The 121896-nt window shown below is 40.1% G+C and overlaps 3 protein-coding genes across 3 annotated transcripts; 1 reads left to right on the top strand and 2 right to left on the bottom strand.

The window, feature by feature from the left end:
• Positions 5071-14984, top strand: LOC102176041 (2'-5'-oligoadenylate synthase 1-like). The gene is made up of 4 exons (XM_013965773.2): positions 5071-5200; positions 10558-10747; positions 13863-14072; positions 14754-14984. Exons 1-4 carry the CDS (start codon positions 5083-5085, stop codon positions 14908-14910), a joined length of 675 nt encoding a protein of 224 aa, XP_013821227.2. The 5' UTR covers positions 5071-5082; the 3' UTR covers positions 14911-14984.
• Positions 20993-76833, bottom strand: LIX1 (limb and CNS expressed 1). The gene is made up of 6 exons (XM_005683455.3): positions 76469-76833; positions 54633-54796; positions 38388-38528; positions 35200-35295; positions 26578-26655; positions 20993-23963 (listed from the first exon to the last, which is right to left on the bottom strand). Exons 1-6 carry the CDS (start codon positions 76548-76550, stop codon positions 23676-23678), a joined length of 849 nt encoding a protein of 282 aa, XP_005683512.1. The 5' UTR covers positions 76551-76833; the 3' UTR covers positions 20993-23675.
• Positions 87534-108302, bottom strand: RIOK2 (RIO kinase 2). Its single transcript, XM_005683456.3, has 10 exons — positions 107720-108302; positions 104615-104753; positions 103519-103635; positions 101300-101475; positions 96556-96644; positions 94262-94453; positions 92662-92754; positions 91439-91951; positions 90103-90199; positions 87534-87812 (listed from the first exon to the last, which is right to left on the bottom strand). Exons 1-10 carry the CDS (start codon positions 107783-107785, stop codon positions 87648-87650), a joined length of 1647 nt encoding a protein of 548 aa, XP_005683513.1. The 5' UTR covers positions 107786-108302; the 3' UTR covers positions 87534-87647.

The raw sequence follows: 121896 nt of genomic DNA, 5'->3' as shown, positions 1-121896 counted from the left end.
TAGCACAGGAGACCATTATTGAGTAATGTTACTTGTATAAGTGAACATTAAATTCTTCGCAGAAAACTTGGAGAGATTGCCCCAGGGCCTTTTTTTTGTTTGTTTTTAAAGACTTCTAGCTAAACTTTCAAGGAAATTCATGAATTTGAGATCCTATGATTTAAGGACTAATTATATCTTCTCCAATACACCTTTATTCAATTTCCATCTCTTAGCTGAAATCTGACCCCATGGAATGCAAACAGGAAGGACTGAGCAAGGTGCCTCCAAGAAGGAAGAATCTTTGGAGACACATTTGTCTGATAAACATTCCCTTCAGCAATGTCCTGGGGTCGTTTGCTGAACTGGCTGTGCTGACATTACATGCAAGCTTTATTTGCCCTCAATGTTGAATTAGCCAGCTAGACAGAACTTTTGTGGGGTTTTTTTTTTTGGTGAGTTACAAAAAGAAAAGAAGAAAGAAAAAAACTTGACATGTTGCTGTTTATTTTCCTATTTCAATTTTACATCTCCTGCTATTTTTTTCAGTCTAATGAATTGTGGATGAAAAAAAAATGCAAAAAACTATGTCGTAAAGTGAGTAAAACATTTTTGGGGGAGAAAAATAGACCAGGCTGTGTGCCACTTCAATCCTAAAATAAGATCCATGTTTTAAAACAACCTCCCAGAACTGTTTATTAATTTAAATAATAGATTCATTACCAAGCCTTTGCTTCAAATTAGTATACAGAACTAGTTTGAATGTGTCTTTTAATGAAAAACACTACCTTTAGGAATACCAAACACCTACTAAATTGTGGTAGTTAGCAAAGACGTCAGATGAATGGCATGGTAGTGACTATAATGAAGCACGCTGGGGTTGGAAAGGAAAAAGGGAAATGATGGAGTTTCACATACGATTACGCTTTGAACAGGGAAAGACCACCTTTAAGAAAAGAAAAAAAAAAAAAAAGAAGAAATAGGAGAATGTGTTTTTCATTTTTACCCATTGCTTCTTCCAAGTTTTCCCCATTAAATTTGTAAACTATAGGTTACATTATATCATTGTTATTATTATTTATCAAAATAGGACAGTTAAAGTACTCTCAAGGCACATTAAAAATAAGAGTTGGGGTATATTGCTTCCCTGGTGACCTTATTTGGAATCAAAATCTTTGTCCTTCATTGTTATGTCCTAATTCTATACTCCCTGCCCACTCAATGTCAAAGACCCTAATTGATGAGCTCTCCCTAATTCCTTTTCCTCTTCTCTGGATCTCAGGCAGGCACCCTTCTCCTGGACAAAATATGCTTGAATCTTTTATTTTGTTAGATTTCTAGAATGAATTCTGAAGTAGAACCTATGAAAAAGAACAGCTCTGAAAACCTTCATTTTCTTGTTCTAATTGTTCCTGAAAACAAGCAAGCTCATTTTCTAAGCTCTATTCCTTCTGTGCTTTCAACTAATTAAATAATTTAATTGAAAAGCCTTTAAAGTTGAACCGAATTCCCAGGCAGCCACCATTCTTTCCTTCATGTTTATTAAACGCGTATTCTTTTTCTCAGAGTGATTTTTCAAGGGGCTATAATGGTTTTAGTTCAGCCCAGAATATGCCTTGTCCCCTATTTTGTTTTGCTGAACGATTTTGGCAAAAAAAAAAAAGAAGCATATTTGCAGGAAGAATGAGACTTTAAGGCAGCCTGAGTGGAAAGGATTGTGAAGTCAGGAAAGGAGGTAGATTGTCCAGGATGTTCCCTTGCACTAATATCTGTATGCAGCAGTTGCTTTTTCTGGCTTTATTCTCTGCTTTTCAGAGCAACCAAGACCATACTGTGACTCGCTTGAGGGGCAAATTGAATTAAAAATGGAAAAGAAGCAGATATGTGAGTCTGACAGTTGGTTTTGACTCCCACCCACTGAGAGAGTAAAAACGTTTATTGTTTCAGTTGATACCTGGTTTTTGGTGATATATTGTTTGTTGCTGTTATTTTTAAAGCTATTCAGTTACTTTATTTTGAAAGATGAGTGTGAGAAAAGCCTTTCTTGTCCTTTGGAACAAGTCCACGTCTTAACCTACCAGTAACAGCAACTGTTCTATGTCAGTCATTTTCTGGGCGCTGCTTATGAATGAAACCTCAGGAGATTTGCCCCATAAGCCCAAAGTACTAGAAATCGTTTATGCGCCAGAGGCATTGGGCTCCTCTCTGCACACACTGGTGTGTTTATTATTGAAAACCACAATGGGGAAACATATTCTGAGCTTTTAATAAGACACTGCTGTAAAAAATGCATCATGTCTATAATTTGTAAGTTGTGTTTGTGATTGGGATTTCTGCCCATTAGCTCTTATTTCTAATTTCTTTGATTTAGAGAACTCAGAAAAACAAGAAGCTCTCCTTATATTATCAGGTCAGATAATTTAAGACCCTTTTCTGATACATGATCCTTTTAAAGCCACATGACAGGACAGAGTTGTCCTGCCAAGACATGGCCAAGACAAAACACGCTGATGGACTAGGCTGAGATAAAGTGGACAGTGGCAAATATATCATCTGAGGACTTGTGACCAAGCCCTGCTAGCATCCATGGCCCATTTCCACTGATATTAATAGCAAACGTATTTTGAGATACTCATTGGATGGTAAGTTTCATGTAAATTAGCCTAGGATAGTACTGACATTCTCATTAATCTTCACCCATTCTAAAAGTGATCCGAACTCCCCAGTTGATTCAATATCTCATTTAAGCCCTCTGGCATCCACAAGAGTAAACTTTACCCCCGTAGGACAGTGTCTACCAAACACAGAGTTTTTATACTGAGCATAGCAAAATCTGTCTCTAAATGATGACAGGAATGTTAGGCTACTGATTTGTTTCATTCGTTTTCACCCTTCCTGACTGAGAGAGAAGGATATGCTCATGATAATAACGATTTAACATATTCCTTTGGTGGCGTGTGTATGGATTCTTTACCACTTGAGCCACCTTCATGTTCTTGACATTTAGAGAAAAGTGCTGAGGAGTTTTAAAATGTCAGAAATCTCTGTTCAATTTAAATGAAAGGACATTATCTATACAATTTTTTTTTTTTTCATTTTGGATGATGCCTTTTGGCTTGTCTTTTAGGTCACTAAGTCTCTTCTGCTATATGTAACTTTTGTTAAATTTTTCTATAAATCTAAGTTCAATTATTTTTTTTTTGGTTCTATAATTTCCATTTTTTAATATATAGAAAATCTATCTCTGGTTTAATTTTTCATCTTTTTGTCTCCTTGCGCTGTCTATTCCTCTGTTCACTGAACATATTAATCAGTTAAAATCCTCATCCGTTTATGCCAATATTTGGATCACCTATGGGGTCTGTTTCTACAGTTTGGTTTTCTTCTTAGTTTAACATCTTATAGCCCTGTCTCTTGGAATTCCTCGTGATTTGAAATTTCATTTATAGTGATTGAAAGATTGAAACCAGGGCCCTGTGCATTAAACATCTTAGATGCTTTAGCCGAGATGGTCTCTTTTTCCAGAGAGGTGTATCTTTTCCTCACCAAATGGATAGAATAAGAGTTGATCACCCAGGTCGCACCCCGAAACCCATCGACTAAAACTATTTGGAGGTGAGCCAAGGCATCAGTACTTTTTAAGGACGGCCAGCTGTCTCCAACATGCAGCTGAGTTCCTCAGCGTTATAGCCCAGCAGCTTCACCAAGTCCTCTCCTCCAGCCTTGGTCTCCACAATCCCCGAGACTACACCCTGATGCATCTTGTCTCAGCCTGGACAGACTACCTACACCCCCACTCAACTTTTCAAGATAACATTTTGCTTCATTTCGTAACCAGGCATCTTCAGAATTCAGCAGATGTTTGGAGGGAAAAGCAGGTCATATCTTGAGTTCAGTTCTCCACCCTTCCCTTCTCATCATGCTTGTGATTTCCAAGTCTTTGCATTGCTTCAGCCCCCTAAGCTTGACAAAGTTCTACTTGTTTCTTGAACCCCCAAAGCTTCTCCGTGTCCAAAGTCTTTATTTTCAGCTTCTTGTCTATTTCCCAAATCAGCGTATGTCCCCAGGAAACAAGGCAGCTGACCATCAGTCCATCTCTCCACAATCTGCCGCCCCAGTCCAAATCCTGGGACTAAATCCTGATCTTTCTAGCATCAGCAGCCCTCCAATACCTCTAAAACACACATGCACATAATTTTTAAAATCAAGTTTTCCAGTTGTTCCCAATGAGCATTGGTTGGCTGTTCACGATTCCATTATACTCAGAAATAGAAGTTTAGTTGTCTTATTTCATTTACTCAACTCATAATTAACAGTATCCTATGCCCCAATCCATGTTTAGATAATAATTCATTTAAAAATTATTCACCATCTACTACATGTCAGATGCCAGGGACAGAACCGTGAACAAAACAAACGGTTCCTGCCTTTGTGCACCTTATACCCCCATGCGAGAGAAATAAACAAATAAAACAATGCCAAGTGGTAATTAAATACTATTAAGAAACATAAGCAGGGTAAGGAGATAGGGAATAGGGAAGGAGTTCTTGTTTTAAAGGATGGCCAGGAAAGGCCAAATGAGGCAGCAGGGACCTGAATGAAGTCGGGATCCAGCTGTGTGAATTATCTGAGTTAATTGTAGTCCCGAGAGAAGAACAGAAATTGCAAAGGTCCAGGGAAGGGAACACCCCTGGCATGTCCAAGAAAGGGCCAAGGGAGCAGGAAGGCTAGAACGAGGTGCTGCTGCTAAGTCACTTCAGTCGTGTCCGACTCTGTGCAACCCCCTAGACGACAGCCCACCAGGCTCCCCCGTCCCTGGGATTCTCCAGGCAAGAACACTGGAGTGGGTTGCCATTTCCTTCTCCAGTGCATGAAAGTGAAAAGTCAAAGTGAAGTCGCTCAGTCATGTCCGACCCTCAGCGACCCCATGGACTGCAGCCCACCAGGCTTCTCCATCCATGGGATTTTCCAGGCAAGAGTACTGGAGTGGGGTGCCATTGTCTTCTCCAGAACTAGATGAGGGATGGTCAAAACTCATCTTATTTTTTTCTTTTCTTTCTCTAATCATTCCTACAATGTCATGCTCCTTTTTTAAGGATACTAATGGGAAAGAGAACACCACTGTCTTTAAGATTCAGTTTTTTATGTACTGAAAGTCTTCACAGCCATTCCTGTGAGATCATGGCCTACTATGATATCCTGGGACCTACACCTTCCACAGGTAAGGTTTATTTGTTTGGTTTCACAAGAAACCTTTAAAATGGCTATTGATTTATTATGTAGTACTTTGGCCCCCTCATGCAAAGAGTTGACTCATTGGAAAAGACTCTGATGCTGGGAGGGATTGGGGGCAGGAGGAGAAGGGGACGACAGAGGATGAGATGGCTGGATGGCATCACGGACTTGATGGACGTGAGTCTGAGTGAACTCTGGGAGTTGGTGACGGACAGGGAGGCCTGGTGTGCTGCGACTCATGGGGTCGCAAAGAGTTGAACACGACTGAGCGACTGAACTGAACTGAGCTGAACTGAACTATGGGGGACTGACCACATCCAGATACAGTACTGAGCTAGGCTTCTGGCAGAATTGAATTGCTTACTGGTTTTGGAAGTCACTTTTTTATCCCCTGCAGTGTATTAACACCAGTCATCCTTATGCTACCAGTTTTAAGAAGTAGGATCAAGTATTAACTAGTTGTCCAGTATAACAAGGGCCTTCCAAGGTGGCGCTGGGGGTAAAGAATCCACCTGCCAATGCAGGAGACACAAGAGACCTGAGTTCGATCCCTGGGTTGGGAAGATCCCCTGGAGGAGGGCATGGCAACCCCTCCCACATTATTGCCTGGAGAATCCCACGGACAAAGGAGCCTGGCGGGCTATAGCCCACAGGGTCGCAAAAAGTCAGACACAATTGAAATGACTTGAACATGCACGCCAGTATAACAAAGTGGAAAAACAACACAGAACAAGTTTGGACTTGGCCTGTAAAGAGTTGCTTTTTATTTATTTGTTTATTTTTTAAAAGGAAGGATAATTGCTTTACAGAATTGTGTCGGTTTCTACCAAATATTGATATGAATGTACTATAGGTTTACATACATTCCCTCTCTTTTGAATCCCCCTCCCTAAGATTTTGTGGTATCTAGAGTGAGATATGAAGCATAACCCCTAATCATACTCATAAAAGGGGAGATAGAGTATCTCCATTTTAGGCAAAAATATGAGGGCCCTATTGTGGATTGTCTGTTTGTGTCCTCCAAAATTCACACTTTGAAGCCCTACCCCGAGACGCGATCGTCTTAAGAGGTGAGGCCTCTGAGAGGTGTCAACAATTAGGTTTAGACGACATCATGGGGGTGAGGCCCCAGTGATGGGATTCACGCCTCTTGTTAGAGGAGGCACTGGAACTTCCCCTCTCAACCACATGAACACGGAGTGGGAAGTCAGCCTTCACCTCCAAGGTAAGCCAGGAAGAAGGCTCTCACCAGGAACCAAATTTTCCAACACCGTGATCATGGACTTCCCAGCCTCCAAAACTGAGAAAATAAATTATTTCTGTTGTTTAAGCCACCCAGTCTGTGGTATCTTTGTTTTAGTAGCCTAATCAGAGTCTCAGGTAACTAAGGGATTTATATAGAAGTAAATGTACCCTCTAGAAAACTTGGGGCTTGAATGTAAGCGTCTGTTTGACTGAAACATTGGTATATTCTCTGCAGGGCAAAATGCAGAATGGAAAAGGCCATAGCAATTTGTGAGCCCTGCTCTGGCTTAGCAGCAGGTATTAAATATGTTCATTGATCTATTGATTCATATACCCCATTCAACCATCATTTCTGGAATACCTACCACGTACCATTAAATACTTAACAATGAGTTCCATAGGAGCTCAATATTTTTGCTCTTTTGGGGCTCACATTTGGTAGAGGAGAGGTTCATGAGCCACTAATCCTTAAATATTCCCTTCCTCTCTCTGTGTCTTTGCACTGTGTGTCTCCTGATAAACCCAGGTCTCCTGCATTGCAGGAGGATTCTTTACCAGCTGAGCCACAAGGGAAGCCCAAGAATATTAGAGTGGGTAGTCTATTCCTTGTCCAGTGGATCTTCCTGACCCAGGAATCGAACTGGGGTCTCCTGCATTGCAGGTGGATTCTTTACCAACTGAGCCACCAGGGAGCCCGCATTTGTGCCTAGAACTTTATTATTCAATAAATATGTATTGGAAAAGGAAATGAGTGAGCATAGCATTGATCCTACCCTTTCTCAGCCAGACTCCAGTGGAATATGTTGACTTTCTTAATCCGGTTCTTTACATATCAGCACTGTTGGACAATGTGCTGCTCATATTAAAATTCTGTTGTGCTATAATTTGTCAATACATATGTTCTGCATGCCTACCATGTTCTAGGAACTGTGTTATGCCTGGGGGCACAAATGTGAATAAGACATAGTTGACTTTATAGCCTGGAGGGCCTTACAGTCTGGAGACACACAAATAGGTCATTTTATTATAATATCATCTACATTGGGCAGAGATAAGGAGAACTCTGAGATAAGAAGTGCTACGAGGAAGGAGGGTGTGAACTCAGCCCAACCTGAGTTTTTAGTAACCCTATAATACTCTTCCTGAACCTATGATATTTTTTCAATGTTGTGATTTATCCCACACCTATTAACATGGCATATATAATTCTCATTGTCATAAGATTAATCTGATAAATGAACCTACACAAGAAACCTGAAAAGAAGGTATTTCCCCAGTTTGAATATTTAAAAACTGAGCCTTAGAAAATTTAAGAAACTTGCCCCTATTTATGTAGTTAGTAAATGTAAGAACTAGGATGATAATCCAGGTCTCTCTCATTGTGTAGGCCCTGTGTAGACTGGCATGACATCAAAGTTATATAATAGGTGGTACATACTGGTCTTGAAGTGAGGTCTCAACTCTGTTTCATATTCTCTGTGTGAACTTAGGTAAGTCACTCTGAAGAAACTTTGAAGCCTTGCTTTTCATCTATAAACTGAGATAAGAAAGTAATCTCAAGGATAGTTGTAAGAATTAAAATATGAGATTTAATTTCAAATCACATAGCATGCAATTGTGTTTAGTTCAATGAATATTTATTAAGAAAAGATACTTCCTTCTCCTTAGATCTCACCATAGGCCCATGAAGTTCTCGTGTTTGTGTAAAATGTTTTTTTTTTTTCTTGTGTGCAGACTTCAAAAGCACAATTGTTAGCCATCTCTTGGGTAGTCTTGAGAATCTGAGTTTATATCAGTAGCTCTGAAGCTAGAATGTCTCCCAGTGGGGCATAAGTATATTTTTACTCTGGCTTCTAATTCCCCTGAGTTCTTGAGCACAGTTGTGTGAAATGAATTTTTAAAAGCCTGAAATTATTATGTAACCCTGCTTCTCTCCACTGATGATGGGGAATGGGTTTGACAGGAGATGAGCAATTCAGAGAAGTCCTAGGATTCCAGGGAATTTTAATGGGCAGCTAAATGTTGCCAGTACTTGTCAGAGCAAGACTCAGATGATCATGTCAAATCCTCACAGGCATCTTAATATTATTCCCTGCACATCTCACATCTATGTTAGACAATTAATAGTTTGCCTCTTCTGCCACAGTGAAGCCCAAAGCCATGAGGTTTGATAAGGGTGTGGTTGACAGTATTTCTGTTCCAGATAGGATTCTCAGATCAGCAGTAGCAGCATCACTTAAGAACTTGTTAGACATACAGAATCTTGGGCACCACCCTAGATCTACCAAGTTGGAGACTGCATTGCAAAGGGTCTCCAAGTGACTCTTGTACTCATTAGAGTCTGAGAAGTATGGAATGAGCCACTGATTAGAAAGCATTTGGGCACAGATCTAACCTGTGACATAGGATAGTAAGATGGCAATAGATGGCTTGACTTCCTAGCTGTGTGACTTTGGGAAACTTAATTTCTCCAACCCTATTTCCTTATTTGTAAATGGGAGATAATAATAGTTCCTATATCAACGGTTGTTAAAGAGTAAATATGTTAATAAATGTAAAGTGCTTAGAATACTTACTTGACTAATGGCAAGGGACCCAAGTATGACTGTTTCACAAAAGATGATGGTGATAAAATAAACTCATCTAAGTCACAACAGAGTAGAAGCAGACAGTTACAAGCCTCAAAAATAATTTAAGTTAGAGACCACCAGCTTAGGTTCCTGAAGAATCTTGAAGTAGGGGAAATGTTGATACAGAGGGGGGTTTGAGTAGATAATCTCTGGGTCAGCCAAGACATCTTATCAGATAATAGGAAAAAGTCATCAAATATCTGATATATCTATTGTATACCAAAATTTAAGTTAAAATATTGCTTCTCTATCTTTTATCATCACAAACCTGAGTTTTTATCTAAGTCTGTTTGCTTAAAAAAGTTAGACCATCACTAAAATTGAAAGGGTATTTTAATAGTTGTAATGACTGTTGCCTTGTAAGTTTAGGACTAGACTATATTTGCTCTAACAGCATTTATGGGAATATGTGCCATAAACAGCTTCATTTGTTCATCTATATTTATTATAGGAATTTGATTTTACTCTCAGTCCTGTTGATCATCAGCCTGCTATTCTGTCTCTGATTTGGCCCTAAACAACTGGACCAGTATAAAAGAACTGTACAGATACTCTTAAAATTAGAAATCCAGATAAAGGCAGAAAGCTTTTTTTTTTTTAAAGTATTTTAAAGTATTTTACAAGTAAAATAGTTACTTGCCAATTAATTTAATACTGTGTATTGCAGAATCTAAATTTGCCATGATTAACAAGTGTGTCATTGTGTGACAATTTAATTGGGCAGGACAGGTATATAAAATAGATTCATATTAGAACTGCTAATTGTGTCTAATTGGGAAAATTTAAGTAGATTATGATAAAAGATACTGCACATTTATATATCATACAGTTAGAATAAGCACAACCTGACTTAATGATGTTTTGTGAGATTTTATGATGTTTTATGAGTAGTAATAAGATATAGATGGTTATTTGGTCATGCTTGCTATTTAACCTCGTCTTCCTCTCTCATTAATGTAGTGCTAACTGCCATCAATGTGACCGAAAGGCGTCTTTTAAAGCCATCTCCATTTTTGTAAATATAATCAATTCCTTCAAGTGTCCAGGTAGTAGACTCTCTTCTGAAAATATATATACAGATAATAACCACTTAGATAATTAAACAGAAGAGATTGGATAGGTTATTGTGCACAGAGCATAATGGTATTTAGTTTATATGCTGGATGATATGTGCAAACGGTAATGAAATTTGCTTCTGAGAAATAAACTTCCTCTGCTGATAGAAAAATTTCCTCCTTAGATGAGAAAATTTGCTCCGTTTGAACTGCTCCGGCACCATAATGTCAGAGTTTTCTCTTTGACTCACTTGGGTAAACTGTGATAACTCTCCTAAATACAGAAATGGTTTTGTTCCAAATGCTGAAGTTCTAACTAATCAGAGTAACATAGCTCGTTGGTACCGCGGGAAGCCAGGAGAGGAAAGGAGGGAGAAAGTCTCATGGTTGTCTTTGTTCCCTGGTGTTAACAGATTTAAAACTTCACCTTTACCGCAAGCTACACCTCTGTAAGGATGGTGACGAGGCCCAGCTGTGTGCCTTGGCCCTCCTGCGATACCAAGTGGATTTTGTCAAGGCCTCTGGCTTAAGGGTGAAGGAGCTCATTCGTTTGATGATACATTGGCTCAAGACATCGTTTGCCAGCCCCACCGAAGAGAACAAGTATGTAACCAGCACACGGGTACCCATGAGCCTTTCGATTTTCACGTTCCTTTTCTCTGCTCCTTCAGGTCCCACGTCTTTCTTTGGTAGGCAGAGTGCATACGTGTAGAGAGGGAAAGAGAGGGAGAGAAAGGAAAGAGAGAGAATGAGGGTTGTTATAAAATATGGAACATCTGTCTTCTATTATTCCAGGTATAACATAACGATTTGGTAGAAACCAAAAAACAGAAACCAAAATATTCAGTGGCATAAGCAAATGGGTTGCTGCAAGGAAGGAAGGCACAGGAAAGGGAAAGGGAAACTGTTAGCGTGATCCACACGCGTCCCTCAGTGTTCACACTTGGTGTGCCTTCCCCTGCAGCCGATTCTAACAGAGCAGAGGCATCCTCTGTGGAGACGGGCCGCCTCCAAAGCTGATGATGTGGCTGTTACAGACTTTTCCCCTCACTTTGGTAGCAACAGACTCTAATGCATAGTAAAGGGATGTGAGGAAGACTCAGATACTGGTTTTAAGAACTTTAAGATAAACTTTTGAAAAACAGCTAGAATATAGTTGTATGAATTCTCCATTTGGCAGCAGAGACAGAGAGTTTATTATAACATATTTATATATGGCCATTTTCTACATGGAATAAATCTTCATCTTTATATGAAGTTGTTAACAATCTTGATTTGTTCATCTGAATCATGCACGCTGTTTACTCTTTGTATGTTTCTCTGTTTAATATTGATGATAACATTAGGCGGTTTGTTAAAACATACATTACTCCTGTGTAGTTACTGCCTATCTCTATGCATCTCTAACCATCCTATATATTTTTTTCTCTTTTGGGTGAGTAAAAATTTACTAGTGAAAATAGAAAAAACTAGTGAAAACAGAAAAAAAGAAATAAACCTTCGTACCTTGAGGAGATTCTTGGTCAGATGACAAGGCTGGTTTTGAAATCTAACAGATTTATTTCTGGTAGTGGAAAGCAAGAAGAAACTTATCTATTAATGTAGCAGAAAAATCATTCTAAGACTTAAAAAGGTGGTATTGTGGGGAATTTGGACCACATATGTTCCAATATGATAATTGGTTTTCTATTTTGGGAAAGTAATCTGGCAATGTGTATTAAGTATTTATTATGTGTTAAGGATTTTAAAATATTTGAACCATTTGTCAACTTAATTCCCCTCTGAGTTAAAAAGGAAAAAAAGGTAAAAGTCAGAAGTAAAAAAAAAATATTTCTTATTATTTGGTTTTAAAAGAAGAATTGAGGCCATTTGTATTAAAATATCATTTAAAAAGTTTATACAAAATAAAGATTTTAAAAAGAGAGATTAGAAATGCTTAGATGAACTACCCTTACAGAAAATAAATCACATAGAAAAAGTAATTTGTATAAGCATACTCAGAATACTGCCACTAAAGATAGTGAAAATTGGGAAGGAAAATTCCCCTGAAGTGCAAGTAAATTTGTCATATAATTTTGATGAACTACTATCCAAGAAAAGTTTGGGAAACATGGAAACATTTACATGAAACAATTTCAAATGACTAAAACAGGATACAAAATAATATGAACACATATCAGAGCTATATAAATATATATGTAATAATGGTATAAAAATGTGAAGTAAGATAGTTCAATGCTTATTAAGTCTCCCCCAAGCCCAACTATATTTTCTTTCATAAAATGTGAAGAACATCTCCTGCTTGAGTAACTTTCAACCATGATTTACTTTGGGCATTTGGGAGCATCAGTAGAAATGGATTTTAAATCTTGTATTCATCGTTGACAACCCCTGAGGGAAAATCACAGGAACTGAGCTACTGATCATCTGAAATCACTGAAGTGGTTCACTATTCATTACCAGGACAAGAGATTTTGTCTACTTTTAGTTTTTCTGTTTCCTTCATTGAGGTAAAAACAAACATTTAATATAATAGTAGGAAAATGCTACTCTGTTTCCCCTAAATTCTATTAGAGGAAAAAAATTGCATAATTTTGCAATATATCATCAAAAGATATTTCTATGACTAATGGATGCCAATGCAGTAAAAACACATATTTGGATATGAACCACCATGAAATCCTAAAATTCTCATGTTGGATTTGTTCCTCTTTTCCTCCCAAGTTTGTTTATTAACTTTCATTTTTTCCCCTGATACATAAACTACAATTTAAAAGACTTAATGTAAAAAAAGCAAACACGTTTCTTTCTTCATCCTCAATCCCCAACTCCCAACTATGTGTTTAGAGCATATTCTCCAAGTTTGTTTTTTGTGTATGCTTAATTTTTTAAAATGTATCTGCTGTTTATTGTTTTAAATTTTTTTCAGTTAATCTATATTGTATCTTTAGATCTGTACATTGTGAGCTACCTTGCTTCTTGTACAGGACAACACTGTCTAAAATAGAATGTGAAGTTCAAATTTGAGCCTCATATCTAATATGATATATTCTAGTAGCCACATTAAAAAGGTAAAAAGTAATAGGCAAAAGTAATTTTAATATTTACCCAGTATATTCAAAATGTTATCTTTATAATATGAAATCAATGAAAAAATTACTCACATATTTTACTTTCTTTATATTTCTTGAAAATATAGTATATACTTAAACCAGCCACATGTCAAATGCTCATATTCACATATGGCTGGGGGCTGCCATCTTGGACGGCGCAGTAGGACATGTACCATGAAATCATCTAATTAGTTCCCTACTGATGAACATTCCAATATTTACTATTTCAAACAATAAAATAAAAAACATACTTTTGTTTATATCTGTCTTTGAGTACTGGTAGATGTTTCTACAGAGTGAATTCATCAAAGTGAAAAATGCTAGGTCAATAGGATGGAACAAGTCAAATTTTAATAGAATTGACTCCAAAAATACTTTATGAATTGAGTCTCACCTGTAGAGTGTTCATCTCCTCATAAACCCACCCATGTTGGATATTATAATACCTGCTTTTCGCCAATCAGATTGATGGAAATAGTGTTATTATTTGCTAAGTAGTGAGATTGAGAATGAAATTTCTTCCTCTGTTAATTGCCTTTAGAGCTGGGATTTTTCTGATAACTGAATAAACTTGTCTTCACTTTCTGGGTTCATTCTGTGTCTAGGTTTCGGAGACTTCCCTCCTCTTACACAGTGGAGCTCCTCACCATATACATCTGGGAACGGGCGGAGAAGCCCCTGTCCTTCAGCCTGGTGCAGGGAATGAGGGCAGTCCTCAAACTTCTGGTTCAATATGCAGCTATCGACGTGGTTTGGCACAGACACTATCATCGCAAGTTCCCCATTTTTGTAAAAGTTAACCAGAAGCGCACAAGGTAACTATTTATCTTCCCTACCCCCTTAGGACATAGAAAATGGGTTTGTCATCAAGGAAGGAAGTCTGGAGCAAAGAGTAGCTTTAATGGGATTCAGTGTAAATGAGACGGCCCTGATTACTACAAAGTCATTTCCTTTAATTTCTTCTCACAGAACTTTAATTCTAAAGTGCGAATTAAGAGGAATTTGAGCAAAACGAATAGAATGTGGTTATAGACAGCAAGTGAAGTGGAAATGGAAGACCTAATCCAGGGAGGACAGGCTTCCTCAGTTGGGAAGGGAAAATGAGTAGGAGTCAGGGTTGGTGGGATTCCAACAGGTGCGGCTGGTCCTCCCATGGTTCCTGGAGATTCCTTGTTTTAACAGAATTCCATCTTTAACTCCAGCATTCCCCTCTTCTACAAATATGGCGTCTCTGGTGGTTCAGACGGTAAAGAATCCACCTGCAACTCAGGAGACCTGGGTTCAGTCCCTGAGTGGGGAAGATCCCCTGGAGGAGGGCATGGCAACCCACTCTAGGATTCTTGCCTAGAGAATACCATGGACAGAAGAGCCTGGTGGGTTGCAGTCCATGGGGTTGCAAAGAGTCAGACACAACTGTAAGCACAGAGCACAACCATCCGGCAAATTGAAACTGGTTTGGAAATGGAGAGTGGGAGGTTTGTTTTGCTTTGTTTTAGGCCATTCATTTTAGACCCTGTAAATCCTACTGTCAATGTGTGTGACACCTGCAATGCCTGGGATGAAGTTGCCCATGTGGCGAAACTCAGCTTACGGAAGCCTCTCTTCAGCGGAGTGAGAGCTGAGCCCCCCTGGCTTTTCACAGATGCCTGGTAAACTGGGTGAGGAGCTCCTTACTGTGCTTGCATTTCTGTGGAGAAATAAAAAGGGTTCAAAACATATTGCCAAGCAGAACACTCTGGATGAAAAGCAATGTGAAGAAAATTGTCTAAATTTAATTCACCACTTTAGTGTACCCAGTCTTTAATAAACATCGCTTAAGATAAAGGGGATCTGCTTCAGCCTTTAAGAGTATTGAATTCCCCTCCCCCACTTTTTGGATTCACTTGCTTTGGTGGCCTTGTGACCAGAAAACATTAAAAAAAAAAAACGAAAAACAAAAAAACCAAGTGTCGACAGTAAACAAATGAATAAAATCCCCAGATCCACTGAGAGAGGATTAACTGAAAGGGTAAAATAGCTCCCATTTTTTAGTTTTAGTTCATTAAAGTTTCAGGTTGACTTTTCTTTTTTAATACTTTATTTTTCTTTATTTGGCTGCATCAGTCTTAGTGGTGGCATGAGGGATCTTTCTTGCAGCATGCAGGCTCTGTAGTTGTGGCATGGGGGCTTAGTTGCCCTGTGGCATGTAGGATCTTAGTTCCCTGACCGGGGATCCAACCCGAGTCCCCTGTATTGGAAGGCAGATTTTTAACCCCTGGACCACCAGGGAAGTCACTTCTGTTAACTTTTCAGTTCTGACAACCAGGTACTTCCCTGGGTCACCTGCATTTTCAGAATTTTCACTATGAAAATCTGCTCGCACTAAGTACTGTCTATTTACTTCCAGACATCATCTAGCTAATGACTACATGGAAATATGGAAATATCTGAGAGATACACAAGGGATTGCCTCAGAATGAATTGTTTCCAAAAGCATTTTATGGCTACCTGCGTCATAACTCCCGAGTCAGAGTGGAGCCGTACTTGAGGTCACACAGTGTTCAACCATGAGTTGGGCAAGCAAACCCTCCGGGCTATTGCGCTGTCCAGTTTTGCCACAACTGTTTTTCATTGTTGGGATCCACTGTTTTCTTTTTTATTAAAAGCATTAGCAGCCACTGATAATGAAAGCCAGGGCCCACCAGAAATAGACCAGAGGAAGTTTCCTGACTCCCCAGCATAGCAACAATTCGTCAGCACTGAAGATGTATGAAGTGTGACTGCAGAGTAGTGCCAGTGATTAGGCCTCTCCACACAGCAGAGCGCTTTGCATACACATGAGCACCATTCCCTCAGGCCAGTCCTCATGGCCTGTGTGCCTATGGCGGTGCTGTGATTGGCCTGGAAACACTTTTAGATTTCCCCTCCAGGGGGAAAGCGTTCTTTTGAACATCCTTAATGGTGACAAAAGTTGTCCTTTGAGAGTGAATTTGATTTTTGGAAATGGTACAAATGTATTCAGAGTGAACATCTGGTCTACCCAGAATCCTGTTCCCCAACCAGTAGTTGGAGAGACAGCATTTCTTCTATCATGCACTCTGTCTCTGAAGTCTCTTGAGGAGAAACAGTTTCAAAAGTGTCCTGGGAAATGGCCACATTTTCCCCTGTGTTCCTATCTGAACCCATATTTGCCTGAGGCAACGATGGCACCCCAACCTGGTCCAGGTCATGGAGATGGGACAGCTTTATCACTAGTTCAGGTGGGCGGACCTGAGACTTGGGTGACTGAGTCAACAGAAACGCCCCTGTGGCCCTCAGTTCTGGATTCACCACTGCCGGGAAGAGAATGGCTCACTCTGCTCTGGTGTGAGAATGAAACTGCTGGCTACCATCTTGCTGCTCCAAGGGGAGAGAGCCTTGCTAAAATGGAGCCAACACAAACGAAAGGAGATTTGAGAAACGAGTAGTGACACAAATGAGTGTGCACACATGTTCACATCTGCACAGTACACATGTACACATCTCACATCTGTACAGTGAGAGATCAAGTACTGATATATGCTCCGGGATCCAGACGTACTTGGTGTGAACACTGTCCCAGGAGTTGTTTGTGTCAATAAACTCCCCCTTTTCAGCCAATGGACTCCCCTTTTGGCTAGTAGGGTTTTTTTGGTTTGCCTTGCTGCATGTGTGCATGCTAAGTCGCTTCAGTTGTGCCCAACTCCTTGCGACCCCATGGACTGTAGCCTGCCAGGCTCCTCTGTCCGTGGGATTCACCAGGCAAGAATACTGCAGAGGGTTGCCATGCCCTCCTCCAGGGGATCTTCCCCACTCAGGGATCGGACCTGTGTCTCCTGCTTGGCAGGTGGATCCTTTATTGCTGAGCCACTGGGTAATCCTGACTAATTAGTGAGTGATCACTAACTAATCCCATAGATCAAAGCCAGGTCTGATGAAGGAATTAACTGATCAAGCAAGGAGTAAGGAAGGCACCAAGGCCTGATGACAAACATTCACTGAATGTTCCTCGAGTAGAAATTCGGATTCAACTATACTTACTACCTGCTAAGTATTAGGACTAATAGTTGAGATACTGAAATAAACTAGTCTGTTCAGGATGCTAAGGTGCTTTCTGCTGACAAAAGAAACTGATTTTCTTCCTTCGCTCACATGGACTTAGAGGCTGTTCCCACAGAGGCGTTCGTGACAGAAATGTCTTTGGCAAAGACAGCATTCTTGAGCATTGTCAAATTACGTTATTAGTTTCCCAAGGTGATTAATCTTTAAAGATGCAACATTTATTTGAGATTATGAATTCTACCTGTAAACATAGAATTCTATTTCCCTCTGTTCCTGTGGAACATGAAAACACAGGAATTTCTGTGAAGGGGAGGAAAAACACGAGGGTTAGCACATAATACATACATTTGTTGCAGATTTGGGAAGGACTCCTGACTGGTGTGAGAGCTTACATTGGAGGGGAAGGGGCAATGAGTGGGCAGAAACCTAACTGTCTGGCCAGTCCTCAGTCTAATTTCCTCAGCAGCATTTCTGTCGCTTCTATTTCTATTGTTTTGCCTCTTGTCAGTTTTCTTGGTTTCTTCTCAGGAGGAAAAGTCCAGGTAAATCTAGAGTCTTCTTGCTCTGAAATTAGTAAGGTGAGATTTCTTTGGTTGCAAAGTGTTGATCCAGTCAGATAAAGAGGAAGTGAATTTACTGCAGGGGATGTGGGCCAGCTGCTCTTCCTGTTTCCCCGTGGGCCTCATAGTCTCACCCTCAACTTGTGATTCTGCCTCTTTTTGCTGTCTGCACTGACCATCTTCTTCTCGTCCTACTGACCAGCTTCCTCTGTTGACACATCATTCCTTCTTCCTCATCCTTTCAACTTGCACAGCACTCATCAACCTGACTCTTCCAATTTGAGCTCCCATCTCGAACTGCCAAATTCCTTTCATGTTTCTTGGTTCCCCTTTCTTGAGGGGGATGGACTGATCAGTCCAGTTGGCAGTTTTGAGCCAGATTACCCAGAATCACTGGCTAGCTATGGGGCATCCGTGCTCAGGATGGGGCAATGCCGTGGGGGCGTCCACTGAGGACACCAAGGAAGTAGGAGAGCATAGGGGTGGGAGAGTGCAGCTCCATGTCTGGTGCCTGTGTATTTCTCTGCAGGACCTGCACAGAGGCTCAGTAGCTGCCATTTTTAGGTCATCCAATGTTCCTATTTCTAGGGATGCCAGTTGTTAGAAATTTTCAAAGTGTTTGTGGGATAGGCAGGAAGGAAAGCACTTCTTCAGTAAGTCAGCAAGTAGAAGAAGCTGTGATCAGAAGAAGGAACAAGTGATGGCAAGGGGTGGGGTATTGTCCAACTATTCTTGGGGTGGGGGCAGGGAGCAAAGAGAAAACGAAGGGACTTTCTGGAGAACCAGTTTGAGATGAAGACATATGCCCTAGGGAGGTCTTCAGTAATATGCCTGAGACCCACAGCTGTCTCCCTTATTCTGCTCTTCCCTGCCTACAACCTAGAGCCATATTGTGTCCCATAGATTCATTTGTAAGTTACCCTGTTGTTTATATGGGGTTTCCCAGGTGGCACAGTTGGTAAAGAATCTGCCTGCCGATGCAGGAGATGCAAGAGACACAGATTTGATCCCTAGCTTGGGAAGATCCCCCAGTGTTCTTGCTTGGGAAACCCCATGGACAGAGAAGCCTGGTGGGCTACAGTCCATGGGGTCGCAAGGAGTCGGACACGACTGAGCATGCGTGCATACTGCATATATATATATATATATATATATTTGTTTACATAGGCTCATCTGGGAAACTTGCCATCATTTATGACCTTGCTCCTGTGGAAAAATGCATCGTTAGGACTGAACAACTGAATTACAAATGGACTTGTGAAACATGCTTGCTGTTAAAATTGGGAACTGCCTATAAATAGAGAGCAATCCAGGACTTTCACTTGGGAACCAACGATCACTCAGCTCTCAGGAAGAACTTCTGCTTCCCTTTCCCACAACTTACTTTGCACCAAGAGAGAATGTGCTACCAGGTTGGGTGAGGTTTAAAGAAATGACGTTAACCATAAGCTAATAGAAGATTTTCACGGTTTCCAGTAAAGAGATTAAAGCTAATTCCAAATGTTGGAGCCAAAGTTATAAAAAGAGTGGGAGCTACTCTTTTGGGAGAGAAAAGGCAGCTAGCCCTTCTGCTTCTCTGTAGCTCCAGGAGAGTGAAGAGGCCACCTCCCCTATCCTCCTTTATTCCTTTCTGTACTCTCCACCAAGAGGCTGATTATGTTAGGCCAAGGCTGTGCTGCCTACTAAAGAAGTAGCTCTTCAAATTGACATGTGATCAGAAACACCTGGTGAAATGGTAAATAATCCAGACTCTCTCCTGGAATTTTGTTAGCAGGTCTGGGCGTGGACCAGGAACTTGTATTTTTAAAGGATGATTCTGGTACAGGTAGTTTTTACGGCATATTTGAGAAAAATCCTGGACCTGGAACAGAGTCTGGCTCTCCTGCTAAGATAAAGTGTGTGTGTGTGTGTGTGTGTGTGTGTGTGTGTGTGAGCACATATTTGCCCTTGCTTTAGTTCTGGGCTCCAGGAAAGCCTCTTGCCCAAGCAAAAGGTTTTGCTCCTACCTAGATCAGAAGAGCTCAATGTTTTTAATTTGGGGCCAGTGCCAAGTTAAGTAACAGCTCCCTCTAGTTAGGCCACAGGCCTTTGAGCCAGAACTTCCTGGGTAGAACAATGGTTCTCAAACTTACTGCACACTGGGACTACCTGGGACCTCTAAAAAATACTGATGGCTGGGTCCCATTTCCAGAGATCCCACTTTCATTGATCTGGGATAGTCTGAATACCTGCTGCTGCTGTTGCTGCTAAGTTGCTTCAGTTATGTCCCACTGTGTGCAACCCTATAGACGGCAGCCCACCAGGCTCCGCCGTCCCTGGGATTCTCCAGGCAAGAACACTGGAGTGGGTTGCCATTTCCTTCTCCAATGCATGAAAGTGAAAAGTGAATGTGAAGTCGCTCAGTAGTGTCTGACTCTTCGTGACCCCATGGACTGAAGGCCACCAGTCTCCTCCGTCCATGGGATTTTCCAGGCAAGAGTACTGGAGTGGGTTGCCATTGTCTTCTCCAGTCTGAATAGCTAGGATCTATTAAATCTCCTTGAATATTTCTAATGTGAGCCAAAGTTGAGAACTACTGGGGAAGGGAAAATAATTTTCATTTCCCTGGATCCCTGGCTAAAAACAATCTTACTATTCACCCTTTAACATGGTGGACACCATAGAAGAAATCTTGAGTTTTGCATTTCTGCAAGGTAAAACAAAACAAAACAAAAATCAGCAATATACAAGAGCTAATGTCTTAAATAGTCTTTACCTGTAAACATAGTCAAGGGTAATAAAAATATTCTTAGTCTGGCTTCTTTTGTCATTTGGCAATAAAGAAAGGCATGGCATGACATAACTGAGAACCTTCTAAAGCATTTCAGAGATAAAGTCAACTACAACAGTGCTCCTGATATCAGAAACGTTCTCTAAAGAAATTGAAAGGTGTTAAGCTTTTATATTTTCTTTCTTGTGTTCCTGAGACCTAGCTGATCAGATTTATCGTTGATGTAGGTACAGCATTTCAAGAATATCTATGGCTTGATTCTTTTCCTTTTCTAGAAATAGGTGAATGAATGTAACAGCAAACATATTGAACAAATGGACAACCAAATTCTGATCATTAGAGGAAAATGACTTTATTAAATCTGTGATATTCTGATATGTTCATACAAGTTAAGTGACTAATTTTCTTTAAGCAGTTTTTTTCATAACAATCTGGGGTATTTGGGTTTTGTGAAAATTAATCTATCTCTTGTCACAAATCAGTGCAATTCTGTATTTAAGGATGATGACATTTGTCTCAGAGATAGGTTCATGGGACTATGTCTGAGTTAGATTGGAGCAAGTAGATATGCGAAAATTAAGAGTTCTAAACTGGGGGTCCTTTCAACAGAGCAATGTAGGGATTTGGGGGAGGTTCACATACACTCTGAAACAGTCTGTGTAGTTTTGAATATAACTGTTTCATTCAGTTTTCCTAGGATAAGGTTCATAACGTCTATCAGATTCTCAAAGAATTTGTAACCACAAACTGTTAGAACCCAGGGTTCTCTATATTTAAGTAGAGAATCCTCCACTCCAGGCCCATTCAACCCAGTGTGTTATTGAGAACAAGATATAGAAAATGAATAATAATAGTCTACTTTGCTCTTTAACCCTGCTAGTCTCAAGGCCAGAATTACAGATGTTTATGTGATATACCAACAGACATTAGGTCTTAGCTGATACTAATTTGTGATAAGTAAACATTAAAGGCAGTGGCAAAGATTCTGACCTTTGCTTATTTTGCTGAAACTCCCACACCGTGGCGGGAAGAGTGGGCAGTTTTGACCAGCCAGGAAAAGTTGATAGCGGCCAAGCCAGAGCCTCTGCTTCCAGTGTACGGAATGGGTACAGTTTTTCTAACTGCCGGGCAGAGACTACATTTAATATTTTCTAGCAGATTCCTGTTCCTGTATCTAGTTAGATAGTGTCGGCCTGAGGTGGTCATTGTTAAAGACTGCAAATGCAATACAGAAATACCTACTTTTCATCACGCCTAACACGGGAAGCTGTAGCTTTTCTGAAATGATAAAGAGTAATGACTTCTTGAAAACATTGTTTTAAATAGGAAGTGATTTAACTTTAAAATGTATTCATTTACAGATATTCTAATTTCTATTTGGGAATTTCTTCTAGGTGACATTTAGCCTCATTATGGGGAGGGGTGTGATATTTTTTGTTAAATGAATATTTTAAATAAAATGTATCTAATATTACATAGTATTACCTCTGCAAGACATTTGAGTAGGGAAGGTATATAGCTAAATTTTTCCCTGGGGTGAGAAATATGATGTGTGAAGTTAATTTTTATTAATACGGCTACTTCCAAAATACATGCTCAGTATACAGTTTCTTGGGGATTCAAGGAGTGACAATTAGCACTGGAGATATTTAAATATGAAGCTACAACTATCACATTTTTGTAAACATTAGTGTAATTATAATGGTTTCAGCTTTCATGAAAATTAATGTGAATTTGCCTAAACAGGAAAAAAAGGAAATCTTATTGAAAATTGAGAAAACTGTTTTTATTAAATTTGACATTGGAGTAAATGCAAGATAATCCATCCCATGTTAAAACTAAGGAACTATTTATAAGTGTTTAAAGCTGGCACTGCTACCACGCTTAGATGTGAGCGGCGAAGAGCCATAAAAAATGGTTTGTATTTGCTTTTGGTTTTCTAATCAATTGATTGACCCAAGCCATTTTAAAGGAGAGATGGCAATGTTTTATCCCTCCTTTAAAGAAGAGTCCAGTAATTTAAATGGAAAACTAACGTTATGTTTGAGCTACTGGTGGCTTAAGTTCCTGAACAACAGCAAAGACAATTAATAATTCCTTTTCTCTAATGCAGGAGAAACAAATCAAATGTAAATATAAGTACTGTTAAGTGCTAATGATTTTTCAAAATGTTTTAATCTTAGAAATGCCAGTAACCGTCCCCATTATAGATATATGACTGAGGTGGCAGACATGAAAATTAAGCACTTCATCTGTTTTCAAGTTAAAAATGCACATGACTGATAGAGGACTCACAAAAACTGGATATTAATTCTTCTTAAGGAAAACAAGTGAGGATGCTATCCTGGGTGACATTAATCCCCATATGGAAGAGTGGGCTTTTTAAAAAAATTATGATAATGACATTTTAAGCCACGTTACATTTATATAGTATTTTCGTACCATTACCACTTCAAAATCTTTGATAGTGGGATGTCCAGATAGAATCCCCACTGAAGTTTTATGTTACACCTAGTGGAGTGTAAATGATCTTGCCGCTGACAAAGCTTAAGAAGAAACTCTGACCCCTGGATATTTTAAAAAATAACCCATATTGTTTTTTAATCCCAAGTATTTTTTAATTGCTATCATGCTACTTTCCCTAGTCCTGGCTGGTGTTCTTTTCGGAGTTGCTACACTGGTTCTTTCTTTGAAACAACATACGTAATCCAGCAAGGCACATGTCAGCCAGGCTTCAGGTTGAAGCCAGGCCTGGGAAATATTTTCCAAACAATCCCGTCTTCATTCTTTCGGCCTGAGGTGGAACTATTGAGCATGCGATGGGGAAACTGCATTGAGGGGGCGCTGGGTCCTATAAAGGGTCCTACTACTCTTGAGATACTGCGCATGGAATAAGTGAGGAGAATTACTACCGCCTTCACGTAGCATCTAGAAGTGCTAAAGCCTCTGGTGACCAAACCTCTCCACGAGCTTCCTCATGGGAGAATCCGGCTTCTGCCCACCTTGGGGGCAGCTGGGACCTGGTCTTGCTAGTGATAGCCACAAAGGGCCGTGAGGCTCAGCTGGTCATCACTGGGTGAAGAAGCATCAGGATCACTGTAGATCTGCGTCAGGGCTAAACTCAGGATCTCTTTCTTCTCTTTGTAAAACCGTAGTTCTTGTCCTGCTTTCCTGGCTTCCTCCAGCTCCCTCAGGGCCATTCGCAGCTCTTGGGAGAGGATTCCCGGCGACTCCCGCTCCTTCATGATCCAGTCTAGCGCCATGTGGCTGCGCATCTTCTCATCCAGGGAGTACTGGGAATAGTAGGAGATGACTTCCTGGGAACCAAGAGACGAGGTCCAGAGCATCAGTGAAGAGCAACCAAAGTACCTGGGCTCGTGGCCTTCTGACACTTCGTTTCCTAGGCCTCCACCCCCAACCCCAGCACACAAACACCTGTGGGGGTTCTACCGACAACCAAGCCTCTCTGATGTTCATGAACTGAAGCCCAGCCCCAGGACGCACCTCTTAAAGGATCAAATTGACCAAGTTGGTACCCAAAGTAAAGGTTTCTCCAGGTTGAATCAAAACACTGCCACCAGGAATGACCTAATACTGTTCACAGAACAGAACTCTAACCTCACTGGAAAATATATGTTCCTTTGAAACTACATTCTTACAACAATTAGTATGAGCTTTACCTCATTTATTTATAACCCTTCTGCCCAACATTAGCTCCTTTGGCAAAGTGGAGGGAAACAACTGCACAGAAGAATCAGGGAGAACTGGGTTTGGTCACACCCACTGCAACGGCAACCCACGCCAGTACTCTTGCCTAGAAAACCCCATGGACGGAGGAGCCTGGTGTCCATGGGGTCGCAAAGAGTCGGACACAACTGAACGACTTCACTTTCACTTTTACTGCAGAAAACAGGAAGCTTTGAGTCAGGACAAGACTTAGACACCAGGAGAGTCAGCTTCCTAACTGCTGTGTTGTTAGCATAAGGAAGATGACAGACTAAATGGCTCACAGTAACTATGGGAAGGACCCTAAAAATTATGGAATATAGGTATTATCATCATGGATATCATAATGGTAGCTATGGGCATTGTCTCTTACTTTCTGCAAACAATGCAAAATTCATCACTATCTTCCAATTCTCATGCTTAAAATTTGCCCGTACACTTAATGTCATGTATAAGTTTGATGAACGCTCTTTAAGAAGACCTTGTGGAGTGGATGCGTTGCTTATTTTTATTTTCAAGAACATATGGTATTTATTTATGACCTTAACAAATTAAAAACAATCACGGAAAAGTGTTTGTAACCAACTCGGCATGTTTCAAAGGCTTTTTATGAAATCAAAGGAAAAGAAAAAAATAGCCAAAGCCATTGTCAGCTACTCATTTCTTTTCCATCTTTGACATTTTGAAAGCCAGGCTTTCTAGGCAAAGAACAACTAAAAACTCCTGGGGCAGCAGTGCATGGAAAAATTTTACATCCCCCCTCATCTTGCCGACTAGTAGAGGCTTTGCTCCTCATACAACTTCCTGTTAGCAAATTCTCAAAAATAAACTACTATCCTCAAAATCTAATGGGACAAAGGAAGAATAAATCTTAAGTGATAGTAGGGTGAGAACCATTGAGTAGGGTGAGAAACATGGGAGGGGGTTTGCCTTTGCCACCAAAAAAGGGGGCAGGATGCTTTTCATAGATAGCTAAGAAATAGTGAGCCGCTGTCTCTGAAAAATAAAGAAGAAACTTCCAAACCCCAAAACTGAAGTGATTGAAAAAAACAAAAAACTGAAGGTATAGAAAACAAAAACAAAAAATTGAAGTGATGGAAACACCATGTCTCCCACCTTTATAATCAGTTCTGTTGCCCACTGGGAATGTTTGGTGGGGGTGAGAAGAATCTTCCTGCTACAGATAACTACCTGTTCTTGGTCAGGAGGTTTGGAGGCGGTGCAGACTCACATTTCTTTCTGCCTTGAAGGGTGGGAGGGGGTACGCTGCATGGAGTAGTTGCATATCTGACTTAGGAACTAAGCCTGTCTTAGTGATCCCTCCGTTCTAGCAGGAGTGTTCAGTACAGGTGTCTAAATCTGTCCTATGGCCAGCCAACAGTCTTCTTAGTGTGTGTATGTGGTCAGTCCCTGATGCAACTGGACTGATATATCTAGATCTAAATCTAGATGGATATATCAGAGAGAGAGCAGATAGAGATATCAGATATATATATACACACATATATATATATATGTTAGTACACTTATCGGAGAAGGCAATGGCACCCCATTCCAGTACTCCTGCCTGGAAAATCCCATGGACAAAGGAGCCTGGAAGGCTGCAGTCTATGGGGTCGCTGAGGGTCGGGCACGACTAAGCGACTTCACTTTCACTTGTCACTTTCATGCATTGGAGAAGGAAATGGCAACCCACTCCAGTGTTCTTGCCTGGAGAATCCCAGGGACAGGGGAGCCTGGTGGGCTGCCGTCTATGGGGTCGCACAGAGTCAGACACGACTGAAGAGACTTAGCAGCAGCAGCAGCAGTACACTTATATATAGTGCACATATAGTTATGTGCACATAAATGCACATAAATTTACACGTTAGTATACATATACTTCCCTGGTGGCTCAGACAGTGAAGTATCTGTCTGCAATGAGGGAGATCTGGGTTTGATCCCTGGGTTGGGAAGATCCCCTGGAGAAGGGCATGGCAACCCACTCCAGTGTTCTTGCCTGGAGAATCCCATGGACAGATGAGCCTGGTGGGCTATAGTCCAGAGGGTCTCAAAGAGTCAGACACAATGGAGTGACTAAGCACAGTATATATATCTCCTTTGCTTTTAATAAATAAGGTACTAAACAGAGAAAAATTCAGATAAAGGAACCTCAGTGGGAGATGCCATACAACACAAACCTGCTTTTTATTGGAAAACTCTCACCTGTCGGGAACATTTTGTTTCACGAAGGGCTTTGAGGCTTCCGTTCCAGTGCAATAGTTGGAAAATGGTCATAAGCTCCTATAAAACCCAAATGCTTGTCATTAGTCTCAAAGAAGAAATGTGAAAGAAAGTGCCTCAGTGATTGCCAAACTCTAACTCCCAACTATATCAGGAAAATGGAATATACAGTACCGTCAGAACACTTTGAGACTTTTCAAATACCACAGTCGGAGGCTTCCGGAGCGTTTTTCCTTCCCTCCTCTGTTTTATCTATATTTGGCATGAACTATTAAATAACAGACAAATACCTCTCAACAGTGTAAACACATATGCTGTAACAATTTTACACCCAGGAAGTTGTATAAATATACCAGCACATCTTCGAATAATGTGTAGGCAAGGCTATTCATTGCATCAGTTTAAAGAAAATTGCCTGAGACTGGCAATATTTTAAATGTTCATTTTTAAAGGAATGCTTAAATGAAATGGTTACAAAAAGGAATGGTTAAATCCTGAAGTGTAGCAGAATATAGCACCCCCAAATATGCAACTTTCGTATATTGATTATTTTGAGCTGTGACTACTTAAAAAACCTCAAACAGAGGAAGAGGCTTTCTCTGAACTCCCCTTATCTCCCAAAAGACAGATCCTCCAAAAGGAACTTAATTGTTGTAACTCCTTTCTCCAGAAGTTTCATCATCCAGGGTATACTGACTCTTATCACAGAAGTAGAAACTGAAGCCCACTCCATGCTCAGCCAGACTTTGTCACTATCTTATCTCCTATCTATTCTTCTAAGGATCAATTCATCTTAAAGATTACCTCCTTTCTCCTGAGGGGCTTCCCTGGTGGCTCAGCAGTAAAGGATCTTTCTGCCAGTGCAGGAGACCTAAGAGACACAGGTTCGATCCCTGGGTCGGGAAGATCCCCTGGAGGAGGAAATGGCTGCCCATTCAAGTATGCTTGCCTGGGGAATCCCACGGGCAGAGGACCCACGTGGAACCTGATGGGTGATAGTCCATGGGCTGCAAAGATTCAGACATGACTGAGCAACTGAGCAGGCTCACATGCGCTTTCCCGAGAGGCCTATACCCCTCTCCCTTCCGTATTAAGACGGTATTTAATCCTGAATTCTAAGCCACCTTGTGGAGCTCCTCATTTTTCCCTGGGTATCTCTCACACATACATGAGGCGTACTTCTGTTTTTCTCTTTCTAATCTGTCTTTCATTACAGGAGTCTCGGCTAAGAATTCAGAAGAATAAAAAGAAAATGATTCTTTCTCCCTTACAACACAGTCATCCTACCAAATACAACGCAATCACAAAGGGTGAGAAGGCTCTCTTGTTCTAATGCAGAGTCTCTGTGAGATGTTGTTAAAAGCAAGGTGTCCAACATGTATACTGTGTTACTATTTGATTAAAAAAGAATTAGAAGATGCCTATAAATATTTGCTTATGAATGCCTAAAAGACTTCTGACAAGATACAAAAGAATCTGGGAACATGAGTCGCCTCTGGGAGAAAAATGAAGCGAGACTTTCCCCTGACACTCGTTTGTACCTTTTGAGCTTTGAACCATGTGACGGTATGCCATATGAAAATAATTTAAACTGTAAAAAATTCAGGCGAAAAAATAAATATAGAGCATATAATGGAGAAACTACAGAAACTGTAAAATACCCCTGAGTCTATAAATTCAGTCAAGAAAATGCCTTAAAATATGACCAATAAGGATGAATTGACATTAAAGCCGCCCACAGTTTTCACATCCAACAGCCAGGGCTGAGCATAGCATTTAGCCTTTCTGTCAGCATCATCCTTTCCCTGCATGATACTGAGTATTAAGCTAACATGTATTCAACATGCTGAAGATTTTGTTTTTCCAATCTGATTAGGATTAGCAGTCTTCCATTGAAGTTATCTACATTTTTTTTTCTTTCTTTTTTGATCAGGGAAACATCTACAGTGGATTAGTGGGAGTATAAACCACAGCCACATACCTATTAGAAAATAACAATACAGTTAAGGAACTTCCTGATCATGAGACAAATTATGAAAGCTTAACATTTGAACAGATGTCTTATGCCCATTCAAAAAAAAAAAAGTGGACTTTTATTGTCTTTATGTCTGGTTGCTCTGGAAAACGTTTTCACTATGAAATCTGGAGACATAAGCTCAGTTTGAGATTACAGTTACCTTAAAATTATGAGGTAAAATTTAAAGAGATAAGATCATCAGGATAAATATTCTCATGTCTAAATGTCTCATGTCTGAATAGCACTATTCTCATGTTTAAATTGCCCTTAGAATGTAATGCTTTTCTTCTTTTCGGTTTAGGATTTTGTGTATGTATTACTATGTGGTAAGCACCACAAAAACACACATTGTTAGTCGCTCAGTTGTATCTGACTCTTTGCAACCCTATGGATGGTAGCCCGCCATTCCTCTGTCCATGGAATTCTCCAGGCAAGAACACAGGAGTGGGTTGTCATTCCCTTCTCCAGGGGATGTTCCCGACCCAGGGATCAAACTCGGGTCTCCCACATTGCAGGCAGATACTGTCTGAGCCATCAGGGAAGCCCAAGAGCAGAGACTTTGGTAAGGGCAAAGCCATGTGCTTCCATTAACTAAAATATAACATGGACACCAGCTGAGCCACACTGACCGCATGTCTGCCCAGGGCCCTGGATCCAGTGCCAGGGGAACTCACCCCTCTTATGACTCCTCTCCACTTCTCTCTGCCCCCATCCAGATTTCTACTCTGCCACATCACTGTGCTACTTTGGGAAAGTGAGAATCTTTTGTTCCCCAACCAAATCCATAATCTAATCTGGCTCCGACCACTGTGCCTTTTATCAACATAACCCCAGTGGCTGAGGAAGGCAAACTTGTGTTGCCCTCCTTGCTATACCCTCAGGCCTACTCACCGAATGCTTTGCAGACATCAGAAAAAGGATAGGAATGCTCTTTAGGTTCTGATATGAAGTAGTCTCCATGGTGTTACAGGAGGGACAATATTGACAAATGTTTTATTGTAAGACTCCTCTTAAATTTTGCATTTTATTGTATATGTCCATTTCCTTAAAGTGGAAAATGAATGCCACTCCACTCCTTTCCTTATCCTGCGATCTTCACGTAATGTCGACAACCCAGAAAGAGGTATTGAGTTTATTCTGTGACTTCAGTAACCCTCCTGGCATCGTCCTTGCATCTGTGTGGCCCAGTTTGAGAAACAACCTATTGCTAACAGAGCTCTTAATTCCATCCTCTGATAACTGTCGCCTTCATAATATATTTTTCCTCCAGTGTCCTCTAAGCTTTCATTCTTATTTATGAGCCAAGCCCCACATCCAGATAAATTTCTGTTGTGTCACTCAGCAACCCTCCTAACACTGTGGAACCCACAACTCTGTGAACAGAACTGGAAATCTTTCTCATATCCCTTGGCAACCTACCCCTCTCATAAAACTTCCCCACTGAGACTTGGACTGTTTTCGCCTGCAGGAGGATTATCCTCCTCACCTCCTCTGGTTTGTCTAAATTTCTATTCTATCATCAAGCAGTTGTTCCCTCTGCAGTAACACAACTGCCTCTTCTTCCCTGCGGCTCTTGTTCCTAAATCCCCCAGGAAAGGTAACCTTCTTTCTACCTTCTTACTTTGTGTCCTGATCTGCAGTGCTTGCCCTCCTCTCTGGAGATAACAGACCTTACCATTGTCATATGAAGTCTACTGAGATATTTCCACATTCTCCCTGTCCCACTTCTTTATTTCCCATCACATGACCAAGAATTGATGCTTTTGAACTGGGGTGTTGGAGAAGACTCTTGAGAGTCCCTTGGACTGCAAGGAGACCCAACCAATCCATCCTAAGGGAAATCAGTCCTGACTATTCATTGGAAGGACTGATGTTGAAGCTGCAACTCCAATACTTTGGCCACCTGATGTGAAGAGCTGACTCATTTGAAAAGACCCTGATGCTGGGAAAGATTGAAGGCGGGAGAAGAAGGGGACGATAGAGGATGGGATGGTTGGATGGCATCACTGACTCAATGGACATTGGTTTGGAGTTGGTGATAGACAGAGAGACCTAGTGTGCTGCAGTCCATGAGGTTACAAAGGGTCGGACACGACTGAGTGACTGAACTGAACTGACCTGAACTGACCAAGTTCGCTATCTTCAGATCTTCCTGAAGCTGTGTGAACCCTGGCTCAACCCCAGGAAATCCTTGCGTGCTTATCATTGATGCCATTGGAAATCCTTGCATTATGAAAGACCGGCAAGGAGAGGTTGGCTGTGGGCTTCTGTGAGGACTCACTTCCTAGTTTTCCCATGAATCCTCACTGCCTGGTCTTCTCAGCCTTGTTTTCTACTTGTTGAAGCCCCATCATTTTGAATGAAGCCTGTTTGGTGGACTATCTGTCCTGCTTCTTCCTCACTGCAGTCTTTGAGCTGTGTTTGTAACGTAGGCTGACCTAGAAGCCTGGCTTCTCTGCATGGGCTTACAGATAAACAAGAAGCTGGCCTAGTGGTGGGGTTGAGACTAGGGCCAGGTGAGTGAAGCAAGACTTAAGGTGAGTCGTACAAGTTCAGGGTCTTTTATTTAAAATCTTATCTTTATTTAAAATTTGGATGTTGCATTTGTCATAGATTTTTGCACATTTGAGTTTTAAATGTATTACATTATAATATTATTTGCCTTGATTACTGAAATTTTTGTTGCTCCTTCAAATTTCGTACCCCAGTTGAATGCTTGACTCTTCTTACCCTAGTCTGGGCTGTTCTGGGGATCTTGTCTCAGGGACTAGGGCAGTTTCACAAGCTTGTGATCTGTGCAGTCACACAGGCTTTGAGCTTGGTTTAGTGTTTTGCTATCTTTAAATTCATAGCAATTTTTGAACAAAAGGCTTAAACTTTCATTTTGCACCAGGCCCCATAAATTATGTAGCCAGTTCCCTTTACCAAGTATTAGTTGCTCAGTTGTGTCTGACTCTTTGTGACCCCATAGACTGTAGCCCACCAGGCTCCTCTATCCATGGAATTCTCCAGGCTAGAATCCTGGAGTGGAAAGCTATTTCCTTCTCCAGGGGATCTTCCTGACCCAGAGATCGAACCTGGGTCTCCTGCACTGCAGGCAGATTCTTTACTGTCTGAGCCACAGGGAGCCCCCATAAGTAAATCCGAAATCAAATGGTGAATCGAGTCCTGTGTTTTCTTTCTCTTTAGGAACACTGCAGTTGTAGCTTTCATTCTACAGCTTTTCTGGTTCACGTTGTCATCATTAAATCTAAACCAACGACTGGGGTCTGTCCTCACAGAGCTTCCTGGCGTTGCCTCCTACGAGAAACAATGTGTGGCCTCCCAGCTACTTCGCAGGGAGAAAATGAACACTGCTTCTCTCTGGAACTCTGTCTGGGAGACTGGCTTGGTTCTGTGATTCATCAGGAATAAGAAAAACAAACAGTGTAAATGGAGAACTTGAAAAGCAGGTGGGCACCATCTCCCCACCCAAGAGAATGGATTTAAGAGGAAATTTGTTTATGGGATGAGGTTTTAAAAGGCAACCTGGAGAATTTAGCAAAGATGTAAATAAACAGCTCATCTTTGGATTGCATTAGGCTTCAGAATAAATATATTAACCAGCTTCAGTCAAAGTCTGCCTTGAATCTGACCTTGACAAGACCCAGTGGCTAGAGCCTCCGCCATCCCACCCCTGCAAACAAGAGGCAGTTTTCTCTACGGAGAGAGGCAAGGCTACCTTAAACAGGCACCCCAGCCTCCCGCCCACGAAGTGAAGGTAAGCAGAAACCTATCAGGTTTCTTCTGAGCTCTGCCCACTTAACAGCCCCCCTGGAAAGCCCGAGGGCAGTCAGGAGACGCCAGTCTTGTCTTTAGGCTGTATAGTCATCAGTAGCTAGATACAAACACACATCTATTACCCACCGCGGGGACTGAATTGCTGTGTGGACTGCAAACAGCCCAGGCCTGTGGTCAATTCCCATTATGAGCAGAAACAAGTTGATGCATTTAACCCAGGCCCCGAAGGAATGTGTAGGAAACCAGCAGGCAGCCTGGGGCTGGAGGAAGGAAGAGGGATGTACTTCATGGCCCTCCCTGTGGGTTGCCAGCATCCCTACTGGGAGGAGGGAGTTTGGATTTTTCCTGCATCGGGCACCCAGCCTCCTTTATGAGAATTTATGAAGCATTTCCACAATATGAGTCAAACTATTATTTCACATTCTTAAATACCTTACTACGCAGACCACACAGAAAACATGCAGCCCATAGTAAGGCAATTAAAAAAAAAAGTATTACTAAAAGAAGGTTGAGTACAGCCTTTCATAGTACTTGGACAGAATTTAAAAATTAAAAAATTTTTTTTTGTCTTCCCTATATTTGGCAGACTAACCCACTGCATTAAAAAAAATCATTCTTAATTGTTCTGAAAATAGTTACTAAATCCTATACAAGCTACCATGTTCTTGGCCAGGCAACATTCATTCTGTAAGAAAAAAAAAAGTACAATATTTTTCTGTCAGGGAGAGAGGAGAAATTAAAATAAATGATTTCTTTCTTAGGGCATCATTGTGCTAAATGCTTTATAAATGTCACATTGTACAAGTCCCACAAAAAGTCTACACAGTGGGCAGCATGATTCTTATTTTGTAGATGAGAAAAACTGAGTCTCAGAATGGCTGAGTTCACAGGTGACAAGCAGTAGAACAGGCTTGGCTCTTGGATCTGTATGATTTTTTTTAGTTTGTGTTCCTTCTCTTGTGTCATGCGCTTCCCTTTTTATGTTTTCTCTGTTTGACTTTAGATTGTTATGGGATATAAAAAATGACTCTTGCCAGTTGCACTCTATAGCAGGGCTTCTTCCCCCATAGCTCAGTTGGCAAAGAATCTGCCTGCAATGCAGGAGACCCAGGGCCCTGAAGCATTTATTGCTGGGAAGCTACTTTTTCCTCTTCTGGAGACTTAAGGTTAGATAAAGCTGTCGGAGGAGTCCATCTGGGAGCCTCTGGCATTTCAAGTAAAGCAGGCCTTCTTCAGAAATATATATCTATCAGTTGTCATTTTTTTAATGAGAATTTACCATATACCAGGAGCCGTTCTGAACTCCCTATGCAGTCTCGTTTAATCTCCACAATGGCACAGTGAGGTAGCACTGCTATTACTGCTACTATTATTCTTCCTGATTTATGTACAAATGAAAACACAGATTCAGAGGTGAGCAGCCGAACCCACTCCCCAGCCTGGGCTGAGAACCACTGGCTGCTGCAAGCCGCTGTCTACACCAGAAGGTGAGCTTCAAGGTCTTTTGCAAACCAAGACAAGCAACATCAAAGGTCAGTGAGACCACAACTGCTTAAGGAGAAATCTGGATGACTGAGATCTTCCTAGGAAAGGATGAGAAAAGAGCATTTTTGCTTCAATCAAATAAGAGAGTGGTGAGTGAAATTAATGAATTTTAAAATGGGCAGGATGGACATATCCAGCTGAGAAGTAAGTGGCTGGGGCACTGTAATCAGGAAAAGAATTTGAAAGGTACCAAAGATGGTATTTGAAAGCTGGCTTTAGGGTTCAGCTATATACCACCACTGTAAATTATACCACGATGAACATTTTTGTCCATAAAACTTTATATTCTGATTTCTTCTTGGAATCTAACCTAAAATAATAGAAATCTTGGAAGTAAAGTCTCCTTATTATAACACTGCATACTGATTCTTAGTAGCATTGATGTATATGGATGGTCAACTGTATTAAAATTTAGTTTTTTAGAGAGCATACTTTTCATTCTCAACCACTATTGAATTTTTGTCTGTCGAGCCCAATATAGGACAATAGTCAAAATATGAACTCAGAAATCAGACTGCCTGGGTCTGAACCCAGGCTGTGCCATTGACTAAGCTGTATGTCATACTACCTTCAGTGATGATGTGGGTATAATAAATACTCATACGTTTATTGTAAAGGTTAAATTATGGTAAGACTTGTTAAATGCTTAGCACAGTGCCAGACAATGTAAGCATCCAATGAGTGTAAGCTCATCTTCTTCTTCTTACTACTAATATAATTAATTTACAAATAGCAGGTAATATAGTTCCTTAGCTGTGTTATTGCTTGTCAGCAGTGGAATGAAAAGAGCTAGAGCTTGCTAAATTTTTTTATTTACTTAATGATAGGAGATGGCAGATCTTGTTTACCAAAAATATCATAACAGATGGGGAAATTGTTAACATACATGCAGTCACCTTCATCTATAACTTCTGAAAATTAAGAACCAAACGGTCATGACCAGTATTTCAAGCTGTTTGATTTTATTTAAAGGGGAGCTTTATACTGAAAAGCTGGTAAAGTGTTATTAGGGTCATAAGATGGTAATGCTCCCTACCTGTTTCTTAGCTTAAGTCTTCTACTTTCTTTGAAGAAGCAAAGATAGTGCTTTGTTGACTTGCTTGTTTTAGCCTACTGCAGTGCTGCTAAAAGAGAGTTATAGTGCTGGATTCTAAGAGGGTTAAATTAAAATGACCAAAATAAACGAAGAGCTGTTTGTGATAAGACTGGCATTCCCCCAGGCTTCTAGGGGCTGTGTAGCAAAATAAACATGCGGCGGGCACCTGAAACTCCAGCATGGTCTTCCCCATGTTTGACTCCAGCATGTAGTGATAGGCTCCGACGCTGGTGCTTGGGTCGTCTGCATCATCCAAAGTGCCCTTGGGAAGGAAGCAGAAAAGGAGAGCATCACGGATGTTTCCTCCTCTTCTTTGGGGGTCATGAATGAATCCTGTAGCCCCACGGTGAAACACCTGTGGTTCTAACCCTTCAGGTGTGCACCTTACAACCATCTCCAGCTGACTGGGGATAAAAGCCTTAATCTCACCATCTCTAAGTGAAGAGGATTTTGAAGTCAATTTGCATCTAGCTTTTCATTAGAATGTTAACTGATTATATACTCAAAAAGAATAATTATACTAAAGCAGAAATTGCCACATCTCTATAGAGTTTTTGTTGGTAGTGGCATTAATGCCACCCTAATGAGCAGCCGTGAAATTAAAAGACGCCTACTCCTGGGAAGGAAAGTTATGACCACCGTAGACAGCATATTAAAAAGCAGAGACATCACTTTGTCAACAAAGGTCCGTCTAATCAAGGCTATGGTTTTTCCAGCAGTCATGTATGGATGTGAGAGTTGGACTGTAAAGAGGGCTGAGTGCTGAAGAATTGATGCTTTTGAACTGTGGTGTTGGAGAAGACTCTGGAGAGTCCCTTGTACTTCAAGGAGATCCAACCAGTCCATTCTAAAGGGGATCAGTCCTGGGTGTTCTTTGGAAGGAATGATGTTAAAGCTGCAACTCCAATACTTTGGCCACCTGATGTGAAGAGCTGACTCATTGGAAAAGACCCTGAGGCTGGGAAAGATTGAGGGCCAGAGGAGAAGGGGACGACAGAGGATGAGATGGTTGGATGGCATCACCGACTCAATGGACATGGGTTTGGGTAGACTCTGGTAGTTGGTGATGGACAAGGAGGCCTGGCATGCTGTGGTTCATGGAGTTGCAAAGAGTCAGACATGACTGAGCGACTGAACCGAACTGAACTGAACTGAACTGAACTGAACTGAACTGAACTGAATGAATGGTTGCCCTTCGAGGCTGTTTTCATCCATTATTGAAATCTTGAAATGCTGACTTGCTTCATAAGATTCTTATGATCACCAAGCAAATTATGTAATTAACAGGGAAAAAATTTTCCAGTTGTATGGACCATTCATATTTTACCACCATGATTCTTTTTTTAAAAAATTTATTTATTTTTTTATTTGAAGGTTCAAGAGAGAGGGGACATATGTACACCTGTGGCTGATTCACGTTGATGTTTGACCACCGTGATTCTCAATGGGAGCTTTTCATAATAGGCTGGTGTTCAACCTGGAGACATGGATTTTGGTTTATATTTTTTCAATTCTGGACCGCTTAATCTTTAAGAAACAAGGTGGGTGGGTGATGGGGAAAAATGAAATTCCCCTTTAATATTTGGTTATGGGGAGTGGCAATAAAAAAAAGCTGACATGAGCTCTGGAATGGCATTGGGGCCTGCCCTTCAATATCCCATGGCCTTGGATTCCTGGGAAGGTGGGCAATGGCTTTGTAAGACTGAACGAACAACTGCCAGCATCAGATAGCCGCAAATTTATAGCTTTTGAATGCAATAACATTAACACACTACTGCCGAAATATTTATGTTGGCTTTTTAAATATCCCAGAGGAAATCCATCCAGAAGCCTGTGAACCATATATATTCTCCTTCCTTAGAAATTTCCATGAAAAAAATGATAAATTACATTTACACTGAGGACCCCTCCCTGCTCCTGAGTAAATTCCACACATATAAATCAGGCATCATTTTCCTAACTTCTCCTCAAAGGCACTTGAAATTTACAGGGCAGAAAAATAAAGGCTTCCTTTCATCCTCAGAGCAGAGACAGACCAGAGCTCCCTGAAGTCTCTCTGCCAGGACAACCACTCTCAGTCTCTGCCGCTGCCCCCTCATCGCTTCTCTGTGTGATAAGACCATTTAAGAGGGGGGAAGGCAGTAAAAAAGGTCACAGCTGGTGGGATAATATCATCTTCCTTATCAGTAGCTTCTCCAGAATGACAGAACCTTGACTTGCATAGTCAGGTTAAGGGAATCAGGGAATGAAAGTCTCAGACAGGGTTGATCCATGCTAAAGGTGAAGCAGGAGGTAGCTTATCTCTTTGGTAATGCCCTTTGGTTTCTGCACTTTAAGGACACATAGGGAGACGCCTGCCCCAGGTGAGACCCAAGGCTTCCTCCGTGGTGAAAATGACTTATAGTTTGGAGGTACAAGGATCAGGACCACCAAATAATTCGTGGGGCAAATAATCTACTAGATTGGCGAGAAAATGTCCTGTCTGAATTTCTAAGACATAGTTTGGCTCTCAAAGCACTTTGCATTCAATTACATCTATTACAGAAATTTCCAGAGCTCTCGGAATAAAATAATCGATATTAAGTGTGATAACTCTAACATCTAACAAGTATTAGGCATACAGCTTTTCTCATAGCTAAGCAGTTAGTGGGTTTCCCTTGTGGCTCAGCTGGTAAAGAATCTACCTGCAATGTGGGAGACCTGGGTTCGATCCCTGGGTAGGGAAGATTCCCCTGGAGAAGGGAAAGGCTACCCACTCCAGTATTCTCCAGAATACTGGAGAATTCCATGGACTGTAGAGTCCATGGGGTTGCCAAGAGTCACACACAACAGAACGACGTTCATTTCACTTCACTTCAAGCGGTTAGTATTTCCTTAAAAACACAGATTGCAGGACCTCACGCTGGCTGGGGAATTGGCACTTTTAACAAGCGCTTCAGAAAATTTTTATGATTAGTCAAGTTTGGGAAAAACTGAACTTCTTTATGTCTAGGTTATAGCGGTATTCAACTGCATGCATCCTCAGGCCCTAAAAGAATCAGTGCTCCTCAAACAGCAAACACCCAAAGAAACAAATCGAGATGGATAATTCGATCCACTTTGATAGACAGCTTGATTAATTGTGATCCAGGAAGGCTAAAGAATCTTGCTGAGACATGGATAGGGAGACAGCCCCAATATCATGATTTTCAATCTAAGTGCTCTTTTTGCTGAAAATTAATGATTTAATGGGCGAAAAAAAAAGAAAAAACCTGCACAGTTCTTAGAGAACTTGTACACATTATCATCTCCCAAGATTCAAAGGCCTCAGTCCTCTCAGTATAGCCAGCTCCCCCTTCCCTGGTGGGTACTCACACTGGTAGAGGCAACTGCTTCCTGCACACTCTCCATAATGAATTCCTTGGTGATTCGGCGAGAGGGCAGCTCGTTGAAGAGGGAGTTGATTAGGGCCACTTTAGCTGCATCCCGTCTGGCCTCAGCTCTACTTAAGCAGCACTTAAGAAGGGAAGGAGAAAAGGAGTCATTAAAGAATCTGGCATCTCATCATTTCGCCCCAACTCAATGGGTCTCTGGACACTTATTTCTATTTATACGTTCACTGTCTGCATCTATTCTCCCATAGCCATTGCTAATCCCCTTGATGGTCATGCAGACTTTCTTGCAGCCCCAGAGCCCATGCAAATGTCTTGGTTAGTCTTCAAATGTTTTAGTCTGATTTCACAGTCACTGAATGCCTACCATGTACGAGAGGCTTTCACACTCTGTTAATAAATAATAACAAAAGTAATAATGGCAACTGTTCTGTGCTCAGTGATTGCACTCATTACCAGGGCCCTCCTCAAACCTTTATTTCAGAGAAAAGAAAGTAAGGAATGAAGAAAAATGGGAGAGACACGTTTAACACAATAATTAAAAACGTATATTCTGGAGTCAGACTCCTTGGGTTCTGATTCCAACTCTGGAATTTACTAGTTGAAAAACCAGGGACAAACTTGTCTTTCTATGCTTCAATTTCCTCCCCTCTAAATGGGAATAATAGTGGTCCCTGTGTCGTAGGGTTGAGGATAGGCTCAATTCATTAATATAGAGAAAGCCCTGAAAATACCCAGAATGTGGTAACACTCTATGAGAGTACCTCAGGCTTATGTTGTTTTAACCTTCAGGTTAGGACCAAGTGGCTTCTGTGAAAGATGGTTTGGGCTTTTTCTCTTTAGTGTTGGACGGCAATCTATAAGCCTTTCAGGTAGCTTCAGGCACCAAAGCCCTTTAAGCTTTAGACCTCTCTCAAGGTTTAGGCCACCTGCATTAAACCAGGGGTGTGGAGACTGGGAGAGGTGTCTTTGCAATTATGGATTTGGCTGGAAATTTACAGGATACTGAATTCTGAGTCAGTAGTCTTTCACTAAAGCTTGGGTACCACCTCTTCCAGGAAACTTTCCCTGACCACTCCCATTGCAGGCTGGGAGGACCAGCATCCATAAAAGGCGCACACCACACTGAAGTGTAATTGTCTACTAGCGCTCTGCCGCTCAACCCCAGGCTGTGAGCAACCTAAGGCTGGAGTCTTTGACTTAATCAACTCTCTGTCTTTGCACCTGCAACATAGTTTGTTGAATGAATAATTGAATACAGCCTAGGAAATTGAAAGCACCCATCACTAAAGTGACTGACAAAGTATTTAAGAAATCCTCTTAAAGAAGAGAATTTAAGATTTACACTTATCCTTATTAATTTTAAATAGTCCCATTTCAATATACCCTTTATTGTATTCATAATCCAGTAATAGAAAAATATACTAATATGTGAATTGCAGAGGGGAAAACTGGCCTTTTAGTTCAGGCACTCTGAGAGTACTAGTTTTGCCCGAGTGTAGGATATGTTTATTATTCTTTGGAAAATCAGTTCCCTGTTAAAAAGCAAACAGAGTTTTTGCAAATATTACCTGACATCTGTAAAAGCAGCTCATTTTAATAAGAATTTGCTGTATGAAACATATAATAATGCCGTTGGGGTTTTAAAATTTAGAGAATTAGATTCAGATCTGGGCACTCTTACGAAACTTTATATAACTTTCTATCTAAATAACAGCAATTTAAACCATCTTTCATAGAGTGAGACCTAGTAAACACGACTTAGATAAAAGAAGCTATCTATTTTAAATAAGACCAGCTAAGTACTAGATCAAAGGCGCCACATACATTTACAACCAAATGGCACTGCTTCTGAGATCAAAGTGCTGCAGGGCTGAGAGAACAGAGAAAGCCTTTACCCAGAAAGCATGGAAAAGGACGCTGAGACTTAACCAGTATCGAGATTTTTAAAGAAGACACATGTCTTTACTTATTTTATGGTTTCAATGTACAGAATCTTTGGTTAAAATGGGGGAGAAAGTGTACCAATTAATAAGTACATAAAATAAAATAAAATAAAATAAATTCTGAGCGATCAAAGGCTTTCCTTGCTATTGTTCTTTGCATTTCTGAAAGACAAGTACTTCAAAATGTCTGTAATGTTAACCAGCCGCTTTCTTTTAAATTTTGGAGCTACAAATCCGAGCCAGTAAAAGTGCATATTTTTCTTTAGCAGTCTTTTAGTGGGAACTCTCAAACTGTAAGGACCTGTGTTTGGACAAGAAATTTGGCCAAAATCAATCTACTTGGCAAATCTAAATCAGAGTGTGGATTCTGCTGTAAGAACATGCACTGTGAGAGTTACCATCAAACAGTGGGAAATGCTGCAAGAAAATAAAATATGGTAAGTGACAGGACGTTTTATTGATGTGTCCAAACTGGTCGTCAAAGACATCATTTGGGGAGTGAATGAAGTATGATGTTATTTCAAAGCAACTTCCTGCTGGAATTGGACTCCCCAGGTTGTATGGTTTATTCTTGCTGTTTGTCAGCCAGACCCCAGTCATAAATACAGATTTGTAAACCATGACTTCTCCGCTAACCATTCTTACTTGTTAACACAGAGAGACAACTTCTGTCCTTTGCACTTCGTGAAAGTGCAGGGCTGGAATATTTAATAGTCAAGATCTTACTAAAGTCAGCTGTGGATTTCTTTAGCATGTGGAGCCACGTGTCTTTCAAGTGGCCAGAAGACCCCACTCAGACATTTATCTTGATGCTTGGATGTCTTTCATTTGCCGGTAGATTATAAACAACTATAATCATTTCAAAGCCTCTCAGCTCTAAAATTAAAGCCAAAAAAAAAAAAAAAGAGCATCTGTGGCATTGCTCAGGAAAACTATTTAAAGGTGGGGGTAGCCAGCCTCTGAGAAAACACCCAACGATCTCTGCCTCCTGGTATTCACACACTTGTACAGTCCCCTCCCATACTGTACAGGGTTGGTCTGTGTAACCAACAGAATACGGCAGAAGCTATGGTACGTCACATTTGATATTAGGTTATAAAAGGCACTGTGGTCCTTCCTGGTCACTCTTGCTTTCTCTCTAGGAAGAGTCAGCTGCTGTGCTGTGAGTAGTCCAACTGAAAGGTACATATGCTAAGGATCTAACTAATTCCTCCTGCCAAGAGCCTTCTGAGGGAGATTGGAAGCTGATCCTCCAGACCCCATCAAGCCTTTAGATGTCTGTGGCTCCAGGCTTGACTGCAACCTCTGGGAGACCCTGGGTCAGAACTACACAACTAAGCGGCTTCCAGATCCTTGATCCTCAGAAAGAGTGAGACAATGAGAAGTTCTGTGGCAATCTGTTACCCAGCCACAGATAGCTAACACAGAAGCTTTGCTCCCATCAGGTAATTGGGAGCTTCTTCAGCCCACCCTTGAGGTCTGTCTGTCTTAGTTGCTCAGTAGCGTCCTACTCTTTGCAACCCCATGGACTGTAGTCCGCCAGGCTCCTCTGTCCATGGGATTTTCCAGGCAAGAATACTGGAGTGGGTTGCCATTTCCTTGAGGCAGAGCTCACTAATAGTAATCCTTGTTGCTGGGTGCTGAGCTAAGCTGTTCCAGGTGGTGCTAGTGGTAAGAACCCACCTACCAATGCAGGAGACATAAGAGACGTGGGTTTGATCCCTGGGTCCAGAAGATCCCCTGGAGGAAGAGATGGCAACCCACTCCAATATTCTTGCCTAGGAAATCTCATGGACAGAGGAGCCTGGCAGGCTATAGCTCACAGAGTCCCAAAGAGTTGAACACGGCTGAAGTGACTTGGCACGCATGCACAAGCTAAGTGTTTTATATCGATTGTCACATTTAGTTATCGCCACAATCCTATAAGGTTTATTTTATTGTGATCTTTACTTTTCCCTTGAGAAAACAGAGGTTATATAGCCCAAAGTCATACAACTTAAAAAATTATCAAAGCAGGATTAAACCCCCTGTCTGTCAGACTTGAAAGCCCAGATTTTTAACCACAACACTATTCTGCTTGTCACAGAAATGGTCACCCACCTTGGAATAGAAAAGAGATATAATTTGGCTAAAGTCTCCCAGCATTCCCCAAACCAGTATAGATAGTACTTTGAGTGAGTGAGTGAAGTAGCTCAGTTCCGTCCGACTCTTTGTGACCCCATGGACTGTAGCCTACCAGGCTCCTCTGTCCATGGGATTTTCCAAGCAAGGGTAGTACTGGAATGGGTTGCCATTTCATTCTCCAGGAGATCTTCCCAACCCAGGGATCGAACCCAGGTCTCCTGCATTGTAGGCAGATGCTTTACCGTCTGAGCCACCAGGGAAGTCATACTTTAGCCCAAGCTAAATACTTGGTACTCCATGGATTGTTTTGACATAAGATTCCAAGAATATCTCCTCCCATTCCCACATGATGAACTCAACTTCTTTAAAAAGAAAAGGCCAAGGGAGAAGCAGTGTAGTGTCTCAAGAAAGTGTCCTCAGTGATGAAGGCATGTGCTAACAATTATATTAATATCGTCTTCTCTCCTATGTCCTTTTGGTTCTTTTCTTCACCTGGACCGTAGGGAGAAGGAAAATGGAGAAAGACCAGCTGTGATTAGAACAGGAGATCAACTGTCAGCCCCTGTTAGAATTTTCTTGTGCTGTCTGGAATTGTTCCCTTGGTTAAGAATGGAGCCAAGAGACTGGAGAGTTTTACCACACAAATTTTAAGGGTCTTACCTCAACAACTTTAAGATATATTTGGTAACCCTTCAAGAGCAAAAACTCATTTAGATTAAACTTCTCCAGCTCCACCGGATGAGAAATTCTCCCAAGACCAGCTCCTTCTGGCTCTTTATTTTATTTTGGATGTGAGATCATTGACAAGCTGCTAGGAGCCCACAGGGTATGTTATAAAGACCATTGCTAAGCCTCAGCCAGCAGTCCAAACCAAAAATTCGAAACCTTTAGTTTTCATGGTAAGATCATCTGGGGAACTTGATAACATGCACATTCCCAGTCAGAGTCTCTTCAGATGGACCGCAGTGGGGGTCTACATTTTAACAAGCTTCCCAGGTGATTCTGAGGCAGGTGGATCCAGGACTATCCTTAGAGGAATGTTGCTCTAGCTTCTGTCCGTTCTGTGTCTCATTTCTAATCAGCAGAGGCAGAACCAGGTTTTGTGTGGGACCTGAAGCTTACCCAGTTTGAGGGATTTTGTATGAGAAAAACAATAAGAAATCACACATGTTAAAAACTGGCCTGTGAGTTTGAAGTCACCTATGCAGCAGAAGTCTCACTGGCTTCATGGTCGAGAGGGAGAACAGCCTCTGCTGACCACCACATGTGGGGTTTTCCCCTTCACACCAACTAATTCTCTTATGCCAGCTAGGTACACTACAGTTCAGTTTAGTTCAGTTGCTCAGTCGCGTCCGACTCTTTGAGACCCCATGAACCACAGTACGCCAGGTCTCCCTGTCCATCACCAACTCCTGGAGTCCACCCAAACTCATGTCCATTGAGTCGGTGATGCCATCCAACCATCTCATCCTCTGTCGTCCCCTTCTCTGCCTGCCCTCAATCTTTCCCAGCATCAGGGTCTTTTCCAATGAGTCAGCTCTTCGCATCAGGTGGTCAAAGTATTGGAGTTTCAGCTTCAACATCAGTCCTTCCAACTTTCACCCAGGACTGGTCTCCTCTAGGATGGACTGGTTGGATCTCCTTGCAGTCCAAGGGACCCTCAAGAGTCTTCTCCAACACCACAGTTCAAAAGCATCAATTCTTCGGTCCAAATCTCACATCCATACATGACCACTGGAAAAACCATAGCCTTGACTAGATGGACCTTTGTTGACAAAGTGATGTCTCTGCTTTTTAATATGCTGTCTAGGTTGGGTATGCTACAGTTTAACTCAGTTCTGAAACTGTCCACCTGGAGATAGCATCAGATTCCATAGATGGCTCTGTCTAAAGCCATCTCATCTACCAGATGACCCCACTTCAGACACCAATCACACAAGTCCAGGCTGTCCCCTGTGTTTCTAACCAAACTGCTAAAAATGACAGATTCCTACAAGTCCTTCCTCAGCATCCATCATTTGCTAGAACAGTTCAGAGAACTCATAAAAATTAGTTATAGATTATTGATTTGTTATAAAAGGATACAACTCAGAAACAGTCAGAGAAAGATGCATAGAGCGAGGTGTGTGTGGAAGGACTCCAAGCTTCCACACCTTCTCCCAGCACCACCAACCTAGAAGCTCTCTGAATCCCACCATTTAGGACTTGTATGGAGTCTTCATAACATAAGCGTGATTGATGAAATCTTTGGCCACTGATGGGTGCATAAATCAATCCGTAGCTCGTCTCCCTTATCAGATCAGAGGTTGGGGCTGAAAATTCTAAACTTCTCATCAAATGGCTGATTCTCCTAGCAACCAGGCCCCATCACTAGGAGCTTCCACAAAAGCCACTTCATTAACATAAACTCAGGTGTGGTATAACCCTTTATTTGTTATGAATACTAAAAGATACCTTTATCACTCTTATCACTTAGGAAATCCTAGGGGTGTCAGGGGCTGTTGGGCAGGGGCCAAACCAAATACAACTGTCTGGGCCACCAGGGAAGTCCATATATGTCATTATGAATCTCAATATTGCAATAGTAAATCCACCTCTGCTAACATGAAACAGCCTAATTTCTTACTAGAGAAATTACTTTTACACAAAAGTTAGGGACAGCAGGATTCAGGTTGAAAAAAAAATCATTTATGACTGTTCTTCTAAAATTAAGCCTTTAGGAAGTCTATAGGCACTTCTAACTTAAGTCTCAATATTCCTTTTTACTCAGCAGTTCTTATTTCTTCATGATAATTTTCCATGTATCATACTATACAACAGAAAAATTAAACCAAGATTTATTTGTGGGTCAGTGGGCTGTCCTGAAATAATATGGTAGTTAGTCCATTTTTTAGGATGTACAGAAATTTTTGAAATTCATTGAAATAAAATTTTAGCAGTCATGTACATATTGTAAACATAGAAATGCCCAATAAGATATTAGTTTTATTGTTAATTATTGATAACAATAAAAATTGAAATTATTATAAGTGCATTACTACTCACAGAAACACTTTCCAGCCAGGATGGCACAGTTTATACTCTGAATATTAACTTTCCTAGTATTCCTCATTTTATTAACAGTTTTTCCCATGCTTTGTATTAGAACATGTATTGAGTGACTATTTCTGGATAGTAATATTTTTCTGTCCATACACCCCAACTATAGGGCTTTCAAAAGAAAGTCTGTGAAAAGATATCAATATAAGTGACTTTTCTCCATCTTAAACAATAGACTTTTTAGAATTTTTCACATTTGCATTTTAAAGACATCAAGAAAAATAAGTGTGCAGATTCCAAATCAAGTTAGGTACACTTTACTCTGTGCCTACCGGTGGTAGCTGAGGAGCTGAAAAGTGGTTGGTTAGGAGCAGGTTTTTTGAAAAAGACCCATCATGTATTATACATTTGACAGACTGTGTCTACATGTAGACTCAAAGCTGAAGATGCCGTCTTCTCTGGGGCCAACAGCAGATCAGTGTTATTTAGTGGCATTTGCTCAGTAGCATGTTGGACCCAAGGGGCTCTCCCAAGCTGGGACTTTGCAGGTGGCAAAACCAAATAAACGGACTCTGTGTGAGGTGAGAATTCTTGCCCAGATTCTTCAGGCTGTCAAGCCTGTCATTCAGGTGGCGGGGGGCATTTGCTGGTGTGACTCAGAGTCCAAGTCTCAGCAAGTGACTTGCAGAGTTTGTGTGTATGGCCTGCCAGCTCTGGGCAGTGTCACCAACACCTCGGTTCCATCCTGACAGCAAGCCATCAGCACACAGAATGCCACACCAACCAGGCCCTGATGCTAATTGTCCCCCTCTCAGTTCTTTAAGACCTTGACTGCCCTGGTCTAAGCATGAACATGTGCATGTGTTCCAATTTATCTAACTGTAGATATATTAGCTTTTTTTTTTTTCCCCTTCCCAGATGGTGATGAGAAAAAGGGCAACCGTTAAGACTCAATCACCCAAGTTAATATGGTGTCTCTTCCCCTGTAGGTCAGGCTGGCTGTAAATACATTGGGAACAATTTGGAGCTCTGTGTGTGCTGGGAATGGGGATGGGGGTAGGGGGTGGGCGGGGCGGCAGGGGGATGGTCTTTGCTAGGTGTGGGGGAGGGCCTGGTCTGGGAGTCCAATTTTCAGGGAAATCTCACCCAGTTCCTGTCAACTGAAAGAAACGTTTCATGCACATGGTGGGTCAGAATGTTATTTTTATAATATAAACCACCTGGCCTCCTCCTCCTTTACCACTGCTGCAAATGCTATTCTACCTAGACCCAGGTCCCTGGCAACTATTACAAAACCATGTTGTGTTTGGCTCCTGGAGGTTTTTTTTCTTTTCCCTTTTTTCTTTTCTTCTTATTCTTTTTTTCAAGTTAAGGTGAAGACAAGATGGATTGATCAGGGCTCAAAATTTTGGTTTATTTTTACAGTTGCTTTGATGTAAGAGGACTTGGCTCTGATTGTGTGGAGAGAGATGCAGGGATGGGGTGGGGAAAGGTGAAGTCAGCCTTTCTTCCTCACTCAGCAACTCCTAAGACTGTGAGCATCTTCCTAAAGTTTAACAGCAAAGGCTGGGGAACCCTTCTGGAGATTGTCCCAAGTCTATTTACCTGAAACCTTTCCCCAAGTGTTATCTTTCACTATATGTGGAGGTTCTTTTAGGAACAGCAATATGTAACTATCTCTGTTTACTTTGCTTGATGAAAAGTCAGCAAAGAGTTCTGGGTGATAACCAGGTCTCATTAAAACAATACTCACTTCCAGTTTCACAGGCAAGCCATTAAAGCCTGGATCATTAGCTGACATATGAGTTTCAAATGGGAAGGGGTTTTAACTAATCTTCCTATCTTTGAGTCTCATTAGTTGCCAAACAGGATGCTTTCCTGTGGAGATTTCTACCAGGAATACCTCCTTTAGAAGTTAAGTTATATTGCATAGCATGCCGTGCGTCTGCGTCAAGGTATACAAATCTAGTGACAGAGAAGAGGTCATGGCTGATTTCAAACAGTAATAGTTGACATTAAAACAGCATTAGTGCAAGGCAGTAGTCTCAGTTTTATGGCAGGAACTAAATCTTTCTTTGGAGCATGGAATGCTAAGGCTAGGCCTTATTTAATAATCAGTAAAAAGAGAACATTACAATTCCATTTAGCCATGACTATGAATTAATCAAATTTTCTCCTAGTCCTTCTCTCTTGGAAAAAACTTAATTTTATAAACTTAGTTCATTGTGATTTAATACTTTAAAACAAAAAGGAGAATCATGCAACTTATGAAAGTCTAAAATATGTTTTATATCTGATAGTAAAGTGCGTTTATTGTCTTAAAAATGTTGTTGTTCAGTTGCTGTCATGTCCAACTCTTTATGACCCCATGGACTGCAGCATGCCAGGCTTCCTGTTCTTCACTATCTGCCAGGGTTTGCCCAAACTCATGTTTATTCAGTCACTAATGTCACCCAACCATCTCATACTCTGTTTCCCTCTTCTCCTCTGCCCTCAATCTTTCCCAGCATCAGGGTTTTTTTTCCCAATGAGTCAGCTCTTCAAATCACGTGGCCAAAGTACCGAAGCTTCAGCATCAGTCCTTCCAATGAATATTCAGGGTTGATTTCCTTTAGGGATTGACTGGTTTGATCTCCTTCCTGTCCAAGAGACTCTCAAGAATCTTCTCCAGCATCAGTTTGAAAGCATCAACTCTTTGGTGCTCAGCCTTCTTTATGGGTGGTGGTATGGAGTAATGTTCTAGAGTCAGGGGAGGACTTGAATCCTAGTCCTGATGATGTAGATGTGTGCTTTTAGGTGGTCCGTTCACTCTTTTTGAGCCTTAATTTGAACACATATACTTTTGGGGAGGGGTGTGGACTAGAGATACTATAGGCCTAAAAATAACTAAAACAAATGAAACATACCTATCCTTCTTTTGGGTAGTATGTACCTAGGAAAAGTAGTTTCTCCAGGTGACGGGTGTAGAAAAGTAGTCTTCCCTGGCATAAAAATGGAAGGCCTCTCACAGACAGTGCTTTGGAAGAAGCTCATTTGCTCTGAGTGTTTTCCCACTTATTTCTCCCAACTGTGACTTGTTACACAATGCCATATATTGGTTGAAAATGAAAAGAAAAGAGAAAAATCAATCAACATATTTTTATGGAAATATTAAATGTCTCAATTTTATATGGTGCTTGGCACGATACAAAAAGCCCAAGTACCACAAAATAGGTGAAAAAAAAGTACTGCAGTGAATTAGCGTCCTAAACGTCAAATAAATTAAACTATCACATCAATGTTTTAGCCAGGGGATACATTTTTTATACAATCAAAACTCATATACATAAATAATCACATGGTGTAGTATTATACTCAAAAAAATTTTTATTTTTTATTCCAAATAAGAATAAAATACACTAACCCAAATCATTCTAGCAGACTGTAGGAAAGACTATGTCACTGGCTGGAAAACAAAAACTTGAATCACAAAACTTTTAATCAAAATATAAAATAAGAGAAAATACTCAATTAAGTTCCCCCTTTTGGATTTGGAAACAAAAACAGCTGCTGAAACAATGAGTGGCTTTCCTTCTGAGTTCATCAAGAGGGGAGCCAGACGTTGAGCTGATGGCTCTTGTGTTGTTCTTATTGTAAAAAGTGGAAATTATTGCAAGTTTTCATGGTCATGATATGTGGCTAGGGAAGGATTAACTGCCTAGACAAAAATGGCATGGAGAGAATACATCCAAAATGCATGAATTCATACTTAATGCCTGCAGTATTAGAAGATAGTTTCTTTTATAAAAGACAATAAGCACTAATGTGTTTCAGTATAACTTTCTAAAAGAAAAATAGTTTAGTAACAATAGATTGTTTTATTTATTGTTTAGAAACTAAAAAACAAATCATATTTTCACTTCTCTTTTTCTATACTGAAGTAGTTTATGAAGGCATGGCTAAAAGGCAGATTTATGGTTGATTTATCTCCCTCTGGCTGTTTTTTAGGGGGTTGTGGCATCAAAACCAACTGAAAATTCTTCAATTAGTCTTCTTGGACACAAGCCTCCCGTTTACTTCAGTGGGAGGTTTCTTTTCATAAAACCATTGGTTTGTGTCTACCAGAGCCTTTTGACTGCTTTCCTTTGATTAATCAGAAGACTAAGCTCAGTCTGAATACCGTTTTTCTAAAGAATGAATGGGCGTAATCTCTTAGAGCTTTCATGAACCAGAAGGATTAATCCTGCAATCCAGTCCCATACTCCACTTCAAGTATTTTCAATTACTTGGCACCATTGGAGGTGACGTCCATGGCTCAGTAAGAAGGCTACTGCTGGCATAATGATTTCTCCATGTCCCAGCACATGGTCTTGGCGTTAATAATCCATCGTGAAATGATTTGCAGTGCACGCGGGTGACATTTGATTACATGAGAGGCATTGCAGGAATGAGCATGTAGGCTCTCACAGACCAACTGCTGGCAAAAAGATGATGAAATGTTATGTGGTGAAAAAGGCATTTAAGATGGTTTCTGAAGAACCAAGAAAAGTGTAAAGACATTGCTTTTGGAGAAATTTTCTTTTTCTCTTTTTCCCTTCCTGGTTTTCCTTTCTCAAATCACAGTTTTGGGGGCCAAATGGGTTAAGATTTGGCAGCCAATCACCCAAGCACATTTTCAAAACATATTTGATTCAGGAAATTCTGGATCTTTTAAAGCAAGGATGTTAACAATCCTCCTGAGAACCTTAAAATATGATGGTTTAAACATAAGGAAAAGGAAACCCTGAAATGATCAGAGAAATCACCAAGAGGCCACCTTGCTGAAGAGTTCAGTTTTAAAAATTTTGTTTCCTGTTTTTTAGAGACCACAAGGAGGATGGTAAATTTACTACATATGGAAAGTCTTACCATTTGGGATAGAAATTTATGGGATGATTGGGAAATTCATAGTTTTCAAGGCAGCAAGTACAAAAACAAAACATTAAAATTTCTTGGACTTACATCCTCTAGATCCATTCACAGATCTGTCAAATGTGTTATATTCTAAGTACATTATAATAAATGTAGCTATTACATATGAACAAACATAACACATCCCTGGGTGCGAGTATGGCCAAATATTGGTTGTGTGAGATTGTGGGTGGAGGAAAAGTTACTTTGCATAAATGAAATTCAGAGAGAATTAGAAGATTTTTTTTAAAAAATCAATAAGTTAAAATCAATTCACTTTACAAACTAATCACAGACAGGAATACAATAATATCAGCTGACTTTAATGTTACTGATTTTTCCTTCCTAGCCCACCATCTTGCAGAGTTAGGTGAAATACCTTAGTTGACGTATTATGTTGTATATAACAGTATATACTGTTTTATATATCGGTCATTAGTGATAATATTCTAAAAAAGGACAAATATAAATTTCATTGATTTTTTTGATTTGTTATTCATCATTTAGCTATTCACTCAACTTCCTTGGTGGTTCAAATGGTAAAGAATCTGCCTGCAATGCAGGAGACCTGAATTTGATTTCTGGGTTGGGAAGACCCCTTGGAGAAGGGAATGGCTACCCACTCCAGTATTCTTGTCTGGAGAATTCTATGGACAGGGGAGCCTGGCTGGGCTACAGTTCATGAGATTGCAAGGAGTCAGACACGACTGAGCAACTATCACTTTTTTCCTTTTCAATAACAATTATTAGGCACTTACTATATGCAAAACACAGTACTTGACATTTTAGCGATATAAGGATAGAGACTCTGTCCCCAAGGCACTTACGTTGTATTATAGAGACCGAACATGCACATAAGTAGCTGTTGTTGCTGTTTAGTCACTAAGCCATATCCCACTCCTTTGTGACCCTATAGGTTGCAGCCCACCAGGCTTCTCTGTCCATGGGATTTTCCAGGCAAGAACATTAGAGTGGGTTGCCATTTCCTTCTCCAGGGGATCTTCCTGACCCAGGGATTGAACTCAAGTATTCTGCATTGTAGGCAAATTCTCTACCGCTGAGCCTACAGGGAAGCCCCATAAGTAGTGTAAGGTAAAAAACATTAAATACTAGAAAAGAAACAAGGATAACTGCTTAGGAAAATCAGAGGAGGTAGAGACTTCTAATAGGAAGATTCAGGGAAAGTTCATGGAGAACATGCTATCTGAGTGAAGTCTGGGAAGGCAGGCAGGGTTTAGACATGAAGAGAAGGCGGCGATAGAACTTCATAAGTAGGTCACACTCACAAATGTCTTTCTTATTTATCTTTTCAAAGATATAGTTTTTGATTTTGTTGACTGGGTTTGCCAGTTTTGGCCCTATTTCATATCAGATCCTCCAAAGGTATCCTGCATATAAGTCCAATCTACCTTAAAACAAAACAAAATCCCTGCAAAGAGTGAAATCAAAGATGAAAGTCCTTTGATCCATGAACAGAATGTGGTCCCTAAGTCTCATACAGTCACAGAGCTGTGTAACTTTTGTTATGAACTTGCTTGGAAGATGGTGGGCCATTTCAATATGAATATCTGTGCTGCTTTAACTCAAAGAAATTTTCTTTGTATTTATTTGTATTAATACAAATTCTTCTTAGTATTTATCTCTTAGTATTTATTTCGTCCCCTTATTTCCTTTGTCTCTTTCTAGAACGCTTATTAGATTAACGTTTACCTCCAGGATTAGTCCCATGTTTCCTGTCCTGTCTTTTTTCCATCTCTTTGTCTTTTTGCTCTAAGTTCCAGAAAATTTACTTTGTTATTTAGTTTTCACTTTGTTATCCTTTATCAGTTTGTCTGTGATCTATGCCTACTCATCTATTTACTCACTTTTTGATTTTATTGTTCCAATCTTGTGATCGCATTTTTAATTTCCTGTTTCCTGCTTGCTTCTTTTTCCATAGCTATTTCAGGGATACTTATCTTTTCATAATTTTCTGAAGATACTTTTTGTAACACTATTTAAGGTACTCTGCTGTTTGAATTGTGTCTGTTCTTTTATTTGCCCTTTTTCTTTTGCTTTTCTTCAGATGTTTGGTGATCTTTAGATCTTTGACATTTATGGCCAAAAAAATAAAACCCAGATAATTTAAGCAGCTGGCAAGACCTTGCTCTGTGGCTGAGTAGGTCTGTTTTCTTAGGAGGCCTCCCCTGAATAGAAGTCCGATGCAAGCTCTGTATGAATGGGCAGCCTTTACCTTGAATGCTCAGCGATGGACCTACAGACTCACAAGGATTAGAGAATCCTCTCCTCAGTTGCTGCCTTTCTTTCCCCTCCCCTGTCCCTCATTCATGCCTAAGTGACTAGGGTTACATCAAGTTCTGTTCTAAAGCTTCTAGACCACTTTCAAATCATCCTCATCAGGCAATTCACTTTCACTAGTCAGAGGTAAAAATCTACTGCTGACCACAGCTCAGGGCAGAAGAAGGCAAGACCCTACCGGCTGGCAGTGTCCAAAGTTTTGAAGGCAGTTCTTTAAAATTACCCCATGCTCCTGTCAGAGTAAGTCTTCTGAAACATGCTTGAATATATCTTGCACCTGCTCAGAATCTTTCAAGGGTTTTGATCTTATATAGAATAAAACCTGTTCTTCATTGCAAAGCATGAAGACACTTACAGCTTGATGTGAGAGCCTAACCATCTTCTACCATTTCACTGCCACAGACACACTTAGGCTCCTCTCATTCTGAAAATGCTTGTGGTTCTCTCATTCCATGCCTGTGTACACTCTGTCGCTAGGCTGAGAATGTCATCTTGCCTTCACCAATTGGCAAAGACACCCTCAATTGCACATCTCCATTTGTGATTGCTTCCTGTGAATCCTTTTTTGACTTTCCTTAGGCAGACATAGGGTTGTGGGTCTATTTATTAAACTACATCTTCCCTTCACTCCACAAAGGATTTGAAATAATATAAAGCAGATACATGGTAACAGGATGAAATAAAATGAGTGAGGCACACCAAATTCAAAGGAAGGGTAAAGGCAGAGATATAAATAATATCAAGTATGAGATTAGTCCTAAGAATTACATGATGCAAAGTTTTATAGATTTCTACTCCAAAGAGATACACTGAAATCTTGCCTCTGAACTTCTTAGTTGTCAAAGCTAAGAGGGAAAGTTGAGTTCTGAGTTTCACATTGTCCATAAACTATAATTGAGGAATTTTTGCCAGCTATTGAAAATTAAGAAAGTTCACTATACCAAAGGGCTATTTACAAAGGTGATTGGTAAACTGAGAAGTTCTTACCTTTATGCCTTCATTGACCCTCGAATATAATGATGTAATTACTATAAATTTTTTGTACATTTCTTTCCTCAAAGTATGGACCATATATCCTCATTACTTGGCCTAGTGCTTGATATCTCCTAGTCACTCAATGAGTATTTATTGCACACACTGGATAGTCAGATGCTGATTGTTTGTACAAACAATCTAGGGGTACAACTAGAAATGTATCATCATTTATACCCCTTTCATAAACATAATAAAGAATTAACCAACTGGAAGAATCTTTATACTGAAGATCAGAACTATGCTTGGAATACCTCTATAACCAGATAAACACATTGCATGTATATCTTATATGACTCCCAACAAACCCCATGGGTATTATTCCCTATCTCAGAATCAGGGAAATAGATAAACATTTCCCCAAGGTCTACAGGTATTCAGAGCAGAACTTGGGATTAGCACAGGTGCCTGAACCCAGCCCGAACCCAGCCCTGTGACTCTCAACCTTTGCTGTAGGTTCATGCTCTGGTGTGTAGTAGATTGATTACTATTTGATTACAAATTTCATGAACATGAAGACTTTCTACTGATGGAAAGGCCCTGATGGAAGAACTTTGCCCAAGTTCCTTTGTTCTTTAAGGCTTATTCCAAAATGTGTGAGGGAAAAGGCAGCAGCTATCAGGCAAATAAAATGCTTTAAAATTCATTTTCCACAAAGCAATATCAGGGGATAGCACCCTAATTAAAAACTACTCAATTTAAAAGCCAGAACCTCTGACCAATTTTTCTGTTATGTAATGGAATATGGCACAACTTTTTTTCATTACAACCAAGAAAACTTAACGATGTTACCATTGTATAAAAAGGCTTACTCTATGTTATCTCCATCAGCTTTCACTGATCAGTTTATGGTTTCTTACCTGAAAATTGCCAAAACAGCTTCCCCCTGGGAGGGTCACATAACTCACGTAGGGTGGCCCAGGAGACGGCAGTGACTCGTAGACCACCACACCTTCACTCGGGAATGCAGCCCTCTGCTGCTGCTTGCTTTCCCAAAATTCCTGTAACATTGACACAACATTCACTGAAAAAGACAAGAAAAATAATCAGTAATTAAGGGTGGACATACCCTGGCAAAAACAATATTTTATCTGTGGGTTGGATCGTGTAACATGTCATCTCCAGTGTAAGGAAGACAGTATGTGTATGTTCGGGTGGGGTGGGGGTGGGGTGCTTTCAGTTGTGAAAGAGACAAATACTATTTGACACAAAAGTGTTTAATTTTTCATGAGCATGGCTGAAGGGGTTTGGCACCATAATTCTAATGACATTGCAGCCTGTTAAAATTACAATTTAATTTTTGACATCAGATTTAAAAATCTCTTCCTTCTTTGAAAATTTTCCTTAAAAATTCTGTCCAGAGCTATGATTATCCATGAATCCCATTTCTCATGGATCCTTAGACCTGCAAAGGGAAAGGTAAACATACAGGCAATGAAACTTTCATTGGAACGCACCTATTTTAGGATTTAAGAGGAGAAAAGCAGAAAGAAGAAAACTCTTTCATGCTCCTCTCCACCCTAATCTAAGGGAGAATGAAAGCAATTGTGTAATAAGCAAGAGGCTGGGAAAAAAAAAAAAAACAAACCTGTAAGTGAAACTAATAACATGGAAACCTTGTTAAGGACCACGTCTGTTAGATGACTTCAGAAAACATAGTAATGGCTACAGCCATGTGTTTTGGATTAAATGACCTGTGATAGCCTGCAGAAGTTCCAGATCAAATTAGGTGGGTTTGTTTATCCTCTACTGCAAATTGAATTGTGGAAATTAACAAGGATAATAGAATTGTAGAGGCAAAGGAGACCCTATAGGTCATGCTGGTGAAACTCTGCTCGATGCCCGAATTCCTTGCACAGCCCCACTGGCAGCTGCTCATCTGCCCTGACTCTGAACATGTGGAAGGACCTGGTACTTGGCACATCTTAAGGTGGACCATCTCAAATGCTAATGGTTTTAACTATAAAAAGGTCCTTTTGGGGAATGAGCTGAAATCTGCATTCCTATAATGTTCCTGCAAGCGGGCTATTTCTCATTTCTGGCACTCTGACCTCAGAGAAGTTAATCTCCATCTTCGCAAGCAAACCCACTACATACTTGAAGGTGGCATAGGAAATATGTTGTTTTTGCCTACCGGGCATTTGCTTTTCCTCTTTGTAGGAATAGCCTAAAAGCTTTCTTTAATGAACCACCTTCCTTTCAATCATGTCTTCTCCAGGGCTGAAGGCTGGATATTACCTCAAAGTCAAGTCACTTAGGATCCAGTAATTTTTGTTGGAAATAGTGGGAGACTGGATTTTCCTTTTTCACTAGATTGTTGGAGGTATGGGAGAGAAGTGTGGTGCTGCTCCAAGTAAGGAGGAAATCACGGCTGAAAAGCAAGCCAGCATAGAGAAGGGCAGAACCAAGAGACAGGGAAAGAAAGACCAAGTTCTCATGTCATAGTGTGAGCTCCTGAACCAACACAACTGCTTTTCCCTTAAGCCATTTTGAATTGGTGTCTCTCACTTGTATATGAAAGCATACTAATGTAGAAAGTTCTCAGGTTTCCTCAAGTTCTAGATTAAATAGTTTTTTTTTTTAAAACATTCTTTGTGTAGTATGGTGTCTAGGCCCTTTGACATCCTCCTGATATATTTCTGAATATATGTGCTTCAAAATGTAGGGCTTTGCTATTTTGCAGGAAATCAGGAGAGTCACAGTTTGATCTGGAGGCAAAAATATTTCACAACCACTTTCTAAGCTGTTGAATAGAGCACCTGGCTCTTTTACTTCATTCTTAGGCCACTGATCAGCTTCCAGCTTTACAGGGCATAGTTCAGGAAAATTATCGATGCCTAAGGGATTGGATGTCTGTATATATTTAAGAACTGCAGTTTTTAGTATTTAAGATGTATTTTGGGAAATAAACCAGGAAATATAAGACTGTCAGGGGAGATAATTGAATTAACCAATAAAATGTATGCTGATTGGTCAAGGTGAGCTTAGTAATCACAGACATTTTTCATTCATTCAGAAATATTTGAAGTGATATTTTCTACCAGTTGCCATCACTCAGAATAGAACTTTTATTTCCTAAATTGTGTTTCTGCTCCCTAACTTCCACTCCCTCCCATGTCCAGGAAAACAAGTATTTTTTGAGCCAGCTGATCCATCTTTCTACTTGTAGGTATCTCCAGAATTCAGCAGTGATGTCTTGAAGATTAAAGCAGTGATGTCTTGAAGATTGAAACAGTGATGTCTTGAAGCCTAAAACCAAAACCAGCGGTCTGTTGCTCTGATAGTCAGCAAGGGCCATTAGGCTGCTATTTTAAGTTATTTCATTGCTGAATGATGTTCAGCTAAGACCTGGAGTAAGAAGATGAAGACTCATACTTATCTAGGTAAAATGAACACAAGAATTTTGGCATGTAAAACTGTGTGGATTAGAGTTCAAAGTACATACTAAATAAAATTTATGGAGGAATAAAAGTAGCAGGTTTCAGATCTTTTATTCTGCAACTTTGAAGGATTTCTTTGACGGTCTCGTGTATGTCATCACCTCTGAAATGTGCAACATATGTACATGCACACATACCACTCATCTTTCTATCTTTATCTCCTCTTGTCGCCTGGAAAACCAGATGAATGGAGTGCAGAGGGAAGAGGGCCAGCTTGTTGTTTGGAATTTCCAAGATCAGCATATCTGAAGATGCTTTCTTTATGAAGCACATGCTTCTTTATTTTTTTGAGGTAGTAACAAACAAAGTTCACAGACAGCGTCAAAGAGAATGCTAACAAAAGGTCACGTATGCTGAACAAAACCACCCGAATGTGAGGAAAGGCCTCACGGCACAGTTTAGACTCCAGCTGCAGCTGCGCCTTCATGGACCAGCCATGACCCCGACTTTAATGTTACAAACTTAGGCCACCAAGCATGCGATATCTCTCTTTACGTGTAGGGACCCATCTGTGCGTGTGCTCAGGTCCACCTTATTTCCCTCAGTCTCACGTGAATTTGTGTCGCTTCTACTGGGCATTCTCTTGCCCTTCTATTTTTAAATGTTTCTTCTCCTCACTGCTTCTCAGCAGCCATATGTATGCCCAAGACAACAATAAATGCATGATCAATCAAAAGAAGTCCTCAACCTTGGGACTACTTTTGGTTACTAGTTATTCAAATTTTCTCAATATAGCCCAAGCTGCTGGAAAGAATATTCTGTATTACTCTCTCTGCTTCTCTATCTTCCATTCATTTTTAACCCACCACAATCTGGCATTCTGCTACATTAAGCTTCTGAAACAACTCTGGCAAATATCACTAATTCTAACTTTCAGTCCGTATTTATTTAACCTCTAACTGCATTTGACACAGCTGATAAATTTCTTCTAGAAACTTTCATATCCCTAGCCTTTTTGACTGTATTCTCCCTGTTGCTATCATTTCTTCTGAGTCGTTTTCATGGGTCTCTCTTCCTCTGCTCACCCTTCACAGTGTTTTGCGTGAGAGTCTTGTTTGTCTTCGTCTTTTCCTGCTTCACTCTGTTGCTCTTGAATAATAGAGCCTATGTCTATTCATCCATCTACCATAATATACGCCAATGGTTACATTCTCCTGTAACTTCAGCTTTGTTAGTAGATCTTTCCATTTGTTTGTGGCTTAAATTCAACATATTGCTCAAACTCAACCTATTTTCTTTTCCAAAAACTCTTTTCCTGAGCCACTTAAAAAGCGATATTATCATCTACCCAGTCACACAAATCAGAAAACTGACAGGAACTTTCAACTTAATTTGCTCTTTCCAGACCTAATAAGGGCTAGAGTTCTGTCCCTTCCATATCTCGATGTCTCTGATCACCGCTTCCTCTCAGTTAATATTGCCACTGCTTCATGGGTTCACATCTCACCATATATACCACAGTACCCCCCTGACTCCAGCCACCCTCCCATCTAACCCATCCCCAGCTGTTGCCAGGTAATCTTTCAGAACCTTATGGTTGATTAAATCACTCCCCTCTTAAAATCCTTCTGTGAGTCCCTCATTACCTGCAGAGCAAATAGCTCCTTGACAAGTCATAGAAGGCCCTATGTCTTGATTCTCTTTCTCATTCCAAACTTCTCTCCTCAAATCAAATCCCAGGCCCCTCTCTCTCTCATGCCTTTTATGCTGCTAGCAAGCCCCTTGCTTCTATCCGCCCTCTTGAATGCCTTTCCATTCTGTCATCTTCCTGGCTGGCACCTACTCATTTTTCTTTTTTTTTTAAAGATCTACCTCCAACAATAGCTTCTTAAAATGAAAACAAACCCAAAATAATCTCTAAACCCTTCCCCTGGAAACTGCAGTGCTCTGAGATAGCATGGATACTACGTGGGGACTTGTTAGAAATGCAGGGTCTCAGGCCCCACCCCAGGCCTACTGAACCAGAGTCTATATTTTTAACAAGATTCTCAGGCAGTCCAACACACATTAAAGTTGGAGAAGCCCTGGGTAGGGTAGGAAGAAGTTGCTCTTCTCTTCTCCCTTATCACTTGCCTATTATATGCCAGGTATTAGGCATTTTCTCATTTAACTCTTACAACACCTTCTAGAAATAGGTATCATCCGCAGCTTAGAGATAAGAAGTTAAAAGATGCTCAGGGTACAGTCCAGTCACACAGCTATTAACTCTCAGCCTTGGGATTTTTAACTTTGTTTGGTCTGGATGTAGTCTCGCTCTTTGCTCATTCTGAGCCACTCCTAATTAAAATAGAATTTAAGTTGTTTTCATGAGTGTCTACACCTATCAGGAGGATTTTAGAAGCATAATAAATGTTGGCTGAATAGCTGATGCCATTAAAGTTACGCAAGATGTGCCGCCTTTGTGAAGCTGTTGGCAGGGAAGGTGTAGGGGACTCTGCACAAGAATTACTTCACCTACCCCTTTCTATGGACCATTTTTCTGATGCTTGTCTTTGGCAGTCAAACAAAGCAAAGGGTTAATATTGTATTTCTCCACGCATATGACATGACACATTGCCAGCTTGGAATTGTCACAGTGAATGTCAGTCTGTGTCATGTGAACAGGTGTCCTGATCAACCTTCAGCCAATACTCTGCTTTGGCTAAAAGCAACACTGTAAACACCCAACAGTCATGGGCTTCAGAAAGAGCTGTGATTAAGTCTCACATTCCAGTCCCTCCTTTCAAGGAAAAATGACTAAAGAAGAGACCACAAGAGGAACAACAGCAAATGACAAAAGACTGAGGAAGGCCTTGGAGCCGGTTTCCTGGGAAGAGGGGCATGAACACAAGTCAAGGTCAAGTCTCTCTGCCTGATTGTGCCTTCTCCCTGAGGGTCAGGGGGCACATATTTTTTTGGCTATGCATTATTTCTCCCAAAGTTTAGTGAAATTCTTTTTTGAAGAGTTTCTACATTGTTTGAATGGACACTAAAGGAAAAGGGCTTTTATTCATAAGCCAGGACAAGATACACTAATCATTCACGGGGAGTCTAGACACCAGACAGGAGAGAGGCAGTGAATCCTGAGCTGGAGATCCAGAGAAGTCAGATGGGTAACAACCTGGCTGATGCTGGAGTCAGAACAAGTTGAGCGACCTTCCAACTTCAGGGTTTAACACTCATAGGCCATCCATAGGTCTTGCCTTTGATAAGGCTACTGATGTTTAACTGGAAAAATTACTATACAGAAATAGAATATCAAATGGCTGAGGCTGGGGGTATGAGAGGAAGTGGAAGGAGAGAGAATTGTTGGGGAGATCCTAGGAATGATCTCATGAAATCCAGTTCCTTTTTGTGACTTCTATCAGATTATAACATCTGAGAGTTAAAACAAGAAAAAAACAAAATGACCCCTGAGATGACTTTGCATATCAGACTTCTTAATCACTCTCCATTGCTCCACGTTGCTTTCTCAGACACATGTAATAGACCCTGTTCTGGACTAAATATTTGTGTCTCTCACACATTCATATGCTGAAGCCCTAACTCACAATATGATGTTATTAGAAGTTGGGAACACAGGGAGATAGTCAGGTTTAGATGAGGTTATGAGGGTTGAAGTGAAGTGAAGTCGCTCAGTCGTGTCCGACTCTTTGAGACCCCATGGACTGTAGCATACCACGCTCCTCCATCCATGGGATTTTCCAGGCAAGAGTACTGGAGTGGGTTGCCATTTCCTTCTTCAGTGGATCTTCCTGACCCAGGGATCAAACCTGGGTCTCCCACATTGTAGGTAGATGCTTTACCATCTGAGCCACAAGGGAAGTCCTTATGAGGGTTAGACGTAACCTTATGAGGTTAGATGTAAACTAATAGCTCAGTTGGTAAAGAATACACCTGTAATGCAGGAGATTCTGGTTCAATTCCTGAGTCTGGAAGATCCCCTGGAAAAGGGATAGGCTACTCACTCCAGTATTCTTGGGCTTCCCTTGTGGCTCAGCTGAAAAAGAATCTGCCTGCAATGCGGGAAACCTGGGTTCAATCCTTGGGTTGGGAAGATCCCCTGGAGAAGGGAAAGGCTACCCACTCCAGTATTCTGGCCTGGAGAATGCCATGGACTATACTGTCCATGGGGTTGCAAAGATCTTCATGGCAAATAGATGGAGAAACAGTGGAAACAGTGACAGACTTAATATTCTTGGGCTCCAAAATCACTGCAGATGGTGACTGTAGCCATGAAACTAAAAGAAACTTACTCCTTGGAAGGAAAGTTATGAGAAACCTAGGCAGCATATTAAAAAGCAGAGACATTACTTTGCCAAGGCTTTGGTTTTTCCAGTAGTCATGTATGGATATGAGAGTTGGACTATAAAGAAAGCTGAGTGCAGAATTGATGCTTTTGAACTGTGGTGTTGGAGAAGACTCTTGAGAGTGCCTTGGACTGCAAGGAGATCCAACCAGTCCATCCTAAAGGAGATCAGTCCTGAATGTTCATTGGAAGGACTGATGTTGAAGCTGAAACTCCAATACTTTGGCCACCTGATGCAAAGAGCTGACTCATTTGAAAAGACCCTGACACTGGAAAAGATTGAGGGCAGGAGGAGAAGGGGATGACAGAGGGTGAGATGGTTGGATGGCATCACTGACTCAATAAACATGAGTTTGAGTAAGCTCCAGGAGTTGGTGATGGACCTGGAGGCCTGGTGTGCTGCAGTCCATGGGGTCGCAAAGTCGGACACGACTGAGTGACTGAACTGAACTGAACTGATGAGGGTTAGAGCCCCACGATGGGACTGGTATCTTTATAAAAGCAGAAGGAGACACCACAGTTTCCTCTCTCAGGCTTGTGAGGACACAGCAAGAAGGCTGCCATTTGTAAACCAGGAAGAGGTCTCTCACCAAAACACTGATTCTGCCAGCAACTGTATCTTAGATCTGTGAGAAATACTATTACATTTCTGTTGTTTAAGCCACCCAGTCTGTGGTATTTTGTTCCAGCAGCCGAAGCTGACTAAAACAAACCTCTTCAGTGGTTTTGAATACTTTTCTATCAATAAGAAGACAATTTGCTATGCAGTTGATAGGCATTATTGTGGGTAATTTCTTTCTCACTGTGTTTTGAAATTTGAACACGAGAGTCTCCAGAGGAGTGACTAGATCTCCAAGCAAGTCTCTCATTAAGTGAGGTTTCCCCCTTCCTCCAGCTTTCTTTCTGATTATAAAGTTCAGCATTAAAGCTTCACAGAAGGCAATGAACCAATGAAGACATCCAACAGTGTGGACACCTTAACAGTCCAGCCTTTGACCCTTTCCAGCAGAAAGCCTCAGTTAGCTTCAGCAAAGGCAGTGACTTCACTTGCCCTTGAACACACACTGCATGCTTTTTTCCCCGTGCTTTGGTTCAAGTCCTCCTTCCTACCCTGAGTGTTGTTTCTGCCTCTCCTCTCTAGCCATCCAATTTACTCTCAAATTTCAGAGGAAATGCCACCTCCTCCATCATGCCTTACTGCCTGATTCCAGCCCACATGAATGGCCTTTCCTGTGCTCTTATTCCATCAGTGGCCCTGTGTCTCAGCACTTAATCTCCTATAAACCATGCTAATAAAATGGATGTGGTGCTCCTGGCTAAATTTATCAAGTCAGACTTGGCTGGGCTTACTTCTGGCCAGAGGAATGAAATGCCTTGGGATAACAATCCATCTTATAGAGAAGAGCTGTATGTTATTTACCTCACGGCAGATTGTGATTCCAGAGGATGGACACTCTGGTTCATTCTTCTCTGTATCCTCCTTGGTATCTAGCACAGGCCTGTTCATCTAGAAGCAGTTGCTGAATTCATCTGGACTCTAAACAATACCCCACATCTGAACCGTGCAATGGAATGAACACACAGAAGAAAAGTACAATTCATGGAGAGATTAAGACTTCCTTCTAGAATAGGAGATTTTTTATATGAACCACCATGGGGCCCACACAGCATGGGTGTGTTGGTGGTAGCCATGTCTCAGCTGGAGATGGTTGAGTAGGTGCAGGAAGATGAAGCCTGGGTAGGGTGATTGTTAGCTGCTTGCCAGCTAGGGTTTTACTTTCATGATAACTGGAGTTTACGGGTATGCTGAACAGAGATCTAAGTAATTTTATCTTAAAGTATCAGTTCTCCATTTATGTTGACTGCCTGGAGCATAGTGTTGAAAAGGATTTGAAAGTAGTATCTCTGGGATCAGTGGAACAGAATACACAATTAACCAGCAATGAGGTCCTGGTCTATCTGGGGACCCTGACCTTGATGGCATAGAGTCAAAAAGAAAAAAAAAAGGTCAAAATAGGCCTTTGCACATAAGGATTTACAGTTTGATTGCAGAAATAATGAATTCATAATATAATTTGTTAACAAAATATTAGACTGCTACATTGTGTAACAGAAATGATTTTAAGGTAATATTTAGAGCTCTAAAATTTATGGCACAATAACTAAGTTGGACTATAAAGAAAGCTGAGCACTGAAGAATTGATGCTTTTGAACTGTAGTGTTGGAGAAGATTCTTGAGAGTCTCTTGGACTGCAAGGAGATCCACCCAGTCCATCCAAAAGGAAATCAATCCTGAATATTCATTGGCAGGACTGATGTTGAAGCTGAAACTCCAATACTTTGGCCACCTGACGCAAAGAACTGACTCATTTGAAAAGACCCTGATGCTGGGAAAGATTAGAGGCAGGAGGAAAAGGGGACGACAGAGGATGAGATGGTTGGATGGCATCACTGGACTCGATGGACATGGGTTTGGGTAAACTCCAAGAGTTGGTGATGGACAGGGAGGCCTGGCATGCTGCAGTCCATGGGGTTGCAAAGAGTTGGATGTGACTGAACTGAACTGAAGTACATTTAAGAAGAAAAGTAGATAAATGTTGACTGAAAAGGACAGAAAAAATTATGCAGATGAAGAGAGTCTAAGCTGAACCTCCTCAGAAAAATGAGATTTAGACCAGGATGGGGAAAGTGGTAGAAACTATGCTCCCCCCAAAAGTGAGAGTGGCATTTGACAAAGAGCAGGGCAAATAGTAATGCTTCAGTGGAGGAATAGTGTGTGGGAGTGATAGGAAAGTATGCCATGAAGAAGGGGGTACAATTTGATAATCAACAGGGCGAGGGGACTTTGCTTCTTTTAATAACTGGAAATTAGTTATATTGTTGCAGTGCCCAAGCCTTATGCAAGTGGGTGAGAAAGGCAGGGGCACAGATTTCCTTGTCCTTTGTCTTTGAGGTGCTGTGTTGTCTGTAGAGGCTCCATTCATGAAAAACAAGGTCACAAATGCATGAAAAAATGTGTGATTGCTCTTATGCATCTGGGTGAGCCCAGGAAAAATGTTTGTCTGGTAGGAGCTTGGGCAGAAAAATCTACAAGGAGTGGGTAGGAGATGGAGGAAGAAGACTGCTCCTTTGGCAAGCTAGAAGGAAGGAGCATGAAGCCTCTCAGAGGGCTTTTATCCTAAAAACTTCATTTCAGTTCAGTTCAGTCGCTCAGTCATTTCTGACTCTTTGTGACCCCATGAATAGTAGCACACCAGGCCACCCTATCCATTACCAGCTCCCGGAGTTCACTCAAACTCATGTCCATCAAGTCAGCGATGCCATCCAGCCATCTCATCTTCTGTCATCCTCTTCTCCTCCTGCCCCCAATCCCTCCCAGCATCAGAGTCTTTTCCAATGAGTCAACTCTTCGCATGAGGTGGCCAAAGTACTGGAGTTTCAGCTTTGGCATCATTTCTTCCAAAGAACAGCCAGGACTGATCTCCTTTAGAATGGACTGATTGGATCTCCTTGCAGTCCAAGGGACTCTCAAGAGTCTTCTCCAACACCACAGTTCAAACGCATCAATTCTAAGGCGCTCAGCTTTCTTCACAGTCCAACTCTCACATCCATACATGACTACTGGAAAAACCATAGCCTTGACTAGATGGACCTTTGTTGGCAAAGCAATGTCTCTGCTTTTGAATATGCTATCTAGGTTGGTCATAACTTTCCTTCCAAGGAGTAAGTGTCTTTTAATTTCATGACTGCAGTCACCATCTGCAGTGATTTTGGAGCCCCCAAAAATAAAGTCTGACACTGTTTCCCCATCTATTTCCCATGAAGTGATGGGACCGGATGCCATGATCTTTATTTTCTGAATATTGAGCTTCAAGCCTACTTTTTCACTCTCCTCTTTCACTTTCATCAAGAGGCTTTACTAGTGTGTGAGATGATTGCAACTGTGTGGCAGGTTGAGCATTCTTTGGCATTGCCTTTCTTTGGGATTGGAATGAAAATTGACCTTTTCTAGTCCTGTGGCCACTGCTGAGTTTTCCAGATTTGCTGGCATATTGAGTACAGCACTTTCACAGCATCATCTTTCAGGATTTGAAATAGCTCAACTGGAATTCCATCACCTCCACTAGCTTTGTTCGTAGTGATGCTTTCTAAGGCCCACTTGACTTCACATTCCAGGATGTCTGGCTCTAGGTGAGTGATCACACCATCGTGTTTATCTTAGTCGTGATGATCTTTTTTGTACAGTTCTTCCGTGTATTCTTGCCACCTCTTCTTAATATCTTCTGCTTCTGTTAGGTCCAGACCATTTCTGTCCTTTATCGAGCCCATCTTTGCATGAAATGTTCCCTTGGTATCTCTAATTTTCTTGAAGAGATCTCTAGTCTTTCCCATTCTGTTATTTTCCTCTATTTCTTTGCATTGATCGCTGAAGAAGGCTTTCTTGTCTCTCCTTGCTATTCTTTGGAACTCTGCATTCAGATGCTTATATCTTTCCTTTTCTCCTTTGCTTTTCACGTCCCTTCTTTTCACAGCTATTTGTAAGGTCTCCCCAGACAGCCATTTTGTTATTTTGCATTTCTTTTCTGTGCGGATGGTCTTGATCCCTGTCTCCTGCACAATGTCACAAACCTCCGTCCATAGTTCATCAGGCACTCTGTCTATCAGATCTAGTCCCTGAAACCTATTTCTCACTTCCACTGTATAATCATAAGGGATTTGATTTAGGTCATACTTGAATGGTCTAGTGGTTTTTCACACTTTCTTCAATTTAAGTCTGAATTTGGCAATAAGGAGTTCATGATCTGAGCCACAGTCAGCTCCTGGTCTTGTTTTTGCTGACTGTATAGGGCTTCTCCATCTTTGGATGCAAAGAATATAATCAATCTGATTTTGGTGTTGACCATCTGGTGATGTCCATGTGTAGAGTCTTCTCTTGTGTTGTTGGAAGAGGGTGTTTGCTATGACCAGTGCATTTTCTTGGCAAAACTCTATTAGTCTTTGCCCTGCTTCATTCCGCATTCCAAGGCCAAATTTGCCTGTTACTCCAGGTGTTTCTTGACTTCCTACTTTTGCATTCCAGTCCCCTACAATGAAAAGGGCATCTTTTTTTGGGTGTTAGTTCTAAAAGGTCTTGTAGGTCTTCAAAGAACTGTTCAACTTCAGCTTCTTCAGCATTATTGCATAGAAACCTGGAATGTTAGGTCCATGAATCCTAAAAACTTAAATCTTGTCATTTCCATAGATTGGGCATGATGGAGATGCCAACAGGGACACATGACCTATGTTTTCATATGGGAATTCTGAGATTCAGAAGATGTAAATGTGCCATGGATTATAGAGTTTGTTATAGGAGAGTCCTCAAGTAGCGGTTTTGGTTCAAACTCAATGAAATGTGTACTGCATCTTGTCTCTCCCCATTTTATCCATAGGCAGGCAGTGTATGTAGGTAGTTAAAAGCTAGGACTCTGGAGCCAGTCCATCCTAAAGGAGATCAGTCCTGGGTGTTCACTGGAAGGATTGATGTTGAAGCTGAAACTCTAATACTTTGGCCACCTGATGTGAAGAGTTGACTCATTTGAAAAGACTCTGATGCTGGGAAAGATTGGGGGCAGGAGGAGAAGGGGACGACAGAGCATGAGATGGACATGGGTTTGGGTGGACTCCGGGAGTTGGTGATGGACAGGGAGGCCTGGAGTGCTGTGGTTCATGAGGTCGCAAACAGGCGGACATGACTTAATGACTGAACTGAACTGAACTGGAGTCAGAATGCCTGGGTCTGAATCTGGTCTCTCCTGTGCCGAGATACCTACCAAGTGCCCCTGTTCTGTCTGTAAAAGGCAGTATTTACAGGGTTGCTGTAAAGCTTAAAATGGAAAATGCTCAGAATAGAGCTTCAGGCATAGTAAACACTAGAGGGTTAGCTATTATTTGTGGTTGGAGAAGGTGAAGAAAGAAAGGAAAGGGCAGGATTATGTGCTTGCACATTGCATCTTTGAAACTGACTGTTCCTAGATTGGAAACCATATCATTAAACATTCTGAAAATAGTCTCATGTCTGAAAATTCTCTAATTGTACACGTTGGGCTATTTAATTTGTGTCTAAGATATGTGAAGAATTCAGAGATGGAAATGAGAAAACTCTTTTAATATCATTCACTGGTAAAGTCAAAGCTTCATAATAGCCAAAAAATAGAGGGAAGAAATATTTTTTGGCTATTATGAAGCTTTTTCCAAAATCTGAAAACACGGATGTTTGTCCAATTTTTCACTTTCTAATGAATGCTAATGGTAACAGACCTGCTCTTAGGAAAAACTACAGAAAGGGACTAACACTTATTTCAAATTAATGTTAATAACTCTTATGCTTCAGGAAAGTAGAAACATTATAGTTCATTGCCCAGTTCAATTACCTAATATGAGGTAAGTCCTGACTGGAAAGACAGTCATTTGTCAGCAATAAGGGATCTTAAAAGCATGTCATAAATCTATCAGAAAAAAGGAGCCTATTTCTTTATGCCTTACATGAGCGAAAATTCTAGCTGGGTAAAAATTTCCTTTGCCAAAAACTAAGACAAATTGGAAAGGCTACCATTTTAGGATAAACCAGTTAGAGGCTTTCAAGATGAGAAACATAGTTTCAAATTGATTCTCTGCCTCCAAACAGATGGATTTATGATATGTAATGATTTAATATAATCTTTAACTATAAATTACTCTTAGCAGGTGATATTTTTAAATAAAATGAACAGCATTTTCTGTTCTAGCAATTCAATCACATATACCTTGTTTTTGTAAATGTGATCCCCTAGTTTTGTCGAGGAGAAACAGGAAAAGGATTCCCAGATAATTTAAGGAGCAAGCTCAAGGCATCTTACCAATTTGACATTCATGCAAAATTAGGTTCCTTTAGGTCTTGTGCTTGGCTTGGCAAACACCAGGACAGTGACCAACAGAGCCAGCTGTCTAAACATTTATAACCATTCTCAGGCTCTGACAAGTTCTGATCAGGCTAACGGAATCTTGCTGACACTGCTTATGTGTCGTGTACAACATGTAAGAAACTTGGGCCACGTCTTCTTTTCTGTAGACACTCTCTCAAAGGTAGCCACAGCCACACACAGATATGAGATAGCCTAGAGTCTTGCTTTGTTCCCAGCATTAGTAGCTTTCTTTTAGTTATTCTCCAGAGTCAGTGCCTAGCTCCTGCAGCAGTTGGGCAGCTGATCATATTTCTTCTTTTGTTTCCTTTTTCTTTTCTTCTGATCTGGTCCCTGTTCTCCATCCTGAACACGTTTTCTGAGGGAATTAAGTCCTTTGGGTTGCTTTACAAAATTAACCTCTTGGAAGACTCTCCAAAATATACAGAAAAAAAAATTACATCATTCTTTTTGCTTTAATTTTCACCTTTAGAATTTAAAATTGACGAGCTATAAATCATTTGGGGGAGAAATTTAAATAATACTTTTTTATTGGAGGATAAGTGCTTTACAATGTTGTGTTGGTTTCTGACATACAACAACATGAATCAGTCATAATTATATCCATCTATCTATCTATATATATCCCCTCCCTTCCACCTCCTAGCTCTAGGAGCTCCAGAGCTCCAGAGCACCAGGCCAGGCTCCTTGTGTTAAATGAAACTTAAAAAAAAAAGAAATCTTTGGAAGTTCAAGGTAACTTTTTAAGAGAGAGAATATCAAGGAACAAGATGGAATCATAAAGACAAAATAAAAGGTCATTAAATATACCACCATTAAAAGGCAGCACTTGAACTCCCAAGTTTTCAATGTACATCATGGTTCAGATGATGTCATCCAATCACAAAAGCTACATAGACTAAAAACCTGATGAAATCTGCTTAAGCAACTAGGAAGTATGTATCTTTCCCACGTACCACTGGGCATTGGATTTGCACTGTAAGTCAGAAAGAGAAAAACAAATATCCTATATTAACGCATGTATGTGGGATCTAGAAAAACAGAACAGAGGGACCTCGTTCCAGGGCAGGAAGAGAGACACGGGCGTAGAGAACAGGTATGTGGGCACAGCAGGAGAAGGAACGGGAGCGGAGAATGGATGCATTGGTAGATCGGGCTTGACATAAATAGACGACCATGTGTGAAACAGCTAGCTGGCGGGAATCTGCAATACAGCGCAGGAGCTCAGCTCGGTGCTCTGTGGTGACCTGGATAGGTGGGGTGGGGGTGCGTGCGGCTATGTGAATACACAGAGCTGATTCACTGGGTTGCACAGCAGCACCTAACACAACACTGTAAAGCAATTATATGCCAATTTTTTTAAAAAAGGGAGAGACTTTGTAGGACTGTTGACTTTAGATAACAACCAAAGACCCAAGAAAACAAAAAACAAACAAAAGAGCAAACCAGTTCTGTTTAGTTAAAATGGTCAAGTCTGTGCAAATATGGCTTTAGGTATGTCACGAACTTTCCCCCGGTATAGTCATTATAAGAAAGCTATCCGTGACCCTGCCACAGCTATTTAACTGGGTTTTTGTACAAGGCACAGACAAAGTTCAGCCCTAAAGAGCTTGATGTACGCAGCCTCTGGTGATTCAGAGTTGAGGGTAGACTGAGAGAAGGAAAATAAGAACTGGCGATCTGAGTCACCGTGCCAGTGTGGTACACGGGATAATTTGGGCTGCTCTACCAAGGCCAGGGGTTTCCCGGGTGGCTCAGATGGTAAAGAATCTGCCTGTAATGCAGGAGACCTGGGTTTGATTCCTGGGTTGGGAAGATCTGCTGGAGAAGGAAATGGCTACCCACTCTAGTACTCTTGGCTGGAGAATCTCATGGAAAGAGGACCCTGGTGGGGCTACAGTCCATGGTGTCACAAAGAGTTGGACCTGACTGAGTGATATCAGAATACCAAGGTCAACCTGAGGCAGCACTCTGGGGAAGTCATCTGAGGTGGCTGTGTTTATTTTCGGAACCCCTTCTTCTTCTGAAGATGTGCCCTCCTGTCTCACAGAGCTGTCCACTGAATGCTGTGTGCAGTTAGGCTGTGATTAAGGTGTCAATGGATGATGGCTTAGTAAGTCCCAGTACCATTTATCTCGTCATATTTCACCTGACAATGGGAAAAGTCTTCCTCCTTTTTGAGAGGGAGAAAACCAGTGAATCAGCGACCAAAAGAGTCTGTTGTACACCTGCTAGGTGCTTGGCCCTGTGAGGGATGCCTCTGGTGGCTACATAGAGGTCAAGCTATGGCTTTGCCCTCCTGGGACTTGCAACTGAGATGTGGAAAAAACATGCCAGCAAAACTATAACTCATGGGGCAGAGCCCTGTGCGAAAAATGTAAACTATACTATGCAGTCCATAAGTGCCAAAGGAGCGGTAACTAAATGATGGGTTCCCACAGCTGTGTAATGGGAAGGGATCAAAATAGGGATCAACTGATTATCATCGCAGAGGAAGGGAAAAACAAAGTGAAACCATAATGCAAACAGGATTCCAAGGACACCAGAGAGAGAATGTAGAAAACGACAGGGACTGTAATAATTGCCTATTTTGTCATTATTAAACTTTCAGTAGGATTCTTTTTTCCCTCTTTTTCTTTTAAAATAGGAGTTTTAGAAACTACCTTGACAGATTAAACTGATGTGAGTATTTGAACGTGGAAGAAAAGGAATAAGAGCCTTTGGGGTTAAAATGTCAACATGAAATGTATTCAATAAAGAAGATTCTTTTATGAAAGGCTTCTAAAGTTGTCTTACATTTCTTAAATCAATCTGTAGCACATAATCAGTAAAACCGTATCATTTAAACAGAAAAATCATAACTTAGAAACGCACCCTTGTGCAGCTGTATCGTATTATGGGCTGTAACTTAACACATGAGTTTCAGAAGTTGTTAAAGTTGAGCTCAGGCTAACAAATCTTAACTGGTAAAAAAAGAAGCCTACGGTGAGATGAGACTGCAGACCCTGGAGAAGCACCAGACTTGATCCCAGGACTGGTGTCAATCAATATTCTTTTTGATTTGTGAAATCTTATTTATATATTAAGAAATAAATGTATTAAGGCAGATGTTGCCATTAAGTGATCAAGAAGCCTCTTCCTTTTTTTCCATTTTGAAAAATTTTCCTCTGGCACTATTAGTACTTAAACTCTGCCAAATGTATCTTTACTGAAAAAAGGAGAAGAGAACAGTGCTTATGCCACAGATAGCTGAACTGAAATCTGCATTTTTCTCTTGAAATAAGTCAAAATAAAAATAGTTGTATCCTACAATAAAGTACAACTAGCATTTGAATAGGCTTCTTCAGTAGAACAGGCATCCACAGTTTAGATGCTAAAATTATCAGAGTTCAAATTATTGTAATTAGGATGTAGTCATTAATCCAAAACGAGCTAGCAAGAGGTAGAGGTTTTTGTTTTTTTGTGTTTTAACCATGCTCTTTCCAGCACACTTTCTGTGGTGGAATGCAATGCAATACGTGGAGGGATTTTACTGCACAAGGGCCTTCATCTCTCACTTCCCACTCCTTTCCTCTATGTGAAATGCAGAAACCATAAATGTATCATCAAATTGATAGATTTCAGATAACTATGCTAAAAAGCATGGGGCGGGGAAAATACTTGACTCTTGAGAATTTTTCCTCCCTTGCATTCTATACAGCCAGAATCACGATTAATAAGACATTTTTAATGGTTCTATAGTCTGGTCCAATTATTCCAAAGGGTAAAAATGTACTTTTTCAAGTATTCACCTAACTGGGATAAATATAAGCCTTCATACAGAAAAGCGTCTCCTCAAATGGAAGAGTTAACAAATTTCAAATATGTGAAAAATTTTTCTTCTCATTGTGCAATGTTTAGTAAAGGTTCCACCTAATTTGTTTTCATTGCAAAATTTTGGGGAACACTAGTGAAATCTAACACATTACTTTATAAATCAGTGCTAGAAACCAACACATTCTCAGGGTTTCAGTGACAACTGAGATAGTTTGTAACTATCTGTTTGAGAAAGTTTGTCATAATTTTGGCTTTATTTAGTGAAAGTGGTTTCTCCCTATAGGCATGTTTACATTTACAACTCTTGTATCTTGCCTGAATGGGCAAAAGGATTCTTGCTGTAAAAAAGCTGCAGTTTTCCCCAACTTAATATCAGGAAGTGTACCTTCAACAGATGTCAATACAATCTTTTCCTCAATACAATATAATTCCCCATGCTTTCAGAACTAATCTAGGATCACTGTTAGCTCCAACAGCTCCCTGTTGCCTACACTGGAGCGTGATTCCACCTGCCTTTTCAGCCTTGTCGCCACCTTCCCTGATGCGTCGTTCTTGTATTGCCCGATCTGCCTTTCAGCAAACTGTTCTCTCTCTTCAAAAAATTCCCTTCCCCTCTCACTCCCCTATTACGCTGCCACTCAGATAAGCTTATTTAATGGACTCTCTCCAAATACCCAGAAAGGTCCATTTCAGTCCCACCTCTGTTTTCCTGACAGACACTGCCATGACCACACAAATGGCGTAGCAACATAACTCTTCCGAGAGGCAATGTCTTGTTTCAGTTAAAGGTGAGAAGTTGGAATATAGAATTTGAATCCTGGCTGTATCATTTTATTAGGTGTGGCCGTGAGTAGGTCACCTTAAGCTCTAGCAACTTCACTTCTCTCACTATAAATCACAATAGTACCTGCATTATTGACATGCTGTGAAGAATAAACATTCTTAGCATAGTGTCTTAATCATAGGATGAGGACTTGACACCCTAGCATTACTAATGATGCAAGAAGAAAGATCCCAAAGTTGGCAGATAAGCTTATGATGCTCTTGCAATTTGAAGAGTTAACAGGATAGGATCTGAACATGAAGACATCTTGAAATCGGGGGGTGGTGACTTCCTTTGGGCAAGCATGTGAGAATCTATTAAACTATGGCCAACAGATAGTAAGCTTACACACAAACTCAAGAAAGCTGACAAAGGCTGCTTTCAGGATAGCTCATCTTAGGTTGTGACGCATGACACAAGAAAAGAAATTGGATGCTGCACAAAGCCAAGAATGGAAGGCAACAAGGACATATGCCTTACTTCCTCTGCAAAGAGATTCTGTCGGGCAATACAGACTCCTGGAGATACCTGTTACAAAGTGGAGACTTTCAGGCAGTGAACAGTCTCGTGTCAGCTTAGATGAACAAATTACAAACCTAGAGCCCACCTCATTTAAAATTTCTTTCCATTATTTTTCATTTGAAACTCGAAATAGAGAAAAGGGGGAAAATGTCATGAAATTCATTTCCTTTCAGGAAAGAAAATAAACAAATTACAAGTTTTGTCAGATGAACACCTTGCCTAAAATAAGCTAGAGATTTAATGCAATACAAAATGCCACGTGGAAGACCTCCTTGGCTGAGAAAAGCATTCATATTTTATTCTTTAAATGAATATAACTATCCCACGTGCATTGGTCTCAGACCAGAAAACTCCCTGGGTACTTTTCCTGAACAACTTGAAGAGAAAATTCAATTTACTATTGCTTGTTTTTATACAAATTGAAAGCCAAGTGAGGGAAACAAATTAATCAAATGTACCTCTCTTGTATTCTACATTTCAGAAGAATAAAAGGATTAAAAAAAAAAAAAACTACCTTTGCATTTACAGAAGAGAAATTTAGAAAAACACAGAATGTTATTATTTTTCTATGCTCCTTTGTTCAACTGTGTATGGTTTCAAACATCATTGAACTGGCCTTTCATCTTGCAGGAAAGCAAGGTAGTAATTTTTCTTATGGAGTTGGCAGTGATGTGCTGAGGTGCTCAGTTCTTCCCTTTTGGCAAAAAAAGGCTGGCCTGGGGTGGGGGGAAAAGGAGCCAGGAGTGACTAGAGGAGAGGAGGCTGCTTAGAACCTGCTATTCAAGGTTGATGGCCTTGAATATTGAACCTGCTATTACAGGCCGGGTGAAGCAGGCGTGCGGTGGTAGCAACTTAGGGCTGTGCCAACGAAAATGAGTCCATGTGCTAAACCCTGGCATATGCATGGTAGGTTGCCAAGGCAGGGCATAGGCCCCTGTGAAGTCTGCCTTAGCAAGTCTGTGAACCTGTTCCCATTTATTCCACGAGGATGGTGAGTGGTTGGATGTTTCGATAACATAAAAAATCCCTGGCACAGAAATCTGCCATTTGGCTTACTTTCATTTAGTCATTTTTCAGATTAGAAACACCTGAAGGGAGAGGCTCAGTAGTTAAAATTCACGCCTATTAAGCCTTGCAAGCAGTCGCAGAGTGTCAGCCCATTCTAGGGTAAGCAGGCAATACTCTCTGATTAAATTTAAGTTCCGTGTTAATAAACAAAATGTGTGACACTTCTTTTCTTTGCCGCATAGAAGAGTTTCCACAAAGGCCTAGATGACAGGGCAGAAGTTACGTTTTATTTTAACCTTTTCTATCTTACTTTCTCTGGTAAAACGTAAACAGCTGCTGGGATTTAGTTGGATTCAGAAAGTGGTCCATATAACTTCAGATGAAGTTTCTTAAATTCACAGTGAACTCAGTGAAACATTTTACCTCTATTTCTTTTTACCGTTTCCACTATCCAAACCCTCAGCGCAAGAGCCCTGGTCCTCTACAATTTATCCAAAGTGTTAGGTCGAGAGCCCTTTCGCCCTTCACTAGTGAATTCAGTGCGATGGTAGGAGATATGCAGTCTTTCCTTGCCTCTTCACTTAAAAAACATGCCAAACCTGAATAGATTCCAGGCTAGACGGGAGGGGGTAGGGAGAGATTTTTGTTAGTTCTAACACAGCTATTGACACATGCTTGAAAACAGTATTTAAAAGAAAGCAAGAAAATTAGAAACCAAGAGAACAAAAGAGAAATAAAGGAAGAAAGAAAAAAGAAAGAGCAGATTTTTCACTTTATGCCTTAGAGGGCAAATTGGTTACAATTTGATTTCTAGGAAGAATATCTTATAGAATAAAATTGCCTAACATCTCTGCATCACACATATGAGAAATATAAACTAAAAGGACATCTGGAAATGAACATTATTCAGCAATCAGAAAGCAAAAATCCAAACCATTGATGTTTTAATGGAGACAAACATATGAGATTCCCAAAGAAGAAAGCTGTAACTTATTGAAGTTTAAAAAAAAAAATTCCATATGCATTTTACCTTTTGGGCAGCTCTGTTTCAGAAGCCCTTTGTAATATGAACCCCACTGTAGATAAGATACAAGGCGAAGATAGTCTGTCTTGCAGCAGCAGGAAGTCAAATTGGTTCCAGAAACAAAGTTACATGACAAATGGTTTAATAGTATTGCCAGAATTGGAAATCTTGATTGAATTATTTTTCATAATCATTAAAAAAAGATTTTGAAATAACTCTGCCCTGCATAGTTGTGTAGTTTGTGTGTGTGTGTGTGTGTGTGTGTGTGTGTGTGTAGGGGGAACGTGTTGTTGTAGAGGTGGGAAGACATCTTATTTTATTGGCCTTTTAAATAAAGTGTTATCATTTGTTATCAAAATTTAAGAGCTCAGCGGTGATTTATTGTTAACTTTTGTTTGCAACAAAACAGTTCAAACACAGTACATTTTTAACAAAACTAATAAATGGCATGGAGGACTAAACAGGTTTAAAAGGGGATATATCTTATTATCGTCTTCAAGTTATTTTTTGTTTTAATCCTAGTACCAAATCAGCTTTGATTTATTTTAAAGAGCATCTGGAAAAGTTCATCAAGTCTGAGGCGAGTCTTAGACTTTAGGACAGACTTCTAAACTGTTAGCAAGATGCATCATTGAAAAAAGTAACCCAGCGACTGATACCCGTAGGTGAAATGAAATCATTCTCCTGACTGAAGTCAGGAACAAGTTAAATACCACTTAGACCACAGCACACGACTACAGAGATTTAGGAGAAAACATACTTAAATAAGATGTGACTAGACATTTAGGACTATTTTCTAAAACAGTCTAAAAACACTTTTTCCCCTGCAGTACTTACAGTCTTTGAAGACCAGAGCCGGGTCTCTGTGAGGCAAGACTTGGGCAATGATGTGTCTCAGGGATTCCAAGGTTCTGTCCATCTTGGGTCTGCCTGTGCGAGCCTGCAGCACAGTGCCCTCATGCCTGGATTCTTGCAGTCCTGGTCTGAATTTGTGCAGCTCATTGATGCACAGGATTACCAAAGAATCTCTTTTAACATCTGCCAATCAGACATTTCCCAGAATCTTAAGACCCCTCAGGGGGCCCTCCTCCCAGGCTCACTTATCTTTGTTGTATGCTGAGCTAATTAGCTCTAAAGGCTGGCTGACAGGCGGGTTCCCATTGCTTCCTTCTGTTAAACACACCCACCTACAGGCTAGCTGGGGAAGCTCACTAATCATGCGAACAGCCTTCCTCTCCAACCAGATTTTGCCTGAATGGTGTGCAGTTTTCTGGCTTCGGTATTTCCTTTGGTCATTCATCTTTTGATGTGCTGTCTTCGGGTACATAGAATCAGGAAGATGATTTCTCAAGAAAGTTTCCTTAGTAGCAAAGGAATTTCCAGCTTAGAATCCATATAATCTAAACTCTTCTTTGGTAAAAGTGCTATAAAGATTGTGGATGTAGCCAGGCTCTAGATCATGCTTTCAGTTTGAATTCAGAAGCATCTCTTTGGGAGCTAAGTGTTTAATTTTTTCATTCACCCAAATTATAGTCACTTTTGATGGGCAGTGACAAGTAAAATTTCATAGTCTGTCTTTTGGCTTTGCCTGGCAACATTTGTTTCCCTCTTTATCCTTCAAGGCAAATCATTCCCAAGATTGATTTTAATGAATTCTGATATCATTCACTTCTCTTCATGATGACTTTTTATACTAAAAATTCCAGGAGAAGTAAAAATATGTTTCAGAGAATATAGGTGGTTACAAAAACATCTGAAGAAAACAAAGCTGCTTTTTCTATTGAGGTCCTACACTGCTCACAACAATATTAAATAGTCTTTTCACAGAAGACATGTCATAGAATTCCACTGCAGTAACAAGGTTTTACACCAGATATAAAAGAACTGATTTCAGTGGCTGTAACCCATATTAGCTGAAGGATTATTGAGGACTTCTTTACTTTTATTTAAAGTATTTTTCCAGGGTAGGCACAAGAGATTGTTTTCCAGTTTCCAGATTCCATAATCATGTTGTACCATATGATTAACTGAATGCAGTCCTTTAAAGACTATATAAAATGTTTTCAATGTGATCAGTTTCTTCAGCTAGTTGGTAGAAGGGGTGGGCTTAATAAAAGGAAACAGAAGGAATGAGGCTAGAATAGTAATTCCTATTATAAGGACTGTCACTTAGTAAATGCCCACAGGAATATGTATATCCCACAAGGGCTGCCCCAGAGTGCAAAGACAGCATAAAGAAAATCAATTGAAAGAATCACACTTCACGTGAAGACACAGGTGTACTTTCCATGCGCTGTATTATGAAATCATCAATGTCCTTGCCATCTAGTTTATAATTTAAGAGAAACTAGATGGCTTGGAGATTAAAAATGATTATATACTGATTGGACATGAAGTATAAATGAATTCATAATATTTTCAGTGTGATAACTGAATTGGAAACATTCGCATTGGAAGAACAACAACAACAACAACAAAAAGTACAGCATTCTCAAAGAAGACTGATAATCTAAAAGCAGAAAAATTAGAAATGATTAATGCTGGGATTTTAATCAACAATGGACTTTTTATGGGATTAAATCTAATTCCAGTAGTACTTTAGATGTGTAAGGTGGAAGAAGGAACACTGAATTTGGTATTAGTATGATCTGGGATTTGATTTTTGTTATCTCTGTAACTTTGAGAAAGTCACTCATCTTCTTGGGACTTGGAATTCTCATCTAAAAAATTAGGGGTTTGTGCCAGACGCTCTCTTTTAGATCCAACATCTGTGACTCTATGGCTGCATTGCAAATGAGCACAAATATTAACATACATTTTCTAAACTTCTGGAAAGTCACAGATTTATTTCCTAAAAGCTAGATTGTTTTCATAAAGATCACTTTTGTTTCCATAGTCAACTTTGTATCCCTTCATCAATAAAAAGGGACACATATTCATAGGGTGAAATCAAAGGTACCATTAATGCTAACTAGAAGGAAGGGTAAGCCTTTATTAAAACCTGTCTTCAACCTCCAGAGATTTTTCTAAAAAGGTGAACTATGAGAATCTGTTTGCTGCTGTTTCTCAGCTGCTAAGTGTGTCTGAGGCTTTGCCACCCAGTGAGTGTAGGCTGCCAGGCTCCTCTGCCCATGGGATTTCCCAGGCAAAAATACTGGAGTGGGTGGCCACTCCCTTCTTCAGAGGATCTTCCTGACCCAGGGATCCATGGATTCTTCACCACTGAGCCACCTGAGAAGCCCGAACATGTGCTTCAGTTCAGTTCAGTTCAGTTCAGTTCAGTCACTCAGTCGTGTCCGACTCTTTGTGACCCCATGAATCGCAGCACGCCAGGCCTCCCTGTCCATCACCAACTCCCGGAGTTCACTCAGACTCACATCTATCGAGTCAGTGATGCCATCCAGCCATCTCATCCTCGGTCGTCCCCTTCTCCTCCTGCCCCTCAGGGCAGGGTCCTGAGCAGCATCAGGGTCTTTTCCAGCATCCCTCCCAGCATCAGGGTCTTTTCCAATGAGTCAACTCTTCACATGAGGTGGCCAAAGTACTGGAGCTTCAGCTTTAGCATCATTCCTTCTGAAGAAATCCCAGGGCTGATCTCCTTCAGAATGGACTGGTTGGATCTCCTTGCAGTCCAAGGGACTCTCAAGAGTCTTCTCCAACACCACACTTCAAAAGCATCAATTCTTCGGTGCTCAGCCTTCTTCACAGTCCAACTCTCACATCCATACATGACTACTGGAAAAACCATAGCCTTGACAAGACAGACCTTAGTCGGCAAAGTAATGTCTCTGCTTTTGAATATGCTATCTAGGTTGGTCATAACTTTCCTTCCAAGGAGTAAACGTCTTTTAATTTCATGGCTGCAGTCACCATCTGCAGTGATTTTGGAGCCCCCAAAAATAAAGTCTGACACTGTTTCCACTGTTTCTCCATTTATTTCCCATGACGTGATGGGACCAGATGCCATGATCTTCGTTTTCTGAATGTTGAGCTTTAAGCCAACATTTTCACTCTCCACTGCTTAGAGAACCCCAAAACAGCTTTGCAAAGACTATTAAAAAAAATCATGATCCCTAATCGGTTCTATTTTAAGAAATAGTATAAAACAAGGGAATTCTAGAAAGGTGGATATACAACATTCCAGTTGGATAGTATAGTTTCTTCTTTTTCATTAGGTCCAGTCTGAAGTCTTTGCATATTCCCTTTAAAGACTTCTCACCTTCCTCAAAGCACTATTGTGAAGGTCTAGAAAAACAACTCGGTTTCTCACCATTCTCTCTCTCTGATGTAGAAAGCACCTGATGAAGATGAAAAAGCCTGAGAAGCCCCTGTGCTGTGCGCCCATGTTAGTACAGATTCTAAGGTTCACACATTAGATCTCACCACCTCTAGTCATACGCCAAAAGCACAATTAGTAAAACAGGGCAGATGACTACAGTTAAAATACAAAATGATGTTTTTAGAAATCCTGTCAAGAATACCACTTAGAAGTATGAGAAATGGCATCCAACTGATATATTCAGTGTTCAAAACTTATCAGCGAGTGGTAAAAGGGGAAGGCCAAGTGCCACAGCATGTACTAAGCTCCCAGATAGGATGGTTAATAATACAGATGAGCAATCTCTTGTTGCTAACTAGCTCATTACAGGTAAAACTGATAAGGAGGCAAGCCATCAACTAAAATAAACAGAATAAATGCAACAAAGAATCATCTTCAGTTAAACCAGGAAGTATCTCCACTCTCCTGCTGGTGGTGTCACTTCATGCAGTGCCTGGCCCTGGAGGAGGAAGATGGGGTAAGTGAAACAGGAGAGCTGGTCTGTAGATGAGGCTGTAGTGCAACTGGCGGGAATACAGGTCCTGAACGGTGTTAGCACAACGTATGCCAACTCCAAAGAGTCAGTTCAGTTCAGTTGCTCAGTCGTGTCCAACTCTTTGTGACCCCATGGACTGCAGCACGCCAGGCCTCCCTGTCCATCACCAACTCCCAAAGTTTACTCAAATTCATGTCCATTGTGTTGGGTGATGCCACCCAACCATCTCACCCTCTGTCATTCCCTTCTCCTGCCATCAATCTTTCCCAGCATCAGGGTCTTTTCCAATGAGTAAGTTCTTTGCATCAGGTGGCCAAAGTATTTGAGTTTCAGCATCAGGATCAGTCCTTCCAAAGAATATTCAGGACTAATTTCCTTTAGGATGGACTGGCTGGAGTCTGAGCCAATTTAGGACTATTCAAAACAAAAACAGTGGGGAAAGATTGACAGCACCTCCTTCCAGATTCCAATGGAGATGTGTGGGGGAACTGGAAGGTCCGAAATGCCAGGCTGGCCAAAGAGGGTCAGAGCCCTGTGTAGTGTTGCTGGGGGTATGGGGGACGGGGGAAAAGGGCAAGGCCAGGAAGAAACTGCCTTTGCAGAGGTAATGACTAATGACTGTTCAATGTCAGCTTTGTTTAGCCTCAACTAGGAAGGGGCCAGTAGGAAGAATGAATGGCTGGTTAGCATCAACTTTGTTTACTTGTAGCTGTGAAGGAACAAGTGAAAGGAATGAAATGGCTGCTCAGTGTGAATTTGTTTACTCTCAGCTGGGAAGAGACCAATGAAATGTTTGCATCAAGGAAGGTATTTATGAGAGGGGTCAGTTGGCAGAGGCAGCTTCAATTTACCAGACAAAAGAAGCTTAAAAACACAGGCCACATGAAAGAACCTTATCTCAGGTTATTTGTTCATTGATATTCTTCTACATTCAGGATATTAAGTATTAATCTGTTAAACTACATGAATAACAAGAAAATTAATTCTCCAATTTATAAAGGAATGTATATTCTCTAATTTTTATGGAAAATTATGAAAAATGCTTTCCTGAAGTAATTTCCCTCCCCACTGGACAGAACCACTCTAGTGAACTGCCCTTTATCTTTGCCAGAGCAGCCAGAGTCAACTCTTAACCAAAAAGCACAGCGAAAGGAAACCCCTCATTTACCTGCACCTTGTTTCAATATATTTGAGGATCCTGAATGAGCTGACGCCATGCTGGTTGTTTTGTGTAACCAAGTACTCAGCCCTATCCTGGTGTTTGGTCTCTAAAGAGAAGTACAATTGATTCTCTAAGAAGTACTTTGGAGGACAAAGATATCATTGGGGGAAGACTTTGTTAGTTCACGGGTTAACAGTTCCAGGATAAATTCAGAGTTTTTTAAAAGGTGGAAGAATCTGGACGTTCAGATTTACAAGACTGGAGATGATGATGCCAAACCTTGGGTCATGAGATACGTGTTCTATGGAAACTGAACTGACTACTGGCTCCCTGTACTTCCAGGATAATATGTACTTTGAAAGAAGAGTTAAAATTTTTCTTTTAGCTTGTTAGAGTGGACTTTGCCAGTGGCCTTTATGACAATATTATATCTTCCAGAAAACTTAATCTGATTGTTGGTTCCTCTCCCTCTCCCTGCACTTTCGCACGGGACTACCACCCCTGTTGACTCTGCTTCCTGCTGTCCAGGACAAAAATTTGGGTGGTGGGGAAAAACCTACATAAGCTATGGCTATAAAATGATCAGCTGGATCTTAAAAGACTTACCTGAATTCCACTTGAGTCTCTGAGCCACTCTATATAAATGAAGAGATGTGGTCTTCTGTAATGGGCATTCTGGGGGGTGAGACACACCAGTTTACATGGGCTAATTAGCTACCTTTTTTTCTTAATGTAATGTCACACTTCTGGGTATGAATTGCATGAAATGCTTAAAACTTTGCAATAGTGAGCAATTTAAAATGAAAATCTAGACTATGAAAAGAATAAGTTATTAGATTAAAACAAACCAAGGGAAATGTTTTTGGCTATGAACCAATGACAAACCTGAGATCAGTTGATGGCAGCATGAGGTTCAAGCAAGCCAGTAACTTCACAGCTCCATTTATTTCAGATGCAGCTTCCGGTAAAGACTGAATCATTAGTATACTCCCAGTTCACTTCAGGCCACATTTATGGGCATGCTTACATTAAGATAAAAGCCCATCCATTTCGCACTGTGAACTGTAATTTCCATTTCACTTCCTATGCAGTCTCCGCCAGAGCAATGCACTTAGCGTGCGATCTGCTGACACAGAGGAAACATTATTTCTTTCCAAATTTGTTTAAAGAAGGAGGGATAGAAAGGGGAGCTATTTTTCCACAAATTGAAAACTGGAGAACGACCAAGTTAGAGGGAAATATATCTCAAGGTGCTGCAGCAGACTTGAGCTCAAGGAAAAAGAACTATTTCTTTGGTACTACCATGCTTCCCTTCCACCTCCTCCAATCAGAGATATTCCACTCAGGGCTTCAGTCTCCTGACACGGATTTTCTTGGGCCTGTGAGAAGATGCAAAGGCTTGTTACGGAAAAATAAACAACAACAACAGCAAAAAAACAACCTCTTTCTAAAAATGGAGGAACTTTGTGAAAGACAGGACTCAAAGCCGGGTCTGGCTATAGGACTGTCTTCTCTCGTATTTCCATGGCACCAGAAGATAAATCACAGTCTGTGGAGCTTACTCACTTGGAGAATTGAAAAGCTCTAAACCACCTGCTTCTCCTACCGTTTGCCTAGCTGTTAGCATGAATTTTATCTTTTCTCTCAGTTCCAACCTTATCCAGTCAATGTGACTTTGGGGAAGTTAGTTTACACTGAAAGTTTTCTTTTCTCTAAAATAGGAATAAGACAGTCAAGACTCTAAAACTCTAGTAGGATAGGATTCTAGTTCAGATTGTCTTAGTTGGAATACTTAGGCTGACAACAGGATTAACACTTTAGATTTTGGTTTTCCTTCACTCCACTGTCTAACTTTGACAAAGTTCCTTTAGTTCCACCCACTTGTTTAAAATCAAATAATTGCACTGCTTAAAAATCTAAAATCATTCATTTTCCTAATACATCAAGTTAGACTTATTTTTTTAAAAATAAATATACAATGGCTAAACAAGGTGCCTACTGTATAGCACTATATTCAGTATCCTGTGATAAACCAGAATGGGAAAGAATATGAAAAAGAAAAAAGAAAATAACGAGTTATTTTGCCGTACAGCAATGGACACAACATTGCAAATAAACTATACTTCAATAAATTAAAAAAAAATTTCAAAATCATCTTTACTACACCACCTTTCTCCACGTACACTGTAACAAGCTTTCTACCTTAATTTCTGTCGTCTGAATTTTCTGCATGATTTCCTTAGCAAGCTCTTTCAGTCTACCGGTTTAACCTAATCCCCCTTGCCCAAGATGGCTCACCAAAACACTCTGGCATTTCACTTCTTTTGTCCTTAGAAATTCCTCAGCACTAGAATCATGGTATCAGGCTCTTTAGTATAGTCTACTTGAGACCTTCAGTCAACGAAAATTTCATTAAAAAAACCTGTGTACCCCTTCCCCAGATGTCACTTTATACTACACCAAACACTTGGAAAACTGGACGTTTTCTTTTTCCTAATGTAGGACTCTTAGGTAGACACCTCTTCTACCAACAGCACAGTTATAGTTATCAGGGTTTTTTTTTTTTTTTTTTAATTCATTTAAGCGGTTGTACTTTTTTCTAAACGGAAGCACACAATACTTGACAAATATCCTAATCAACATATTTATGAGGTATGCTCCTATTTATGAGATTAAAGCGACAATGACTTGATTCCACGTTATACAGTTACTTAATGTCATCTTTATTTACAATATTAAGAGAAAAACTTAAGATCATTAAATACATCAATATTAGTCTTTTGAGTATTGTTTCCCACTCCTGGTTATTATGCAACTGTGCAGCTCGTGACTGTTCTGAACCTTACCAATGCCCAGCCTTATACAGTTGAGAAAGATGGTTCCAGTACTCCATAAAGCACGTCAAGGTCAAACTAAGATGGCCCCATGCCCTCTCGGGAGTCGTTCTGAGGAGGGATGACGAACAAAGGTGCTGAACCTTAGCCCACCCAGAGCACTCAATGTGCAACATGACACAAACCCACAGCGCAGGGGAATGCTCCCCGAGACCCTGAACTCGACCCTCTATCCTGCGGAAGCAGCTGATTAAACCTGTGAGGCAGCAGCTTTACCTGCGGAGTTTTTAGATTAGGCAACTCTGTGTTTTGTCAGAAAATTTACTGAGCACTTAACTAAGAGAATGATTATCTTGAGCTACACTAACCTTACAGTTAGTACCTTTTAAAAGATCTTCATGGTTCTGGAGAAAGCTCAGCCAGCCATCTGTGTCCAAAGAGCAGACCAATGGCCATCAACACCACAAACTTAGCCTGGGTTACAAAACTTGTTATTTATAGGAAAAGCTCATTTCAAGGGAACACCAAGTAGACAACTTATGGCTGCAAGCAAAGCATCTGTGCGCCTTGATAAAATCAGCTGAAACACCATGAAAAGAGATTCGTTTGGGCTCTCCCTTTTGGTAACTCTAAGTCATTCTAGTAACACATACTCTACTCAGCTCTCTATATCCTTAGAGGCAGAAACTCTGAGAGGGAGTCCACATGTTTGCACTTTTATGAGGGACTTGAACAAGAGAGGATTTTGATACCCACAGGTGGTCGTGGAACCAATCCCCAGAGGATGCTAAGGGATGGTTGTAATGTATCATGTCCTGTGCTAAGCTCCTATAAGGTGTTGCTTCATTTTGTCTTCAGAACAACCCTGACACGGGCACCATTACATGTCTTCATTTACAGATCAAAAAAGTGAGGTTAGAGAGGGTATGGGAGGTACCTGAGCGAAGTGGCAGAAGCAGGATTTATGTCTCAAACTCCCAGGTTCAACAAGTGTTCTGAATCACAATACTTTCACTACATTTGTAGTAGCAGACTTAAAATTTTTCTTATTTGTTCACTGAGTGAGTGAGTGAAGTCGCTCAGTCGTGTCCGACTCTTTGCTACCCCGTGGACTGTAGCCTACCAGGCTTCTCTGTCCAGCGCATTTTCCAGGCAAGGGTACTGGAGTGGGTTGCCATTTCCTTCTCCAGGGGATCTTCCCGACACAAGGATGAACCCAGGTCTCCCATCTTGCAGGCAGACGCTTTTACCGTCTGAGCCACCAGGGAAGATTGTTCACTATGGATGCTTTAAAATCTGAGGGTTACATCTTGTCTGATAAGGCAAAGTCTCTAAATTCTAAATGAGGGTCACTTAAAAACATCTTTTAAGAATCATTATTGTGATTGGACCCAGAATTAAATTTGTCTATTTGACTAATGGGAAATCTTAGGCTATTAAACATAAGAACTATGTTTATTTGCCTTCTAAGTTCCTCCGATTGTAGACTGTTAGGTAACAGGCACTCAAAAGTAGACTGATCAACTGAATAAAGCTGAGTAGGGTGAAGCCATATAGTTTCATTCCCAATTTGTTTTTGAAACTTTTTAATATAAGAAAATGTATTCCAAAATAGTCTGTGGTTCTGTTACATTGTCTTCAACTTTGTTATTAAAATGCTTTAAAGTAGATAGATTATAAAAAATGAATACCTGCATTTAAAGACATACCTAAAATTCAGAGCTATGTAAATACTTTCAAAATTAGTATAATTATCAAGGGACTTGGGTTTGACATTTTCTTGCATCTGTATTATTATTAAAGTGAATTTATCAGAGAGGTTTACTGGGAATGGGCAGTAGAACCAGTTTTGCAAAGGTTAAAGGGAATCTGCTGTCTTTATCAAGCTTGGGAAATAATCTGCTGTTACATCTCCTGGCCAGTGGTATCAAGTATCAGGTAATTCAAGGGCATCCCGGCTGGTGACTGCGGGGTGACACTGCCATCTACTGGCCATCTCCACTGCAGGGGACACCTCTCTTCCTGGCCATGCTGGTGCTGAAGGGACTGGATTATCATCAGCTACGTGTATCTAAGAACCCATTTTCACATCTCACTGCATAATAAAGTCTTTGAGGGAGAAACCACACCTTATGTATCCTTTTTTCCTGGGGGAAATGACCCCCAAGGCAGCGAAATATCCACCTGTAACTTTAGTCAGCCCTACTACACCTGCAGATTCAGCCAACCTCAGACCAAACAGGACTGTAGTATGTATTTACTTAAAAAAAAAAAAAAAAAAAATCTGTGTATAAGTGGACCCTCGCAGCTCAAACCCATGTTGTTCAAGGGTTAACCACGTTTGTTAACTTTGATGTGAAGCATGTTCTCGACTCACCCAGCTGAGGGTATGAGGAACTTTTCACTTCCCGTCCTTTCCACTCCTCCCCACCCTTACCTCTGCTTCTAGTCCTTTCCACTCCTCCCCACCCTTAGGTCTACCTCTGCTCGGGCGGCATAAAATCTGGAAATAGCAAAAAATCATGGCGGGACTGTCTCAAGTTTCTGGTCCCATTACCATGTTACCAATTTAAGGAATGGAAATAGACAGACATTGCTGGCTTATCCTTAATACTAGAGACTAAAAAAAATAGATGGCAGTGAATTCTTCCAGTGGCTACATGAAACACAACCAAGTCATTAGCAAATTTTCTGAAAGATAAATATTATTATAATTATCATTCCAATGCCCAGGTACACTTTAAAGTGCTGGGCATTGTTCCAAGTGCTTTCTGTGCATTCTCATACAGTCCTCCAAACAATACTACAAAGTGGTTATAAACCCAATTTTAACAGTATGAAAACTGAGGTGGAGGAGGAAAAAAAAAAAGAGAAATGAGACCTGCTTAAAAGTTCCCACTGGTAAATGGAAAAGCTGGGATATGAAACTAAGCAATGTACTGGGAGAGAACAAAGAAACAACAAGCACAGTGATATTCAGATTTAAAAAACTACTCAAATATTTCTAACAAAAATAACTTGGAAAACTGTGTTGCTTTAGCAGAGAATTACTCTCATCTATTTTTTAGAAAACATGCATTGAATGAGTCAAGTTTATCAATGAAAGAAAGTTTATTTACTTATTTATATATCTGCCTTGGTCCAAAAAATACTAAAGGTGGCTTAAAAAGGGATCATAGTGCAATACAGTCAAGGTCTTAAATATATTACTCTCCCCAAAAACTAGCTGCTTCCAAACTTGATTTAATATTTTGCATGTTTTCCCGCCGTTGCTTGGTGAATATATTTGCTTCTCCCTTCTGTAATCTTCGTCTCACAGCTGATTTTTGTTGTTTCGTCAACTGACGTTTCACCTTCTGTTTCACCAATTCCTGGAAAGATATTATGAATTAGTATCACTGAAAACTGATCATTTTGATAAGGAGTAAACGGTCAATAAAAGAAAAGATTTACATTGCTAATATTTTAAAATTTTCTGTTAAAAGCTTGAGTTTAAAAAGTTCCAATCACTGACAGTATACTATATTAACCAGCAATAAAACAAAACACTGAACTGCTACTAAATAGGAGGAATTAAATTCCCAACTGAAATACAGATCACAGCAAAAAGCAGGGTATAGCAGTATAGTAGTGAACAGTTACAATTTTTTGAGTAACAAATCATCATAGTGCCACCTAGTGTCACTAGGAAAACTGGGAAAAACCAAACAACTGGCCAAACAAATCCTCAAAACCCAAACCCAACAAGATGGAAAACAAAACCAACACCAACAAAAAAACCCAAAAAAAACCCCCAAGACAAAAAAATTTGCTTATTCCTTTGCTTTCTAAGTAAAAGTAGGTATGGTTCTGTAGCAGAAAGCACTTAGTACTGGTCAAATACACGCAAGAGCGCTTTCATAACTTTAGGTACAGAAACGACTCGATGGCAGGAATTACTCATGGAAAAGTCCTCATACAGTTTCTGGGAGTAACATATGTTTTCACATGATGAACGATCATAAATTCAAATTATTTCTTTATCACTTAAGACACAGGCTGCCAATGCCAAATGACATGCAAGATGAATATTTTGTTCATAGCAACCTTTTTCCCCCCTCTGGAGTATTCAGCCTGTTATTTAATCATATATAATCTTACATCATCCAACCTCTCCTAAAAAAAGAAGTTGAACGGTGAAAGGATTGAAGCAAGGGGCTCTTACTATGCCTCACCCTGTTAAGCACAAAGAAGCATTTATTAAAAATCTGTCATTAAAAAGTAAAGACTAATGGATGTGAGAGGTAAAAAGGAACTAGGAAAACTAGTCTTCCTAAGGCAGTGTTTCTTGGACCGTATGTGTATCAGTGTAAAAATCTGGATGAGGTGAGTTAAATGCAGACTTTGGATTATTTCACATAGTTAGGCAGATGGGCTTTAACAAGTGATCCTTCTTTATTTTAGTCTGATGATTCTCAATGGGAACAAAAGTAAAAGAAGAGAAAGAGAAACAAGAATCAGAATGCAAGTTCCTACAGAGGCTGATACTCTATGAGATGCAGTCTCAGGAAAGTCACAGTTTCAGAACTACCTGGTTGGTGGTGCAGAAGTTTCATGACTGAAAGCATTAGGACTGGCTGAAAGTTTAGCATGGGAGTGCCTTTTCTCTATCTCAGGAAACAAGGCAACTGTCACAGTTCCTCACCCCAGGAGACCAGAAACCTGAATCAGATCAGTATCATAAGCCTGGCGTCCTAACATCACCCAGACAACAGAGCAACACCTTCAGACTTCTGAAGTCAGTTATTTCCAAATCACAACTCTAATACTTAAAATTCTCAATCAGGTGTGAGAACAGGATAAAAAGACATATCTAGTAATAAAAAGTCCTCTCCCCGCCCACCCAAATAACTATTCAAGTCCATACTGTCCCATAAGAAAGTAAGCTTGGTACGAAAAAAGAGATAAAACTAGGAAAGAAAGCACTCAACAGATTGGAGACTGGGAAAATTGGAGAATGTGTACCACATTTAAATAAGAGTTCAGACAGAGGCCTCCAGGATAGCTCTAAGAAAAGAAAAGATCAATTCATCTTCTAAATATTCTGCTTGAACTTCCCCTTGGTTCTTTACTTCAGCCGAGACCATAAGATAATCATATCAAGCAGCTAAAGAAAATAAGGAGATAATGAATTACTATGCATGCATGCCCTAATTTAGAACAATTTACAAGTCCTACAAATTTAACTTTTATGTTAAAAACAAGTGGGGAAAAAATCCACATTAGTATATTTAAAAAAGAATGATGAAATGGGAAATAAAATACAGTTGACCCTTGAACAGTGAGGCTGTGTTAGGGGCATCGACCCACTTTAAAGTAAAAAATTTGAGTATAACACAAGAGTCAGCCGCCTGCATGAGAGGCGCCTCTGCAACTGCAGAGTCAACCAACTGCAGACCATGTGGTTCTGTGCATGCTCAGTCGTGTCCAACTCTTTGTGACCCTATGGACTGTAGCCCACCAGGCTCCTCTGTCCATGGGGATTCTCCAGGCAAGAATACCAGAGTGGGTTGCCATTTATGTCTCCTGCATCGATAGACAGGTTCTTTACCACTAGCACCACCTGGGAAGCCCACAAGAGTGACCCAGTAAACATCCTGGAAATGTTGAATGAATAGTTACCGGAGGAATCGTTGAACAGCTTAAAACACTGCCCACAGAAGTAACACTCAGGGTTCTTGTTCTATGTCGATTAGTATCTTCCATATTTTCTTCATCTCTAAAAATAAAATAAAAATTTACATAGTTAATTCTTAATAGTTAATTATGCTTGATTAATTTATAGAATTTTACTATCAATATTCTGAAATAAAGCCATTTCATTAAACTACCCATATCTGAAAGTTAAATTTTTGATCTTTTGCTATCTAAGCTGAGGCTGATTCATGAATATGTGAAATTTGTCCAAAAAAAAAAAATCTTACAAGAAAAATAGTGTTAGTTGCTCAGTCGTGCCCGACTTTTTGTGACCCCATGGACTGCAGTCCACCAGGCTCCTCTGTCCATGAGATTTTCCAGGCAAGGATACTGGAGTGGGTTGCCATTTCCTTCTCCAGGGGATCTTCCCAACCCAGGGATCGAACCCAGGTCTCCTGCACTGCAGGCAGATTCCTTAACTGAGCTATGTAATGGTAATTTTAATTGTACATTAACAAATAAATACAGAAGTTTCAAAGTACCAGAGAAAATTCATTTTAAATATGTATATTAAGAGAACACTTACTACATTTTTATTAGACTATACATTAATCAAACATGTTAGATGAATAATTATTAAAAAATACAAACAATTCATACATTTAAAACCTTATCAATTTATTATCTGAAAGTAATCGTTTGAATTTTAAGGCAGAACTGCTTAAAACTGAATACATGTGGTAGCATCAAGTCAACGGTAGATAGTTATTTGAATTTTAACAATAAAAGTGATATTTGCTTTTATTCTGTGCATGAAAGTAAAAGTTGCTCAGCTGTGTCTGACTCTTTGCGACCCCATGGACTATACAGTCCATGGAATTCTCCAGGCCAGAATACTGGAGTGAGTAGCCTTTCCCTTCTCCGGGGGATCTTCCCAACCCAGGGATCAAACACAGGTCTCCCACATTGCGGGCAGATTCTTTACCAGCTGAGCCACCAAGGAAGCCCAAGAACACTGGAGTGGGTAGCCTATCCCTTCTCCAGCGGATCTTCCCGATCCAAGAATCCAACTGGGCTCTCCTGCATTGCAGGTGAATCCTTTACCAGCTGAGCTACCAGGGAAGCCCCAAAGGAATGTTGTGCCCAAACACGGACTTGAACCCTGCACCCTCAGATTAAAAGGATGCTCTACTGACTGAGCTATCTGCACATACTGATGCAGAATACAGCTGTCATGCCGTTTGAAAAAAGCACTCATTTATTAGAATCAAAGTACAGGTCTCCAGATTAAAGTGAAAAAACAATCAACAAAAATCTATACCTGAAAGGCCTGAATTCTTTGTTTAACGATGACAAGGCAATCAGATGAGGGCACTCATCTTCAGCCTCCTCAGGGCCCATGAGGATTCCTGTCTCACCATCTTGCCTGGCGTCACGTTCATGTCTGCTGTTCTCCCCGGGAAATTCAGTTACAGAACTGCTTTCAACAACCTGTCCTCCTGTTTCTTCTAAGGCTTGACTGAATTCAGTCATTTCGAATCTGTGTGCATCAGCATTGTCCTCTGACAAACTCTCTCCCTTTATTTGCTCAAGGTTTTCAAGTGACCCGCAACAGCAGTCAACTGATCCACCTACAGAGTTTCGTCCACTTTCACTTTCCGATCTACAATCCTCGGCTCTTTCTGACATCTCATCAGAAAACGGGGACTCAGACCTCTCCTCTGTTTCAGTATTTTTATCATCTGGACCTGCTGGGTGAAGCAGTTCGTCGTCTGCCTGCATCTCCTTTGTGTAGCCACTGGCAGAAACCTCTACGTCAAGAGAATCCTCCCTCCTAGAAAAAAAGAACGTTATGCATTTAGGAGAGAGAAAAAAATCCACCTGACATGGGCAAGTGTATTTAGTATTCTGATGAATCATGACTCTTATATGAGTTTAACAGTTTATAGATTTTAAAGGTTTTTCTCTGCCTAAAAGGTAATACTTAAAAAAGACATATGTTAGTTGTCATTTAAGAATAAAAGGACTGCGAAGAGCAACAGATATTAGAAAAGTCACAGAAATTTCAGTGCATTAACTTTCAGAAGGGGCTAACAATTTTAAGTTAGGTCAATCATCCCAAATTAGAAAACAGCATCTTAATTGAGCATATAGAATGAGAAAATTTGGCTGTGAGAATGATGTTCCATGAATCAATTAAAGATAGTTTCTATAGAGAATAAAGGAAAAACACAAATTCTGATAAACACTTGACTTTATTCCTTAAAAATATGTTCTTCACAGAGCATATGCTATTGAATAGAGCTCTTGAATTTATAAGAAACTAAGTATGTTCCTCCTCCAAATTCAGTAAGATTAATGGACCACAGGGAGGCACAGCTTTTAACTTTCCTTTGTATATTACCAGCAGTGAAACTGAACAACGATTATAATGTACCAAAGATCACTATTCGAAAAATTTTTAGATGAAAGCATTAACTTCTAAGTAAATAAATCAGGTATTTTAAAAGAATTCTATCATCTTATGCAATACAGTGTACAAACCTTATATCACTAAAGGTTGGGAAAAGCTCACTTTCATAGCTGAAACGTTTCATGAAGAAATCTCTAATGCACTTCACATCTCTGTCAAAATACCTGCAAAAGCAAGAATCATTTTTATATACAGACTTTGTTGCTCATCTTTTCCCTTATTAGCCAATGACAACATCCCTGCTATTTGTTATGATGCTCTTATCCTTACATGAAAGAGAAAAGGATGTTACTCAAAAATAAATCAGTTTCCAGAATCTGAAGAACTAAAGCTAAAAGCAGAGGAACTAACAAGGACTATAAGCTGTCAAGGGCCTACAGTTCCAACGGTTAGAATAAACTCAAGGTTTCCCCATACTGTGACATACACACATATGAAACAAGGAAAAGATACGGGCCTGCAGTTTGGGGGCCAATTTCTACTTTTCAGTCTGTCTAGTTATAGTTCCCATCAACTATGTTCACTAGAACCTCTAGTCAACTGGGAAAGTTGAAGACAAAAACAGACTAGTGACTCAGAAGAAAAAGTTTGGGGACTAATGAATGTTATGGTTATATTATCTTTATTACCCATTAGCTAATATGCAGTAAACATCTATAAGAGATTAATAATGCTATGGCTTATAAATAGTAATCTGAAGACATGCTACTCTGGGAGAAGGACCTCTGAGTATCAGGGTGCTTTTTAGGTAACCATAAAGTAGCAGGAACAGATTAAGTTCTCTAGAAGGTGTCCAGAAAGGGAGAACTGAGAGACAGGATGACATGGAATTGAAAGAACAGGAGAGAAAAGTACTCAACCTTAATTTGATTATGCTCGATTGCATCATGGAATACAAACACATAAAGGAAAATGTTGTGTCATATTTCACAATTGGGCTTGTTTAGATGGTCAAGCAACAGGGGAAATAAGATTACCACAGTATATAAATTGATTCTGCCCTGTGTCAGGATGAGGTTTTACGTGAATTCCTTTCTCTTAACAAAATAAAAGCTAAAAACGATAGGAGGTGGTATCATTATCTGACTGGTAACTGAGGTTCAGTATAAAACCACAACTTTCATTAAGGTCATAAACAATTATTAAATTATGCTGGGTGAAACCCTCTTGGAGGCAACTGTGCAACAGAGAGAAAAGCAGAAAAAGGCAGAAAGGACGGTGTCCAGGGTCCCCCCTTCTGAGCAGGCTTTTGTTTTAAAAATTGGGGTTCTACCCCAAAGTTTGTTTGGATAGATAGTTCCATCGCTAAGAAAGCTTGACTTTTGCAAGTTTGTCAACTTACAAGAGTAATTCAAATTCTTTTGATGATTTATAAAAGTAAAGTTTCCTCAGACTTCTAATAAACACTATTATTATTATTATTTTTTAAACAATATTATTTTAATGAATAAATAAATTTTAAAAACTGGATCAATGCACATTTTTTTTCACCTTTAAAATACTGAGGAGTAAGAAAAGTTCTTAGGTGGAAAAATCCTAGCACTCTGATATCCTTATCAGTCACTTCAAAACAGTTATTAACCCAAATAGCAGTGTGACAAGGCTGAAAACTTAAGAATAAATTAAAAAATGACTGCAGCACACATAAACACAGCCATGTCCAGAGTATACCATTCAGCATTGGGATGAGAAGTTGAAACCATCTGTGGAAAATCGATCATGGTAATGTGGTCATCTTTATCCAAAATGAGATTGAATTCATTGAAATCTCCATGAATCAGTCCATGATTTGCAAGTTTAACAATTAGTTCCATAGCTTCATCATATACTGATGCAGGATCTTCAACATGGTGTATCTGACATCTGAAAGTATGGAAATGGTTAACTGGTCCTCATTCATAATTTTAATTAAAACAAGCACGGGTGTATTTACATATCATTTCCACTTCAAGCCTTTCTAGCCTCTCTTCATTCCTATCTGCATATAGACATGATATGATACCTCTTATTTAAAAAAAAAAGCTACAACGCACTCAAATCTGCATTTTCTTTCCACTACTACACACATTCTTTGTTCTGCATTCTTTATAACCAAACTCCTCTAGTTGTGCTTTCTCCAATTTTTTTCCTCCCATTCTAATGAACCCATTTCAAACAGGCTTTCATTCATCCTGCTCCAATAAAATAGGTCTTGTCAAAACTACCAATGACTTCCAAATGACTTGCCATATCCAATGGTCAGTTCTTGATTATCATAATCTGGTCTATTAGCTAATCCCTTCCCAGTCCTTGAAGCAGATCCTTTCACTTGACCCTTGGCCTACTATCTCTTAAGGCGGTCCTCTTTCTGCACTGATCATTCCTTCTTAGTCTTTTTAGCTGGTTTTTCAGCTTTTCCCTGACTTATAAATTTTGGAGCACCTCAAAATCTAATCCTAAAACCTATTGTCTTCACCATTCTTGATCTCATTCACAGACTTCAATCTAGACTTCCCTTGAGATTCTAGGCATCTCTAACTTACCATGTCCCCAAGTGAACCTGATTCTGCTCCACTCTCTAACTCCCAACTGTCTTCCTGCAGCCTTCCCCATTTCTAAAAGTGGCAACTTTATCCCTCTAAGTAATTCATTATTCAGGCCCCAGACCTTTACTTGCTACTTCCTTCTTATCAATATCCAATCTCAAATCATGTAGGCCCTGACTGCAAAACTCATCCAGAATCTGACAACGTTCCCTCACCTTCACATCTACCACTCTGATCTAGACTACAATCATCTCTTTCGAGGATTATAATAATCCTAACTTTTCTTCCTAATCCTGTCCTAGTCTTCCTTTAGTTTATTTTCAATACAGCAGCCAGTGATCCCATTACAGCATTAGTCAGATCATGTCTCTTCTCAGTTCAAAAATCCTCCGATGGCAGGGAGTTCCCTGGCAGTCAGTGGTTAGCACTGTCACTGCCACCAAAATAATCCTCCAATTGTTTTCTGTCTCAAACAAAAGAGTCCCTGTAATATTGTCTCAATGGCAGTCATGTGAGGAAACAGAAGTGTATCACATCAACCTTAAAGTTACTCAGTGTTAGACTTCCTTGGTAGCCCTGGAAGATGGTAAAGAATCCACCTGCAATGCAGGAGACCCGGGTTCGATCCCTGCGTCAGGCGGATCCCCTGGAGAAGGGATATGGCAACCCGCTGCAGAATTCTTGCCTGGAGAATTCCATGGACAGAGGAGCCAGGCAGGCTACCAGTCCATATGGCTGCGAAGAGTCCCACACGACTGAGCAACTAACACTTCCATTTTCTTTCGTATTTAAATATATCCTCTCTACCAAAATAGTTGGCTGCCTCTCTGATCTCATCACTCACAATTTTCTCCCTGACTTACTCAGCTCCAGCTCCAGCGGCTCCTCACTGTTCCCTGAACATGAAGGTGTGCTCCCATTTCAGGACTTTTGCTCTTTTCTCTGCCTAGAATGTTCTTAGATATCTACATTGTTTCTTCTCTCGCTTCTTTCAGGATTCTGCTGAAAAGTCCCTTTACCAATGAGAACTGTCTGATCATCCCAGCCTTCCACATCTATCTCAGTGTTTCTTGTCCCACTTACCCTACTTTATTTTTATCCACAGCATTCACCACTATCTGATGTATCACATAATTCCTTGTTCAGCTATTTACTGCAAGTTTCCTTCCATCAGAATGTAAGCTCTGTGAGGACAGGGACTTTGTTTATTGTGGTGCCTTGAACAGTGCTTGGCACACACTAGACTGTTAATAAATATCTACATTGTCAGAATGAAACTGAATTTTCAATTTTCAATTCATGTTAATTTCTACTACTTTATGTTAATTTCTAACCTCCCCAAAGTCATACTCCATTCAATGAAAAAAAACTCATTTAAAAAAACCTGAACCTTACAACTATTTATTGGAATTCACGGTTTTAAGAATAATAAATACTTACAAAGGATAGCCATTTATGAGTTCCATGACCACTGCATGGCGATTATAATCAATTGGCTTTGGAACCGGAAATTTCCTTTCATACAATGCCTGAAATATAGCAAAACAGGTAAAAAGTAATGAAGAGGTCATTAATTTTTAGGAAACAATAAAGTTAAATGTACCTGTCCAAAACCAGGGAAAAAAAAATTATAAGCTTCACAAAATTACACTTAACACATGATTACGTATGGCTTATTCACAGCACAGGACGATGAGCTGTACATAAAAATAAAATTGGAAATCAGTTTTGTAATTCACTTTTTTACCAAACATTCATTTATTGAACATTTACCAAATATACATTGTGCTAGGGTTACAAAAATGAGTGTGAAAATGTCTCTGCCCTCAAGAAGTTTAGTCTCTTAGGGCATGTATATCCTCTTCTATTTTGTAAGTTTCTGTCATTTACTGGAGTGTGCTTAAAAAATTCAAATGGAAATAAACTGATTTAGGAAATACTGTCTTCTGGTATATCAGAAAATGAAATATTTCAGTATACTGGACATTTTAGTTTATAGAGCACTGACTTTTTTCTTCAGACCACAATATCAATCTATTGTGTGACAAAGAGTCACTGTAGTCACAAACACCGGTCAGTTCAGTTCAGTCGCTCAGTCGTGTCCGACTCTTTGCAACCCCATGAATCACAGCACGCCAGGCCTCCCTGTCCATCACCATCTCCCAGAGTTCACTCAGACTCATGCCCAAGTCAGTGATGCCATCCAGCCATCCCATCCTCTGTCGTCCCCTTCTCCTCCTGCCCCCAATCCCTCCCAGCATCAGAGTCTTTTCCAATGAGTCAACTCTTCGCATGAGGTGGCCAGAGTACTGGAGTTTCAGCTTTAGCATCATTCCCTCCAAAGAAATCCCAGGACTGATCTCCTTCAGGATGGACTGGTTGGATTTCCCTGCAGTCCAAGGGACTCTCAAGAGTCTTCTCCAACACCACAGTTAAAAAGCATCAATTCTTTGGCGCTCAGCTTTCTTCACAGTCCAACTCTCACATCCATACATGACCACTGGAAAAACCATAGCCTTGACTAGACGGACCTTTGCTGGCAAAACACCGGTAGTCTGAGTCAAATGTTACTACCCACCATCCATAAATTCATTTTTTTCGCTATGCTTAACTTTTCCTATCCTACTGCTTTCAAAGTTGTGTTGTTATTACTTCCTTCAAAATATCTTGGTTTTCTGCATTGTGCCGTTTGGAATGCTGCCATTTCTAACAGGGCTTTGTCACTGTTACCCCGACCACATCCGCAATGGTTCTAGCTCTGCACACCAAACCTTTCCTCAGTGTACCAGTACCAACTAAGACGCTTGTGTCAATGCTCCATTTAAAAAAACCTGCAATGCTGTAAACGTTGATTTCATCTGAATAATTTTCCCTAGCTTTCAAAACTCTTTAATCCACTTATCCAGTCCTAGTTCTCTTCAATACTCTGTCCAATAAACACTCTAGAGTGCGATCCTAACAGCCACCTCAGTGACTGTTACCGTTCACACAAGGCTCACGCCCACATTCATGTCTTGGTCATTCTGGCTTCTTTGGAAAAGTATACTGTCTTGTCTTTTACAAGTCATATGCAACTCCCATTCAAGAAACCTCCTTCTACTCTACGTATTCTACTCTACAGAAGTTTCTCTAAACTCAACATGATTTGACATTTAAACTGTTTTTTACTTGATTTTTTAATTGAAGGGTAATTGCTTTACAGAATTTTTTTTTCTGTCAAACATCAAGAATCAGCCATAGGTTCACCACTGTCGCCACCCCCCCCTCATCTCCCCCGCCATCCCACCCTTATGGATTGTTACAGAGCCCCTGTTTGAGTTTCTTGAGACATACAGCAAATTCCCACCTGGCTATCTACTTTACATATGTTAATATAAGTTTCCAAGTTACTCTCTCCATGCATCTCACCCTCTCCTTCCTCCCCTTTCCCTAGTGTGTTCTGTCTGTTTCTCCATTGCTGCCTTGCAAATAAATTCATCAGCACCATCTTTCTAGAGTCCACATATATGCATTAGTATATGGCATTTGTATTTCTCTTTCTGACCTACTTCACTCTATAATAGGCTCCAGGTGTGTGTTCATGTTACCTTCCTAATTTTAAGACAGACTGTTATTCCTTTGGTATTCATTGTTCACTTCCACCCTCCTACTCCTACTCTGCAAAACACTCAACAGAGTTGGCACATAGCTGACACTCAGTATATGCTTAACAAGGTTACTTTTATGAGGCTGTCTACTCTTTCCTACCTTCCTTACACAGGAACTGAACTACTTCCCACTCTCCAATGACTGTCTGCTTGGTTGTATAATTTTTATTTTTAAATCCAAATGGTTTTGGATCTGAGCCTTGGTGGCTCACGAGTATATAACAACTTTAACTAATGTCATAGTGGTTTAGCCCTGTGCCATAACCCTTAAGTTAAAGCTCAATCTTATTTTTACTTAGGAAAAGACAGAATGAACTTATGAAACATATTTATGTACAACCAGATTCTATTCCTGTGTCTTCCTATAAACACACCAAGAGAACATTTAATATAGTTTGGGGGAAGTGTGTAACAATTCCTGCCAAACTGCTTACTCACATTACTGATGAGTAATGGTTTGTGGTCACAGGACACAAACCATTGGTATAAGACAAAAAACACGGTATATATGATATTAGTAGCACTTATTTATACTGCCTTGAGGATTCTTCCCTCATGATTACTAAAAATTTAAGTACATGTGCCAGGAGCCTGTGTGAGGAATCCCGCCTATGACAAAGGTCACGAGGAAGGAAGCCCGACAAAACACAAAGGCGTGATCTAGCTTCAGGGGTTTCCCCTGGGTTTTCCTGAACATCTACCCCCCAAACACCAGAGTCAGCCTGATTTCATTGTCCTGTGCTTTCCACTCTTCTGACATTCTCTGGAAAAGTCAGCTCAGGGCTTCAGTCTCCTGCGTATGAAAGGAATGTTTCAGCTCAAACCCCTCTGATGGCTTCTACCTTGCCTGACACGTTCCTCTGGACTTTTTGCAGCTTGTGAATTGCTTACAGCCCCCCAACCATGAGAGGCACAAAGCTTAAAGCATCTTAAAGATACAGAGCCTTTTCTAAAGAGCTAAAAATTATATTGGTGACGGGTTTTCACTGTTGACTCAATGACTGCTGCCAGGCCTCCATATTCTTTATCTTTTAGGCACCTGGGAGGATATCAATCAATGTAATTGGGATGCAGAAATAGGAATATAGTAGTTTTCATGTTAGCAACACTAGACTTTTAAGTTAATTACTCTTCTCTTTATAAATCACTATACTCCTTTTACTTGTTATAAATTGTTGTATCCTTGCTATGTAAGAATGTAACTTTATTTAGTGCTTTCTGAGAGTGGCACCAGACTTTGGGAAGAACAACACAAATAAGTCTTCTGGTTGATAAACCCTTATCAGAAAAGGGCCGTAAAATGTTAATTGGCCTTCTGGCCAGAAGATGATGTAAATCACCTAAGACTTACATATACAACTAGGTATGCAGAGAGAAAGCCTGGTCTCGATAAGAGTCAGGGCTGCTGATGCTGCATAATTTTATATTATCCATTGATCTCTATGTACAAAAAAAAGGTATAAAAGGCTGGACAATAGAGGATGGGCCAGTCACTGGACTGGTTTCCCCCGTGTGGTCTATTCTCCTTCTCTCCTTTTCTGGCTGAATTCTCATCTGGAGCAAGGAGGCTCGCCATGTCTACTTACTTGCCCAGGCTTCTAAGGTCCATGAGAGAGGGAGCCCAAGGCGGGGCACTCTCCGCTATTCAAACGGACGCTGGTGGCCTAATGCAGATGGTACAAACTTCTTGTCTGAAGTTTTATTGGCTTTCCTCATAAACCAAGTTATTTAGCCTCTTTTTTCCACTAAATTTTCCTACTACACTATTTCTTCCTAATCTCTCTTTATATTTCTAATTAAATAAATTAAGTTTTTCCTCGCCATGCCATCCCCACTTCGAACTACCCTGGATCCACTGGGGCTGGACCCTGGTATACATGAAACTCCCAAGAAACAACAGGTCATATAACTCTTAATAATTCACAATTTTAAAAAGTTATAACAAAATAAATCCTACTGGAGAGAATAATAAAAATGCAGTTACTTTTTAATTTACTAGTGAAGACAATTAACTGGGTTATTTTTAAAGATATTTAATAAATCTATATGAACTTATTTTGAAAGGTAAAAGGTTAAAAACTAAGATTTTTACCATTTCTAATATACATACAAATTCATAAATTAACATTTCTTCCACTGTGGGGAAAAAAATAATAGTCAACTATCTGAGACACTAAGGTTTCTAAAGAAGGTAACTCTGGTGTTTTTAATCAGAGACAGACATACATATATACACTGAACAGATACACATTCACACACACACATTTACATCATTAATTATTTTAGCCTACTCTACCCTGTTAACATTGCTGCATCAAGTTGCCTTTATGCATTTGTAACAGCTAAAAACACCTTTGCACAGAAGGAAAACACCAGAAAAACAAATAACAGAAATAGTCAAGAGAGTTAAAAGTGACTGTCTGTATGGACTGCGACAGGCAGTAGGGAGATATGGAGGCAACGGACTGATGCATGTCACTACAACCTTTTAACTATACATACTGTTTGGTTAATAGTTTAAAATTAATTAAAAGTACCTTCATATAAGCAAATTCTTTCATGGCAGAGAGACGAGATAAATAAAGCCAAGACATGTTATGCCTGTGTTTATGGTAATCACGCTTGTTTTTCAGATTTCGAAAGGAGGTTCTTCCCAGTCTGTGAAGCTTTAATGCAAACTGCTGCCCTTCTTCATTTGCAACAATGTAAATATCTAAAATAAAAAAATTTAAAGGATCATTATTATATTTTTATTCCAGTAAGTTTAATCAATTCTAATTTTCTAACTCTGATTTTAGTTGTACCAAATTTTATCTTTCTCAATAACTCGAAACACTCATTTGGCAAACTTTATTTTAGTTACAATTCAAAGTTATGACATGTATTAATATCTACTACAAAGAAAACTGGGGTGCAAAGGTGTCAAAAGTTATTGCTTCCAAAGGTGTTTAATGCTCAATTTAGTGGGAATACATCTAATTGTTCTTTAGTGTCCTACATGTATGAGAAGGGATAATAACATCTTCCTTTACAACATGGGACTTCCCCAGTGGTCCAGTGGTTAAGACTCTACACTTAGACTGGCTAGGAGCTAGTCCTATATGCTGTGAAGCGAGGCCAAAAAAAAAAAAAAATTAAAAAACAAAACAAAAAAACCCTTCCTTTTTAGCAATGTGAAGTTCAATTCTTGAACTGTTTCAATGAATAAATACTGTCAGAATATAATCCTAATCAAATGGAGCAGATTTTCCCATAAATATTCTATTTTATTACTGACATTTAGAACATGTCTTAATTACTCATGAGACAAACAGCCTCTCTCATGTTGGTGAGATTATAAATTGATACAAATTGGAGGAAATTTGGTAATACCAAAATTCTTAATGTACCTAACTTTAATTCTAATAATTGGTAAGAATGTAATACTCGACAACTATGAGGACGACATCTATGCTGATATGAAATATCATGGATGCACCAAAAGGAAAAAAAATCAAGGTATAGAATTGTTAAGGACTGCTTGCTTTCACCTATGATTATAAAAGATACATACATCCTTAGAACATTATATACTTGTATTCACACAGAATATTTCTAGGACATATAGGATATTAAATAAACAGTAATAGCTTTGGGAGGTAATAACAGGAGATGGAGACATGGGTTAGGAGTTAAGATTCACTTTTCATTGTACTCTCTTCTGTACTTCATTTTGCAAGTAATGAAGTTCTTGAAAAAAAAAAAAGCCATTTTTGATTGAAAAAATTGGACATAAAAAACATTAAGAGGAAGTGTATCTCAAAAAAAGTGTTTCATTACAGCATTTTATACACATCTTCTCATATTTAGGAATCTAATATTAACTTGACTGTGTGTGTGCTCAGTCACCTCTGACTCTTTGTAACCCCATGGACTGCAGCCCACCAGGCTCCTCTTTCCATGGAATTTTCCAGGCAAGAATACTGGAGTGGGTTGCCATTTCCTATTAGAGGGGATCTTCCTGGCCCAGGAATTGAACCTGAATCTCTTGCGTTGGCAGGCAGATTTCTTTACTGCTGAGCCACCAGGGAAGTTCGCACCACCTGGGAAGCCTTATTAAATAAATAGTTTGGATAATAATATGCTGGACATCCAAATCATATGAAGTAACCAAAACAACTTCCTTTGAAATAGCTTTTCTAATAGTTCTTTTGCTTCTAATTTTTTTGCTCTCTCAGTTCAAATTATGTAACTATACAGGATAAACTATGTAGGACAAAAAGCGGTGTATAAGAGAGCATGTCATAACGAAAATCATCCCCTGTTCTTTATTTTTATCACACATTAAAAAAATCAGTACATAAGTATTTAATGCTATTTCAGAATTGTTTTCTGTGTTCTACACATACTTAACTTTGCCTTGTTCATCATATTGCTGTTATGAAAAAATGTGGTTTTTAGAACTTCCTTGTGGTATTTTAAAAAATTATTACAAATGTCCAGTTTTTCAGATATTAAAGTAAGAACAAATAAAGTTTTTGCCAAAGATTTCAGTTAGTATAGGAAAACTAATTCTTGGTGTAACTGAACTTTCAGTGATAGACTTAGGAAAAAACAATTTACCGAACTAAGGGTAATTTCAAAATCCACATCGCTTCCAAACAACTTTTCAATTTACTTTTAGTTAGAAAAATAGAAAATTAAAAAGATGAATCCTTTTCAAAGGGAAATACAAACTAAAGCAAATAATGCACTCAATAGTACTATTAGCACTTACCAGATTCTTTGCCAACACCCATCTGGTTTCCAACAGACTCAACCACCTGTCTAGAAGACAATGTTTTCAAAGCTAGGTAATCGTAGCCTGCGTTTGTCAACCGATAGCCCTGGACAGCTAGACAAAATCAAATAAGAAAGATCATATTTTAGTTATATTGTACCATCAAGTTATATCACGTCAAGAGAAGAATTTAAACCTGGGAAGTCTTAGCTGGAAAAAGACTGGCTACCTAGTCTTATGAGTTTTGGCATTTCTTGTAATTTTTATTTCTTCTCTAGAGCAGTGTTACTCAAATAGTAATCTACAGACTGACACCAGTCTATCAATGCTTGTTACTAGTCTGTGACAAGTTATACAAACTGAAATTAAGTGGTTAAGTTAAAAATTTTTTCTATCAGTTTGTCTCAGTTGCATCTAACTTTTTGCGACCCCATGGACTATAGAGTCCATGGAATTCTCCAGGCCAGAATAATGGAGTGGGTAGCCTTTCCCTTTTCCAGGGTATCTTCCCAACCCAGGGATCAAACCCAGGTCTCCCACATTGCAGGCAGATTCTATACCAGCTGAGCCACCAGGGAAGCCCTATACAAACTGAAATTAAATGTTTAAGTTAAAATATTTTTGTATCAATATTACAAAATTATTTTGTCTTTAAGTCTAACAAGAAGGAATATGCGCCTGTATTTTGATCTTTCTAGTATTTATATTATTTTATAAAGGTATGGATCCTTTATAAAGGTAGAAAAGAGAACTCATCCCTCACCATGATGGTGTGAGAGGTAATGCTCTAGAATCCTTTGGCAGACTGTACTTTCCCAAGACAGTAGCAATAGTATCTCTATCCTACTTGCTCTTCTGCACCTGGAACTTCCTAATCCCTTATCAGGAAGTGGAAGGTATTTCTCTAACTTCTTTGATCTGGGTGGGCCTGGTGATTGCTCTGAGCAGCAGAACATGGCAAAAGTGTGCTGTGTCAGTTCTAACTAGGTCTAGTGCTTTCTTAACCTGACAACTTCTATCTGCCTTTTGGAATACCTGCTCTGGGGGAAGCCAATTACATGGAAAATCATTAAATGGTGCCTCAAATACTTACTTTTAGTTCGCTCCCAAGCTATGAGTTTATGTTTTACTAGTTCTCTTAAGACTTTATTACAACCACCATGTTTAAGGCTGGCTATAGAAGCAACCAAACTGCAGGGAACAATTTCATGGTTCTTCATGCCCATTTCAACCTGAAACAGAAGAAATCAAAATGTAATCATAATCAACACAGAGTTGCTGTCTATCAGAACCTTGTTAAAAACTTAACTTTTTCAAACTTCTCTGACTATGCAGTTCCAGAACCAATTGTGAGACACAATTATTACCTTCCCTAGTCATATTTTATATCGATGAAAGTAGGAAACTCATTAAGATGTTTAGTCAAGGGAAATTCATCAAAAGGGTTGCTTTAAGGACATTAATTTAGCAGGAATATGCAAAGCAGTTTAGGGAAGGCAAAAACTGGAGGTGGTATACTGGAGAACAAAGACAACAGTCTAAGTCAGAGAAGACAAGCCAGAATAGGGAGGAGGTGATGGTAATGGAGGGAAAGAATTAAAGAAATTCGTAATGGGAGAGACTGGCACTTGATAGGGAATGAAGAGTGAAAGTTGAAGAAGAGGAAGGCCAAATTTCAAGACATTAATAATCATTATTTTAATGAAGTTTGGGAAAGGAGAGGAGCTAGACAAAGCTACTTAATTCTATTTGAGCACACTGAGCTTGAGGTGTTGGAAGGTCCTTCATAGAAGATACTTCAAATGAAGATGTTTTAAGGAAAATTGGAAAGGGTGACCTGCACTCGGGAATGAAGTAATAGCTGCAGGAAAAAAATGGTTAATGATTTGATGAAGAGATACAGTCATGAAAGGGTATGATCGCTAATCAAGAATATAACGGGAGAAAAAGGAGGGATTAGGGAGAGAACTTGGGTGGGAATTCACACCAAAACGTTAAGGGCAGCCAGTCAAAGTATGATTATTGACATAGGAGGTACCAGAGAAATAAAAGGAAGAAGGTCAAGGAAAGGTGGTCACTTATATCAAGACTGGTAAGACTCAAGTGAGACTGACATATTTTCACAAGTAGGCCACTCCTTGGTGAGCTTCAAAAAGAACTTAAGAATTGCAAAAATCAAGTTTTGGAAGAGAAATCTGGCATTCATTCTGATGTCCCAACCAAAACTCACACTTTAAAACTTAATTCACCTTTCATGCTTTGTTCTGTTTCTCTAACACTCTCTTGACTCCCCTATTTCTGACAGAGGCATTAAGGGATGAGTTAATGTGCTGAGCAAGTTGAGAACGAAGGTATCTTTGACAGTAGGTATTTAGAGGAAGTCTACTTGAATTTCAGAATCTATAGGAGAGCAAAATATTGTCTTCCAAATTTTACAATGAATTTGCATTTCAGTTAAGTCCTTAAGCAATGCCTGCTGCTGCTGCTACTGCTGCTAAGTCACTTCAGTCGTGTCCAACTCTGCGACCCCACAGACGGCAGCCCACCAGGCTCCACTGGAGTGGCTTGCCATTTCCTTCTCCAAAAGCAATGCCTATTTAAGCAAAAGATAACAGCTCCTAAATAAATGTGTTTTATTCTGCAAATGGCTAATCTATGTGTTGATCTTTGTACTATATTATAAAATCAGTTTTTGGTCACTTTCCTGCTTAAAACATTCAGGGGCTTCCCTATACTTAGAATTTATTCCAAATTCTTTACCAAGCCTGTATGGCTCTATATCTATAGCATATTATCTGGCTCCCACCTTCTCCAACTCTTCAGCTTCTTACTATGCACCAGCCACCCTGGCCTTTTTATTCTTCAAAAATTGTTCCTGCTTCCCGGTCTTTGCTCTTAACCACTGCAGTTTCCTCTCCCTTCAATTCTTTGCAAGGACTTTACTCTGCCGGCTCCATTCTATTCAACTGTTATGCCTGCCCCTACTCTTTCTTTTACTTAGCAAATACCTACTCAGTACCTACCAAGTGCCAGAAACTTTTTAAAACAAGATTCTTGCACTCAGGCAGTCTTGACTGACTGATCAGTTTAAAAACAGTATTCAGCCCCCTTGCCCCCATCATGCTGTTTCTATTTTATTATCCTCTTATCATCTTCACAGCACTTTTTACCTGATATCCCTCTTATTTACTCATTTACTGGATGACTTGTCTCCTTCCTCTTATCTGTCCCGTACCCTCTGCAATTCCCTAAAACGTTACAAAAAATCCGTTAACTATGTGTTGATCGAATGAAACTGAAGGAATGCTAAGTGACTGAGTTTGTGAGTAGGAAATGCAGTTCAGCTCAGTCCATCAGTCGTGTCTGACTCTTTGCCTCCCCATGCACTGCAGCACGCCAGGCCTCCCTGTCCATCACCAACTCCCGGAGTTCACTCAAACTCATGTCCATTGAGTCGGTGATGCCATCCAACCATCTCAATCTCTGTCCTCCCCTTCTCCTCCTGCCTTCAATCTTTCCCAGCATCAGAGTCTTTTCAAATGAGTCAGTTCTTCACATCAGGTGACCAAAGCACCGGAGCATCAGCATCAGTCCTTCCAATGAACACCCAGGACTGATCTCCTTTAGGATGGACTGGCTGGATCTTCTTGCAGTCCAAGGGACTCTCAGTAGTGTTCTCCAACACCACAGTTCAAAAGCATCAATCTTTCCGCGTTCAGCTTTATAGTCCAACTTTCACATCCATATGTGACTACTGGAAAAATCACAGCCTTGACTAGTCGGACCTTTATTGGCAAAGTAATGTCCCTGCTTTTTAATATGCTGTCTCGGTTGGTCATAACTTTTCTTCAGCTACCAATTAATCCTCTTCAAGAGTCTTAAACCCTTCTCTGTCGGGAAAAGAAGCCAGGGGTCAGAGAAGCGTCCCAGGCCACAGAGACTGGAATGTGATTCTGGAGAAGGGGAGCAGAAAGGAAGGACAAGGAGGGGCCCTTTGCTTCAAGTGGAGGAAAATAAAAGCTTGTGGACAAAGGCTTTTGAAAAACCCGACTCTCTGATCTTCTTTTCCTCAGTCCCAACGTCGGCTGCGTTCTTGGAGGCCTAGGTCCCTGCTCAGCTCCCAGCAAACTTGGAGCAAGAGGAAGGGCACGCGCGGCGGAAAAGGACCGAGGGGGCGGGGAAACGGGGTACTTCTTACCGCTGTCAGGACCCTGAAGTCATCCCGGCTCATGTAACGCAACTTGGCCACATTCACCTTCCCCATGTTGGACCGGAATTCAGGCAAACCGGGGAGACCAGGAGCGCAGTTAACTCAGCTTCTCACGCTTCTCCCGGCGGCCGGGCGGCTCGCGCACGCGCAGTTTATCCTACAGGTCCTTGTCACTAAATAGATGTTCCGTTCTCACTGACTTGGGGCAATGAAACATCTTCTGAGTCTGATGAAGCACATAGTATGGAACAAAGAAAAGTACTTTTTGTAAAGCGATTGTGTTATGTCGCTGAATTGGCTGACTCTTGAAGTGTTCTCGAGATCATAAGACTTTTTTTTTCTTCATATCTGTCAGGACCGCTGTCGAAAGGCCCCCGACCTGCCTCTTAAGAGCAGAGTGGTCATTTAATGAGAAGACCAAGTTTTATCTCCAAACAGCAACTCCTTCTTTAGGTGAAGTAAGTTACATCAAGAAAGGGACAAAAAGAACTTGAGCTGGACTCAGGAAAACCAAGGCTGTTCGGTAAGAGTAATCGCACTGTCTACCTGCGCATGCTCAGGACGGGCCGCCAAGCTGGAAGAGAACTCGGCGGCGCTCGGCGTACTTGGTCGAAGTTGCTCCCTGAGACTCCCCAGTGCGCCTGCGCGGCCTGGGGGTGGTGTCTGGAGTGACGTGGGAGGACGCGGTTGCAGTCGGCGTCGCTCCTGCGCTTTTCCAGAGGAAGGGCGCACATGGACGGTTCCCAGTGGAGCTATCGAGGTTCCGAGGGCCTAATTTAAAGGCTTTCGGAGAAGTGCGGACACAAGCCCAGGAAATTCTCCCTAGGAAAACAAAAATCTAACCTGAGCCGGACCGTTAACAGCTTGCACCCCGACAAAAAGGGTGCCTACTCAGTACTTTGGCCACCTCATGCGAAGAGTTGACTCATTGGAAAAGACCCTGATGCTGGGAGGGATTGAGGGCAGGAGGAGAAGGGGACGACAGAGGATGAGATGGCTGGATGGCATGGCCGGCTTGATGGACGTGAGTTTGAATGAATTCCAGGAGTTGGTGACGTACAGGGTGGCCTGGCGTGCTGCAATTCATGGGGTCGCAAAGAGTGGGTTACGACTGAGCGACTGAACTGACTGACTGAACTGACTCGTTTTTTATAAGGATGACAAAACTTGTACGATAATGTTTGCATTTTTGTCTCATCTCAAGAACTATAGTTGTTTAAACTATAGTTTAAACCTTTCAGTTCAGCCCAAGTCGTGTGCATGGACTGCAGAACCCCAGGCTTCCCTGTCCATCACCAACTCCCAGAGCCTATTCAGACTCATGTTCATGGAGCTGGTGATGCCATCCAACCATCTCATCCTCTGTCGTCCCCTTCTACTCTCACCTTCAATCTTGCCCAGTATTAGCATCTTTTCCAGTGAGTCAGTTCTTCCCATCAGGTGGCCAAATTATTGGGAGTTTCAGATCCACCATCAGTCTCTCCAATGAATATTCAGGACTGATCTCCTTCAGAATGGACTGGTTTGATCCCCTTGCAGTCCAAGGGACTCTCAAGAGTCTTTTCCAGCACCACAGTTCAAAAGCATCAATTCTTCAATGCTCAGCTTTCTTCACAGTCAACTCTCACATCCATACGTGACTACTGGAAAAACCGTAGCTTTGCCTAGACTGACCTTTCATGCTGTCTAGGTTGGGCATAGCTTTTCTTCCAAGTAGAAAGTGTTTTTTAATTTCATGGCTGCAGTCACCATTTGCAGTGATTTTTGGAGCTCAAGAAAATGAAGTCTGTCACTGTTTCCTTTGTTTCCCCATGTATTTGCCAGGAAGTGATGGAACCGGATGCCATAATCTCAGTTTTTTGAATGTTGAGCATTAAGCCAACTTTTTCACTCTTTCATTTTCATCAAGAGGCTCTTCAGTTCCTCTTCACTTTCTGCCATAAGGGTGGTATCATCAGTGTATCTGAGATTATTGATTGATATTTCTCCCAACAATCTTGATTCCAGTTTGTGCTTCATCCAGCCCAGCATTTCACATGATGTACTCTACATATAAGTTAAGTAAGCAGGGTGACAATATACAGCCTTGATGTACTCCTTTCCTAATTTGGAACCAGTCTGCTCCATATCTGGTTCTAACTTGCTTCTTGACCTGCATATAGATTTCTTGGGAGGCAGGTAAGATGGTCTGGTATTCCCATCTCTTGAAGAATTTTCCACAGTTTGTTGTGATCTACACAATCAAAGGCTTTGGTGTAATCAATAAAGGAGAAGTAGATATTTTAAACCTTTAAAAGGCAGTTATTTTGGTTCACCCCTCATGGGAGGTGAGGGCACTGTGTGTATTTGAGGAGGATTGTGGGCCATTCCTGGCTTGGCCACATTTCAAACCACTGCTGTTCAGCCTCTCCCTGGGTCCAGGCTCAAAACTTTCAGTGTAAACCTTGGAACTCAGTATTTACAGGTGTTTTCGCCTGCATCCCCACCCCCGGCCCCTCCAGCTTTCATTGACCCAAGTGTTGATTTTCCTCTTTTCCAAGGCGATCTGAGTTTGTTGCTGTGTTGAAACACAGAACTAGCCCTTTCGTAGAACATGCACTGGAATTCTAAGGCACATAGTCAAATCATCCCTATCTTTACAGCCAGAATAGTTAATATCCTGAAATCAGAAAATAAAGAGAGCAGAACAATCCTCTATCCCTTTGACACACGCTTTGCCTTCTTTTTCCTTGCTGAGGGCAAGCTTTTCTCTAGTTGCAGCCAGGGCTTCTCATCATAGTGACTTCTCTTGCTGGGGCCTTCCAGATCTAAGGTGTGAGGCCTTCAGTAATCGCATTGCTTGGGCCCAGTAGTTGCAGCTCTGGGGCTCTAGAGCACAGCCTCAGTAGTTGTGCCACACAGGCTTAGTTGCTCCTTAGCATGTGAGATCGTCCCAGATCAGGGATAGAAACTGTGGTGTCCCCTGCGTTGCAAGGTGGACTCAACCACTGAACCATCAGAGAAGACCTGAATGCAGTAAATCTTTGATTAACTAAGCTCAACTAATGGAAACCTTTATTGAAATGGAATTTTTCTTTCTGTAATTCACCTAAGACATAACATGCAAAGTTTTTAAAGAAACCAAATTACTAATTTATGAAGTAAGAATGGGATGGGAAACGTGAGTCTTTTTGAGTGTCTACTCCTAATCCAACACTTTAGCAGAGATTGTTAATTTGTTGTGGCACAAACTTTAGTTTACTTCTTAACTCTGTTCCAGACAGTAGCCATTAATTGATTGGATTTGGCTAGAATTGCTGATTCTCGAGTATTCCCTGGGGTTAATCAGGGACTACTTTCCAAATATCTTAAACTTTCAATATTAATATATGTTTTTATAGAATTATCTTACTCAAACTCTAGAAAAGTAAAAGTGATTCAAGTACTGTTCAGTATTCTGCTCTATTCTACCATACCTTGCTTAAAGTGAAAGTGAAGTCACTTAGTCATGCCCGACTCTTAGCGACCCCATGGACTGCAGCCTACCAGGCTCCTCCGTCCCTGGGATTCTCCAGGTGAGAGTACTGGAGTGGGGTGCCATTTAATAACTAAAATTAAAAAAATGCACAAGTCTTCTTCATTCAACTCATTTCAGTTCAGTTCAGTCCAGTCGCTCAGTTGTGTCCGACTCTTTGCGACCCCATGAATCACGGCACGCCAGGCCTCCCTGTCCATCACCAACTCCCGGAGTTCACTCAGACTCACATCCATTGAGTCAGTGATGCCATCCAGCCATCTCATCCTCTGTCGTCCCCTTCTCCTCCTGCCCCCAATCCCTCCCAGCATCAGAGTCTTTTTCCAGTGAGTCAGCTTTTCGCATGAGGTGGCCAAAGTACTGGAGTTTCATCTTCAGCATCATTCCCTCCAAAGAAATCCCAGGGTTGATCTTCAGAATGGACTGGTTGGATCTCCTTGCAGTCCAAGGGACTCTTAAGAGTCTTCTCCAACACCACAGTTCAAAAGCATCAATTCTTTGGCGCTCAGCTTTCTTCACAGTCCAACTCTCACATCCATACATGACCACTGGAAAAACCATAGCCTTGACTAGACAGACGTTTGTTGACAAAGTGTCTCTGCTTTTCAATATGCTATCTAGGTTGGTCATAACTTTTCTTCCAAGGAGTAAGCGTCTTTTAATTTCATGGCTGCAGTCACCATCTGCAGTGATTTTGGAGCCCCCAAAGATAAAGTCTGACACTGTTTCCACTGTTTCCCCATCTATTTCCCATGATGGGACCAGATGCCATGATCTTTGTTTTTTGAATGTTGAGCTTTAAGCCAACTTTTTCACTCTCCACTTTCACTTTCATCAAGAGGCTTTTTAGTTCCTCTTCACTTTCTGCCATAAGGGTGGTGTCATCTGCATATCTGAGGTTATTGATATTTCTCCCAACAATCTTGATTCCAGCTTGTGCTTCTTCCAGTCCAGCATTTCACATGATGTACTCTGCATATAAGTTAAATAAGCAGGGAGACAATATACAGCCTTGACGTACACCTTTTCCTATTTGGGACCAGTCTGTTGTTCCATGTCCAGTTCTAACTGTTGCTTCCTGACCTGCACCCTTTGTCAAACATACGTGTCAGAATTTTTCTCAATCTTGGGGAAACTCAGTCCCAATCGTTAAGCCTTGTGGTGGAAGGATATGAGTACAAAGTTAGAGAATAGTATAAGAGAGGTATGCAAAGGATTTATCACATCGCTATTTCTTCCTCCCAGACTCTATCTCCTACCCTTTTCCCCACCACACACAGAGCTTGTCCTCACAAGCTGTAGAGGATCTTGACTGTAGAAATTAAAGTTCAGACTTCTTAGATTGAAGTTCAAACTTCTTAGGCTGCCATTTAAGATCTTCAGTAATCTGTGTCATTAATTCTGAGTAGCATGTTCTCTTACCTAATTGAACTACTTTGTTTTTTTTACATTGCACAGCTCCCTTGGTTTTCTGTCTCACTGCTTTTTCCCTCTGTTTCTAATTCTCACCTTTCTTTCCCTTTTTGTTTTCTTCTTTGCAATCATTGTGTATGTAGACCCTACCTGCCATTCTTAAAATGTGGTGCATTCCATAAAGCTTTTGTTTTATATCCTTATGTTGGTTTCCTAGTGCTCATTAACAAATTACCACAAACTTGGTGAGTTAGAACAATCAAAATTCATTCTTTTATGGTTCTGGACCATGCTCCATCTGTAGTCTCTAAAGGAGAATCTGTTTCTTGTTTCTTTCAGTTTCTGCCAGGGTTTGGTGACTATTTCTTTCCTTGTGGTTTCGTCACAAGGACTTGTGTTTATATCACTCCAGTCTCTCTGCCTCTGAATCACATTGACTTCCCCACTTCTGTGTGTCTCTCTCTGTCTGTATCTTATAAAAATACATGCTATTGCATTTAGAGCCCTCTCAGATTCTTAACCACATCTGCAAAGTCTTGTTTTGTTTTTTTCTTTTTTTGCCATAGATGGTAAATTCATAGGTTCCTTTATATTGTGAAAGGATTGGACTTGGTGTTTCTAAACCTTTGTTTAATGTAAGTCCTCATAATTGGCCCCATAATCTCCATTCTCCTCTGGTTGAGAATCACTCTCTTCTGTGTATGCTTGGGAACCAAGAATATTTGATTAAGATTTATTTTATGGAAATAATATATATTTTTTCATATTGATGACTTTGATAGCACCATTCTCCTTTGGAACTACTGGAGATGTGGTCAGTCAGACCAGGTTCAGTCAGAGGAGAGAAACCGTATTCATTATTTAAAAAGAAAATTTAATATTAAGAATAATGAATTTGGCATAAAACTAAATGGAAAGCTATAAGGGAAAAAAAAGAACAGTAAGACACCACAACTACCAGGAAGATAAGATAAGGATTGGTTTAGCAGGTGTGGCAGAAACTGCAAACTAGATTCACGTGTTGCTATGAAAGGGTGTTGCTGCTGGACTGAGGAAGTATTGGGACAATGCTGACAAGAATGATGTACCTAAAAAGCCTGAAGGAAGTAAATGAGATGCACAAAGTTTATTTTTTATCCTTCTAGGATTGCTTTTCAGCAGAATCCAACGTGGAGACAGCTGGAAAAACAGAAATGTGGTTTACAGGGTCTCAGCTCTACCATCAGAAAGTGTAATGTAGAAGGTGGGTTTGGCGCTATAAGACAATAGCTTAATAATTGACACAATCTCTGAGATGTTTTTGAGGTTTAATATGCCATTTGTCTGCCTCTTAGACCTGCACAGGGTAATACCTGAGTAAGAATCTTATGGTTTGTTTTTGTTTTTGTTTTCTTATGTACTTTGATTCAGAGAGTAAATAACTTGTTTCATATTCTTGATCTTCTACTTCATTGCCTTACTTGAATTAATGAGTGTCCTTGCTTTAGTCCTGCTCTTTTGTTCTTGTTGTATTTTTTTTTTTTTCTGTCTATAAGAGTTAAAAACAACCCCATTATTCTAATAGAGATTTTTATTAAGTAAGGGCTTTTGGTTTACCTAAAATAGTGTAATTATCTTGATTCCAAATTAGAACACTTAATGTATTATTCCAAGTCACTCTTTCAAATGGTGGACATTTAAATGTTTCCACACATTAAATTTTACATAGTTATATTACTTTTTCTTTGAATAATGAATCTGAGTTTTAAAAATATTCTTCAGACTATGGGTTATTTAACTGGCCCTCTGTTAGAATAGCTTTATTTTTAGTCTAAGCTACTGCTGAACTTCCAAACTTGGTTAAACATTCTTATCATTCCTTTTTTAATACGGCTTAATATGCTAGTCTTTAACATGAAAACATTATTTGCTCACAAGGAGTTCTCATGAAAGTAGACTTTATATAAATTGTGATATTAAACTTTCAGTAGGAAACGGTCAAGTAGAGAATATTAACAATGAGGTGTTCAAAAGAGCAATGGTGGTTTAATTACCTGAAAAGTACTTAAAAATGTCTGTTGACATAAAGTAACATGAAAATGTAATTATTTCGTCACTTGGGTTTGAAACTTTATTATAAAGAATAATCTATGAAAAAGCTTTATTTTTACATTTTGTCTCTAAGTTGTTATATATCTAAAATTTTTATTTTGCTTAAAATTTGATGATCCAAAAATGTACATTCTCTAAGATCCCAGTTGTGAAAATGGGTTCAAGTTAAGCTAATGAAAGGCAGTAACTGTGCCAGACCTCCAAATACTGCAAATTCTTTTCCATAGGTAGATTTATAAATATCTCAATATGCTTTCTCAAAGTCTAGCCTTAACAGGGCAGTTTATACACTGGATTCTTTCATCCTAGCTTTGGGAAAACTACTCTTCTTGAGACACGTTCAAATCGTTCTACTGTTATTATTAAAAGCGTCCCTTTTCAAACAGGTTTCCCAAGGATAAGACTGTTTAGTTATCTTGGAATTCACAACTGTCTATAGTCAGAGGACATCTAGAAACTTCGGAATTAGCTTTTTAAAAAGTGACTAGGGTTACCATAGTCACTAATACTCTGATAGTCCAAACTCATTTATTAACATATGAGGGATTTCCTATCAAGGAAGTCAGAAGTTGGCTTTAATTGATCTGTGGTTGCCGCCTGACTATTAGTTCATGTTGAACTTATTTGTTTTTCTGAGCACATCTTAACATATGTTAATCCTATATGGAATAAAGCTGACACAGTATAGTTTAGCCAAAAATAACCTGTTAGCTGGTAGTTTTTAAGACTTTCGCTATTTCTATAAATATTAGAGTTGGTACCTTGTAGTACTTAATACATGGTCTCTTTATAGTCACTGGAGGAATTGATTATTTAGTTTGTGAATGAACAGTACCCTTTTCTTGAGTTTTTCCTCATGGCTCCCACTCTAGGCATTTTCCTACCTGTTTAAGTAAGGGTAGGTAGATTGAAAAATGAGGTGAAGTGAAAACTATGCTATTTTTATTGTTTTAATTTTATTGGCTCTGGTAAAATGGTTCAGAGTTTGAAAACATTGCACTGAAGGTCCTGGCTCATCTGAGGATCTTTTTTGTTGTTTTCAGTAGTAGATCTCAACATTATTTTCTTAAATATCAAGGTAGATTATAATTTATGCAGGTTCAAGATATTTTAGAACTAAATTTTTAAAGAAAACTTTAGTTCTAACAGTATATTCTGAATGTAACATTTCATGTTAAATTTTTTCAGTAATTTCATTTTAATATTATTTGAATTTTGAACTTATTTATAAGTGATCATTAGCAGAATCTGCTAATTATTCCAAATGTCTTTCCTGTCTAGCAATAGAATCTTCTCACTTCCAGCTGGGCACATGGCCCCCGAGCCAGAGATTACATGTCCAAGCCTTGTTAGAGCTAGATGTGACTACATGTCTAAGCTTTTCCTATGCCATGTGAGTGCAAATTATAAACATGCTCTCTGAGTCTTGCCTTTAAAATATTGGGTTCACAGATCCCCCTGTTTCATTCAGTTCTTCTGAAGGCTGTACTTTGACCATCACAATAGTGAGCCAACTTCAACTATGCAGGTGTGGGCAGTACTCTGAGGGGATGTCTGAAAAAAAGAGGTGGAAGGGTCCTGGTCCTAGGTGACATCATGGAGCAAGCTCTCTTGCCATGAAGTAGAAGTTTATTCTTCCATAAGGTAGAAGCTTATTGCTGTCTTAACAGGAGAGAGCAGTAAAACTCAACCTTATTTGAGTTGCTGCGTTTTGAGGTCTTTTGTTATAGAAGATTAATTTATACCCTAGCTAATACAGATAGGATTTTAAGTGAAAACTTTTCCTTATGACTTTAGGTTTCAGAGGAGGCTCTAGGGATCAAGACTTATAAATGCTACATATAAAAAGGCTGGGGAATATTGAAGATTGAAAGATGAAGGCCTGTATTGAATATTTTCTTGGGAGAGAAATGTCAATGTTTAATGATATTTCCTCTCTCACCTTTTCCACAAAGAGGAGAGTGGTACTGGCCTGCACCTCAGGTCAAGAGATGGGGCCTTGAAGAGACCCATTTAGAGAACTTCACATTTGGCACTGAAGATTTAGAGTATACAGGGCCTGGTGACTGTCTCACTTCTAAGAGTCTTAAGTCAAAAGATTGGTGGGAGAGGTCTTCATGAAAAACAAAAGGAGAGGGTTGTATTGAGGCCATTCTGTGCTTCCAATGTTTAGTTGGGGAGTACTCAAAGGGTTTACAGAATGTTGCCCATTTATAGCTGTTTCATGTCAGGTGAGTCTCTTTGTGGTCACCACTTGCTGAACATGAACTTGGAGATAATGTCATATTCTGTAATGTCATGTTCCTGGGCTCTGCATCAGGTTTTACTGAAGACAGTGAAACTTATGAATCAGTCAAAGTCTAGTCAGGAAGCAGGAACAATGAAACCAATTATTTTTAAAGGAGAGTTTTATGTAAATAATTATTAACCAAGTATTAGAGAACAGATAACCTCTCTAAGTCAGGGGGTACAAAAGGGAAGAGGTTGGTATCTTAAAGTCTTAGACAAGGGAGCTTGAGCTGGGAGTCAGACCTCTGAGGTGGGGTCCCTGTGGAACTTTAGGAATGTGGAGATTGGACCAACAACTCAGGTGAGGGGCATTGACCATCTGGTACTGACCTATCTGAGGGATACAAGGAAGTTGGTTTTGAGAGTGAAACTGCCACCCACTACTGCTTTAAGATCAACTGTTTCTGCTGAGAGTCAAGTGTCATTGCTTGAAGATGTTGACAGAAATAGGGCACACACAGGAAGAGGCCAATTCACTTCCTCTCCTCCTTTCCTCTAGTTTTCTTCAGGTGATCCTATGGACAGAGTACAATAGGGGGCCAAGTGTTGCTTTTAGATAGGATCTTGGTTTGAGTGATTACAAGGCAACATCAGTTCAGTTCAGTTCAGTTCAGTCTCTCAGTCATGTCTGACTTTTTGTGACCCATGAACCACAGCACACCAGGCCTCCTCTCCATCACCAACTCCCGGAGTTCACCCAAACTCATGTCCACTGAGTCGGTGATGCCATCCAGCCATCTCATCCTCTGTCGTCCCCTTATTTTTCTGCCTTCAATCTTTCCCAGCATCATGGTCTTATCAAATGAGTCAACTCTTCGCATCAGGTGGCCAGAGTATTGGAGTTTCACCTTCAACATCAGTCCTTCCAATGAACACCCAGGACTGATCTCCTTTAGGTTGGACTGGTTGGATCTCTTTGGAGTACAAGGGACTCTCAAGAGTCTTTTCCAACACCACAGTTCAAAAGCATCAATTTTTCGGCCCTCAGCTTTCTTTATAGTCCAACTCTTATACCTACCATGAATTCTGTATTTTGTTTTTAGGATTCACACATTTTGGTCATTCATTGGAGGAGAGTGCAGTTACTTCCCAGATGCAGCCCTGTCTATTCTGCTGTCATAATCTGCTTTAGTTTTCTCAGGAACGAGTCAGTCAATAGATTACTTTGTCCCCTGACTTCAGGGAATACCTGAGAAATTCCCAGTTTTTTTTTTTTTTTCAAATCTATCTAGGCTTGGGGTAAAGTGAGGATGCCACTCACATCTTCTCCAGAATGGGTCAGAATGACAACTTTATTAGTAGAAATCTTCTTTGCAAATACTTCCATAATCCTCATCAACAAAATTCTTTATAAAGGTGAGTTGTCTATCCATGTCTCAGCTACCTATTTTGAAATCTTGTGGTAATAGTGAAGAAGCCATTGCTGAACGTACATGTGAAGAGTTTGAATAAGATTGTTTCATCAAACTCTAGGTGGAACAAAGCAATATCTCTAGATTACTATGTAATCTTATGTGTAATTTAATATATAACTAAATGAACTAATTTGATATTGTTAATAGATATATGGGGATACCACTTACATAAAAGTTTATATATTTATTTTGGAAAAAATCTTTTAAATTGGATTTGCCACTGAAAAAATAGGAGATCACTTATCCTGACATATATGATGACATATAAATGTGTCATGAATCACAATTTAATTAGGCAAGGAGCCATACATCAGTATTTCATTCTCCACTTGATATTTAAATATACCAAATAATACAACATTGGTGTCTCTACCACCATTTTCATACCTCTGATGAGGAATGTATAACACAAATATCTAGTTAACATTTCAACAGTTCTTACCCATTGAATTACTTCCTACTGGTGAATTTCTAGTAGTTATTATGTATAGCATAACTATATCTAGTAGTTATGCTAGCCAGCATTTAAAATTTAATTTTGATGAGGTATTTTTTATTTTTGGATATTTCTGATATTAGTTTGTTAGCTTTTAAAATGACCTTTGCATAATGACATTTATAATTTAATTTGTACTTAGACATTAGCATACTTATTTGAATCTGTCGCTTTTGACTTTGATTTAATCTTTAAGAATTTTAACAATAATTTAAAAATATATTATAGTGTTTAATATTACAGCTATTTTACTGACTTAAATAACTGTGTGTGCATCTATATTTCTAGAACTTTTGGTTGAGTCTTTTTAAGAATAGTTTCCATTTCCCCACAGAACTTCCCCATCTGTTCACTTATTGTGTGTGTGTGTCTCTCTTTTTTTCAAGTATTTGAGTATATTTATAAAGTATTTTCTGCTACTCTCAATATCTGGATATTTTCTGTTGATTCTTTTCTCTCTTGATATGGGCCGGATTTTCTTGCCTTTTTCAAATATAGTGTCTTTTTATTCGATAGTGGACATTGTCAATGGTAGGGTGTAAGGATTCTGTATTATGTTTTTGTATTACATTATTATCCTTTGGGTGTCAAATTTGTTTTTCCTGACACATTAAATTTGCTGGTTAAATTGCTATAAGATTACAAATAATAAATACTGGAGAGGGTGGGGAGAAAAGGAACTCTCCTACACTGTTGGTGGGAATGTAAACCAGATAGCTGCTATGCAGAACAGTATGAAAGTGAAAGTGAAGTCTCTCAGTCATATCCGACTCTTTGCAACCCCATGGATTGTAGCCTACCAGGCTACTCTGTCCTTCAGATTTTCCAGGCAAGAGTACTGGAGTGGGTTGCCGTTTCCTTCTCCAGGAGATCTTCTTGACCCAGGGATCGAACCCAGGTCTCCTGCAGACACTTTACGCTCTGAGCCACCAGGGAAGGCACCAGGGAAGGAGAACAGTATAAGGTACCTTAAAAAAAAAACTAAAAATAGATCTGCCATATGATCCTACAAAGCCATTCCTGGATATATATTTGAAGAAAACCATAATTTGAAAAGACACACACACCCCCAATGTTCATTTAAGCACTGTTTACAATATTTAAGACATGGAAGCAACCTAAATGTCTACTGACAGATGAATGGATAAAGAAGATGTGTGGTACATATATACAATGTAGTATTACTGAGACATTAAAAAGAACAAAATAATGCCATCTGCAGTAACATGGATAGACCTAGAGATAGTCCTACTGAGTGAAGTCAGACAGAGTATGACATCAGTTATATGTGGAATCTAAAAATATGGCTACAAATTAACTTATATACATAACAGAAATAGATGTAGAAAATATGATTACAGATATAGAAAATATGATATTAGATATAGTAAATATGATTACCAAGAGTAAGGGGGGAGAGGAAAATTAGGAGTTTGGGGTTAACATATACATACAACTATATGGAACGACAGACTGGTTCCAAATAGGAAAAGGAGTACGTCAAGGCTGTATATTGACACCCTGCTTATTTAACTTATATGCAGAGTACATCATGAGAAATGCTGGACTGGAAGAAACACAAGCTAGAATCAAGATTGCCAGAAGAAATGTCAATAACCTCAGATATGCAGATGACACCACCCTTATGGCAGAAAGTGAAGAGGAACTAAAAAGCCTCTTGATGAAAGTGAAAGTGGAGAGTGAAAAAAGTTGGCTTAAAGCTCAACATTCAGAAAACGAAGATCATGTCATCTGGTCCTATCACTTCATGGGAAATAGATGGGGAAACAGTGGAAACAGTGTCAGACTTAAATTTTTTTGGCTCCAAAATCACTGCAGATGGTGACTGCAGCCATGAAATTAAAAGATGCTTACTCCTTGGAAGAAAAGTTAAGACCAACCTAGATAGCATATTCAAAAGCAGAGATATTACTTTGCCAACTAATGTCCGTCTAGTCAAGGCTATGGTTTTTCCAGTGGTCATGTATGGATGTGAGAGTTGGACTGTGAAGAAAGCTGAGCGCAGAAGAATTGATGCTTTTGAAGTGTGGTGTTGGAGAAGACTCTTGAGAGTCCCTTGGACTGCAAGGAGATCCAACCAGTCCATCCTAAAGGAAATCAGTCCTGAATATTCATTGGAAGGACTGATGCTGAAGCTGAAACTTCAGTCCTTCGGCCACCTGATGTGAAGAACTGACTTATTGGAAAAGACCCTGATGCTGGGAAAGATTGGGGGCAGGAGGAGAAGGGGACGACAGGGGATGAGATGGCTGGATGTCATCACGGACTCGATGGACGTGAGTCTGAGTGAACTCCGGGAGTTGGTGATCGACAGGAGGCCTGGTATGCTGTGATTCATGGGGTCACAAAGAGTCGGACATTACTGAGCGACTGAACTGAACAAACTGAGCAACTATATGAAAAAATAGGTAAATAATAAGGATCAACTGTATAGCATAGGGAACTCTACTCAGTGCTCTGTAATGTCCTATATGGGAAAAGAATCTAAAAAAAGAGTGGATAGATATGTATGCATAAAAGATTCACTTGGCTGTATACCAATAACACGACATTATAAATCACCTGTATCCCAATAAAAATAATAATAATAAAAGATGCAGTATATTTTTACAATGGAATATTACTTGGCCACGAAAAGTAACAAAATAATGTCATTTGTAGCAATATGGATAGAGTTAAGAGACTGAGTGAAATAAGTCAGACAGAGAAAGACAGATATCATATGATATCACTTATAGGTGGAATCTGAAAAAGAAGGCTGCAGATGAACTTATCTACAAAACAGAAATAGACCCACACACATAGCAAACAAGCTTAAGGTTACTAAAGCCAAAGGAAGAGGGGGCGGAAACATAGGAGTTTGGAATTAACATATGCAAATACACCTACATATAAAATATAAAAAATATATATATAGATAAACAAC

Source organism: Capra hircus, chromosome 7 (genome assembly GCF_001704415.2).
Source record: "Capra hircus breed San Clemente chromosome 7, ASM170441v1, whole genome shotgun sequence".
In the NCBI taxonomy this organism is placed as follows: domain Eukaryota; kingdom Metazoa; phylum Chordata; class Mammalia; order Artiodactyla; family Bovidae; genus Capra; species Capra hircus.
The sequence above is the reverse complement of the archived record's forward strand: the minus strand, read 5'-3'. Positions and strand labels throughout refer to the sequence as shown.

Bases quoted from the DNA above. Each gene is read 5' to 3' on its own strand.
- LOC102176041 (XM_013965773.2), top strand. From the start codon at position 5,083: ATGGGAAAGAGAACACCACTGTCTTTAAGATTCAGTTTTTTATGTACT. The intron at 5,201-10,557 runs GTAAGGTTTATT...TGGTGTTAACAG, and splicing joins GGGACCTACACCTTCCACAG to ATTTAAAACTTCACCTTTAC. The intron at 14,073-14,753 runs GTAACTATTTAT...GCTTTGTTTTAG, and splicing joins GTTAACCAGAAGCGCACAAG to GCCATTCATTTTAGACCCTG.
- LIX1 (XM_005683455.3), bottom strand. From the start codon at position 76,550: ATGGACAGAACCTTGGAATCCCTGAGACACATCATTGCCCAAGTCTTG. The intron at 54,797-76,468 runs GTAAGTACTGCA...TGTCTTTTTCAG, and splicing joins GGCTCTGGTCTTCAAAGACT to TGAATGTTGTGTCAATGTTA. The intron at 38,529-54,632 runs GTAAGAAACCAT...TCCCTTCTTAAG, and splicing joins GCTGTTTTGGCAATTTTCAG to TGCTGCTTAAGTAGAGCTGA.
- RIOK2 (XM_005683456.3), bottom strand. From the start codon at position 107,785: ATGGGGAAGGTGAATGTGGCCAAGTTGCGTTACATGAGCCGGGATGAC. The intron at 96,645-101,299 runs GTACTTTTAATT...GCTATATTTCAG, and splicing joins AAGAATTTGCTTATATGAAG to GCATTGTATGAAAGGAAATT. The intron at 91,952-92,661 runs GTTTGTACACTG...CTTTTTTTCTAG, and splicing joins CCAACCTTTAGTGATATAAG to GAGGGAGGATTCTCTTGACG.